Here is a 118,717-nt window from a genome sequence, read left to right on the forward strand (position 1 = left end):
TTTCAAGCAAGTTTGATTATCTGTGTATAAACTGTACTTTTGCTTTATATTTCAGTTTTTAAACAACGTTGCCTAAGTTCGAAGATGAGATAAGTCGTTTGATTGCATACATTTTCCAAGATACTGAGAAAACCAGTCGGAATCTAGTTTACTTAAAATGAACAATATTTAAAATCTTAATCCAACTAAGCAAGTACCCAAGTAAGATTCAATCCTCCATCAATTTCAGTTGTTTGTGGGCATCGACAAGGAGACAAACTGGAGTAGAGCTGATAAAAGGTTGATGAGAGGACAATCAATGAAATTAAGGCTAATTGATTCCTTTTAGGAACGAGGTAAAACTAAAGAGTTTATTAACAAAAGTTGTTAGCTGGTTTATTTTGCGAATGCAATCAGCATATTTTACGCGCCATCAACAATAATCATGTTATCAAATCAAAACTTTTGTTCAGTTTTGTTCATCAAATTCACTTTACAAAGTTTGATTCTTAATAATCAAGAAGAAAAATTGAAGATTTGCAAATTTTCAGTAGAATGACTTTCATTGTTGACTTTATTTGCTGATTGCCCCCTGTTTGTGCTTGGACTGTGCATACAATATTCCAAGCTTATAAATGAATTGATGATTTAGGTGCTAGTAAAGCTACTCCGTTACACAGATGAGAGTGAATAAAGTATCTAACTGATCATGTTTGTAACCAGAAATGTGCATCAAACTCGCAGACTCGAACATTGAGAGAAAAGTTGTGAGACAGTTGAATTGGTAATTGCAGTCAGAAGTTGTTGTACTCTTGTTTTTAACACTACAACAGGATCACCAATAGAAAAATGTAAGCTAACATGTAAGTTTGATTATTTATAATCATGTACGTCAATGTAACCCTTTCCTTTTGGTTTGATACAAACGCGACCAGCACCATCACCACTAACAGTAACAACAACAGCAATACCAATTATGTCAACAGTGATGAAATTTACATACCATTGGTACCGTCCAGCGGATTATTTAATCCATCAAGTTACCTTTTATCAAGTGTTGATAATGATGTAAATAATGATCCATACAATTCATCCATTTCTTCCGTTATCAATTTGCATGGTCAAATTAATGGTAACACTTCCAATGAACTGTTTGACAGTTCATTGCACCCAAAACCGGAAAAAGTTTACTGGGCTTTGTGGCTTGTGATACTTCCCTTTTTAGCCGTTTTCGGCAACATTCTTGTTATACTCAGTGTTTATCGAGAAAAATCACTCCAAACGGTTACAAATTATTTCATTGTGAGCCTTGCTTTTGCTGATCTTCTTGTTGCAGGAGTTGTTATGCCTTTTGCAGTCTACTATTTGGTAAGTCTTAACATCAGTCTTGTAATTTTGTATAACAAAGTGTTCATTTGTGGTGAATAATGAAACGTAAAAATCGTTCAAAATCACTCGACAACTTGTATTCACAGATAAATTGACAATTCATGTTTCCCCTCTTGACTGGATTACTGAGATTCAAGCAAACTCCCTGCTAAGAATAACAAGAAAATTTGTATTCCCACGTTTTATTCATACAATTGACTTGGCATTTGGTTTAGATTCACATTTATTATTTCAAGAGTAAAATCCGTTCTTTCGATTGAGGTAAACTTTCATTGTGTCGATTGATTGGAAAGTTAATTTTGTCCATAATCAATTGAATTGATTGTAAGGAAAACTGATTCAATCAATATTAATGATTGACAGAAGGAAAAGTTTAATAATAACTTTATTTGCGATGAAATGCTTTTTTCTGCTGCTCAACAAATTGAACTTTCACTTGTTATTCAAGTGTGAATGCTTAGAGTCTATCACGAAACACTTGAAAATTCAATTAAATTGGCCAAAAATAATGAAAGCAAAAGAAGTGAAGAAGAAGCAAAAATCGAAAACAAATGAAACTCGAAAAGCAATTGAAAAGTGGAAAGCTTTTTATAATAACGGTTAGTAAATCTCATAGTAACTCTTCGTCTGCAAATAGCAACAAAATTAACCATCAATTATCATGAAACAATCAATGTCCAATAATTATCTATGAATCATCTCGACAAAAATAGAGAGATTTTCAATTTAATCGACAGAATTTTGTTGAAATCTTTTCAATTTCATGTTTGCAAGTCACCAATTCTTGATAAAAGTTTCAATAAAGACTCTGAACTGAAACTGAAACTGAAAGAAAAAGTGAAATTCGAACAAAAAAACAAGTTGATTCAATTTGATATTTAAATTATTTAGTCGAGTATGCATAATATATTATGTATATACACTGAATACTATTGAACATGAACCATATATTGAACAGATTGAGAAAAAAGAACAAAAATCTTTCGATTTACCCTTTCTTTTCTGTTTCAATTGAATATTGAGAAAGGCAAAAGTTATTTGTATTGTGTGATGAAGATAATGATGATGATAAATAGGAATACCTCATGTATCAGGAAAGATGAAAAAGTTCATTGATTAGATTTTACACTTTCATTTCTCATTGTTGTCTTTATGAAAACGTTGGAAGGAAAGGAGTGAAAAAAGAAGGAAAAAAAGGCGAAAAGAGATTCATGAAAAAGTCTCGAGTCTATGTTTAGCATAATGATAAATACAATAATGAAATGAAGTTTACATGAAAGATTAACTAACAAATGAATCCATTAATCTTGATTTGATTAATGATGGTTGATGATTTAAAATATACTTGATTCACTTTTATTCACTCCTTTGACCATTTATTTCTGTTGTTTTAATTTGATCAACTTTAATGATTGTTCACGTTCAATGTTTGTTTCAAAAATGCAACACTTGAAGTTGAACTGACGAACACAAAGTAATGAAAAAAGTTTTTCAACTTTTCGCTGTTGAACCCTTTTCTCCCAGTAGTGCAAATGTATTGCTTCAAGACTGACAATCAATATGCAACCTTTGATTATCTAATGAATTGAGCAAACAATAAGCTTGATGTGATGATATCATCTAAAAATAAACTTGAATGTCGACAGTAAAGGAAACATAATGTATTGATAGAAATGGGAATCAACATGAAGATGGATAAGATGAAAAGGAATGTTAATGATTCAATGGAGGGAATGATAAAGATGATAATGATAATAATGATGATAAAGCTTAAGGTAATCAAAAGATGATGATGATGGAAAATGGGATGAATGAAAAACTTATTTCTCTCTCTCTCACTATATTCTTATTTTTGCATTTTCGTTGGGAATTAAATGTTGGAATGAAAAGAAAATAATGGAATGCTCATTGGAAAATAAGTCGAGTTTGGTGATCTTTTTTTGATCTCATGCACAGTTCTTGGTTAAAGTTAAATTAATGATTGAACAAAAGTAGAGTGAAAACTATCTCGACTGTTTAGAGATGACAATAAACAGTTTACTAACATTAATCTTTGACACAATTAACGTTCATTGTAAAGAAAATTTTCCTTTTTCTTTTGTTTTCCTTTATTTCCATTTGATTTGAATAAAGATTCATTTTGAGCAATTTTGATTAGGAAAAAAAGTTGACTTTTAATGCTTTCTCACATTGGCAAGTAAAAGCAAACTAAATGATCGTCAAAATTCAAGAGTGAAAAATAATCTAATTTAATATTCATATCAACTTAAATAGTCTTTTGCAAAAAAGTAAAAAATGAAAAAAAATGAAAAATGAAAAATTCTATTTTTGTCACATTCAGTGTCTGAATACACTGTAACTTGTTTAATTAACTTTATCACGTTAATTACAACCCATTTCAAGTCAACTACAAAACTTGTACGAGTGAAACATTAGTACACTTTTGGTTATCAATGAAGAGCTCTACAATTTATTGGAAAGAAAAAAATTCCAGATAAAATTAATGACGAATAGGATACGAAATCTCACAATTTAATGAAATTCTATCTAAAACACAAAATATAAGGATGAGGACCAAAATGGCCTGAATCAGATTTTTTCGAACTATTTTTTAGATGTAAAATGACATGAGAAACAAGATAGTGAACAAGTTTTTTATATTCCAGTATATTCAAGTCTTTTTCGTGAAAATGACCTTTTTTGCTGTGATAAAAATCATTTTAGATCAAACTCATCACGTTGGTCATGAATATGAAATCGGTTTTTCAGTACAAAATTTCAACGCTCGAATAACTAGAAAAAAACATAAAAATGAATAAAAAAGTTCTTAATAAATAAGACCATGAACGGGTTTAGCACAGTGTGTGAAGGCTAATAGAAACTACATTTTATCATGGATTATCAAAATCACTTTTTTTGACTCCATTTATTCATTCTGTAAAACATTCTTGAGTTGGGCTGTTAACTTCGTTTTATGAAAAACGTTGAAAATCGAAATCCAAGGTTTTTTTTTTATTTTCTCTCGAGTTTTAGAAGTAAATAGATTGCTTTTTGAGCTCAGCGTCACAATTCAGGTGAGTAAACTTGTCTAAATAATGCAAAATAATCTATCCCATCTTTCCTATTCTTTGCGTCTTCGTCCTTCGAATTTTGAGTGAAGAGAAAAGATAATCAACTATTTTTCCTGGGTCGAGTTTCAATTCATTACTCAACTTGGTGTTTACATTCTACGAAAAGGTCACTTTTGCATATTCAATTGAGAAGCAAACGAAGATGAAGCGTCTACTCAAGTCTGGTATTTCAAGTTGCTCTTGACAAGGTTCATGGTAATGAGTTTGAAACTCACTGGTAAACTTTTGCCGAGTTAACATAATGAATGATGGAATCCAAATGATGGTAACCTTGAAAGTTTTGGCTTTTTCAGTGTCTAACAATGAATAAGAAAGATTCTTAATAGCAATATTAATATTATCAATCAAAGTATTTCAATTGTTGACACAATTCACTTTATTTATTCGGCAACTGCTGGAAGCAACGAGAAGAAAAGCCATGATAAATGCTTTCACTTTTCTTTCCCTTTTCACTCTCTTTCAATTTCATCATTTTTTTCTTTCTTTCCAATTTCAATTTGAATATATCTTTCAGCTTTATTCTTGTGGATAACTTTTGATTTGTTTTCATCTTTTTTCTCTTTTTCCTCTCTTCTTTTCAACTTTTCAAAAGTTTTTCCTCTCTTCTCTCGCCAGTTTTGATCATTCATTTCTCCATGTACATGAATCGGTTGAAGCATGTGTGTGACTAAGTGTCTGCCTATTGAAGTTATTAATGCCTTTTACCTTTCCTTCCCTGTGAATGTTGAATATTTTTCTTGTGTGTGTTGCAAGTAAAAAAGAAGAAGAGTGATAAACTTTTTTCTTCTTTTCTCTCGTTTTTCAAAGAAAAGTTTGAGAAGGCAAAAAGTGTGTGTAAAGATTAAAATTGCGAGAAAAAGATGCTGATTTTGATGAATTTTGGTAAAAGATGAAATCTTTTGTCAAAAGCCTGACGGCAAACTTTTACCAACTCCAACAACTCTAATACATATCATTATCGTATAAGAGTTTACTTTATTTATATATTCTTAGCAAGTTCAAACAACCTTCAGCAACTCGAGTTTTCATATTTTTTTATTCAACAATTTTCTACTCCAGCAAGTTGCAAGTCTAAAATTGAATAAAAACTGTTGAATCAAAGGTAACAAAACGAAAATTTGTATTCAACGATCCGACAATGAAAAAGATTTCAATATTTTCGCAATTATTTTGAGAAAGTCAAAGTTGATCAACATTTCAGAATCTGGATTTTAGTTGAAGGCATCAATTAAAAAGCCAACCATGAAAAGGGAAGAAAGTAAAATGGAAAGAAAATAAAAATTTTCGTCAACCAACATGATCGATTGAGAATGGAAGTCCATTTATCAAGAATCACCATTATGTACATCTTTACATATGAACAGATGAATGTTTACTTTATATCCTAAGGGAGATGATAGTTTCATCTCTTATAAATCCAATATCATACATAATGTCAAACATTATTTGAATGAGATTGAACGAGATTCGATGAGATAGGAATGAAAGGAAAGAAAGAAAAGGAAAAGGTTGTGAGGCAAGAAAATTCTGGTTACAAGTTGGTCTCGAGTTTAACTCTGTTTTTGCTCATCAAAATAGCGATGTTTTTATCTCATCAAATCTTTTCTTTATTATGATGTATTATTTGAAATGAAGAGGAAAATCGAGATAACATTTCATTCTGCATTCCACAGTTGAGTTCCTCTTTTTTTCTTCTTCTCCTCACCTTATTCACAATTATTCTGTTGTCGACTAAATTTGGTAATCGACCAACTTGATCAGAATTCATTTTGGTTTTGCCTTCTTCACCTTCACTTTCATTGACAATTTTGACCAAGAAATAAAGGAAAGGCAACAACATGATGGATAACAAAGTGTGTCACGAGAGAAAAGATAAAAAAAGGAAAAAATATGAATGTTAGATTGATGAACTGAGTAAAGACGGAAGAGAAAAATTCTTTTGATAAGTTTCATGGCTTTCGTAAAGTCAATTTATTCTTGCAATTTCTCCGTTCTTTTCAAAATTTGATCAGTTCTATCCAACTTTGTATAGACAAGAAAAGTTTGAAGGTGAAAATTGATCAAAGAGTTGAACTTGGAGTTAACGAATTTTCCATTTATTGGAGTTTTCTCGTTTTTTGCAACTTTTCATGATTATTAAGTTATGAATTTTTGAGTTCAAAGTTTAATGAAATCAGGTGAAAGTGTGAACATTTACAAGTTTAATCAACTTTTGCTATCAATATGTTTTACATTGGATTATTGTAAGAACTTTTAATATCTTTTTATTTTCGTTGTTCATTGAAAGTTGAACAATGAATTTCCCCAGTTGAATAGAGTCCATTTAGAAGGTATAAAAGGTGAGGATAGAAAATAATTGAAAATTTTCTGCGCTCCTTTTTTTCTCTTCTCAGCTTTTCTTTTCAATTTCATTCTTTTCCTAAACAAAATGATTACTTGAGGATAGCATAACAGGGAGTTGAAATTTCCACACCCTTTTAATCATCATTTTTTCTCACCATCAAGAAACAATACAAACTTGATCGACTTTCCAAAACATTAACAATTGATATTGATTAACATTATCGTTTCTTCGCGTTTCATTATCCAAGCAAAAATGGAAGCTGAGTAAAGTTTTTCTCCACTTTCATTTGGTCTTTTCTTGTTTGGTCAGTTTTTTTGTTCGATTAATTTCTTTTCAATAAATCAAAATGAAAATGAAAAATGATTCCGATTGTCATGCAGGTTGAGATTAAAGAAGTTTAAAATTTTGCTCAAAATTCTGTTGGTCAAGTAGAGCAAAACATGTTATCAAGCATAAAGATTTTGCAGAATTGATTATTAAATGCAAACTTTGCAAAAGTTGAAATTGAAAGAAGAAAAAAAAGAAGAAAAAAAAGTCGAATCTGAGAATTGAATTGAGCTGAGGAAAGGATAAAACTTGAGGTATGTTCAATTGATGGTATGAGTTTCATGGTAAGAAGAAGGTTGGAAATGTTGATAATGATGATGAGGATAGGAAGTAGAGCAAGTTGAACAGGAAAGTGAAGAGAAGAGTGGAGAAGAAGAAGAAAAAAGATGAAACAATTTTTTTACTCTTTTAGGTTGGAAAATAATTGAAAAGAAGTTGAAGAAAAGATGATGACAATGATGATGATAGTGATGCCATTGTCAGTAAACTGACTTGTTGCTGCTCCTGTCAAGGTTACATATTATCATCACTATTCCGTCTACTTCATGTTTCACTCTTTTCCCACTTCTTCTGCATCTACTTATTACAATGTTTTTCTCCTCGATTCCTTTACTCTTCTTCCCTTCCCTTTTTCACCATCAAATTTTTGCCTTCATTTTCACTTGCATCTGATACTGAAACCTCATCTTCAATCTTTTTCCCTTTCTCTTGTGTGGCTAAAAAAGATATCAAAATACTTTTCAAATTGCTTTACTTTCTCCTTCTCCGCCTTTTCATCTGCTATCAACCTTTTTTCACTTTCATCTTGTTCCTTCACCATTCCAGGTTCAACTTTTTTTTCCTCTTGCCTTCAGTTTTCAATTCACATACTTTTCACTCAACCGTTTCATTGACTTAATTAATAATTGCAATTTATTCAACGTTCATCATGGAATTATCTGGTAAACTTGGTTGGTGGAAAAAAAGTTAAGAAATATTTCTTCTTATTCCAAGATCGTGATTGCAATACTTATCGCAAACTCATTTTATCCGCACTTTTCCTTCTCTCTCTCACTCTACTACCAATTGCAATTTCATACCTCTTATTGTCTCTAGTTTATCACTGTCATTATCATCATGATCATTTCAAGAATTTCTTATGTTTCAATCATTATGATTGGAGAAAAGAAAAAGAAGATGAAAAATTGATTGATTCCATTTTCATTTCGCCTTCTTTTTTTCAAGTTCAACTCAATCTGTTTTTACTGTTGAATTTTTCATGAACTTGTTACTTTCCTCAGTTCATCTTAAATTGACTCATATTAGCTCAAATTTTATCACATTAACACATCAAGTGTCTAATAACTGATAATAACAGAGTAACCAGTAATAAACAATGGAGCTTATCCATCAACAAAATGATATTGGAAATGAAAATTAAGAACAAAGTTGGTTTAACAAATAGACATGAGCTTTGGATACAATATTTATTGCTTTTTGTTTCACTTGAATATCTTTTTCTATTCTTTCCATCAATACTAGCATGATAAACTTGAACCTTTTAAAGAAATAAAATAAAATAATAAATATCGAAAAGGTAGAAGAAAGCAAAAAATGAAAATCCAAACCAATTCAATGAATAGATAAAATGATATATTATTTAACAGTAAAAGGTTTAACTTTCAATATCATCATCATTGTTAATATTCTGGCAAAGTTTTTTTTTACCTTTAACAAATGGTACAATAAAAAAGGCGCAAAAATAATATTTCATGATAATCAACATTCAAAGCACAGAGTTTGTGTTAACCTTTTCACGGTTCCTTGAAAACTGACTTCTAAACAATTTTTAGCATGATATGTTATATTTCGTTATCAACTTGTGATTGCAAGGTGCAAAGTTAATCAGTTTTTTGGCCATTTTTTTCAAAATTTCAATTCGAATCAAATGACCGAAAACTTCTAAAAAATATTTCACAATTGAGATTAACGATTATTCAAGATAAAAATCAAGAAACAAAATTCAAGCCTATTGACTTAATGTTACAAGTTTTTGCTGGGAGGTTTTACTGGAGTAGTAAATGTTTACATGGAAGATACAAAATCTTTCTGGGTTCCACCAAGCAAATGCAACAATATTCACGATCAGTTTTATGTTTGCTCAACGTTGAAAAGACGATCGAGTAAAAAATCTGTGTATAAAAGATGGACACATTGGATCATTACCACGAAAAGCCAACGAACGGAAAACGCATTGAACGATATTTTGATAACAAAGTTTTTCTATTACTAATACTGGGAGTTATGACTGGGAGTCAATATTTGGTCTGCTAAGAATGCTCAATGAGACTGTTGAAGGTGCAATGTTACTCAGTTTCTCGGTCATTCTTCTGAATTCCAATTCATAATTTTCGAATCAAATGACCGAGAACTTCAGAAAAATATTTCACAATTGAGATTAAAGATTATGCATGATGAAAATCAAAAAAGAGATTCAAGCCTATTTACTGTTATTGGTTTTTTTCTGGGAGTTCTTACTGGAAGTTTTGACTGGGAGTACATTTTTGGTTTGCTGACTAAGAGTGTTGATTGAAACTGTTGACTGAGATTTGAGACTCAATTCATGAAACTTTGAATCAATGTATTTACATCTGTCTTTTATAATGAATAACTCTAACTTGAAAAATGACTCTAACTGTTAAGTCTTTTTCCTCTTTGAACAATGTCATTATAAATGACGAGCATTATCAGCGGTTATAATACCTCAAGTAAAGTGTATTACCTTTTGGTTTTGCTCTTTTCAAAAAGTAAAAGAAGAACCTTTTTCTTCTCTATCATGAAATTGATAAGTTTACTTTTTCCTCATCTTCACCCACCTTTTTTCCCACTCTTTCTTTTAGGTTTCAAGGGAAAAGGTGAAAAGTGCATAAAAAGGGGGAAAAAATGAAACGAAACTGGCAACAAAAATAAAAGTAGAGAATCATTTTATTTTACATTTTCAAATGATCATCTTTGCCATTTTTCAGTTGAAAAAGATTAATTCTTTGAAAAAAGGGAAGTAAAAAAGAAGCGGATTGTAGCAACACATTCATCTATTTTCTGCTTTTCATCATTTTTTTCTCATCAACCTTTTCTTTTGCTTATGGATTTTACAGGCAACCAGAAGAAGCAACAACAAAAAATGTACTTCAACCCAATGACCTGAAATGTAAAGAGTAACATTTTCCACTTGAAAATGGATATCTAATAATCTTACCTTTCTTTCTGGTTCCATCAATTGAAATGTTTACTCCTTTACTTTTCAGCTTATTTTCATCCTTTGTTCATCAACTTTTTAATATGCAAACCATTTCACTTTTTTTACAACACTTTTACCGGAATAAAATTTGTTTCATTTACAATAACATTATCAACAATCTTATTGTAAACATTACAACTCTTTTGATTTGAACGAAAGGGAAGGAAAAGAGAAAAGAAAAAACGAAATCTCAAATATTAGTTTTCACCAGACTTTCCTTTATCTGTGCATTTCATTATGCCAATCGTAATGCTTGTTTACATGTTTACATGAAAGGCAAATCTTTTTACAAGCATTTAATTTTCGCAACGAATCCAACGGAAAGGCAAACAACGTTGCAATTCAATTTTGTCTTATTCTATTGATTCAAAAGCTTTCAAAAATTTGGAGCTCATTTTTCAAAGGCTACCAATGATAACCACTATTAACCCAAACTCAATCTAACTTATTTATAATGTAACAAAATTTTCCCTTTTTACTCACTCAAATTGAAATATTTCTTTTCCTCTTTTTTTTCTCCTTCTATCAAGTCTACAGAAGGAATATAATAACATCTCATGGAAACGATTATTTGATTTCAGAATCTCTATTCTTCCTTCTTCTTTCATTCACTTTTTTTCTATCATTGAAATGATAATATTCTGTCTTCTATTCTCTTCTCTTCTGTATTCAACTTTTCCGTGCAAAAACAAAATACGTTGGTTTATTCATTGTTTAATAATATTAAATGTGATTCTGTCAATATTGAGGAAAAGTTTTCCTTTTATTCATTTTCCTTCCTTTTTAAAGTTTTTTTTCCTCTACAAGAAACTCGCAGAGAAAAGGTAAAAAGTGAAAAGTGAAAAAAACGAAAAACAAATGTTATAATAGTATGAAAACACAGACAAAAAGCTAAAAATAAAAGACAAAAAACACAAAAAAAAATCAGCATTTGCTCTTTTCTCTTGTTAGCTTTTAGCTTCTCTTTTGCCCTTACTTGACTTTTCAAAGTGTATTAAATGTAATCAGTTTAACTGTGTTTCTGTTTTTCTTTGTATCAAGTTTTGTATTTTACACTCTGTGTGTGAACAGGTAAGATAATGTGAGATTAATGGTTGTACAAATTCAGGAGGAAACACTTGGATTGACTGGGAGTTGAGACGAGTAACTGATAAGCAACGAAATCAAACAAGTAGACTGTTGTATCGATGTAGGCGAGTTTTTTTGCGAAGTTGAGTTTCTCTTGAAATGAATTTTGTTCAAATCGATAGTTGAACTTGTAAAATTGAAGAACCATTTGGCTCTCAGTTGTGAAACTTTTATTTTCAAATCAATCTTGCTTAATGCAATTTGAGTTGAGATTTGCTTTTGATTAAATTATGAATGCAACACTTTTAGTAGGCAAAGAGGTTCACTTTTAAATGACTTCTAATTTACACTGAAAAATTTCAAGTAAACAAAATGGACTATTTTCAGATGCTTTTACACTTTGATTTGACTCTTGAAATTTTCCATTGCAATTACAAGTGTAAAATGCAATATTAATTTATCTTTATCAATTTATTCGTTAAATTGAATCAAAACTTTTCAAATTCATTAAAAGTTAACAAAACTGAATCTCAAGAGTTTTAATTCAATCTAAATTTAATACAACACTTATTAATAGTCATTGAAAATTCTGTTCTAATTGGGAACAGACGACAATCAAAATGCAAATTTCACTTCAATTTGCAGCTAACGAAATAAATGATTAGTTTGTTGACATTAATATTGAATTTTATAACTCTCAATTCTCTATTCCAATGAACAGTTTCAATTACCAGACTAGCAACAATATTTAACTTTCAATTTCCATCCTTTGATTTTTTCCAACCTTTTGATTGCTTCATTTGTTCAGACGAAAAAACATTTGCATATCTTCAAAGTCAAAGTACGATTTGCAAATAAATCATTGACTTTCATTGAGACATTTTCTTACTTTAAATTAGCCGATATCAAAAAGTCCAGTCGCTACTCTTAACCTTAGCAAATTATTTCATTTTCTCATCGTTTCATTTCTTCATCTGAAGGAACTGGCTTTGACTTGGGAAGTCGCTCCTTTGCAGCGCTTTGAATCAGTAGCAAGACAACAAAAATTTTCAAAAGATTTTCATTTGCATTGAAATCGCAATTTCATTTACCATTCTTCTCCTTTTCTGATCAACTGAAATAATATTTATCTAACAATTGTTCAAATGAAAAGACAGATTTCTTGTATATTTGAAAAAAATATTTCATTGCCTTGAAAATATTAGTTTAACCCTGAAGCTATTGAATCAATCCATAACCTTTAACTCATTATTCAACAATTAAGGTTCACTGTAAACTGAAGTTTCATTTTTTTTGCGTCACACAAAAGTTCAATGAAGAGCTTTTGTACAACAATAAATAGAGAAACTTGTAACTCTAATTAACATTGATATTGTAATAACTTGTAAAACATTTTAAAAGGGAAAACAAAAAGGTTGTCACATTGTTTGATGTTCAACATTTATACACTTTGAATAACAAGAGAGAGCAAATGTTTAACAATGTTCCCTGGATGATGAACAATGGTCCATGAAAAGTGAATAATTATGAGTAAATATGAGAAGCAGAAAGTTGACAGAAAACAAATAATGGACACAGTCAATTTTGTCCTTCTCCTGAATAGACAAAATTCTTGATGAATCAACATTTGGACAAAATTTAAAATTCATGGAATAACAATGAACCTGAACACTGCAAGAATCGACTGAACCACTAATAACAGAAAGGTGAAATTACTTTTCTTTCCTTTGCTACATTTCACTTTTGCTAAATTTAAAGTTAAACAAGAAGAAATATTTGTATTTTTTTCTCCATTTTTAATAGAAATGATAAAACTTTTATTCACTAATAGAAAGAAATATTCATATGGAATGGTGAAATGGTTCAAGTATTTCACGTATTCCTTTGTTGTGTTGCAAAAAGACAAAAAGAAATTCAAAGGAAAGGAATAAGGTTTAACATGAGAATGATAAAGAATTCTAATATTTGAGAATTTTCCTGAAACTTTTTCTTTGTTTTCATCTGCATTTTGCTTAGTCAACCACTTTTATAATATTGGTAATCTTGTTAAATAATTCAACATTTGAAAATGATTTCATCCTTTTCCATTTTCTTACATCTTTTTCCCTTTCATTTCTCATTATCATCCATTTTCAATGTTAACCAGAAAAGTTTCATGTTGATCGAAACGGCACAGATAATTACTCCAAGTACTGTTGCCCTTAAATCGAAAATAGAATTTCAATTTTTCTAATTTTTTACCTTCTTACATTTCAAAGTTTTCCTTCATTACCTTTCAACTTTATTGAAATTCAAGTTATAATAACATGTAATTCCATGTTGAGTAAACCAAGCATGTACTCACTTGGCTCATCATATTAATTGAATCTTGTTTTTCATTTACTTTTCAACTTTTTCTTTTTTCGCTTCTCAGCGAATCTTATTTTTGTGCTTCAATGGCTGAATGTTGTAAACCTTCAACTTTCTGTTTGATTAAACTAACGTTGGCATTGAGTGTCTCCGAAGACTCGCGTCCTAAGGTTGTGTTAGCAACTAGGTTGCAAAGCTTTTGTTACCACTGCTAAGACTCGATTTTTTCAACTTATCAATATGATCAGAACAAATCTATTCAGTTTTAAGTATTCTCGGTCGTCATCAATTCTCGATCGTAACTCAGTCTGGCTGAGTTAAATGTTTCGTTTTCTAAACTAGAAGTGCTTTCGAGCCGATGGTCACACAACAAGCTTGTGAATAAAGGTCAATGGATCGCGCAAGAAAATGTAAATTTTGAAAAGTTTAATCAATTAAACATTGTTCTTTGTATTGTTTCTCTAATTGAATATGATTAATGATTTTCTGCTCTTTTAAACTGGAAATTTTCTCCATTCCAATTGTTGATGGGTTAATTAAATTTGCGATGATGGAGGTTAACTTGACCATTTCAATATCCAATTAGATTTATTACCTTTTTTTGCCTTCTTTTCCCTTTTAATCAGATACAACATTTTACCTTCATTAATCAACGTAAACCCAACATGATGCAGTTTCATGATTATCAGGATACATATAAACTCTCTTTTATTCACAACCAGTTCTAATCACTGATTGATATTGACTCCATTAATTATTTGATTAATGAATTAGAGTCAGTGAAGATCATGAACGAGATCAGACATGATTGGTACCAAATATTTAATCAAAAGTCATCACTTGAGAGATTCACTAATGAAACATTCGCAATGCTCAGGTTGACCAAAGGCTGCAAGTCTAATTATTCAATGTTATTTGCTTGATAATTCATTCAATTATCATTAACATTAGTTGAACAAGAATTTCTACTCATTTCAAGTCATTCCTTCAATAATTTCATAACCATTATATTGAAATATATTGCAAGTCTGAGTAAACATAGCAAATGATAATTGTGATGAATTTGGAAAAGCAAAAGTATCTTTACTGATCAAAGAGTATTCAAGGTTTCCCATGAAAATCATCAATCTGTTTCGTTGATGCATTTAAATAAGTAAGTCAATCAGAGTACAGAATAGGAGTAAAATTGTATCAATAAGATGGTAAAGAAGAAGAAGGAAAAAGCAAAGAAAAAAAAGAATAATAAAAACAATTATTCATCGAGCAAATATGAACATTTATCAAAGATATTAGAGACTCTAAATTATTCAGTAAAGATAATGATTAGCTTTGTGCTTCAGCAAACATGATTAAATCAATTTTTTTTTCCTTTTCCCTTTACGATTGTTTTCACTTTCCTAAATAAAGATTTTCAAACAAAAACTTTACTCTCAACCTTTGCTTTACCAAAATACCTTATGACAAGTTGCTATCAACAATCTAACATCTAGTTAACCTGTTATCAACAGGGAATGAAAACTCCAAGTTTCTTGTTTAAACGTTTTGCAACTTTCATTGAATGATTGATTACATTTGGCAACATTTTGAAATGCAACCTTCAAAAGAGTAAACCTTTTTTACTCTCAATAAACATGTCGTGTTTGAGGTTTCATCAAAAGTAAAACCCAATCATGCTGAGCCATTTCAAATTGAAATGCTCCCTCAATGAATTATTTAACTTTCATTTTACTCTGAACAAGATCACATTTGCATCTTGAAAGCACTACAAATAGTCTAACTCGAATACGATTTTCAATTGTTTCCCTGTTGGTTGTAAAAATGAACTCAGACTCAGTCTTTTACACTTGGTTTTCTTTGCAGCATTCGAGGCATGAAAAGTCATGGTCAATCAAACTGTATAAATGATGGAAACTGAGAATCTTGATTGGAAAATGGATTGAATGAAAAAAGCTGAAACTCAGATTATCTGGACAACTTTACAAATGTAGTAAAATATGAGATGATGAGCCTCGAGTTGTCAATCAAAATCATTGCAAACTTTCAATCTGCTTAATGTTTCCTTATAAATCCAATAAAAGTGTACCAAACACACGAACAAAAACTGCTCTCATGTAATGAACAACATGAGGTGAGTGCAAAGTTATCAGCAAAGGATCTACTCAACAAGTACACTTGATTGTAATGAGCAATTATTTCAAGTAATAAAACTTGTTAAGAGTTGCACATGCAATTACATTTTGTTTTCATTGCAACAGGAAAAACATGAAATTACATAAAATGGCTACAAGTGACAACACATCATAATTGTAAAAGCTATTCTGAGCTCAACATTTCGTGCTATGAAAATTCAAGTTTTCCACTTTTTCTGTGAGAAAATATTCTCATACTTCGATTTCATTTTTAATTGCTTAGATCATCATTCAACATCGAAAATCACCGAAACGAACTTGCCATTACAAACTTACGCTTTCAACTCTTCAGCCGAAATTGGACAAAGACATTAATGTAATCGAAATGTATATTTTGCAATTTAACCTTTCAATCAATTTTATGAGCAACAGAAAGACCAAAATAACTGGTTCCTCTTCAATGGATAACAAATGAATTCAAAATGATGTTAAATGCATATTTTCATTCAAATTATTTCAATATTTATTCAACCATTTTACTAGAGTCAATATGAACAACATCCAAATATAACAGTAAATAAAAGCTGATGTTAACATTATCGTCACAAGCAGAAATGTAATAATTTTGGGAAATGAAAAGAAACAAAATAACTTTTCGTTTGATGAGCAACGAAAAGTCAGCCTCAACATTTCAACTCAACATCAAGTGAATCATGATTTGGCAAATGTTTTACTCGCTTGGAAAATCGGTGAAAACGAATAAAATGTTTCTTTTTAATCTGTTTTAATCTGGAAATGAACAAAACTAAACAAGTTCTCATTTTATTGTTATTTTTACATGAAAGCTATTGCTTGAAAATTATTACAAATGAGTTAATAAGGTGGCTTTAAAATGGTTTTTACAACAAATGAAGTAAAGGTGAAATTACATTTTCTAGTTTTGTTCACATTAAACTTTAATGTTCATCATCATCAACTTATTAGAGTTTATTTTGTACTAATGAAGAGTTGAACCTTTTCCCAAATTAGCCTATTATGATATTAACAGTAAATGTTGAACAATTTCAAAGCTTTTTCTCTTCAATATTCTTACAATTATTCTTGGAATATACATTTCGCTTCAGTTGCAAGTTACTTCGAAATCAGTTTATGACAAAACCTGACTTGGATTGTGAATTGGATAATTTATTGGAATTACTTTGCTAGTCTTGCAATTTAGATTCAGCAAACTTCAGAGAGCGAAATGTTGAATATTATATCAAGAGCTTTGGTTCAATGTTTCACTTTGATTACCTTCAATGGCATCGAATTGTTACTTTGTTTTGTTTTTACTTTACCTTCGATTTTGTTATGTATTTATTGCAATAATGAACATTAACTTCATCAACAAATTAAAGTCTTTTTGGTGTTTTACTCTTATTGATTATTATTGATTCTTATTCACTCGATATTTGATCAATAACCAGCTTATAAATACCACTGAATGATCCATTAAGTAGTATTGATGCCAGTATTAGTGCAAAGTTTGCTATACGGTCATGTTATTTTCCCTTTACTTTCTTTTTTATTGAAAAAAGTTAATTTTCCAAAGTAACATTGTCTCTCTCAGTTCTTGCTTTTAGCATTCTTTCATCTATTTTGCTACCTTTTACTTGAATACATTGAAATGAAAAATTTGTGTTCATTTTTGTTTCCCTCATAACGTTTACTTGATACACTTTTGTTTGTTTACAATTTTCATTCAAATTTCGTGTTTGTTTAAAGTTGGTAAACATTTTATCACAAATTAGGAAACAAAATTGTTCAAATGAACGGGTTGTTTGAGCAATTTGTTTACCAAAGGCCTTATACTGTATCAATCGTTTCAATCCAATATTCTTGCATAACAAAGTTTATTCAAATTTCATTAGACTAAATTCAGTAAATCAATGTTAGCTGGAGCTTTCAAGCATATATCTTTCAGTATTCATATGATTAACGTTCAATGCTCATTAGGCAACTTGCGTCCATCTATTTTCTATAAGCAATGTTTCGAACGAACTCTTTGGAATGGATCTGACCTAAACGTTAGAACCAATTTACATATTAAAGATCGCGCTATTCAATGGCCATCATTCAACATGGTTGAAAGCTAGAGAACAAAGTTGCGAAGTTTTCTGTTGTTTTATATCTTACCTATTGGCATATCCTTCACTATTGATTAGCTCTTGAAGTTTTTGATGCTTTTCAGCATCACCTTTCGACTCATTTACCTGAGCCATGTACCTTCGAGCAATATTTTCACAGCCATCAGTAGAAAATTTCGTTAGACATGATATGATTGAGAAGTGAAGCGACAGTTTTCATTATAACTTGTACTTGTAGCTGAGTCTTGAACGACTGTTTGATTGACAAGGAGATGACATGATAAATTGAAATGGTGATGTTTTGAAAAGAAATTTGACTTTTGATCGGAGAACCAGATACTTGTTCAATTGCCTTTTGCAACAGATTCCCAACTCTTACAAGTTTATTCACTTTATTCATATAAACTTTTCTCAAGTTTTGCTAGGAATTTGCCAAAAGAGCAAATTGATTCCGTCAAATTGAATAAAGAGCAAGAAAATTTGGAAATGTTGCATTTTGTCAAAGTTGATTTTTTGTTTTATTAATCAATGCAAGAGCAAAACTGCCAACTGTCTGTCCATTTGGAGGACACAATTCAACTGTGAGATTGTTAAATGTTGAACGAGCAAAAATAGAAACTGACCGTTACAATGTCATTAATATTGCATTTACCTTTCATGTTCAACAAGCATGCATTCAACATTTGCAAATTATTCATGTCAATCATGAGACTCTAGAATTATTGTAGACGAAAAATTCGGTTAAATGTACAATTAAATATCGACTAATACTGCAAAGCTTCGATTGCAGCTCAAGAGTCAACTTTGTTGATGGTTTCATGATACATGAGTGCAGAATAAAAAGTAGCCAAAAAAAGTTGTAACAATGAATATCAATGAATTTACAGAAGGTTTAAAAAATGGTTTGAGTCAATTTGAGTTGAACCATGAAATGATTTATATGAAGGCAAAGAGATGAAACTCGGTGATGATGATAACGACTGATGAGAATGATGAGAATGATAAAGGTGAAATGATACATTTGGTCAAAGAAAATGTCAATCCATTTCTTGATTCATTTCTTCATTTTGACTCTTCTCTGTCTAAGGAAGGAAATAATCGTTTCAATAGTTGATTTGAGCTGCGTTCATGTTGTTCATTTCCAATGCTTTCTCTCACTCCTTTTCTCTGATACATTTCATGGAGAAAAAGCATTTGATTCCGAATTTTTCTACTTTTTTTTCCTCTTCCCAATTGACTTCTCAAACGAAGCTATTTTCCTCTCATTTTCTTTTCCATCTTTCTTCCTGCTCTTTGTAATACACATTTTCCTTTTGACTCAATTTCTTTTCCATCACCAGCACCATCATCATCAGAATCTTTATCACAATTTTCAAACAAGAAACAGTTTCCATGTTTTCACCATTGTTCAATTGTTACCTTTATTCAGCCTTCAATTCAAATTTTTACATCTTTATTACTGTCCACTTGATGACTTGTAAAGCTTTTCCAATCTTAAACTTGTTAAATCTCGTGATTCTCATGAAAACTGATTGCATTTGAAACAAAGTAAACTGCTTTTTCTGATCGAGGCCATTTCAAAGGTGACAATTTACTCTTATTTCAATGTGTAAACAAAGTGAAAAGTTGAAAACTTTTTCACACTTGATTAAGTTTCCCTTTCCTTTCAAGATTATAAAATAATGGGAAAATGAACATTTGATCATTTGAATGGCACAGTTGAATAAGTGTTTAACCAAGTTGGAAAGCGAACCCTCAACACAATTGATTGACTTTACGTGTTTGAATAATTAGGAAATGAGAAGTAAAAGTTGACAAAGGATTGAAACCAAATGAATGCAAATTATTCATCAATTTGGCCTTTAATCTTTTCCAATGTTGAGAGTTAAGTAAACTTGAAAGTAAACTTTTGTTCAATTTAAAATGTATTAACAATCTTTATTGGCTTTTGTCACCTTTCTCACTGAATTAACTCTTTTTATTCCAATGCTCCAACAGATTAGTAGCAATAAATCAACACTTGCATGATGCTTTACCATCCATTTGGCTGATCTTATCGCAAAATTTCCCGCAAATTGAGACAAGATGAACAACTTTTTTTCTTTGTAGAAAATTTTCTGCTTTTCGTTAGTCAAAGATGTCAGGTCAAACATTGTTTGCTGATGTATTCAGTGGAGACAAGAAATAACAGAAAAACAAGGAAAACAAAAGCAAAATGCAAAGACAAATGATTAACATGCAATGCAAATTGATTATCTGTGTTATTCGGAAACTTTTTGGATTTGATTCATTTACAAAAACGAAAACATTATTCACTAATACCTTTTACTTTTGCTTTTTTGTTGCGTTTTTTCCTCGTTCTTCTGTTGTTGCTTCTTCTTTTTACCTTCACTTTTGCTCTATTTGCTTGGAAACAGTAGCAAGTAGCAGAGAAAAAAGTTCATTGTTTGAATTATCAGCAAAGATTTATTTAATCAACTTGAAGAGGAATAGGTTAAACAATGGATTGAGACCAAAGAAAAGAGATAAACATTGAGAGAAACAAAAAACTTGGAGTAATGATATTCCATTCCCTGTGAATATAATACATTCTGCCAATATTCTGTAATATTATTCAATTGCCATTTACCAAGTTTAACCTATTCCCATTCATAATCACCATTAATTAAATCAACATTTCACTTTAACCATTCATTCTCATTCTCATCATTACTTTTCTCCTTTTTTTATCCAATAATATCAATAAGTATCAATGAAGAAGCTTTTCATCTTGTTTAACAGCTCGATGAACTTACATGCTTTAATCTATTTGGGATTGGAACATTTCAATTTAACGAATCAACTTTTATGCTTCATTAATGGCATCTTGTTGCATGATGGATGGCAGGGTGCATCATCAACTATCATTCGACTCAAAGTCAATTTGCGCATAAAACACGAGCAAATAAAATGCTCAGTCGTGCAGAAAGAAAATGAATTTTTAAATAAATACAAAATCGAAACTCGAGACAATCATTTGAAATATCAATTCAAATCTTGTCGAAACTAATATCACTGGGAAATCGTTATAAACTATCAAATAAGTTATGAATGATTGTCGCTAAAAGTGTTGATTTCACATTTCGTCTAAATACGAACACTGCTTTTAACTACTTCCAAAAGTCTTCCGATGGTAAAATTTCGTTGACGAAAAGCATAAATCATTGAATTTGCGAATCTCTAGATACAAGTTTCCCCTCTTCATGGACAAAGTCTGCTCTCACAAACAGATTAACTTAGATATTACTATTAGTCTCACAATTCTTAACTGTTTTATCGATTTTAAATTTTGTGTCAAGTAATTTAAACAATCAATTGTCGAAAAATTAAATTTTATTAAATATTATTTTGAAATACAGATCAAGATTTGCACTAAAATGGCTTTTTGTCCATCTTGAGGTAGCTTTTTCCCGTAAAATTTTTCGCATTTAGAAACGTTGATAGTCACTTCTTAAACAATCAAAAAAATAACGTTTAGATACTCAGAGTTTTCCTTTTGTCGATTTTTTCGGGCTTCCGTTCAAACAACATTCAAAGACATTAGAATTTGTTTCCAAAAGAAAGTATTGATATTTAATAGTGATCGATTCTAACGATTACCTAGTTTTCCCAGTTCGACAAAGTACTTTACCTCATCTTTTTATTACTTTGAATCCCCATTCGTAGTCGCTTGTGTAATCACTTACAGCGATCGTCTTGAACTAGTCTTTGAATAAGGTGCAATTATATTGATAGTTTTGCAATTGTTTCAGCGATGTTGAAATATCAAACATTTTCGTCTCAAATTCATTTCTATTACAATACTACAATATTGTTCAATGTTCAACCTTTACTCTAATGAAAATGAATAAAATATTGAATCATACAACTGCATTAATCGATTTCATGGCAAACTTTTTTACTCCACAAAATAAGTATTTTGTTTCAATTTAACAATAAAGTAAATGTTTCAGTTTTGTTTGTTGCCAGTTTGGCAACATTACAAGATGCTGGTAAAGTTTACATTGAAAAATAATTTACTTCAATCGTATTAAATTCATATTCATATCCATTTCATTGCATTACTGTTCTTCCTTTTATGTTTATCATTATCATAATAATCATAGTAATTGCTGAAGAAAAGTCAACAATATGAAATAAACAGAGGCAAGAAAAGGTTGAAAACAAAAAGTAGAAAAACAATAACAATAGAAGATGACAGATGAAGAAAATGATTCTCAACTGAATTTGGTATTTTTGGTTATGAAAAATGATCTCAACTTCATCATCTTATTATAATGTTATTTCATTTTCTTATCATGTGCTTAATCTTGTGTTTAAAAAGTGCAACTTGACTATTTGTGTATTTGATGGTTTAGTCAAAAAAAAGTAAAAGAAAGAGAAGAAAATGCGAAAAAAGTTCTTTTCCTTTGCTCCTGGTTTATGTTCAACTTTTGGTTTAACATTTCATCGATGAACAGAAAATGATGGCAAGAATTGTGAAACTTGATCATGATGATATGGGAAAGAAATGTTGAGTTTAATATCATCGAAATGATGGAAAGAACAGAAAACAGGCATTTTGATAAATACAAATGCATTTACAATGAGATGAACAATTTTACTCTTCATTTTTAGGCTTCTTTTTTTTATCACTCCAAGATGATAACAATGATTATCATGTTCATCAATCAAATGGTGAGGCGCAAGGTGAACTGTTCATTTCAATTGAAGAGTGTAAAAAGTAAAGTGAAATGGAGAAACGATTTTGATTCTCAATAGTTTGATGATATTTTCATGATAATCAAGTTTCGTTCAGCTTCTTTCATTCACAGAATGGCTTTTACCTTGACAAATGTTTACTCGCTTTGCAAATGCTAATATCATGTTTGGGTAAAAGATCAGGTATGATTATGTGTCAAAGATTGTCAAATGTTTTGATTTGCAGAGAAAAAGTAAAAGTGAAAAAAAATTTTCAACTTGAATCTCACGAGAATCAATGAATCGATAAATTTCATCAATTATTTGACAATCTATCTGATCATTTTCAACATTTTCCAGTTAAATATTTTTCTCACTCCCTGAACTTGTTTCACAATCAGTGATTATCAACTTATCACTGTTGCCATCAGCATCATGTACATCATTATCATTATTAAAGCAACGTCACTTTGCCTTTTTGCTCATCAAATTGATTTATTCAATCAGATTTGCTCTCTTTTATCATTTCCTCAATTTTGGACAAATGTGTTGCTGGGAGTGGAAATTTTCCTGGTGAATAGTTAGCTAATAGTTGAAAGAAAAGGCTTTTCTGCTTAATAATCATGATAATGACGAGTCTGATGATGGTGGTGATGATGGTGAAGTGATGAAGGATAAGTTTGAACAAAAGAGAGAAAATTGATTTTTTTTCTTTAAGAAAGAGTGGCAATAATCTTTCAATTTGACAAGAGTTTAATGGTTGAGAGTTTTTGGTTAGCAAAATGTAAACGCTAATCAATAGCTTAAAAAAGCTATAAATACTTTAGGACAACACTAAACTTTAAGTGAACTAATCGATTAACATTACTTGATCGATAAACAACGCTTTTATTGGTTTGATAAACAATTTTTCTCTCTTATCTCAACTCTATTAACTTGACCAGGTCTAATTTTTTCAACCTTTTTTCTTCATGATCCGGAAAAACTTGTCTACAACATTTGCTAAGTGACATTATAAATGCTCATTTTTGGTTTTGTGTCTCGAACATTAATGAGCATTGCAATGGCTGTTGGATCAAATCAGCTTTAACCATTGTTACTCTTACAATAATAACACTTGTCTTACGCTATTATTTGATAATGCAAACTCAATGCTGAACATTGAAATTTGAATCTGTCAAGTTGAACTCTGAATTGAAAGATAAGACAGTCATCTTTGTCAACATCATCAGTGAAATTGTTTCAACATAATGTGCAAAATGACTTTCATGCTACCGCTGTTAGAACACGATTTTCTCAGAGATCTGAATTCCTAGAAAGTTTAACCTAATTTTTTTTGCTGTAGTCAAATCATGACCACCATGCGGTCCAAGAATTCCTTCAGAATCCAACAATTGTGACACATTCCGACATTGATATTCCCAGTTAACAAAAGCTAAGGATTATGTTTTTGAGTTTCTTCCCAATGACTAAAACCTAATGAGTACAAAGCATAACATGGATAACATATTATACAATGAAAAACTGAGTTGAATTGAAAGCTTGAAGTCCACAGTATCAAATTACTAATTAAGTAAATTTTCTCCAATTTTGTAATTTAACCCAATTTTTGTGACTGACCAATATTTCATGAGTTAATGTGAAAAGTCATTAATTTCATTTTATGGTCAAAGAACAAGGCTTTACTCTCATTTATTACTTTATTTGTTTTTAAATTTTCTTTTGATTTTTCATTTTTACGCAATTAATTGTTCCTTTGGGATTAATTTCACTCGATAATTAATACAACAAAATCAACTATAAACTAACAACGAACAATTTGAAAGATCTAATAACTCCATTTATTCAATTGAAAATGCGTAAAAATGTAAACTTTAATGTTCATAACTTTCGACTCTATTTTTAACTCGAAATTTGATCAACTCTTTTGTTTTATTGCCTCTACCAGACGCACATAATGAATGATGAAAATGCCAACTTTAAACCCACAAGAAACTTTAATTAGTCAATTACAATCATGTTTTCATTTACCTTCTTCAACGAATGCTCATTCAACGTTTTAATCACGTCAAAAGCCTTGTTCACGTCACGTAACAGTGATAAAGGTTTGTTTGGTTCAACATTATTAGATAATGTTAACCCGTTTGTGACTCAATAAAAACTGGTTAAATATTAATTTTATTTGACTAATATTTCTTGATTAAGTTACTTTTTCGTACCAACCTTTGATTAATCAGTAAACACAATAGCAAAAAGAATTGCCTTTTTGCCATTTCACGTCTTTACTCCAACACACTGAATTTAAATGTAAACTTGGACAAAAATATCTCCGATTTCACTCCCAGTAATGTGCTTACAATATCAATGGTTAACACTCGAGTTGACACAAATTGTTGAATCAACTTTAATAAACTTGCAATTTTCGTCTTGAAAGTTGTAAAGAACAAAAAGATTGAAATTAAATTTCGAGCAAAGTCGAGCAAAGAGAAAAGGTTTGAAACTTTCAATTTCAATTTTACATCTTATAAATAATCACTATTAATAAACTATTTTTTACTCTTTTTTGTGGTAACATTTATTAATATTTGATAATTTACAATCTACTTCAACTATTTTGTCACATTGAAAATAATTTACTTGCAACAGCTCTGCATAACTCCCAAGCTGCTTATTTTACCCTTTCAGTTGCATCTTGAATCATTTCTTTTTTCCTTGAATCTTTTCTCTCGACTTATCTATCAGAGTAACAAATGTTTTATTATTAATAACTCTACTTTTCCTTTGTATTACATTGTCATCATTATCACTATTATCAATGTTGGTGCATTAAATGTTTGAGCAAATTATTTTTATCTGGTGCAACAAGGAAACAAAAAAGAGTCTTGAATCAATCACTTTACAAGTCATCAGTTTAAGTAAACAAAATGTGATAAATGAGTGTAAAAGTCGAGTTATTATAAATGAAGACATTATCATTCACTATTTAATTTGTGTGATTACATTTACTAGCATTACTAGCTGGTATTATGAGATACTTTTTGCCTCTCTTTTGTATGATAAATGGTTTGAGGTTACGAATGTTGTCTAGATAATGTTGCCATCTCAATCAATGCTTAAGTGTTGTAAGCAAAAGAATTGAAAAAAAGGCTTCAATTTTACTCGCCAACATAAATTGTCAACTGCATTGCAAGTAATTGTTTTTACTTTATTATCCATGGAAATTGAAATGCTGAGGTTCGAAGCCATCTTTTCACACCGAATATTACTCCCTGATAAACAATGAGTTTTCAAGTTTGACTTAAATCTCTGAGAAATTTAGGACAAGCTTTCAGTTATGTCTTAATGAACTGTATAAAAGCTTTATGAAACATCGTGTTCACAATTTATAATTTTAGGAAACACCGAGAGTTTTTTCATTTTACGCCGTGCAGTCATAACTCACCAAAGGTTAATGCTACAGACCTCAGACTAAAACCACGAGTTTTCAAAGATTGAAAAAGTTAGTTCAAACGCTCAAGGTCATTCAAGGTCACTTAGTTATTTGACTTCCAACTAACATTTGAACGCCATTTTCTGAGAGTGCGGAATTTTTCAGATTGGTTAATGTTTGTTACATGTTCATAACTCATACTGGTCAAAGGATATGAGTTTTTTCATGCCGTTCAGTTGATAATTTGGTTTGACCGAAATTCGTTTATCTTTCTAGCGGTATGAACATTAAAGAGGGTCTTTCCCGGTTCTATCGTGGTTTTTATAGTGAACTCGAAAGGAAAGGGAAATAGCTTGAGGTGAACTCACTCAAGAACAAAGGAAAAAATGAGAAAAGGATTCGCAAAAGAATTTTGTAAGGAGCGTAAAAATTAGGGTCACTACATAAAAAACATTTCGATTTCAGAAAATGATTTTCATGCGATTATTCTAAGTTACTCATTTATGCAAAAACTGTTTTTCGTTCAAGAAGCTACTGGGAAACTTGAAAATTTCATCCATTTATGTGTAAAAAATTGTCAATGGTTGACCTTGACAAGTGAAAAAATGTCGAGTTTAATGCAACGAAAAATTGTCTTAAAAATCAATTCTGTTTTTTTTTGCTACTTTCACTTGATTCTATTCGAAAATAGGATTAAAATGTTCATGTATTATTATTATTTTCTCATCATTCCTTATTTTTTGCTCTTCATCCCATTATCATCATTATCCTTCCATGTTGCTGAAACAAAGTGAAAAATGCGAAGTGAAAAGGCAAGCCGAGAACAAGACGTAATGGGAAGAGTGAAAAAAATTGCAACTTAAATGGGGGGCAAAAAAGCTGATAACATTGCCACAATAATAATATATTGATCACTTGGAGTGAACAATTCCCAGGTTCATCTTCAAGAGCAACAATTATTTATCAATTCCCAGCTTGAATTTACAGTTATTTATATAAATTTAAAAATATTTCAAGAAGAAAATTTTTCTCTTTTCTTTCCGCAAATTCCAATTCTTTTGATAATCCAACTTTTTCAAGTCCAACTTCAAAAATAAACCTCTTGAACTTGAACAAAGGAATAGAGTCAAAATTGAATTCATCTTTTGAAATGAAAAGTTTTGACCAAAATTTTTGTTTCTTTTTCTCCACTAATTCCATCAATCTAGTGGTTAAAAATGACTTTATTACATTATTTCTTTATCTGATTGATAAATGTAATTAAAAAATGTGGAAGTTCAAGTTGAAACGGAAATTAATAAGGAAAAAAGTTATTTAAAATGTGTCCAAAGTCACTCAGTTTATTGTCATTATTATCACTTTTAGCAGATAATTTATAGCTATTATCTGTTTTCATTAACAATGTCATTCCCTTTTATCATGGTTCAGTCAAACGAAAAGTTTCATCTTCACAATATTGATCAAATTTTCTGTCAAACAGAAACTTTTCTTTCTTCCTTTCACTTTTCCCGATTCCCAGTTTAATCAATCAATTTAACATTCAATGATGAAATTGATATTTGCTTTCAATTGTTTATCCTTTTGATTTTGTAAAATTTAATCGAAAAAAAAGTTTCTTTGTTTCTTTCACAAATGACTTATTAATAGATGTCTGAAGGAAATTAATGATCGTTTATTAGAACAGTTTCATCGATTCATTTTTCGACTCTTTTTCATCAAATTGGCTTCTTTACCTGTAAGGTATTGTCATGAGTCGAAATAATTTCTATTAAAAAGAAAAAATTTTTCTTCTTTTTTTCGAGTTTCGATTCAAGACAAAGAGTATCAAAGGGTGAAGATTGGAGAAAATTTTGGCTTCTCTTTTGTATTCACTGAAACTTTTGATTTATGATGAACTCATCACTGTTGACTTGTCAAGTTTCGTCAGTAAAATGATTATCAAGGAAAAATTGAACCTCAAGAAGAATGAGAGGAGAAAAATGCTGACATTTACTTTGCATCGTGAGCAAGTGTTAATTGTATGAGTTGAACAAGTTTCAGTTTCTATTCGTGTTGCCCATGAAAAATATTCAATCTTCTTTTCTCTACTCTCATCAGGATCATTCGGTTGGAAAAAAAATCAGTAAAACAAAAGATATGAAATAAGAATGAGTTAACACTGAGTCAGGAAATTATTTGCCGCTCGAATGTTCAAAATACAAGCTTTCCTCCCAAGAGTATTGGATCAAGTTGAATAAAAGTTGAAGGATAAAAAGAGTTGCACTAATAAGCTTCAATTGAAAGATGGAAATGTTGAAATTCAAGATTATTAGAGGAAAACGGAGAAAAGACAGAAACGTTGAGCTTGGATTCTCGAGTAACCAGCAAAGTCCAGAAAAAAAGAGTTTCAACCATTGAGATAATAATAGAGCTGAATAAAGGTAATAAATTGCAAAAAGAAAATAAAAGTTGAAAAGTGTTGAAAATGCCTTGGAATGTTAGAGAATGCTGCAAGTTGACTGGGAATGACTGGGAATGGGAGTGAAAAATATAATAACAAGAATAGGAAGCTGGAATAAAAGGTGAAAATTGTAATCAAATTTGGCAACAAAAGAGGAACAAATGTTAATAATATTGAACACAAATGCTGCAGGCAATTTAGTCCAACGTCTTACAACTGTCACTCTCTTATTAAGAATCTTCATCTTTTTTTTCGCGTTAAATTTTTCTTCTCTTACCATGTCAATAAGTGTGATTGACTTTATCTCTTTTTGTTCTCATTCAATTGTTCCATTGTACAATTAACTTGACAGTCTACCAACTGGTCGAACCTCTCTAAGAAGGAAAATGAAATGGATGAAAGTTTATGAAGCAATCGAAAAATTGATCACAATTTATTCAGAACCATTGGAATGGAATGAGATTGATTCATATAAGAAGAATAATTTTCATCTTCAGGGAGAGAAAATTTTTCTTCCTTTTTTTTCGCCATTCTTCGTTTTGCTTTTCATTACTATCATCGGCTCTTGTTTATACAAAGTACAGGTTTCAACTTATCAGTTTAGCTTCAGTCAAGGTGAAACACACTGAAGCTTCACTGATTCATTATTGTTGAACCATTCAACTGGCTAAATTGATTTTGCACTTTTTGCTCTTCATCATGTCTCTTCACAAGATGAATATAAAAGCAAAAGTGAACCGACTACAAAAATGCGAACAAACCATATTCCAATATCAACAGGCCGATGACGTTTGATTTTCATTTCATTTCGGAACAATAATAAGATTCTTTGTATTCATCATTGAGTTGCCCATTGAACTGCAAATTAATACCAATCCATCAATCGAGTTATTAAACATTTTCCTTCTGATGGAAGCTTTTCTCTTCATTCGTTTCCATTTACCAATTGTTCTTGTACTCAACCTGTTATCCTCTGACAAGGAAATGAATGCATCTTTGAATGTGATGAGATTAAAATAGACTTTGTGGAGAAGATGAAGAAAGGATGAAATAATTAGTTCTGCTGAAAGATGGCAACATTGTAATGATCCTGATCATGAGGCCATTAGAATAATTATTGTTGATCAACTTGCGGCGATATTTGGATTCTTCATTATCTTCAACATTCAATCAAGGTTAATAGTAAGTTTCCTGTTGAGTAAATCTTTGTTATCAAATTTTTGCTCTTCCAACTTAGCCTCATGACATTTGTAGCTTGTATTTTTTTCAGTTCAATTTGTATTCATTGTGATATAAGAATGAACAAAAGACTTTTTTTCCCTGGCGATTCCTTTTTACCATTTTTTTCTCCTTTGTTCGTTCACAACAAGAAAAACAATTGAAACATTTTCTTTGCTTTAAGTTTATTATCCAACTTCGCTTAAATAGTTTACCGAAGTCAACAACACATGATCTGCCTGCAACGATTTTCAATGAACCAAGCAAATCAAAGGCTCAATTCAAAAGCATTTTTGCCTCTCTTCATAAGATATTGCACTTGATGAAAAGCAAAATACTCTTGACGACGAAATGAAAGAAAAGGTAAATCCGATAGCTTATTGTTATGCACTTTACAAAGTTTTTTTGTACAGTTTCTTGTTTTCAATTTACAAACCGTTATTCATTTTAGCTTGGCTGGAAGCTGAAATCAAAAGTCTGGATGCTATAGAAATTTTAATGAAAATTGATTTCTGAAGTTTTAATTCCTTAAGAGTCTAGAAAAGCCAATTTTCTAAATTAAAATTGGGAACTGAAAACTGATTTTCATCCCTCTCACAAGTCATTGTTGAGTGGATAAAATAAATGAGAGTTTATGCCCATCCAAAGTCACAGAAAACTCATTATTTGTACGAATCGCTAAGGGAAATCACTGATTAGAATCATCAGTTTTGGAAAGAATTTCTACTGAAATTTTGGTCAAAAAATTGAAAAGTCCTTAAATGGTTACTCGATAATAAGTGCATACTATGCCTTATTTCATTCATCTATGTAATATCGCTTTACGCTGTCAAATTAAATTGAGGGAATTGCTATCGTAAGATCACATTGAGATAAATTTTATATTTTATATTAATAATTTTTATTTATTGTATTGTATTCTCAGTGTATTTTATCTGAAATACCTTTCGTGACATATTTACGCAAAAGATTGATGACAAAAAGTGCAAATTTCATGATACAGATGAGAAAAAGTGGTGGTTAAAGATGGCAACGAAGAGAAAGAAGTCAAACAAGATGGATTTTTTAATGATCTTAGTAGTATAAAATCTGAATTTGAGACGCATTGGTTTTTTGGGACAAGTCTGTTTGCTTAGAAATGAAAATGGCTTTTTTAATGAAAATGAATAAAGTTTCTAATGAAAAAATGAAAATGAAAAAATACAATTTAGAGTCCGCGGCTTGAGTCCCTCAATTCTAGTTTGCGAACTCACCTTTGCACCCAAATCAAGATACCGCTTTCGAAACTCTTGATGGAAACCAAGACGCCGTAGGCAGCGATGCTTGATATATGTGATAAACTGGTCCTTTTCGGCCAGTTCATTTCGCACCTCAGTCACTCCTCAGGCGCCGATTTTGGACCGGCGAACGCTCGATCCTAGCTTCCTCGTCCTCATATGATCGAATCTTTTCAATCGCCTGTCTGATCGTTCTGGAATGCAGAAGGGATGACGACCATTACGGACTCCAAATGAGATAAAACTCTATTGAGTTGCACTGATAAGGGTTATGATGGAGTGAAAAGAGAAAAACGAAAGTTATTTACAGCCCAAGAGTGAATAGAATTAAAAAGTACTTACCCTCGAGTTGGCATAATTAATAAATTAGCAATAATTTGAACAGAAAAATGAAAAACTGAATGCAACTAAAAATAATAATGAGGGAAGGCACGTTGATGGTGATTTTAATGGAGTCGGTGGTTCATTTATCATGACGTCTATTAAATTTAGTTCATTCTTCTGATTAACAGTAAGTTCGCAATTGTTGTAAAGAAGGCCAATGAGAATATTGAGATAGTTCAGGAATGGCCGAGATCAAGGGCTTTGAAAAATTCGAGTAAGTTAGAAAGATCGATCGACCTGCAAATTACGTAAAATAACCCAGAAATTGATAAATTTTAGATGATTCTGTTTGACACTCAATCATTTCAGTTGTACGGAAAGTCAAAAAATGAAAGATCGATCCTGGATCGACCTCCGTGTCGTACTTGGGCTCGATCTTTTAATTTTTCGGATCCGAAGATCGAGCATTAAAATTGCAGATCATGCCATCTCTTATACCGAGAGAAGGCCAACAGATTTTAAGAAGCCAAGGTAGGAAAGTTCAGAGTGTCAGAAGATATCAAAAGATTGCGAAAAGGAAGAAAAAAATGATTTATTTTTTAGAATGAGAAATTTTACTCAAGCTTGAGCAAGCAATCCATGGTGTGAGGAAGTCACTATCAACACTGCGCTGTTGGATAATTTTCGACAGGTAGCCTCAAAAGCAATAGTTTTACTACAAAAAAACATTTGCAGCGTTCCACCATTGATAGATAATAAATATGAAATTCAATCTGCTAATCATCAGTTGATATTTTTACCTTATTGCTCACCCTTTACTAACCACAACAGAGAATCAAGCAAACTGATCTTTGCATTTGTAAAAAATAGTCATTATCAACCGAAAGATTGTAAATTCAGTTTGCTGCTCTGTTTATAATTCGATTGAACAATTATTCCTAGCATTGTGATTCCCATGAATAATTTGATATTTATGTGTTTGTTTACTGTTCCAGATAGTGATTATATATGCATGAATTGAACAATAATTATGGTTCATTTGGAGAAGTAAAAATGATTTAAAAATGTTGAATCGTGGTTACTGCAAAAAATGACTAACTACAAATTAAAACATTTCAGGTCAACATCCAGTGCTCTAAAGTATGCGAACACAAAAAGCAGTAAAAACACTAAAAAGATAAGCAAAATGTGCAATTCTTTTTAGCATGAAAATAATTTCTATCATGTTGGGTTAATAAGCAGTTAATTTGGGCAATTAATATTCATTGAATGAACGAGAAAATAAAGAGATTGAGATTGAAAAATGAAAGTAAAGTGACGAGAATTAAAAGGTAAACAAGATCTCTACAAAACAGTGTTTTTCACTCAATAAAACTGGGCTTTTCAATGAATAAAGTTATATTGATAATGACATTTACAATTAGAGGCAATAAAATGTAGAGCATTTCCATTGAAACTGTCAATAAATTTACCTTGAATGCTCTTGAGATGCATTTTTACAACAGTGAAAAGCAGAAATTGAGATTCAATTGGGAAACAGATAATAAATGAAAAAGATGATGAGAAAATTGGATAAGCAAAAGAGAATCTTAGTTTTTTCTTTTTTCCCCTTTTTTTCGTATTTTCAATCTTTTCTGTTTGCTTCTTGTTGAAACTTTGCACTTTTCAAAGCAATACAAATCTCATCATTTAAATGAATTAATATCAAACATTCTCACGAGACGAAATTGTTAAAGTTGATGATTTTTCCATGAAGGAAACAAAAAATGGTAAAAGAAAATGAAAGTTGATATTTGAGTTGAAAAATGAAAATTGAGGCAAAATTGTAATGAGAGAAGAAGCAAAATAATTCAAATGAATTGAGATAGAAACTTTGCAATTTTCAATTGACTTTTTTTCCCTTCTTTTTGCCTCACCAATTTTACCCAGAATAATAATGATAATTATCATAATTATATTATTATTAATAAAGATTATAACATTAAAAGCTATTATTAACTCGGCTCAATTTATTAGTCAACTTTAGTTTCATCTCTTGTCTGTTTTGGCCAACATTAATTTGCAGATTTGAAGCAACTTTTAATAACAAACATTTACAGAAAAGAAAATTTTACAAAATTCCATTTTCTATCAACTGAAACTTTTAATTGGAAGCATTTCAATCGCATCTTTGATTTCGTTGAATGGCCAATCAATTGGAGTTTTGATGTTTGAATTTTGCTCTAAACTGTTATTTCGACTGTTTTATGCGATTTATTAGCTGTTATTTAACGAAACGAATGTGAATAAGTTTGTTCTTGATTGTTCAGGGAGTTTTCACTCCAAGACAATTTCATATTGAATTTCATTTTATTGGTGATATTTAATATTCACAATGCATTTTGAAATGTGATTCAGCGCAATTTAAAAATACAATTCAAACGTTTGCATTCATTTTTCTGGTGTTGCTCTGAAATAAAACATTAACTCAGCAATAAATTTTGCCTCCATTCTCGTGTTGTTGTGGCAGCTTTATTGTCTCACTTTATATGCATTTGTGCTTTGCTTTTCTTTATATCATCATTTGCTGTTTATAATCTGGCAAAGTTTAGAAACTTAAACCTTTAAGCTTTTCATTTTGCATTAGAAATTTTGATCAACAAGATTGACAATAAATGCTGCCTGGAAGAGAAGCATTATCAGGGAGGAAAAAGAAGAAGAAGATAGGAAAAGATAAAAATGAGCAAATGACAAAACAAATATTCTTGGGGTGATTTTTTACCAACTCTTGTATCGATAACAGGTTATATAAAGCAATAGTGATTCATGGTGAGTCAATGATGCTTGGATAATCATTTTTTGATTGTTTACTTTCTTTTCGTCTTTGGAACCCAAATTTCACTGTTTGAAATCCAATTCATTTATCAGTGAGAGAGGAAAACGGTTGTAAACGAATTTCATTGCAACGAAAGAAAAGCAGAAGAAAAAGGTTAAATAAAGGTTTTTGGACGAAGAAAAAGTTTGAACAAGAAAAGACAATAAAAATGAGGTAAAAAATAGAGTAATTGATATATCAGTGAGGATGCAATTTCAAAGTTAATTGTCTTTCAAATTAGACAATAATAAGATTCTGTTGAGTTAACAATAATGAGGTAATAAAATTGCAATGAACAAACTCGCAATTGAAAGGATTGAAAGAAGCAATTTAACGTCAACATTTGTTTACCTCAATCATCAATTTGCCAATGCATTTGGTGAAAGGAACAGCAAAGTGGAGAAAATTTTGATTCCAAAGAAGAAACTTGTAAAATTGTAAAAATATTGAACAATTCAATTTCTTTCAATCGGAAAATTTGACCTTTTCTTGTTGGATTCTTTTCGCTTGCCTTTTACAGCCTTTTTACACCAACCATTAAAATATCATTAACACTATCGTGAATGTCATCATGGTTGCACTCCAACTTGACTTTTCATGTAAATTTTCAACCATTTATTTTTCTTATTAACTCGAGTTAAATTGATGAGATTGGTTTCAAAGATTTTTTTCTGTCTTTGCCTTTGTCAACCTTGAGACTGTCTCATGTCAGTTGATCTTTAATCTAACGTCTTATCACTATTCTCATGAAACTTTCAAAGCTGCCAAGATTATTAATAATGATATTACAAGTTGTCATTATTTTAATATTAGTAGCTTGCAGGGGAAAATAAAAGTCTACATTTTCTGATAATTTCATTTTCTCTTAAATTCATTTTGATCAAACTTGAACAAGTAATCATTGCGTATCTGTAACGCCTTATTAATAATCACGTAACTCATCAATTTAATACGCCAATGGCATTGGCACCTACAAGCTCATTATCAGTCTTGTCATGAAACTTGATGCAACAGTTTCGATGTTCTTTCTATCTCAGTTAGTCTGTCAGTTCTATCTCAGATTTATCAATTACTAGCAGCACAAACAGGTAAAAGTTGCTGGAAAAAGATTATCTTTTGGAAGCTCAAAACGTTAGCGACACGTTAGCATCGTTAGAGTTTTTGAGTTTTACCAAGAAATTTTTGTTAATTTTACGTTCGAGAAAATTATGTGTGAAAAATGGTGATCAAAATGAACAATAAATCAACACGAGACTAAATGTTGCATCTGGTTTCATCTGTTTATATTCAATTCCATATCAATGTGTGATAATTTTGTCTCCTCTTGTAATGGCAATACCAAGTAGAATCATATTTCACGAGTTTTCATTTCAATTGCAAACCAATTTGCTTATTCAGGGAAAACAAATTTTCCTTCAGTTTAATCTCAATTTGTAAATGAATACCGGCGTCATCTTATATTACAAGAAAAGGCTACACATTTTTTACTCTAGTTTCAGTCTTGCCTTCAATTTGACAAAAAGGTTCAAATTAAAGTCACGATGAAAAATAAGGAAACAAGAAAAATGTTGGCCTCATTTAATGTGACAGCAAAAAATCTTTAATCAAATAATAGTTAATCAACTTAATTACTTGCTCACTCTCCATCATCATCATCATCATTGTCAAAGGCATTTCATTAAAGTTTAGACATGTTAATATGTAATCAAAGATGAGTGGTGAAAACCAATAAAAGTCAAAATTAGATCGCTAAACAATATACTTTAAACAAGTTCACTTTCTAATTAAATTAACTTCTAATCAGTCTTCTAATTAATTTGATTTAATCTGGTGTTAAACAGTGCATTGAAACTTATGAAGATTACAAAGTTACCAATACAAAGTTTCAAGATGAGCCAAAACTGAACGTTTAATTGGTAGTCGATTGAAGAGATGGTAACTTTACGTTAGCAAAATTAAAGCTTAAAGTAAACAGAGATTCAAACTACTGATGTTTCAAAATGAGGAATACTAATCACAGAATGAACTAGAAAGGCTGGATGATTTAGAGATAGATGAGAAAAATCAAGATTCGATCGTCCATCGATTTAGAAGGTCACAATCAAGTCTTGGCCAAAGAAGAAGAGAGTTCATAATTTCAATCATTACACTAACGTTTTTTAGAGAAAAAAGTCGAATGTCGACATTAAACTTTAATTATATTTGTATTTACTTAATGGCCTTTCTTTTCGTGCTTGCTTCGTGTTTTACAATTTTCATTTGATGAAAAATGCAAAACAAGAAATCAAGTTGAACGAAATGTTGAAATGAAAATCTTTTGCTCAAGTAAATTGTCTTTGAGTAAATCATTTTCAAGTTTATTTCCACTTTTTTCATCTTCTTTTGTTGACTTTACTCGTTTCCCTCAACATTACCATGTTCAACAAGGTTACCAGCAACCTGAGGCTTTGATGGTCTCTGAGTAAAGTAGCTCTTGTCATTTCAGCCTTTTAACACGACAAAACCCTTTCAACCTTTTCAAGTATCAATCTTGTCTCAGCATTCATTTCATCATAAACACAAGGTGAAACAAGGCAGAGTAAGAAAAAAAAGTGTTTTCAAAGGTTAAAACGAAACAAGACAAATGTGGAAAAGAAGAAAAAAAAATTTTTCTCTTCCAAAACGATTTTCTTTTTTTTTATTATCGTCATCTTTTTTGCCACTTTCAGTCAAAAGTGAATGCGTAACAAAAAAATAAACTCATTCATCATTTCCAGTAAAGTTGCTTTGAACACTTTGCATAATCTTGATTTACTTTTTTGGTCACTTTTTCGTGTTCCTCTTCGTTTCACTGCAACTTTGTTTCATTAGTTAACACTCATTGGTTTCATCTTATCTTGTTTGCAATTCAAACGTCAACTCGAGTCAACATTTGTAACATTTATGAATAATAAATTGATGGACACAAGCAAAGCTGTTTGATTGTTCAATGTTTCAATCATGATGATTAATCGTTTTACTTTTCCATTTTTTCTCTTCCTTTTATTCTGTTGATTCACTCTTTTTTCCCTGCCTAATTCACGGTAATAGTCATCAAAATGGTTTGCGATCAATCCATTTATAAGCATTCCATGAATATTCATACAATCATTGTTGACAAGAAATCTCAATATTTTTAACTCTTCTCAGCTGTTGATTCCATCTGTCTAAACCTTGAGTTCATTGATTGCTTCAAAGGGTAAACATGATAAAAGACTTTTCTGCCAAACTCATGTAAATAGTATTACATTGTAAAAGGTTGGTAAAACAAAAAGTGGAAAGAAATTGAAAAATGTAAATGAAAATATTGAATAAGATAATGTTTCCATCAGGCATTCATGACATTGTAAGAGTGGCAAAAGTGCATTTAAAGCATTGTCAAAGTGATGCTCAAAACTCAATTTAAGACTTGAATTAACAGTTTGATCACGATTTCTTGCTGTTGGAAAATCAAATCGCTTTCAATTTAAAAAGTAAAAGTCATGAAGGTTCAGTGCAAAAGGACTGACAAGTTTCACTAGATTAACTGTGTTTAGTTTAATTTTGCAACAAAAACAACCTTTTTTTATCGCACAGTAAATCGACTAATTTTAGCTGGGAAAATGTATCAAAAATGTATCACTTTGTGTTATGAAAAGACTTCTATAAATAGCAAAAGTTGATTCAACATTTTCCTTGATCTTTTCCAGGTGATAATAGAAAGCAAAGAAATGTATGGAAAGTACAAAAAATATCAATAATAAGCCATTCACGATAATCACTTGCAACACTCAGTTTATGTAACAAAATAACTGATGATGAGTTGGAAGAAATGAGCACAAGATGATGGAAACACACGAAACTGAGTCGAGATGAGATTTTTTGTTTCCACAAAAAAATGCTTATCCATCATGGTTGGTGAAAAAAAGAGCCTTTCGTCTAATTAGATTAGTAATGAATCCAAGGTTTCTTGATTCGCTTCAATTGAACGCTCCATTATTAGTATCAATAAATAATACAAATGACTCAATATCAATAAGTTATCTGATTGAATCCAGGCAAGCAATTATAATGTTGAACCAAAACAGTTGACTTTACCCATTGCTCTAATTTGACCAACTTTTGTCTCGAAAATTTGATAACTGAAAATGACTTGAAAAGCTTATCAATAATGTCAACCTTTTCTTGTCCAACAATAAGGTGAATAAATTTGCTCTAAGCCATTATGTTGACTCAAACTTGACATAAGAAGATTTTTATCAGCAAAAAATGTAATAAGTTGAAATTCATCTAAAGTTGGGTGAAAATGATGAGAGAAAGGCTTAAGTCAACTTTAGTCGAAAAAAAAGTTTAATAAACTTGTTCTTAGTCATGATAATACAAATATAATTGTGATAATAATCGTTGAATAAGAACAATGCTAACAATGTTATCGATTTTTTCGCTTTGTTGATGAAATGTCTTTTGATATAATTCACTCCCAGCAGTATTCACTCCAAGCTTTATCAACTTTTTTCCTTCTCTTTTTTGATATTAAAATACATTTTTCTGTGATAATATTTTCTCCATTTTTTTCACTCCAGAATGGCTTATTGAATCATTAATGATTCTTTGGATAAAAATCAGAATATTTCATTTTCTAAATTTCATCACTTTTCATCACTCAATAAGTCGACTTGTTCAATTCAATTGTCTTTTGATTCACTCAATTATTCAGGGAATTGTTCTGGGAGTGAAAAGTTTGAAATTAAATTTTCTTCTTATTCTCATTCCTTTAATAACCATTTACCATTCAACCATTAATCTTGCTCATTATCGTAATTTATTCATCAAAAGTTACAAACAAAAGTCGAGTTATCTGGGATTGAAATATTTTTCACTCCCAGTAACCTGATAAAGTCATCTTTCAAGGTGACGATTCCAATGAAAGTCTGGAAACGTGAAAAAAGTCATTTTCTTTTGTCAAATCAAAAGGTAAAAAATGATGAGAAAACAGGAGTGAAAAGAAAATGGAAAAAATGTTGAATTGTGAATTTTTCGAAAAAAAAACATTTTCTCTTCGCTTACCAATTCTTTTGGTTTTTCTTTTCGATCAAAAAGAAATAATATTGTTCATATCTGTGAATAATATTTGAAACAATGTGAAGCTCGAAATGAGTTTTGAAACAACTTTCTTTTCCCTTTTCAACTAAACCAAATCAAGTATCAATGTTAATAGAAGATAAGCTCAATTTAAGTTGAATCCCAGTTTCAAAGTTCAATCATTGCACAACATTTACTCGAACCTTGAGGTACTAACAAAAAATGATCTCAAATCGAGTCATCTCTTTACCATTGGCCAAGTTCATTTCAGTTTCATTTCTTTTTTTTCTACTCTCAAGTCTATTCAATTCCCAGTCGACTCTGAAAATAGTTATAATGTTGCTCATAATAATCTAAAAATGCATTTTCTTGGTTTTGCCAAAACTTTCATTTCAACGTTTTCCCACTTTTCAGGTGAACATTCAATCTGAAAATGATAACTTGATGGAATGATGAACACTCAAACATTATTCAGCAAAGTAAATGCTCAACAAAATCTATCGTCAATGGATTTGAGGAAAACTTGAAATGACTCAATATTTCGAGTTTTACTTTTTAATGGTAAATGAATAAGCCATTTATAACGATTACAGCAATATGTAATTGTATTAGCATAATTTCCATCTCCATGGTCTTATCAGGGAGGAAAAGTTATTCTCATGAATATACATTGAAAGTTCTTCTCATTGCTAAATAAATAGTCGATTAACTTGTTGCCTCAAGGTTTCCGTTTAACTCGATTATTAATACAAAGAAAATCTCTTTTTTCTTCCAACGAAAACAATACAATCATGAAATTATCCAAAACTTCATTAATTATCATTTCGTCTCGAATCGCATTCCCTTGCATTTTTCTTGAAGCCAAAATTGAAATGCAAAACTTTATCTTTACTGTTGGTAGAAAATGGAAAGAACAAGAATTTTTCCCTTTTTTTCTTCTTCCATTTGGTTCCTTTGATGAGGTCAAGTTGAGATCAATGAGCAAACTTGAATGATAACATTTCACTTGGATAATGGGTTGATGTATGGAGTAAATGTTTCCTCTTAACAATCACTTTAATTATATAAATTTTTCTTACGTCAAGCTTGGAAACTCATCATTTAGAGATTTCATTTTTTTCACTTGATTCCTTTTCCTTTTCACCTTTTGTCATTGTGTTGACACGTTTAGCCAAGTGATCGAGCTCATTTGATGTTTATCGATGTTTGGATGTAAGCAACAAATTGTTGTCTTCACTCGTTTATTTCAAATGTTGATACAAAAAAACAAACAATGAAAAGGTGTTTGTGACAATATTATAAATGTAATAATTTACTGAGAAATGAAAACCATTCATCAACTGTTCTGTCACCATTTTCGCCTCATTTTTGCTTGTAACCATTGTTAACCTTCAAACTTTCATCTTTTATAATCTGACGAGAGAAGAGAAACAAGAAAAGTTTTTTTTCTTCTTTCCTCTTTTTTCGCTTTTCCTTCTTTCCTCACTTATTACATTATTATCCTTCTTAATATCATCCAATGTTTCAACTATTATACGCTTCTTATCATCATCATCTTGAACATCTTAAACTGGAAAAGCGTAAATTGTTGAAAGTAAAAGTGGAAAAACTAAATAAAAGTTGAATGAGTATTTACCAATGAACCAGAAAACTTGTTCACATTTGATTGTTGAAATGAGAGAAGAAGAAGAAGTTGTTGTTCCTAAAAATACTCTGAATTCATTTCTCACATCACTTTGCGCACAACTTTGGACCAAACAAAGCTCATGATTGGCCAATGTTTACATGAGCACATAGGAACTTAATAAATGTACACAATAATGTAATCAAAACTTTCTCCAAATTAAATTTTCTTTTTGCCATAATGTATTCTCATCTTCATCATGATGATGGCCATTGAAAAGGAAGCAATGAAAATGGTTGAGTTTTTGCACCGAGAAAAGCTTGTTGGCTGGCATGAGAATCTCTCGAGACTTGAAGTGATTCAATACTATTGAATGTTGTTCACATTAAGAGATGCATTTATTTATTTATTCATTTTTCAATAGTTAAAGTTAATTATAAATGGCCATTCTCTGTGTTGTTTCCAGTTTAAATTATTGCTCAAACACTTGGACAAAATCAACATTTCACAGTTTCTCTATTCTTTAGTCTTCTTAATCAACTTACACTCTTTGTCCATCTTATTGACCATTTTGATGATCATCTTTCATCACTGATTCCATGCTATACAGATTTAGTCCTCCTTCAGGGTGAATCTCTTGATTTTACTTCTTTTTGTCAATGTTTTTCTTGCTTCTTCTTCTTCTTTTTTTCCTCTTTTTGAGACATTTTTTGTTTCTTCCAAGTCTGGCCAAGAAAGTTATTCAAGGAAATATTTTCCTCCAGGAAATGAACGATTGCAAACTGATTCACCATGTCCAGCTTATTATCCAAACAGTAAAATGTATTGATGGACAAAAATAGAGAAAATTTGAAATGTTTTCTTCTTCTAACGATGAGATCAATTTATATGAGACTTTATAACAAGCCATTGGAAAAGCCTTTTTTTGGGAAAAAAACATTTTCTTTTGTTTTCTCTTTTCTTGTTTTTTGCTTCAAATTTTCACCATTTGCAGGGTCAACTGTAAGTGAAGAGAAAGGGTGAAGATTGGTGAAAATTGAACTGGTCAAGGTAAATGATAGAGTTGTAATGAAAGTGAAACAAAATTAATCCAAATAAAAGTAGATTATCATGAGCCAAATAAGTGAAAAAAAGATAACTCATATTAGGATGAAAAATCTAATAATAATGGTTGTAATAGTTTTTGCACTTGGTGGGTTCATCATGTAATGGCAAATTGGGCAAAGAGAAAGGTAATAAAAAAATTGATTTAGACTGAAAATGGAATAACAATTGTTTGGTTAGAAGTAAATACTTGATCATCGATCAAATAAGAGACTTATACTTTTGGGTTTGCTTTATCAGATCAGTTTCATTCCTTGAATCAGCTAAAATAATCTCAGTTTTAGAGAAGCAAAGAGAAAAAATAAGTTGCTAGAAAATGAAAGAAGAGATGAATTATTTGTGGTTACTTTTTGCTTCTTTTTTTTCCTTCAAGCCCGCAACATCAACAACAAAACAATACCTAATGGAACTGATGGAAAGGGCAAAAAACTTGGAGAATCAAGAGAGAAAAAAGTTTTCCAATGAAAACACAGAAATAAAAACTCATAAATTCTGGTAAAATGAATAGCTGTGCGTCTGGAAAGTTTCCATTTTTGCATTTTTTCCCCAAAAATATGAAAGGATTAAAGGTTTGATCAACAGTTGTGACAGTTTGGTTTACCCTGACTCATGCATAATTGAACAAAAAATGATACAAAATGTGTAAACTGGAACATTTATTTGTTGCTTTTTTATTCATAAGTTTCTGGGAGCTTTGAGACTGGGATTGAAAATGTTAAGTTAAAGGTTCGCTCGATTGGAGTGTTTATAAGGCTCAGTCGAGTCGAGTGAATTGGCCATAGCTTTTGAATACCAGCCAGACTTTCCTATTGAAAATAGCTATTAGTTATTGAATAAAACAAACAATCATTCATGACTGTTTGTATTTGAAAAATCTATCCCAAGCGTGCTTACACTTCTGGTACACTTCTGTATGTTTTTAACAAAAAATTTCTCGTTAGGCAGTTTAGCCTATCCTGCTGATTTTCATCCTCTCTACAAATAATCATTTTCTCAATATCTCTAGATGAAGTGAAATGTTCAAGATTTAAATATTTCTTTGCACTAAGAGTCGCATCTTGTTGAATACCTTGACTGGCTTTTGATCTTGAAAAAAGTTTGCATTCAAATTTAATCAACAGTTGGTTTAAACTAGTCAATCTTCCAAAATTGGTTCAATAAACTGAACTGAATGAAGTTGTATTCCGATCGAGTAAACTTATTCAGATAATCTTCTCTGTGATTAACATTCAGACATTTCAAGTTCTACATTTCAATATTTGCATTCTTTCAAAAAACGGTTTTTCTTTTATTGTAAAATTAGAGATTCCATTGAATAATTTTCTCTGTTGATTTGGCAGATTCAAGTTTTCCATTCACCCTGATTCAATGGAAATGCTCAAAAACTAGTCTTCCATCTCGTCCCTTGACAGGTGAATCTTTATCAAAAAGATTTGTTGAATTTAATTACTGAATAAACAGAATAAAATATGAAGCAAATTTCAATTATTCCATGTATTCCATGCAACTGTACATCAGTTTATTTGATTAACTTGTTAAAATTGTTCAATTTTTCACATTGAATAACCTTTTCTGTTCGCTACAACTGTGATATAATGTTCACATTGCTTTTAACTAATTAATGTTCTGTTAATTGATTTCAATTTGACGCTAAACAGCTTCACCAATCTAATTATTATCATCTTGTTATCATCATTAGAAAATGAACAAACCTCGATTTGGCTTTTCCAATTTTCTTCATTTTCCTCATTCCATCCATTTCTATCTCTTTTCAACAGACACACACACATTCACTTTCCCCATGCATTATATCAAAGCCAAAGTTAATTGGTAAACTTTTCTCATTTGATATTTTGTCTAAACAGTCGACTATTCATTATTGTTTAATTAACTCTGAATTTCAAGCATCGGGCTAATTGCTCAATTAACTAATAATACCGTCTTCAGTGAATAAGCAAATTAAAACCAAAAACTAAAGTCAATGTTGAATCCAAAATTGAGTTTTGAAGAGAAGCAAAATTTTCATCAAATCACCTTCAACATTGATCATCAATTGTTGTTGCAATTGAAAGATGTAAAATTGTCATCATCAGAATAGCCGAAATTCAGTAATCAGGAGAAAAGATGAAAAGAAGAAAATGAAAAGAAAGTTTCTTGCAAAGTTGTACAAAAGAAAGTTGATATTTCAATTATCAGTTTGAACAACAATTGATAATTGAATATGAAAATGACAATCAAACTAGAAACTAATTGTATTTAAATATGAGAGCAATTTCATCGTTCAAATGAACAATTTTCATTAACTTTTTTCTTCTTCCAATTAAAAAAGTAATCTTTTACTCTCTGACTTACCTTTCATCACTGATTAATAATCATGAAACTCACACAAAAGACTAACTGTTTTTTTTCCTGAATCTTGTTTTCATTCACCTTTACTCAATTAAATGATTGCAAATTGAAGTGAAAGGGAATCGGAAAAAAGTTTAATAATGAACTTATCTGAATGAATAAAAATTCAAGGTTGAATAAATTTGAATTTCATCAGATTCAATTGTCTTCATTGTTTGGTGATACTTTTTTTGCTGCTTTTCCTGATAACTCTGTATAGAGTGTGAAAAAAAGTTAATAACTAAACATGTTTTACTTGACCTAGCTAAAAGTGAAAGAGTAAAAAATGGAGTGAAATGTGATGAATTTAAATTGGTATAGACAATTTTTTAATTAAGTAATTAAACAGAGAATCAATGAAAGTGAATTGAAGTGAGGAAAAAATTAAAACAATTTATCATCTCAAGTTGAACAATTTGCTTGAGAAATTAATTTACAGATTCTCAGTGTTCACATGTTGAATGTTGAAAAGAGAGGAAAAAGGTAAAACTCGAGTTTTTTTACACTTTTTACAATTGAAAAATTCATAATGAAATTAATCAGCCTCTTAAATTCAATTAAAAGCTAAATGTTTGAAATTTTCTCTCAAGAATGCCAAAATTGTGTTACAACCAAAACAATTCATTCGGAAAATTGCAATTCTACATTGAATTTGATATTTTGTAGAGCTTTTCGGATAAAATATTGAAACTCTATTTTTGACAAAATTGAAGGAAAATGGTTTAAAAATGAAATGATGTTAATTTGAACGTTGAAAGGTGCTGGAGTGATAAGACTGGTGTCGTTAAATAAGTCATCTAAGCTATCGTCTTCATCCTTTGCCATTAGAATGCGCGATTAGCAGGTGAGAATGAATTTGGAGCTTGGAGTTTGGAATCGATTTTAGCACTTCTAATGTGTCGAGTAGTTTCAAATGGAAACTTTCAACTTCATTCACAGTTTTTCATTTTCCCTTGATTCACTCATATTAATCACAGGTTTACTTTTGTTTACTCATCCATTCATCATAAATCATCAAAATCATACATAAAAATGGTTTTGTCATCAAATTTTTTCCTTTTTTTGTAAACCTTTCTGTTTTCCTTTTCTGTTGTTTTCCTTCCAAAATTTTGATCAATGAAAAGAGTTGCTTTTTCCTTTTCTTGCTTGCTTCTGTGCTTATTCCAGTCTTGATTTACGGTGAACCATTCCTTTGACATTGTCGATAAATAATACCTTGGCTTTGTTATACATTTTCAACTTTCCTTTTGTTCCAAATGGCTTTTAATTTTTACCTTTATGTGCTTTCTTTTCACACAGATAAATGTTGATTGGGAATTGAGTGAAACACTTTGTGATCTTTATATTGCCGTTGATGTTACAGCCAGTACTGCTTCAATACTTAACCTGGTTGCCATCAGTATTGATAGGTAAGTCTCTCAATTAATGTTGATTTTTCGAGTTTACAATTTTCACAATTGTATCGTTGAGTAAATGGGAAAATCTAGAAATGTTGAACCACTTCAAGGGTTTACCCATTGATTTACAGTCTACAGTGATTGCGAGTGAACCAGTCAATTTCCAGATCAAGGCCTTTCCCTTTAACCAATATCCAAGAAACAACCTGCAATAATGTCAAATCAAAATGTAATTAATCTTATGATTAGTCAAACAAATTGTCCTCTAACTAGCAATATAAATTTATTTAATTGTCAATTGTCTTTTGAATGTTACTCTTTCTCTTTCCTTGTATTTCCCTTCAATACAAAAATCTTATTCTAATTGTGTTATGGTTCCTCTGAGAGTTTAATTTGTTCATCCTAGTGTTCATCCTTTAACAAAGTGTACATTCATTATTATCTGCTCCATGAAACTTACTCAAGCTTTGGTTAATGCTTTAACTTTAATTTAACTTTGTTCATTTAGCAAATTCAATTAGCATAGTAATTAACTTTGCTGTCCAATTGACGAGCTCCTTAATTGTCCCTACTTTACTCCATAATCATCTTGTTGATCACTTTTAGTCGACTCAATTTTCATTACTTTTTTTTGGCTTCCAAGTTAAAAGTTGCTTTTCTAATTAACCACCAAGACAATCGTTCGTTTAATGGTTGACAATTGAAACTGTAAAATAAATTGTAGAGCAAATTGTTAAATAAGTTGTCAGATAAATTGTTTAACCATTGAAATATGAAGCTAATTGCAAAAAATCTTTACCTATTCACGTTGAATGAACATCATACCTGACGGTAATTTATAGTCATTTAATAGTTTAGTTATTATCCAATTGTATTACCTTATTGTTGGCTCATCATTGATAAACGTTGCTCATTAATTAAATATATGTAACCAAAGACAATTCATTAATTATGTAAACTATGAGTGAATTGTGTTGTATTATGATTAAATAACAGGAGTTCATTTTCATTGTTGAAGATTTGCCGAGCTTTTTTTTCCTTTTTTTCCTGGGATTTCAAGTTATTCAGCTCAAAGGAAAAGTTAAGTCAATATTGGATGAAACTTTTGAATCTTTTTTTTTCTTTGGCCTGATAATTTGTTGAACCATTAACAGCTAACAATGCAATATGGTGTATCAAGCTAATCCAAGATGATGATATTGAGATGGAATGTTAATATAATTGGAAACAGTTTTTACGCTCTTTCTGGATCCACTAAATTGGATTTAATGTTGTTGTTGATGATCAAGTTGAAAGAATGTCAATTGGGTTTCCGGTTCCCTTGGTACTGTTTAAATCATCAAAATTAACTACACTATGTAGTTACTCCTTGTTAGAGTATATCATGTAATAAAAAAGATGATGAACTTGATTTTGATTGAGTAAATACTTGATGATGATAACAGCGGTGGATGGTGAAAATGTGAATGATGATGAAAGTAGAATTTTTTTTCTTCAGCTTTTCCTTTTTCTTCTTATTCTTGCTCCAATAATGAATCTTTAAGGTTTTGGAAGATTGGTTATTTCATTTTAAAACTTTGATAAAAAAGAAGCGAACCAAATCTTGGAGTATCAAACAGATTTAAAACATGATTTCCTCTTGTATATTTGGGTCCATCTTTCACAATCTTTTCATCATCATCTTGAACCTTTCGTCTTGGATCCGCTTCATAACTTTATTATTACATTATCTTGCTTTCTTTAGCCTTTAAGATCGAATGAAACCTCTTCAGAAATGTCAACTATCAGTGAAGTTTTTTTATTCATCTTGTTGTTTACCAGGAAAATCAGGTTAATCACTTGATTCACTTTCAATATTAATCGATCCTTCAATTGTAGAACCAAATTGAAACAAAATTGAAAATTCAAAACAAATCTTTGTGAGAACAAAACAACTCGAATCCAGAAAAATTCAGACAGTCTATCGTCATTTGCAGGTATTAGAACTTTTTTCATCTTTTCCTTGGTGTTTCCTCAGTATCGATATCCTTTTTTTGTCCAAGAATTGAAAAAAATGACCGACGTTTCTTTATCATCATTGAGATTCTAACCAATATCTTGACATCTTTCTTTTTGATGTTCAATAAACCTTTGCCTTTTAATCAATCCTATTGAATAATTCTATTAACGAACAATCAATTCAATCCGAATAAAATGAAGAAAAAAAAGGTTTTCATCTCCACATAAACCTTAAATCTTTACCTTTCTTTTCTCCTCTTAATCTTTATCTTTTCTCTCCATCTGTACCATCTTCTTGAGCTTCTTAATGTTGGCTTGTATTAGCTTTTCATTTTTTCACAGCTTTTCTGTCATCTACTTTACTTCTTTTGAGCCTTTCATTCGTGGTTGATCTTTTAATTATCATCATCATTATCACCATCCAACCTGCCGAAAGTTTATAAGGATAATCGGATTGGTAACAATGTAAATAAGAGTAATAAAATGACGGTAGTTTAACAACTGAAAGAATAAGGCCAGAATCTGAGAACAATGAAAAAGATCTGAAAGAATGAATCAGTTAATTGAATGATTGCCCAATGTGCTAGTAGACTGCTTTGTTAGTTTAAATTGTATGTGTACCTTATCGAGATGATCACAATTTGCAGATTTAACTCCAAGTTTTGTTTTTCATTTTTCTCTTACAGGTTTATCGCTGTAACCAGGCCAATTAGGTACGCCAAACATAAAAGTAAAACGCGAGTCTCTTTAACCATCGCCATCGTTTGGATTGTTTCCGCAGCAATTGGTTCACCGATTGTTTTTGGCCTCAATACATCTGCCGAACGGCGACCAGAGCTTTGTATATTTTACAATTCAGATTTCATCTTTTTATCTTCATTAGGATCTTTTTATATTCCCTGTGTTCTCATGGTTTTCTTGTATTACAAGATTTTCAAGGCAATCCATGATCGAGCCAAAATGTCGATAGGTTCAAAGAATAAGCCGACTAGTTCAACTGATTCATCTCATACAGTTTTGGTTATTGAAAATAAAAGTGAAACAGCAAAGCTCAAAGAGAGAACAGGATTTCTTGGAAGAAAACGAAATTCCAATTCTTCTAATGTTTCTTCTCATACCAGTCAACATCAAGATGGAACCGGGACCCAGGGAGGTTCAGGTAAAAATACCAATAAAGTACAAGGTAATTCAGGATTGGGCCAAAAATCCATTTTGCCAAAAATAATAGAGAGTGAAGGGTACACAAATAATGGAAGTGGATCAGTCGAAGATGACGATGAAGATGACCGGGAAATAGATGCAACTGGATGCTCTGGAGGTACCAATGATCCCCTGGAGTGTCACATAATAGCCAATAAGCAGACAGTTAATCGAGACTGCTGTGGAACAAAAAATGATGAAAATAAAAACAACATTAATAATCGAGATAAAGGTAATCTTTCATCGTGCCATCACGGTTGTTTGCCTTCATCGGAAATTAGAAAGCTATCTGAAGACATTGATACAATAGGAATACGACAATATGGCAATGATTCCGGTTATGGAGCTTCAGCTTTTGAAGAGACACCCTTTTGTGTTTACAATCCAACAGCCGAGAGTGCTTCAAGTCGTCCAAACTCACCGAAAAACAAATCAACTGCCGAAGATGGGGTCGGTTTTGGTGCTATGGTTACATCGTCCTCATCTTCAGGAGGTTATGGTGAAAGTCAAGAGTTAAAGACTAATGATGAAAAATTGAATAATGTTGAAAACAACGATAAATTAAATAAACTGATTAGTATAAGTGAATCAAGTCGAACACCAGCTGAAAATGGGTTGAAAGGTAAACAACAGCAACAACAACCAGTAAAGAAACGATCACGTTTCAATCTTGGAAGGAAACATAAAACTAGTGCCAAACGTCGTGAAAAAGCTTCAGCCAAGAGAGAAAGGAAAGCAACGAAGACATTGGCCATCGTCTTAGGTAAATATTTTATTAAGCCAACAAAGTGTAAATAGATGGAAAAAGATGATAACTCCATGAATGATTACGTAAAACTTGATTAAACAAATAAACTTTTTAATCGAACGTTAGATTGATGAATCAATAGCCGAAAGATGGCGACAAGTGGAATAAAATGCGGAAAATTTAAAATATTATGCAATTTTTCGTAATTTTAATGTAATAATTTCCACCAAAAGATGGCTCTTTAGTAGTTTAACACTTTTTCCCTTCGATAGTTCATTCCTTTTTTCAGTTAATTTACGGATTTTCTTTGTTTTTTTTGCCTTTTGTTTGCTTCGTTTTGTGTTGGCACACTGATTAAGGAGTTTCTGATCCCTCTTGAGATGTATTATGATTTAGCTTGACAGAGTTTTGTGCTTCCTTGACTCTTGATAATGTGATTAGAGACCAAACATAAGTCGTCAAGATATCCATTGATTTATTATTGATTGAAAGGGAACAATTGTAATTTTGTTTCATTCTTTGTCTAGTCCAAGTTTAACCTGTCCTTTTCAACTCTCTTATGGGAACTGAACCCAATCAAGGTTTTTCCTGTCTTCAAGAATCATTGTGAAAATACTCAGCTTCAACGTACTCATCTTGATGCCTGACAATATGAAGAAGAAAAAAGCTTACACTTTCTTTTGCCCTCTCCAATAAGGCAACATGGAATAAAGAGAGAGGAAAAAAGGAAAACAAAAGTACAGAAAATGAAACCAAATATTATTTCTTATCCTCAGGTTAATGTGAAAGTGAATGTTAATATTATATTGTCTTGATATATTCATGTGACCATACATTTGTGTAAACATCATATTCATGTTGAAAGCTGATTGTGGTTTTTTTTGTTTTTGCTGCCTACTGATGTGACGATCAAGTGATTAATACAATACATTTTGGTTCAATCAGAATCCGAATATGTTAATTTACTTTTTTTGTGTGTGTTTTTCACTTCTGGCTCAAGCCCTTTTCTACACATAAACTTCCATGTTAATTGCCTGTAAGTGAAATGATAAAGAGAAACAATATTAATAATGTTGTTTTGTTAATATTAATATTTTACCTTTTGTTGTCAAAATGAATTGTAACCTTTGTTAGTCAGCTTAACGTTAATTATTTCTTACATCTCTAACCCCAACTTGAAATCCTATCATTGGTTGTCATCACTGATGGTCACTTGATAGTTACTATTAATATTTTTTCGCTATTTTCTTCCATTCTTATTATTCTCATTATTCTGCCATTCATCTTCATTTTTATCATCTCGTGTATTTAACCTGACGTTTCTTGACTCTTCTATTTATCAATTGCTCATTAATTTATTTTGATCCTTTCAGATATCAGCTCATTGTAAGCTTCTTGGCTCATCCTAATTACTTTCAACATTCATGATAATTTGTGATCATCTTTCCTTCCTTCCGATTCTACCATGGTTTACCATGTAACAATTTACTCCTGCTTTTTTCATCAACATCTAATCTTAATTTTTCTTCTCTTCTTCGCTTAGGTGTTTTCCTGATTTGCTGGGCACCATTTTTTACTTGTAACATAATAGACGCCATTTGTATCAAATTGAAATCAGACGATTGTAAACCTGGAATGAATGTCTTCCTATTAACAACTTGGCTTGGTTATATGAACAGTTGTGTTAATCCAGTCATTTATACCATATTTAATCCCGAGTTCCGTAAAGCATTTAAGAAAATTATTGAATCAACCTTTTCCTCGAGGTGACAGTGCTTTTAAGCTCTGTTTTGGCTGGTCAACTGGTCAACAATTCTTGATATGTAAATTGGAATGATGAAAGTTTACGAGAAAAAGACTAACAACTCATCAAACTCGTTAAATTCATATTGAATGTTAAAGATTTTGGACAACAATTTTCAATAAATGTTTAATGATGCACAATATAATCACTTGCCGTTTACTGTATAATTGACTGTTAAAAGGCTATTTATCCTGTATAGTATAGACGATATAAACGATTAAAAAGATGGGAAACTTGACCCTTAAATTGAATACAATATACACTGTCATCTTATTAGCCATTAAAATACTTTTATAAATACAATATATTCACTGTTTTTTGGTTCTTGGCTTAATGCAGGCTAAACCCAAAGAGGTTTATTTGATCATAATATTGGTCAAGAATAGGTCTAAAAATGTTTAGCCTAGAGTCAACTCAATAACTAAATAACAGTCAAATGAAGACTGACATTTAATCTAGTCTGATCTTGGATATGGCTAGAACCGTGTTCAATTTGCTTTTGGCTGGTTTCAAGAGTTACATTTACAGGTACATGATACAGGAACATTGTACAAGAAGCAACAATAATTCAACTTTTAACCAGAAAAATTGACAAGGATAAAGTAAAGTCAGGATTATATTCAATAATGATGACACATGAATATTATTCATCTCTCACTTTATTAAAGTATTGAAGCAACATCTCATCAAAAATACTGACTACAAAGAGCAAATTCACAGTCGATGAATAACCCAAAGAGATGTTTGTGTAATACGAGCATGGTACTGTATGTGTATAACCGGCCGAGTACAAGTTATTATGAACATCTAGAGTTTTAGGGAAAGGTTAAGGTCTAGCAAAATTGATACATGTTATGCAATATTTTACCGTTTATTGAATTTAGATATACGATATCGAGATAACAATTAAATTCTGCCTCTTTAATCATTAAATTAACTCGCAACTTGTCAGAGGAAAATTTTCAGAACAGTAATTTGCTGGTTGAAAAGTTAAATGATTTTAAATGCAAGAATATTTGCGTTTGAATAGCTAGTAGCCTAATTTACAAGTGTTTGTAGTTTAGTAACTGGATTCACAGATTATTGAAAAATAGTTGATTACAATTCATCTTTAATGGAGCATTTTATACTGAAAAATTAATACAACTGGTGTCATCTATGATGAGTTGAACAAAAGATGAATTGCCATTCTTTCATGTATAAAATCAGAATTATTGCTTTTCAGAGAATAGGTTTCATTATTTACTTTCTCAAAATTTTCATATCAAATTATATCAAATAAGGGTAAAGAGTTTGATGGACATAACAACCATAGTTGAGCATCATAATAGATTCTTGGAGCTTTTGGAGGGCTTGAAGTGTAGGTGCAGTCATCATTCAGTTCAAAATCTGATTGTTCATTTTGAGTTTAGAAAGTTGATTGAGTTGGAGTATTTACATTCACATCTTTTCACATAATTCATTAGTTGAATCTTTCTCTGATGTTGTTTCACTTTTAAAAAAAGATGTTTCGTTGAGAACCATCTTGTAATCATAGACTCTTTTGATTCAGATGCTTTAAAGAGTCATTTAGTGCAGAATATTTTGTCCTCGTATCTTTCCCAATAATCCTACTTGTTGTCTCGATAAACTCTAAGAAAATCCTGAGAAGGTAAACAAATGAACCGATGCGGTTCAGTATCATTATCATCTAACATCGAGACATAAAGCCGAGTTAAATCATCTGTATCAAAGCCCTTTTCATCCCAAGCTTCAGCTGTCAAGGTCCATTCGAATGTTATTTCAATATCATTTCCAACCAATCCATTGCCAGATTAATCGAACCACTATCTTAGTCAAGGGGGAAGCTAAATAAAAAGAATTCTGGATTATTCATGTTCAATAATGTAATTCTAGAAAAAATTATCTAGCAACTTATCTTTGTTCATGTCCAGTCATTTTATACGGCATCTTCAGAACTATTGGTGCCAAAATTGAGAAAAGCTTATTCAATTGCTTCAGAAAGTTTAAATACAATCAAACGATTTGAATCTATGGATGTGAAAAGAGATATACAAATAATGAACTTTCCCAGCATCTCATGTGTTTACCAGAAACCTAGCATTACCTTACCTAATCCATGGTACAAAAGAAAAGAAAATGATTGGCACAGTCGAAACGGTTTTCGTTTAATTCACCTGTGTTTGCTTTAGTGTGAACTTTCCACTGGTAAAATTGAATTATTAAAGTTGCCCAACAGATAAACCTGATGTTGCTATCTCCATTACTGGCCATTGTATCAACATATCAGTTTGAATTGAAATAAGAAACAGTTTCAAAAAATTAAACCATATCAAGATTTTTGATTAATCGTTGAAATTGATGATTAGAATAATGTTGACGGAAAGAAACAATGAAAATGCCCGTTTTCCCATTATCAATGTCTAACTAATCAGCCGGTTAGTTTTGATAAGCCATTATTGCTCATAAACTCTCACATTTGATTTGGGCCTGTATTTGAGTTCGAAACGGTTTGCTTTGGGACGCGCTTACAAGTCTTGGTCTTGGTGGTCAAATTTCCAACATCAGTGATCTTGACTCACTTATAAGTGCTCTGCTTGGTTGTCCGTAAACAAGGTAATTGTTCGATGTTTTCTGTGTTTCAACCTTTTGGTGTGTGTTGTTTAAAAAGCACCTTTTTCTGGTTTAAATTATGTGATTTCAAGTAGAACCCTTGAGTTAAATATAAAGCAAAGAAGACACTAAATAAGTGAGAAAGATCAGCGGTCATCGAGAGTTTTGTCATGAGTCGGAAAAAGAAACAATATCAATTGTAACCATTCATCTGTTGCTCGCAAATCATCTCGTAAGTATCATTAATAGTGCAAATTGCCAGCAATTGATAACTTTAAAGCCGTTAACTGTGATTTTTGTTCAGTTGTTAATCTTACAAGGGAAGCCCTTGCTTGTACGAATTTTTTCGTGCTTATTCGTGTAGATGACAAGATATAAAGAGATCCGCATTTCGGCTTATGGTTAGTAGTGCACGGTTAATGATATTCAGTCATTTTTAAGTTTAAATATTGAATCTATTGAAGTCACTGAAAATTTTCAGTCACTTAAGTGACTCACTACTTTCATCAAGATAAGTTTGCTTCACTGATGTAAATCAATCCAACAAAAATCCTATGTTGTAAATATTAAACCCAATAACAACTATAAATAATCATCTTTGGGAATAATAGAGATAAAAAAATCCCTTTGGATATGTATGTTAATGAGAAATCGAAAGACCAGTTTTTTTGTTTTGCATGAAACGGTCACTAAAAATGTGAAAGAGTCATCTGCTTACGTACCAGAGTTAATCGTGAAAAAAGGTATGGAAATCGTAATGGAGAGAAGGTAAAAATTTTCCAACTTTTCTACTATTTGTATTGCTAATTATATTTTATTTTGATTTTGGCTTTAGTTATCTTCAAGCTAAAAGGCAAAAAAACCTGTTCTTACAGACCATGGACTAGTTTTGGTGTTTCTTAAGATTATCTGAGTGATCAGGTAAAGGAAGAAAAGGAGAGAAGTAAAGGGAAAAAAGTAAGTAAAGAAAGTAGAGAGAGAGAAAGTAAAGAAAGATGAGAAATAGTAAAAGTGAAATGTTAAAGCATTGGTGCAATCTAAAGGAAAAAAACCTTGGAAAGCGTTTATTTTACTTTTTCTGCTCGTTTACCAGTTACAATTTGCCTAAGGTAGTAAAGGTGATCATCAACCTTGATCAATAAGCAAATTTAACAGATAATTAGTTTGCTCAAGAAAATTCAAATGACAATTTCAATTTAATCCAATGAAAAGAAATGTTATTCCTATTTACTTCTTATGGAGCAAATAGTAATTCCCAAATGGAAGCCATGAATTTTTATAAAAACACTGTTTCACTGCATAAAGATAACCAAGATCTTGATCTATTAAAGTTGAACCACGATTATATAAAGCAACAAAGCCTGGCCGTAAGACATGTTTACTGGTTATGATTGAAAAAATAGAAAGATTTGTATCACATGTTTAAAAGTTTTAATTCCAATTTTCATTGGACAAGTCTTGATTCGGACTCAGGTCCATACTCATAAAGAAAAAATATAAAAAACAAATCAATGGCAGATGATGGGAAGAGAATAGGAAGGAAAAACAATGATAAAGGAGTTTGTCAAAACAGTAGGTAAACGCAGTATATTTACAATTGTAAAGTCGTATCATCTTCTCAGTGATTCGTTTTTTATGGAGCCTTTTGTGTTTTCTAGTTTTATGGAAAACTGAAGAAATAAAAAAGTGGATAAAAAATCGCCTTGTGAGTTTCTGGTGGTTGAATTTTCAGCGCTCGAGTAATCATTGATGGTACAATTAATTAATTGATGAATAGATAGATTGACAGGAGATTATATTGGTGAGCAACTTATTTGTTGTACTTGAAGATAACTGCAGCAGCTACTAGGAAAAAGGCCATCCATGTACAAGTAACGAGGAAACCAATGTAAACTCCAGGTTCAGTTATTCCCCAGCCTCGAGATAAAATGTGACGAAGTGTTTCTGTTGGTAATGTTTGAGGTTGAATGTAACTGAACCATCTTATCCAATATGGCATAGCCTCTAAAGGCCAAATGATTCCAGATAAAATTAAATTGGGATAAAATGTTCCTAAAATCATCATAACTGCAGTATTTTCTTGGTGACATGTTGCAGATACAACGAGACCTGTGGTAAGAAGGTAAGAGAAGAAAGAAAAAAAGAGTTATATTAAAAAAGGAAAATCCAAACCTTAATTAACCAGGAAAAAAAATTCAATTTGAAAGGCAACATTATTATTATCATTAAACATTGAATCTCTCCCTTTCTCCTTTTAATCCAATCGAATAAATCAGGTAAAAATTTATTGAAAATCATTACCAATCAAATAAGATTGAGTAAACATAACCTTCGATGACATCACACAAACCCAACTATTAACGAATTATACTAATTTAAGGTGTTTCTTTACTTTTTACATTCGACGCATAATTGTTTGATAGCAAATGTCTGTAATTTCGTCGATTTTAAATGCTAAATTTCCTTTATATCAATGATTCTGATTCTTGCAATATTCCTATACGAACATTAATGATGTTGTTATCTATTGGTAAATCTTGGTATCTTCAATACCCATGATTCATGTGTATGGTTATTATTGAAGTGATTAACTTACCGAAGGCCATACCAGTACATCCTTGTAGTAATAACAATACTATAACCCATCCAAACGGTCCTCTCGATGGTATATCAAATACCAAGAATGTAAACACTAGGACCAACATTATTTGAACAACCATGACAATAATTTGAGTCAATGCATGTGCTATTAAAATTTGAAGAGTATCCACTCCAGCAACTAATGACCTTTCAAAAAGTCCATCTCGACGTTCCAAAATGAATGCAAGCGCGGTCAAACCTGTAGCCATAATGTAACTTATACTAACAACAACTCCTGGTGCCATGTATTCAAGATATCCTTGATGTTTTAATTCACCATAAACAGGTTCTCCAAGCTAATAGTATTTCAAATCATTAGAAAATATTTTTGATAAGTCGATAGGAAGAAAAAATGAAAAAAATAAAAATTGAATTATAATCAGTGTCATTGTCATCAGGTATATTTCTTGTCTCTCTACTTTCTTAGTCAATTACTTGGAAATCTTATTCCATGTTTATACTCTTTTCATGAATTAGCATTAGCGAGCTTTATTCACAATATAATTGACTATGGCTGTCCACAAGCATTAAGGGAAAGTCCACAGGCAATTTTTGCCTTCATCAACTAAAAACTCTAAGCTATTAGCTTATAGTTTTAAATCTCCCTAAGGAAGTAGAACCGGTAAGACTGACTCTTTGTACACAGCTTAAGATGGCAATAATACTACGGTAATATGTAAAAATGTTTCAGACACTCACAGCAAGTGGAAATTCAGCTAAGGCAGGATTTCTTCCTGCAGCAGTCAAAGCTTTTTTGGCAAATTCTTGAAACGCCTCTTTGAATGTTCGTTCCATTGTATATGAAATTTGTTGATCTGTGAACAGAAGGAAAAAAAATTATTAGTTTATCATCTAAGCAAACAATGATGTCACACATACACAGCTTTGCTATTCATCAAATGCATTCTTCTTATTGGAAAATTTGGTTTTTTCTTCAATTGATGGTTTGCGTTAATATTGAAACATTGGAAATTTTAGTTAGCTCTCAAAGTTGTCAATTTTTATTAATTGAAAAATGGAGGAAGATCAGGTAAAGACCTTGGAATCCAGAAAAAGGAATTTTTCATGACCTTGTTTAAATCTGTCAAATAAACCTTACTAAAGCTTCACGATCAACATCTAATCAAGTTCATCAAATTGAATACAATACAAAAGAAAGTTAACTGTCTTAAGTAGCACACTTTAAATCTTGAGAGCTTTCTCTTCCTTTCATTTTCATCACTTTCGTTTTTTTTCATCATTCACTTTCTTCGTTTTACGTTTACTCTTTTTTACCTGATTTTCCTGTTTCTCTCTCACTTTTTCGTGTCTCTCTATCCAAATTATTCATTCTTTCCCCTCATTCTACATCTCATATAATCGTCAGACTTCACTTACTTGTTAAATCAGGGTAAACCTTGATTGTACTGTCCTCAATTGTTTTGTTGTCCACTTCCTCACCTCGAAGCATTCTAGATGGGGGAAAATATAAAAAAAAGTAAGTTAAAGTGAAAGTGAAAGTAAGAACAGTAAGAGCAAGAGTAAAAGTTTAAAGGCTAACAACATCACATTACATTATACTATACCAATAACAATATAATCAACAGCTATCAAAATGTCAATCTTGATTCTGTTGATCATTTAACTTTCAATTTGTTTTTACTCAATTTTCATTCATTTTTTATTTCATTTTATCCCATTTTATTCCTTTTCTTTTCTTATTTTCTTATTTTCTTATTTTCTTATTCTCTTATTTACTCTTGTCTTCTTTGTCCTTGTTTAATATTTGTCATCAATTATGTTTACTTGTCTCACATAAATTGATGATCAACTCTTACCTAGCCAATAATGCTTGAGAAAACCTTTCCGGTATATGTAGCACACCCCACATCGACCCGTTTCTAACCGCTTCTTTACCTTCATCTACTGATGTAAAGTTATGTTGATCAACAATGTAAGGGTCAAGTTCTTTGAGGAAATCACGTGAATATATTTGTCCAGTATCTTCATTAACTACAGCCAATGGTATGTTAAATGGATCAGCACCAATACAAATACAGAACAGAATTACTTGAATCGCAGGAAGAGCAAATTGGAATAAAAGGACAGGAATATTACGCCGAAGTCGAGTCATATTTTTCCAAAATAATGCCATTGTTGTTGCCCAATATTCACCAAAAGTTAAACGTTTCGATTCATATTTAGATCCCTTTGACTTTCTTCGAGTAAGACTCATATTTGTAGATCCATTTGAAGCCGAAATATTTGTTACTCCATTGTTTTCAGGAACCAAGTTAAGAGTGGATGAGTCAAAGCCCATCTCAGGTTTGGGTGTTGGTGGTAGATTAAATTCAGAGTTGTTGGAGTATATTGAAAATACTGAAGGAAATTGCTAAAAATCGAAAATAAATAACTAATTGTATTACTCATCACATATTAGGAATATTGTGCAACTTCTTACCTTAGAACCATCTTTGGATTTTAAATCGGGTGTTGGAGGAACTGATAGATTTGTTGATGTAGTAACACCTCGGCCAGTTGTATCGGCCATACACAATTTCAAGAAAACATCTTCTAAAGTTTCCATTCGATATTGTCGTAATAATTCTTCAGGTGCATTCTCAGCCAGGAGATGTCCATGTCTCATTAATCCAACAACATTTGCTTGTCGAGCTTCTTCAATATAATGGGTTGTGATAATGACGGTTATTTTCTCAGCCTGGGTCAATGTAACCAGATGTTGCCAAATTGATTGACGAAGAAGTGGATCTACTCCTACTGTAGGCTCATCTAGAATCAACAGAGGTGGACTGTGAACTAGAGCGGCGGCCAGAGAAACACGTCTTTTCTGACCTCCACTAAGATTGGCAACTAAACGTGTTTTAACGGGAAGGTCCAAAAATGATAGTAAAAAGGCAATACGTTCACGAAGAACATGATTGCTCAAACGAAAAAGTCGACCAAAATAAATAAGTGTCTCCTCAATAGTGAAATCCTCATACACAGCAATTTCTTGAGGCATATATCCAATTGCTGGCCCAGGAATTTGACTGCCTGGTTCGCCAGGGCGAAAACCAAATATCCGAATGGAACCAGAAGAAGGTGAAAGTCGACCAACAACACATCGAAGCAATGTGGTTTTACCACATCCACTTGGTCCCAAAAGACCATAAATAGAAGCTTCGGGCACAGTTAAATCAATGGCGGATAAAATTGATTTAGCATTTTTACCCCTTCCATAAGAGAGGCGAACTTTGCGAACTTCGACCGCAGGTGTTGAGTTGACAACAATCCCACCTCCTACTCCAGTGCCTCCAATTTTTTCATTAACTCGTTGATAGGAGCACAAGGTGACATTATTTTTATCACTGTCACCCATTATTTAAAAAAATACACAACCAAATAAGAGAAGAGTATGAGGAAAAAAAGTACAGGTAAATTTAAAAGTAACAAACACAACTTAAAATCAATTTAAACTGAACTTGTAATAAAAGAAGTCTCTCCTTAATCATACAAGGAAAGTGAAAGAGAAAATTAGAAAGTTTTCATCCAACAGCAACAAGCGTCATCTATTGCTGAGAATTCATACTTGATTGAACAGCAAAAGCTCCATTAGCCAATAAAGGTAGCTCAAACAGGTAAAGTAAACATCCAACTTGAGTTGAGGTAAAGGTGGACTACGCGGGAAAGATTTTCTCTTGACTGTTGTCCTCTTTGACCATCACGTTGACCATTTTTAATCTCCTCTTAAAAGATCTTATCTTTACCTTTAACTCTCGACAAGAAGGAGCCAGCTATCTTTGGTCCTCATCAGGTGTTTAAGTTTGTTTTTCCTTGTGAATTTAGCCAAGTACTAACCAGCCACCTAAGTAAAAACCTGATTTTACCTGCTTAACCAAAGAAATATTTCAAGACGTATTTTTTTAAAGCTTCAACCAACCTGACTAAGCCTTGTATTTGATGAAATCTTTCAGCTAACCGTTTGGACGCTTTGTTTTTTTCATGTTTTCTATAATCAATGGGTTAATATGGTTCATTTATTTTAACCAAAATAGTGAAATCAAAGTTAATATTATTACCATTTGGCTGATAAAATCTCAGATGCTTAAAGTAACCTGCAGTAAAATCTTTCTCTTCATGATAAACAATCTGATCAATCTGAACATGAAAAGTGGTAGTTTAGATAATGATATGGACTGTTGTATTGAAAAAAAGAGAAAACATTTAAAAGCTTTAACCGGTATTAATGAATAATTGAGTTTACGTCGCTACTAAGACATGATAGTTCCATGTTCTTGAATAATACGATTAGGGTTATGTCGTAGTCTATCATTTAAACATCAACCAAACAGTATAATAAGGTTGGTCAACATTTTTTCACTGAATAGATTTTCATCGACATCGAAATCCTCGATTAGCTGATTGACTGGAATTTTGGATGAAAATGTACTGTAGATCAATTTGATAAAAAATTTACTATTGACTTGCTGATTATCTTCGGTAATTGATTCAAAAATGAACATCAACCAGAAATTCTGGACCAGAATTTCAAAGCTTTTTTGTTCCGTTAACTATTACGTCGATTTAAAATTGTGAACTAACGCCATCTAATGTTAATTGTTTAACTGTTGATTCTATTTTCATCTGATCTTAACCGTTAATCTGGATTCAAATAAAATATTGCATTAACCATTTGATTAATTCAATTATCAAGGGCGAGTTTCAGTTGATAATTGAAGTAAGAATTTGATTAATAAACATTCCGAAGGCCGTAAAACTGTAGTAACAACCTCTTTATCTTTGTTAATTGTCTTTTTTATTTGATTTTTGTTTTGTTTTCATTCTGCTTGTTTTATATGTTATTGTAATGTTATGTGTATTTTACAATCAATTGGGTCACTTTAAATTGTCTTTATATTTTGTTATAATTGTAAGTATTTTATGAACATTATTAAGCTAAATCAAGCAAATAGGTGATCAATAATCAACAAGTGCAACAACGCAAAAAATGGATAAAAAAAGGTAAGTAAGAGTGAAAGTTTCTTCAATTTTCTAACAGCCGATATTTTTTCAGTTTTCAGTCAACTAACGTTAGTCAACTTGGCAAATTGACCTTACCTTAACAACTTGGAATAACCTCTAATTGCTTTTATGCTGGATAATTAACACCATTATCCACTTGACGTTACGGATAAATGAGTAATAATTGGTAACCTTTAAACTTGAAATTTTGATCCCTGTAAAGCAAAAAAAGGTTGCTTTCGATGAAAGGACACTTTGTATTGGATAGAGGTCTGATCATCAGTATTTTCCCAAATTCTGGTAATTATAATCATTCATCATTTCTCAACTTTTCACATTTCCATTTAATGTAAATAATATTGTTTAAATATGATTTGTATTGAGAGACGCTTCAACAATAGTCGTTATAAGCTATCTATCAATCCTTTTCATGCAAACAAAAGACTCAAAATTTTATTGTGATCCGACAATAAACAAATTATTTACACTTAAAGCTAATTATATTTTACTGTTTTTGATTGATTTTTACTTGTATTACTTTCTACTTCAATCATCTTAAACCTGTTTCACCGTACAAACACCATGGACCAGTTTTTCACTTCAGATTATCAGACTAATCAGGAGGAAAGGAAGCCAATAGAAGGAAAAAGCAAACAGATAGTAGGAGGTGAAAGTTAAATGTTTCAGGTATATTTCAGTTTTTAAAAAGCGCATGAAACGTAAAGTGTTTTTAACTTCATCCTTTCCAATCTTCATCAGAAAACAACAGCCTCAGGAAAAGTAGATGATCATTGATGATGATATCTGATTTTAAGTTGACTACTCATCTTTTGGGTAACAGTGAACAAGTGTTTAGCTGACGGGAAGATATTGTTAATAAGAGCAAGTAATCTTAAAAATTACGGTTCAATTAAGATTAAAGTTTGTTTATGAAATAATTTTAAGTCACAAATTGAAATGGGCCAGATTAGGATCAAGCCAATTCATCAACTTCTGTCACAATGGATGACTAAAACGAGAATAACTTGGTTGTCAAAGGAAATCTTAAATCAGAAGAAATCAAAATTGAAAAATATTCCATTATTTCATTGATTTTGTGTTTTTCTGTATTGATTGGTCGTGAATTAAAGCTTCAAAGGTGTTATGCTTCATGAGTGTCAATTATCATGTACAATGCGCTTGTGTTACAAGCAAATTTGTAAATAACAAAGCAATAATAGACAATAGTGTAATAAAAAGCAACTGAAACTGATTTTGTACAAACAAAAGTCTCCACGAATCATTGAAGTTAAATTTATAGTAAGAAACATTGGATTTCACTGCGAATACTGGAATATGGATAGAACTGGAAACCGTTTAATTTGTAGACTATTAAGCTGTGAACTAGAATTGATAATCAGAGCGATGATAACTGATCACAATAATTGTGAGTTATGAAAAAAGATTCCGCTTTTGTTGACTCAATTTCGACTGTATACAAGCAATAACATTTCACCTCCATATTTTTACATTAGGTAGTTAATATCGTCATAGCTTTATTGCTTTATGCTTGCTAATGCTATTCATTTGTGTTTAAATATGCCAGTTGCGTTAGAGAGCCAAACATCAATCGAACGGGTTGGTCTTGGTTTGTGGGAAGAGTAAAGAGTTCGGTAAATATCTTGAATTGAAAAGCGCTGCTTTAACTTTTTTATTTTCACAAAAATTTACAATTTGTCGAAGGAAGTAAAGATAGTCAGCCTTGACATAAAAGGTGACATCGATAATGATTGGATTTACAATTGCGAGTCTCAAATGAGATATGAATTACAATGGAATGAATGAATGGATGAAAAATGGATGAATAAATATTCACACTATTGAGTTTGAAGATAACTGCAACAGCTACTAAACAAAAAAATCATCCTTCAGAACAGGTAACAAGGAAACCAGAGTAAACTCCGTATTCAGTTATTCCTCAATCTCGAGATGAAATGTGACGCCGTTTTTCAGTTGAATGTAGCCATATAAGCAGTTCAATCGATTCAATCAACATCAATACATTATTTTCCAATAAAGTTCAACCCCGATAATATAAAGAAATTAAGCCTATCGTTGCAATTTGGTTAAGATTCAAAAAAGAGGAAGATGTTTGGATCACATGTTTAAAAGTTTTAATTCCAATTTTCATTGGACAAGTCTTGATTCGGACTCAAGTCCGTTCTCACAAATAAAAAAATATAAAAAACAAATCAATGGCAGATGATAATGAAGTGAAGAGAGTAGGAAGAAAAAAATGAATGTCGTTTGTCAAAACAGTAAGTAAACGCAGTATATTTACAATTGTAAAGTCGTATCATCTTCTCAGTGATTCGTTTTTTATGGAGCCTTTTGTGTTTTCTGGTTTCTTTCATGAAAAATTAAGAAATAAAAAAGTGAATAGAAAAAATTGCCTTGTGAGTTTCGGGTTTCAATTGATGTATAATTGATGAATTGATTGATCGGCGATGAAATTGATTAGTAACTTATTTGTTGTACTTGAAGATAACTGCAGCAGCTACTAAGAAAAAGGCCATCCATGAGCAGGTAACAAGGAAACCGATGTAAACTCCAGGTTCAGTTATTCCCCAGCCTCGAGATAAAATGTGACGAAGTGTTTCTGTTGGTAATGTTTGAGGTTGAATGTAACTGAACCATCTTATCCAATATGGCATAGCCTCTAAAGGCCAAATGATTCCAGATAAAATTAAATTGGGATAAAATGTTCCTAAAATCATCATAACTGCAGTATTTTCTTGGTGACATGTTGCAGATACAACGAGACCTGTGGTAAGAAGGTAAGAGAAGAAAGAAAAAAAGAGTTATATTAAAAAAGGAAAATCCAAACCTTAATTAACCAGGAAAAAAAATTCAATTTGAAAGGCAACATTATTATTATCATTAAACATTGAATCTCTCCCTTTCTCCTTTTAATCCAATCGAATAAATCAGGTAAAAATTTATTGAAAATCATTACCAATCAAATAAGATTGAGTAAACATAACCTTCGATGACATCACACAAACCCAACTATTAACGAATTATACTAATTTAAGGTGTTTCTTTACTTTTTACATTCGACGCATAATTGTTTGATAGCAAATGTCTGTAATTTCGTCGATTTTAAATGCTAAATTTCCTTTATATCAATGATTCTGCTTCTTGCAATATTCCTCTATTAATGATGTTGGTAAAATCTTGATATCTTCAATACCCATGATTCATGTGTATGATTATTATTGAAGTGATTAACTTACCGAAGGCCATACCAGTACATCCTTGTAGTAATAACAATACTATAACCCATCCAAACGGTCCTCTCGATGGTATATCAAATACCAAGAATGTAAACACTAGGACCAACATTATTTGAACAACCATGACAATAATTTGAGTCAATGCATGTGCTATTAAAATTTGTAAAGTATCCACTCCAGCAACTAATGACCTTTCAAAAAGTCCATCTCGACGTTCCAAAATGAATGCAAGCGCGGTCAAACCTGTAGCCATAATGTAACTTATACTAACAACAACTCCTGGTGCCATGTATTCAAGATATCCTTGATGTTTTAATTCACCATAAACAGGTTCTCCAAGCTATATGTCAAATATTGACGAAATTTAAATAAAATAGAGTTAAATGATAATGTTTTTCCAATGACAAAGGTTGTTTTGGGAATGGACGAAAAAGGCAGTAAACACTCACGGCAAGTGGAAATTCAGCTAAGGCAGGATTCCTTCCTGCGGCAGTCAAAGCTTTTTTGGCGAATTCTTGAAACGCCTCTTTGAATGTTCGTTCCATTGTATATGAAATTTGTTGATCTGTAAACATTAATTAGGAAATTATTAGCCTACATATTGCTTTGGTCAATTTCGTTAATTGAAATATAAGGAAGATGAGGTGTGGACCTTGGACGTCTAAAAGAGCTCTTTTCATGACCAGGTTCAACCTTTCAAGTAAACTTTACTTTGTTCTTCATTATCAACATCTGTTCAAGTTCATCAAACTGAAAGCGAATTCAATAAGTCTTAAGTAGCTCAATTTTTTTCTCTCTCATTCATCTTTTCAAACTTTTTCATTCAATTAATAGACCTTTCATTCTATTTTCCTGTTTCTCTCTCACTTTTTCGTGTCTCTCTATCCAAATTATTCATTCTTTCCCCTCATTCTACATCTCATATAATCGTCAGACTTCACTTACTTGTTAAATCAGGGTAAACCTTGATTGTACTGTCCTCAATTGTTTTGTTGTCCACTTCCTCACCTCGAAGCATTCTAGATGGGGGAAAATATAAAAAAAAGTAAGTTAAAGTGAAAGTGAAAGTAAGAACAGTAAGAGTAAGAGCAAGAGCAAGAGTAAAAGTTTAAAGGCTAACAACATCACATTACATTATACTATACCAATAACAATATAATCAACAGCTATCAAAATGTCAATCTTGATTCTGTTGATCATTTAACTTTCAATTTGTTTTTACTCAATTTTCATTCATTTTTTATTTCATTTTATCCCATTTTATTCCTTTTCTTTTCTTATTTTCTTATTTTCTTATTTTCTTATTTTCTTATTCTCTTATTTACTCTTGTCTTCTTTGTCCTTGTTTAATATTTGTCATCAATTATGTTTACTTGTCTCACATAAATTGATGATCAACTCTTACCTAGCCAATAATGCTTGAGAAAACCTTTCCGGTATATGTAGTACACCCCACATCGACCCGTTTCTAACCGCTTCTTTACCTTCATCTACTGATGTAAAGTTGTGTTGATCAACAATGTAAGGGTCAAGTTCTTTGAGGAAATCACGTGAATATATTTGTCCAGTATCTTCATTAACTACAGCCAATGGTATGTTAAATGGATCAGCACCAATACAAATACAGAACAGAATTACTTGAATCGCAGGAAGAGCAAATTGGAACAAAAGGACAGGAATATTACGCCGAAGTCGAGTCATATTTTTCCAAAATAATGCCATTGTTGTTGCCCAATATTCACCAAAAGTTAAACGTTTCGATTCATATTTTTTGCCTCCGGAAGAGCGTAAGTTGTTTATTTCAGGTTTGGGGTTCAAATTGTAATCAGAATAATTTGAATAAATTGAAAACACCGAAGGTAACTAAAAACAGTAAAAGTGTAAAAAATTGTGATTAGTAATTTAGCCATGCCAATTAGATAAGAAAAATGTATGCAATCACTTCCTATTTCTTATTTTTCCTTATTTACTCCTTTCATTCCTGCATTTATTTTGCCAAAAATGATACTTTTACTGATTTATATTAATAAACATAACAAAATACTACATTCCCGTACACCCTGGCGACATGAAAGTCAACAGGAGATATCGGAGCTTAGTATTAACTGATTGAAAGTTAATACTTTCCAATAATGGATAAACTGGATAAACCAGTTTTCGTTCATTTAAGTTATGAGTTAAAACAAAATTAAATTTAAATTAGGTTATTTTGGCAGCAAAATTAGCCAAAAAACACAAACCTTTGTATCCTTTTTGGTTGATTGAACTAACTCCGTGGTTGGTGGAACTGAGAGGTTTGAGGTAGTAACTTCACGATTAGTAGCATCAGCCATGCATAGTTTCAGGAAAACTTCCTCTAGAGTTTCCATTTGGTACTGTCTTAACAATGATTCTGGCGAGTCTTCGGCCAAAAGATGTCCATGTCTCATTAATCCAACAACATGAGCTTGGCGAGCTTCCTCGATATAATGGGTAGTTATAATTATGGTAATTCTCTCGACTTGAGTTAATGTAACTAGATGTTGCCATATTGATTGGCGAAGAAGTGGATCTACACCAACTGTAGGTTCATCCAAGATCAAGAGAGGTGGGCTGTGAACTAGAGCAGCGGCCAGAGAAACACGTCTCTTCTGACCTCCACTAAGATTGGCAACTAAACGAGATTTACTAGGCAAATCAAGGAATTTAATTAAAAACTCTATTCTTTCACGAAGAACATGACTGCTCAAACGAAAAAGTCGACCAAAATAAATAAGTGTCTCCTCAATAGTGAAATCCTCGTAAACAGCAATTTCTTGAGGCATATATCCAACTGCTGGTCCAGGTATTTGACTACCTGGTTGACCAGGGCGAAAACCAAATATCCTAATGGAACCAGAGGAAGGTGAAAGTCGACCAACAACACATCGAAGCAATGTGGTTTTACCACATCCACTTGGTCCCAAAAGACCATAAATAGAAGCTTCTGGCACAGTCAAATCAATGTTGGATAAAATTTGTTTAGCATTTTTACCTCGACCATATGAAAGACGAACTTTACAAACTTTCACTGCCGGTGTTTCACTAACAAAACCTCCTCCTCCTCCAATAACATTTTTTTCATTTACCCGTTGGTATGAGCACAAGGTGACACTGTTTTTATCGTTTTCAAGAGACATGATTCCCAATCAATAAATTTGGTAGAGAGTTGAAAGGGAAAAATGAAGAGGAGAAAGGAAGGAAGAAGGAAAAAAAGTGATCGAAATTGATCAACTTAACTACGATCAAGACTGTTAAAGAGTATTGTAAATAAACATCAAACTTTCAAAAAGTGAAGGAGAAACTTTCAGTTTTTTTCCGCGCTTTTGGTTTAAACTAGCATAGCTCCATCTGGTAGTCATGAAAATAGCTTACTTGTTACTATAGTGATATTGTCATCAGCCAATCATAGCATAGAAAGCAAATAGATTTACCAACGTATATTTTTATATGAGCAAGAATGAATTAGCGGGAGTCTAATCTTATCTTATGTTTTGACAATTGTTTTTCATTTAATTGGTGATTATTTTTTTAATTCGATTTCACAATTTTCAAAATCACCTTTTTCAACCCTTTTGTATCCTAAAGTCAAGCCCTAATCTTCATTTTTTCATCTAAAAAGGGTCCTACTTTTTGTATCTTGTGTTCTCTCCTTTTCTCTTTGTTCTTCCTCATCTACTTTTCCCTTTCTGGTTTCTTTATTTATCATCTTACTTTTAATTAATACTATGTGCTCAGTTCATATCAAGCGTAAGCTCAACACAGGTGATTCTGGAGATGAACCTCAAACGGTTGACCATGGAAAAAGGAGAAAAAACATCGGTAGATCGACTGGTAAAAGTACTGACCCTTTTGTCTCTGTGGAAAGAGCCCAGTTAACACCTCAACAACGTAGATCTCTTGGATTACATAATATTGAATCTGTTTCAACTACCCCCGTTAGTGCTGAAAGGAATCCTCTTCGAATCAGAGAAGCCATTACTGGCCCTAGAAATACTTTTGGTACTCCTATTGGTAGAAACTCTCCAAGGTAATGCTTTATTACTCTTAATGGTGTACTATTTCGTTTGTTCTACTTTCTACATTGATATCTCTTTTGGTGTTCACACTTGTGTTTACTTTTAGGATTGATAATTAACAATAAAACTAATTTATCTTTATCTATTCTTTGTTTTTAGGCCAGGAACTCCATTAAGCAGACGCTCAGCTGCACCTGAAGAAGAAGTTACCGCTGTTTACACTGAGTGTATTAAGTTATCTGCGGCTAATAAAATCAACAGTAAAAATGCTTTCGGATTACGGTTAATCGATTGTATGAGCCACTTAATCAGACAGAAACCCAATGAAAAAATAAACTTTAAACTTGTCAGCAGTGCTTTGGATGCTGGAGCCAAAATTTATGGCCATCGTGTTGATTGTGTCCAAGCTGAAGCTCAAAAAGTTGCATCAGGTAATTCAGTTTTCTTTTGGCCTAATTATGTTTTTTGTAGCAATTTAGCTTATGAATCTATTTTATCATTCATGCGTTGGTTCTATTCAATTTGTTCATCGAAACTAAGCATTGCATCATTTCCAACCTTAAGATTACGTTCTGTTTCCTTATCAATTTCCCGCTTTATCTCATTTCATCTTTTTTTTCTCTTTTTTATTTTTTTATTTTTTAGGTTTGGTTATTGCTTTGGATAAAGATAAATCGAAAGAAGGAGAAGATAACGAAGGTGATTTAGATGGAGATGAAGTCAACGATGATGGTGAGACTAGACCTAAAAGGAGAAAAGTTGGTAGAAAAACCGTCAAAACTATAGCAACCAATATTGAAAGCTTGAATACTGCAAAAGTTGAATGTAATACTCCACCTGATCCATTGTTTTCCTTACTTTCATCGTCTTTTGATGTTGGTAATGTAAATGGTCTTCTTATGTCAAATCTGTGCTTGAATGAAGATGGTTTACTACTGTTAAACCCAACCGAAATAACCTCTACTGATAGTCAAACTCATGATGTTAAATTGGATCGATCATTAATTGATGGAGTTTTGAACCAAAGACCACAGATTGTACCCCAATTATCTAAATTTGAGTTTCTGTCTCGCGGTGAAGACTTGGACAACTCAATTTCTACTCTAAGAGCGGGAACCCAAACACAAGATAAATTGAGTTTCGCATTAGACGCTGGAATTTCTCATTCACAGCCCTTTGAAGCTTCTTTGGAACCTTTGGACAATGATGATCACCATGATCCTGGTGGTTTCTTTGATCACGATTCAGTCAGATCCGATGGTGAAGAGGATGGCTTGGAAAAGACTGTGATTGAAAATAATTATAGTCAATCATTAAATAATCAATATTTAATGCGTACCGTTGACTCAGATGGTTTTGATAAATTAGTTAAAGCCTTATCTGATGAACCATCTGAATATACTTATTTCAATAAGGAACTTCTAGGAGTATGGGCTGGTCCTGAACACTGGAAGTTGAATCCCTTGGCTAAACGTGGGGCTAAGAAAACGCAAGCTTTGGCAGCTCCAAAAAGTGCACGAAAACCCAAGAACCAATTTTCTGAAATTGATTTCAAGCAAACTCTTCCTGCCGAGGAAGATGGGAGCACAGATACACAATTAAAATTCTCAACTCTGTCCAATTGGACTGAAAGACTTTTACCCAGTGACGTTTCTTACGAGCCAATAAGATTGATCAAACCTTTCCTTAAAGAAGGTACAACATTTAGCATTCTAAGAAGAACAGGAATCGATCCTAACAAAAATGATGAACCTTCAATCATGAACGATAATTGTTCAGACGGAAGATCTTCCCCTGGCTTGGATGCTGGTATGGATAATCACTATGACGATGAGTTCCCGCCAACTCAAGAATGTTTTTCAACTCAAGCTTTTAATGCACCATTTTCTGGAGACAACCTTGTTGATGAACCATTTGCTGTATCATCAACGGCTTTACCATTTTCAACACATGCCAAAAAAATTGACGTGAAAAGATTAAAACAAGAAATGTGGACTATTGTAACAAGTGATATTGTAAATAAAACTCCCGAGTCTTCGCAAAACAAAGAACCATCTACAAACAATGACCAAGAGCCTAGTACAGAATCAACGGCTAATTTAAGCTCTTCCGATAATGTAAGTCGAAGAATTTCTTTGGTTAAAACGTGTATGCTTATTATTGCTTACTAACAACTTTTATCTTTTTTGTTCTGTTTCCAGGTGGAAAGTTCTGAAGTGTGTCATTCTAATAGTCTGGAGCAAGACTTAACCTTCTCTAATATGTACAAAAAGCTACCTGATAGAGTCGGAACTTCTATGGCAAATAATCTGAGTGTGCCAATAGCTTTTGTAGCACTTCTACATTTAACTAACGAGAAGGTTTGTTATTTTTCTTTGGATTTACATTTTTACAAAAACTTAATATTCTTTTTCAATTTAAAACTAATTTTCCATTATTTTAATTTACTTTCAGAATCTACAATTGCAAGGCAAACCAGATTTATCGGATTTCATTATAACTCCCGAGTCAATGGAATGTTCATAAAAAGATATTTTTCTTGTAAATACGGTTAAATCGGACTATTTCTTTCTCATCAAAATATTGTAAAAAGTGTTATCATATTGTTTTCATCTTCTATCATGACTATTCACGTACAACATACACATTCATCATCAACAGTCCCCTCTACCCTATTAATTATTATAAAGATTAGAATTTATATTATATAAGGAGTTATTGACATAAGCGAAATTTAATAGACCCTCAAAATTTTGATTAAAAGTTGTAGCAAAGGCTCAGAATTGTTGAATCACTAAATCAATTAAAAAAAATTCGACTTATTTTCAACAAATGTTTCTTTTATTCAATCACGGTCAAGAATGCAGCAGAAAAAACCTAGTATTCTTGTAAATATTCAGATTGTACCTGAATTGACAGATTCTTATAATTACTCATTATTTTATAATGAATAGAGTTCCGTTGGTTTGTTATTTCAGTTCACTATATTTTCTAATAATATATTCTGGAACTTTTTGCATTTCATGTCAATTCATTTCATGGTTAATATGAGTAAATTAAACAACTTTCTCTGATTGTTACCTTTCCCAGCCATTTTAATCTGTTCAATTGTGAGATTTCTTTAACATCTTCATCTACTCACCTTATTCCTGATGATAACTCACGGCAGCTCAACAACTACCACAATGATTGTTGCTTTAAAAATTATGTGAGCCAAATGCTTGAGTCACAAATTTGGCAAACTGGATTTCACTAAATTTTGCATTTAATTCACATTTTTGGTCAATATCAGTATTTATAATTGTCAGTCATGTTTACCAGCTCGAAATGGAAATATAATGAGACCGATGTCATTATCTGCAGTTCTTATATCTAAATGGTCTAAACTCGATCTAAATTCGAGCACAAATATCAGATCATTTTCTGCATAAACTACAAACTTTGACCAATTACTTACCAAAAACGGTCGTTTATTAGAAAAGAATTGATTAATTGAAGCTTAAATAGGGATAATTGCTTTTTTAGTCACCTCTAAGCCGTCCATAATAAGGAATATCTATTTGGACTTTTGGTCAAAACAGACATACAGCATCAATAAAGGTTGCATGACATTAAGGACCGCATTTAATTTAATCTTAAAGATTTGAATATTCAGAAAAAATTGTCCTTGTTTGATATTATGATCAAAGTTAGTCATGATTCATGAAAAACAAGAAAACTAAGTCATCTGTTTAATTTCAAGTTTGATTGAAAAAAATATTATTTGGTCGGAATTGACTGATTCATGGAGTTAAGGACGCTTTTCAATCTCGATATTAATTGAACTAATAATGTGTGCTATCACCGTTTTAGCAATTAAATCTAATCTATCTCACAGACAAAATAAAATTCTGTATCATTGATAGATGTTATTCCACTCTTGGGCGATCGATTCCTTAAGTTCGTCAATCGGATGGTATTGTCACACTTCACTTAAATTTTTCTTGCGGAAATGGCTCATACATTCTCAATGAGATTGAGATCCAGCGATCTAGCGAGTCAAATCAAAATTTTGATTCCTTTACTTGAAGTACAATCTTTAATTGTTTTTGATGTTTGAATAAGTTACTAGAATTATCTTGTTGGCAACTGAAACAAAACCACATTGGCCAATGTTCATTCATTTCCCAACTTAAACAAAAAGTAGTTAATTGTCAAGTTTTTCACCTTATTGTCCACAATTATTATTAGTTTGATTTTTATCATTTTTATTTGCTATTCAGAATTGTTAAGTCAATTGAGTTAAATTGGCTCATCTTCAATCTTGGTCAAGTAAGCATTTTTTCATGCGATCATTCAATTTTTACCTGAATTGGCAGATTCATAAATCTATTCAAACGAGAGATGTTTAACGATTCCAGTCATATTAATGATTAATTTGATTGTTTGCTTACGAACACTAAGCATTAATCATTTGATCAGCATTTGTTTACGTCATCCAATGTCCTGACTTGAATAAATTAAACACTTGCAAATTGACTCAATTGACCATCATAATCGGCAAATTATTTTTAATAATAATCATGTTCAGTGATTAAACTCTTAACATTCAACTATTCAATATCAACAAGAATAAATTGCAACTGATAAACATTCAATTTAATGTACTGATAAACCTGTTTTCATGGTTTGGACAAGTTAAATGTAGCTTGTATCAAGAAAACATAAGCTAACAATTTACTCATCGATTTCCAATTTTATATTTACTTTATTTTTTTCCAATTAAATTAAAATTGATTGAATCACGCAATTGCAAGTAACGCTGTACTGCTCATTATCATCTTCATAATCATCTTAATAATCTTTCATTCACCTTAATCACAGTCATGATTAAAAGGCTTGTTAGGCTATTTTTAATCAATACATTAAGTGTATGTACATTAAGATAATTCAAGATATTCCAAGTCTGTAGCAGCAAGTTAACAAAAACATAAAACCATTAATGATTCCTTGTATTCGTTATTTTGTTTTCATATTGCTCTTCAACCTGCAAGTGCTAATTGATTTGATTATCTCTAATTGAGTACAAATTGTCTTTTATTAATATCATAATGTTCAAAATTCATGCATCAACTTGAATAAAGTTGAAATAAATAAAATTAAACATTAAACTGTTTGGGTAAAAAAAGGACGATTATGTTAGGAAAAGAAGAGCAAGAACTGAATATGCTTGTGTGGTCAGACAAGTTTGTCTTACAATTATAATGATTATGGTCTTAACCGTGAAGATAATTTTTATCTACAACATCTTCTTTTAATCATCATGATACATGTTAATCCTATTCATTAAAATTAATTCATATCTCTTCTTTTTTAATTCAGTCCGTTTTCAATGTTGAGTCTGTTCATTTAGAGCTTGTTAAAAGCTCGTTTACTCCCTTTACCTTTTTTTGTTTTGTTTCATGTGAGAATCTGAGATCAACAAAATTTAAATAATAATAATAATCATCGCCATCATCATCATCATCATCAACTTGATAATAATAGTGATAGTCATAATGAATAATAATAACTAACTAGTTGACTAAATCACAAAATGTTTCCCCTTTTCAGCTAATAAGTCAACTCAAGGTATGGTAATGATGGATCCGATTGTTGTCTTTTTAATTTAAATTTTCGCTTCGCCATTTTGTCCGATTCTAATTAATGATTTTTATCTAAGAAACCATTATAATCATCTTTTGTCATCACCATTATTATCATTATCATCATCATCACCATCATCAGGATCCATCGTCTTTGTCCTGGCTCGGGCTACTTTGGTGTAATCATATTCAATGAAAATTGTCCGACATTAAATACTTTCAAATCTTTACTTTCAATGCTCATTGTTAATCTATGGTTGACTAATTGTTATTAAAAGATTCATTTAATGAATATAAGTGAACTTATAAACAATGAACTTCTTTTAATTTGCTGATTGTTGTTGCTTTCCTTTTGTTTTGTCCATCCAAATATCTGTAATGAAAGGGAGAAAAGATGAAAATCATTAGTTACAATTGAAAAGAGTAATTAAATGTTATGATAATTATTGTGATTATGGGAATTATATCAAGAAATTTAATGGGAAACCATTTATCTTCAACTGTTGTATTAATTTTCAACTAAACTATGAGCATTAATGTAATTGTATGCGAGTTTGTATAAATTAAGAGCTGATTATTTGTGAGGGTCAATTAATTTGAAACAAATACAGTTATCAATGGTGATTATAATCATTAGCAAGAAACGTAAATGTTGTTAATAATTGTACAATTTGGTACATTCACTTATCCAATTACTTAACCATCATTTCAATTAGATTCTAATATTACATTAATTTTAAGATCATACGATAGTTAATATCAGTTTAACAATCATATCATTTGATTCTTGTTTAGTTAAAGAATCTAATCAATGTTAAATCAGTCTAATTAAATAGTTCACTTGCAAGCATTTGAATTGCGTCTTATAAATAACCACAAGAGGATCAACATGATGATGATGAATATGATCACCACTGTTGCTCTCTCATCATGCACATTTCATCAAATTTTTTCAGAATTTAATTCCAATTCCAATTAAATTTTTATCTGATGCTGACTCCATTTTACAATCAGTAAACAATCAATCAATGTACGGGCGTTATTCATAATGTAGTAGGAAGGTAAAGTAAAAGATAAGTAATAAATGATGTATGCATTTGGCAAGAAGTTAACAATTTGGTATGTAAATTGTTAACAATTAAAATTACCTGCAACTAGAGATCGAAAGGGAAAACCATACATCAACCCAAGACATTATTTACAATGATAATTAATAATTTGGATAATCTGACTCTTATTGACTGATTGTCTTACTGATTATGATCAAACCTGTCAGATCAATGTATCTATCAGGAAAAGGCACAGTCGAAATGGAAGATGATGGAATGGAAATGATTAATTGTAATCACACTTTTTTTTCTTTGCCCAAAAAAAATATGCAAATATCACCAATTATATCCTCTTTTATAAATGTAAATTGTTACACTTGTAATAGCTCAGTTCACAAAAGATGACTTTTCTCTTAGGCCCAGTCTTTGAAAGATTAATTGTAATTTTGTTTAGTGTGGTTTTCTTGAGTTTCTGAACTGTCTCCTCCTGAAATACTGACAACCAAGAATTGCTTTGACTTTATCCAGGGAAACAAAAATGAACAGCAAACCAACAGAGAATACTTTGTTCCAGTGTTTGTAGTAATTATAATTGTCATCATCATCATCACATAATAATCATTAAGTAAACTTGACAACCTGTAAATAAACATAAAACACCTCAATGAGTTTGATTTGAAAATGAGATTAAAGTTTCATTCTAACGAGGTTAGAGGCACAAATGCATAGAGAGAGACAAAACAAAATCAGAAAAAAATGAGACTTACATAAAGATATTCCATGTTCTTGAGTAAAGTGATCATTGAAAAGTCATAAAATGTAACCTTCCATCGTTAAGATCAGCAAATGTGTACCGAACGTGTTCAACTCCATATTTCATCCTGATTGGTTCGAAATCGAGATCCTTTAAGAGGAGAAGCACTGTTGACTCTGTAGTCAGCTGGTCTATTTATGCCTTGTCTCGAAGTCGTTAGTCCATTGTTTATTATTCCATCTTCGTCAACCATAGCAGTGCATTCTGTAGATGGGGTGAAGGAGAGAAAACAAGAAATTTGTATTAGGCTTATTAGGTGATTTCGTTAGGTGAACCATCTGATTGCATTCAACTCTATTGAAAAAATTTATTCAACATTTCAAAAACAGAAACAGCAATCAACAAGGTAACACTAGTTGACAAGGCCACCCTAGCTTACAACAAAATTTCACTAATTATATATCTTGGTAAGAAAGTCAAGATAATGAAGTATTAAATGAAAAGATATAATACAAGCTAATGAATGTGAGAAGCTTTGTTTCCTTTAAATTTGTAACTTGTCATCATGTATCTCATGTAATTCTTGATTTCTTAAGTAAAACCATTCTTCAGGCTTTGTCCACTGTAATTTGTTAAAATCAAAAGATTGAACTAAACCTTAAACACTTAACGTTAACCAACCAAAAAGGCATGACGAGTTGTAAGATCTGTTGTCATCTTTAGGTAATCACCAGTTTGAGTCTAGATCACATCAAAATGTACACCACAGGATTTATATACTTGACTGTTACGAGCTTTGATTTCCGTCCATCATCCAGTAATCCAATGATTAGTCAACAAATCAGTTTCAAAAAAACGATCCAATCATTCATGATGTTAGGATTGAAGGAAATTAACTCAACAGGTTAACCCTAGATTCACTGAAGACTGAAAGAGGGAAAGAAAGGGAAGGAGAGAAAATATAGAAACGAAAATTTATTAATTAATCAAACATTTGGTTCAACCTGATTAGATCAGATTGCGTTTATCAGGTTAAATTAGCCAAAAGCAAAATCAATTACCAGTGTTAATCTACTTATTTCACAATGTAAATACAGGTATAAACGCCCAATTCAGGCCTCAGGCTTTATCTTTAGCCACACTTAGGCTTACTTTCTCTCTTTTCATCCTCTTTCTTACCTGCTTTCTTTCACTGTTCATCCTTACTACAAATATTCACCTCTTGTCAGTATAAACACACAAGAACTCAACTTTATATGTTGAGAATGGGTTTCAATTAATTTACAGGTAATTAACCATTTGATTTATAATTTTCAATAATTTTCACTTCTCACAAAATTCCCTTAAGCTTAGAGTAAGGTTAACTTGATTTATAAAATGTATCAAAACAGTTGGTAGTTAATAAGAAACTAAGAAACTGATATTAATCAAAAAGTAAACAAAAAAAGTAAATTGGTTTCAAGATAATTTATTCATTTGCGTGCTGTAAATTGTATTTCTAATCTATTCACATAGATGGAGTGATAAGTGACCAAAATCTATCGAGTTCAAATTTTTGCCCAAATCAAGGATTTGAATCTTAAAAGATATGTAAACATTACATTATTTATTCCGGTTTTTATTGATTATCTTCGTAATTATCTCAATTATTATCATCTAATTTATATTCATGATCAACCCTTTATTACTCAAAATATGATCCCAATTATACTAACAACTATCATTTAAACATTTGATTGCTTTCACAGTAAAAAGATGATTATAACTGTGGATACCAAAAGAAAATTTTAATTGTAAGTTTGCTATTCTTTTTCTGATGAATTTTCCTTTTTCTCTCATTCTCCATTTCTTATTAATATCATCTGTTAAACTTTAATTGTTGTACTTTAACTAGAACTAAAGGGCGACCTTTAACTGTAAAAACAACCGTTTTTAATTTGAATTTTAAAAATTAGTTACTACCACTTTCGGCCTCTTCAACGGTCATTTTCTTCTCTCTCATTTTCTTTTAGGTTGAAGTGTTTATACTAATTTATGATACCGTTCAAATTAATCATATAAGTGATGTAATGTTATCTTATTCATCTATTTACATAATTCATTCAAAGGATCATGCCATTTGAAACTATCAGTAAGTCAAATGTAAGTTTTACCCTCTTTTCACTATAAAAATTAATATACAATTTTCATTCTTTTTTCACAACAGAAGCGTTCAAAACAAGCCTCTTGTCAGCCTGTTTAATAATTATCAACGGGATTTATGAATGAACTGGACCATTTTCACATGCAAAATTTCAATATCATCTATTGTTGGGAACTCATCATTCATAATGAACCTTATCAACTCATCTTGTGTGTTATTTGACTCAATATGATTATTACCTTACAGTCATTTAGTCTCTATTTTTTGCGTTTCACTTGACACTGTTCACCGAGCCAACAACTGATTGTTAAGGTGTTCAAAAATTAATACTTAAAATTACAATTTAAAAGTCGACTAAACAACTAAGTAAGTTTAACATCGTTTAACAGGCTCTAGCTTTTTCACTTGCACTACTGTAACGGACCCACTGTTCGAAGATGGCGCCACCGAAATCTCTTAAAAAAGGAGGTTTCGTCTCTTTCTTTGCGACTTTTCAGAGGTTTGACTTACATTAATGTTATTATTAATAACATGTTTTAATTCATTTTTTCCCCTAATTTTCTTACCAGACTTTGGATTTAAACATTATATTTAACTAACCTTAATGATTGTTTTAATCTTCCCATAGTCACTGTCAAGGGTGAAAGTTACCTTGCCTTCTTTTTTAATCTTACCTTTTGTATTTCCTTTTCTCTTTCTTTCTTTCATCTTTATCTGTTACCTGTTCCTTTCCAAATTCATTTAGGTAAAGCAAAAGTAAAAAAGGATAGGCTCATGTGAACGTCAACAGATCATTATTTAACTCAAATCTAAATTGGTCTGACTAATTGTAAATTGTTTGATGGCAGTAAAAGAAAAGGAAGAAAAATGAACCAACTATGGAACAGAATGAGAAAAAAATAAGATTAACTAACCAGTTAGCAAGTTAAGTAATGAAACATGGAGGTAAGCAGTGAACAAAACAAAACATCTTTTAAATATTCGACAAGTGTCGTCAAATCTGTAACCACTCAGTGCTCCTTTGGTCAGATGATTATTATAATGATTATGATCATCATCATCATCATTAGAGAGTTTAAAAGAAAGGTAAAAATAATGAAAGATGAGTGTAGCTCTTTATGATATTTATATCATTATTTAGAGCTCTTTGAAGATGAAAAGCATCATTTATGATGTAAATAAGATTGTTCAGCCAAAGATCATAATGATGATGTTGATGTGAAGATTAAAACAAGGTCAAAGTCACCAATTTATTGACCTCTTAATGTAAAAATTAATAATTTTTTGATATTTCCTAGAAGTTCAATGATTATGAGCGACTTTAACCAATTCTTGATTGATGCAGTACAAGTTCATCTACACTAAATCAATATCGAGAGTAATACAATTTTATATTGGAAAGTAAAGAGCAGAAATTGTATTTTCAAGTAAAATCATCTCTAAATCATGTCAACCTCGTCTTTTTTATATTTATTTGTTCAGAAATACTAAAACTAATTTTTCTTTTCTTTTTATCAGCCTTGAAATCCTCGCGAACAAACAATTTTATCGAGTTGAAGATCTTTCATGGACCTGAATTGTGTACTGGATGTGGCTTGAAGTTCAACCTGTATCCATAATTGATTAAAATTACTGTACAATTGAACACTTGGACAACATTTAGATAAGGATTGGACTCTTATTCTGGCTAATTTGATAAACATGCCTGTCATTTGATAATTAAAACTCAAATCAAGTGGACATTTATTGTGAACAAGCAAAAATCCTGTTACTCGTCATCATACCTGTTAAGTAGTGCTGTTTGTCAAGGTGGCAACCTCAGTGGTGGTTAGTGTCTCAACTTATCCTTCTCTATTCACTCACCAGAATCTTCATTATCATGACTATTATTAAGATTATTATTTTTGAATGAACTAACTTGTTTTCATCTTGTTGCGCTTCTTTTTTTAGGGAAAAGTTTTTGCTGTTGTTATTCAACTTACCAACAACCGTTTATGACAATTGAGCCAAATGATGTTTAATTGTACTTCATTTGACATCGTTAAGGAATTCCTGTCTCAACAAGGAAAGAGGCGGAGGTGATGATGATGATGATGATAACTCTTATCATTATTATGATAATGATACGGATAACGTAATAATATGGATAAAGAAGTTACGTGAACATCTATGTGACGAGATGAGAAAGGGAATTATAAAAGACGCTTTTGATGATAGAAATAATCTAACCTCAAAGCTCAATAATAATTATGATAATTATAATTGTGACAATTAATGGACAGAATTGTATATTTCATTCATTAATTCTTTACTCTTTCCCTTTTTATCTTATTCTTTGTTCACCATCAAACAATCATTTCACTTGAGAGTTTAACCAATCAAATGATTATATTAACTTGACAAAGAAATGAATTCCATTGACTCCTAATTTTCACTTCTAAACAACCTTTACTGGTCTACCTTCACAATTGAATCAATTTAACAAATTAACCTTTCTTTTCATCTCTTGTGTTTCTCACTAATTCAACATTTCAATAAGCTTCACCAAAACTTATCTGATTCAATTTGTTCCTCATTTTTCCCTCATCTTTTCCCAACATCATACCTTGTTAAAGCTAACATTTAGACAACAATTGAAACTGATTACACAGTTAAATTGTTAATTAATTAACCAACTTATAGATACAAGTTAACATTACTTCAATCCACCGGCAAGTTGACTTGAAATCAACTTTACCTTTTGTGAATTGACTTTGCGTGATCAACTATAATGATACTTTTTAGTCTATTTTAATTATTGCATGTTAATTATATTTAATTGACATGCACTTTTAATTGAATTAAAGTAGTTTCCTAACAAAGAGCTTATAAGAAAATAGTGACTTTGAAAAGAAGAAACAAATTTGACAAAATTCGTAAATTAATGACTAAAGGCTACTGCGATCATGAATGATCGCACTTAATGAAGACACATTTGATGAAGACTTAAATTTTCAATGAAAAACCGTCGCTGAGAAAAACTAAGGGAAAATAAAACCTGGTTTTTCAACTGAACAAAATGAAATCGAAGGTTGAAACTTTTAAGCGATTTATCGAATACTTGCGAGCACAAATGGCTCCAATTTCATCTCGATATTGAGGAATAACTTAAACCGGAGTTTACTCTGAAAAAATTAAGTCAATTGATTCCAGATGAGACTAAAGATTTGGGAAAACAGTTTTGTTGTTTATTAGCTAATTGCTACCGATTTGTAGATGATGATAATTATGATCAACATTGCTAAATGATTGCCGTTTCATTGGGATTATTGTTATTTCATCAATAATCAGTTTTTAAATGGTTTACACTATAATTAAGGTGAAAAGAGTACAAAAAAAGGTAGAGAAAAAGAAGAGAGAAAATAAAAGAAATGATTTCGTTTCTTGAGAGTTATAAACATTTTCTTTTCCTCTTCTTCCGAATTTCTTAATAATTGCTTCTTCTTCTTCTTTTACCTTACAGGAATCATCAATATTATATCCACCAAAAGGCAAAGGTACTAAGAATTAGTAAAATAACCACAAAAATGATAACAACACCAATCAAGGAAAGATAATTTATTCAGCTATCATTTACCAATGTTCACACTGGACGATTGGAAACTAAAGAAGCAAGAAATGATAATTCAAGACACTGGAAATTATGTGATTACATGAAAGAAGAAGACACGAAAGAAAAGATAAAAATGAAGAAGAAGATGAAGGAAAATGGCCTTAAAAAGGAAAATAGACAAACAATTATGGAGTAATTTACTTTGATAAATTCAAGATGGGAATCTAATGTGAGATGGAGAACAACAAATTGTACCATTTAATTGATGACTTGACTCTTTCAACTGGCAGCTGAATTGTTCATTATGTTCATTACAATGTACAATTTATCGTGATTTAAAACATGGTTAACAACAATTGTACAACAAAACTGATGAAGATAATGAAGAAGAAGAAGAAGAAGTTATTTGGTTTAACTTTTCTCGTTTCAATTTTTTATGATCAACTGGAAACGAGAAAAAAAAAGATTCCTTTGGCAGATTATCGTACAACAATTAACTAACATAATCAGGTTGATAAGGCAAGTAAATTTAATTTATATTATCATCGTACAAATGATAATAGTGATAAAAACTCATGAATATATCAAAGTTAAATTGAATTTAGCTCATGAACAACATCAACAATACAAAAAAGTAGACGTTTGCTCGCTTTTTTACTCAGGTGAAGAGCAACACAAAAACTGTTGAGAAATGGTTCTTTATTGTTTCCTTATTTTCATCATCTTCATCATCATCTCATCATCTACATCTTTTTAAAATATTATTTTTTACTCTCTTTTTACAGCCATTGAATCACATGGAGAAGAAAGCATTAGCGAGTGGAAACAAGGAGGAGATACAAGTTGGAGGTGGAAATGTTTATATTTATAAATGAATATATATTTAGATTGTTAAAGAGGGAATAACATGGTGATAATCGTGAGCTCAAGCTAATTGGGAATTTCACGCTTCTCCTAAACTCTATTCTCATGGTTTCATCGCCTTCCATTCAATCCGTACAAATAACAACAAAACATCATCAGCAGCCAATTTACTTGAAACAATTTTTCCTCATCTTCTTCTCCAGGTTAAATGAAGGATACAATACTCTTTCTTTTTTTCATCACCAGCACATCATCATCATCATTATCAACTTTATTTTCATCATCATCTTCATCATCTTCATGGTCAAAAGCCAATCCCAATCTTAACAAGAGTAAAGCTTAAAAAGGTAAGAAAAGGTGTGCATATTCACGGCAATATTAAGGCTTATATTTTGTTTTATTTTTTGGTTAAAAAGTACGATAAAAAGCCTTGTTAACTCATCATCATCTCTCTCTCAAAGCTTTATCATCTCTAATGGTGATGATAATCAAGATGAAGATGAGAAGGAAAAATAAGATGAAAACAAGATATATTTGATTCTTTCTTTTTTTTATATTTTCTCTTCTATTACAAGTCAACATTCTCATTACTTGTTTAATGAGTTTACCTTGTTAACTCGATGATTGCCTGTCATCAGTTTTTACCTTCTCTCTCACTATTTCAGTTCTCCCTCCCTGTGGGTTGTTATTACCCGGATATCTTTTGATGATTAGAATGAAAATGATGAACAAAATAGAAAAGAAGTAAAACACAAATGAACATCAAAGAAATGAGTTTCATCTTTTATTCTCTCTCTCTCTCTCTCTCTCTCTTTTCAGGTATATTTATCGTGTGAAATACGATATACCAATTGAGGTGTGTTCATCATCATCTTCATTTCATCTGTATCATCGCCATTGCCATCAACCATCAGCTGTACATCAGAAACTATTGGCCCTTAAACGGAAATCCCAAAGTCTAAAGTAATGGAAGAAGCGCAAGAAGTGTTCAAATGATCAAATGAAATGGCAAACAATAAGTAGTTTCAATTTTAGCTCATCATTCATCAACCAGCTCATCATATTGATAAATATTTTGATTTTATCCGCAAACTTGATTCCTTTGTCAATATTGTTTTATTTCAATTACAATTTTTGCCCATTGAAACAGTAACAGTTAGCAAAAAGGTAAATCAGTTATATTATGATAATGTTGTTGTTGATGATGATGATGTTTGTAATGATTATTTGATAAAAGTTGATGAGCGATACAAAAGGCGAAAATAAGTCAACTTGAAGTACATGATTATCACTTACAAATTCAAGCACAAAGAATCAAATAATAACATTATAATGCCAATTCAATTGACAAACTAAACATTTCTTTTTTTTCTTTCTCTCTTTTCTATTCTCTTTCAGGCCAAACACTTTAACGAGGTTCCTATTGTGACCCGAGAAGGACGCAAATATCCGAGGACAAAAACGCAAAAAGAGCAGCCAAAACCACAATCCACTTAAATTTGGCCCTTTCCTTCATCTTTTTTTTTGTTGCTTCCCTTTGTCATCTTCATCTACATCATCATTGGACTCACTTTACGTGTGTTTATATTTTCTGTCTATTGATTGTTGACTTTATGAAGGTAACTTCATTTTTGAATAGTTAATCAAACGATGACGACCAAAGATGAAGATGCCAAAGAGAGGCAACACAAAAAAAGTGTCAAAACTATTGAATAGATTTGGCAAAAGGAAATAAATGAACTTCCTTTTTTTCACCAGCAACCAGCAAAAGAAATCGCAGGTAAAAAGGAAAAAAGGTGTTCCAATGGCAATGGTTTTTACTGTTGTTGTTGATGTTTTATTTTGTTACATTGTCATTGTAACCTTTCATTGTTGACTCTTGTCGATCTACTTTTGAACAGATTGAGTGTTGATTATTATAAAGGTTATTTTGTCCTCTTTAAGCTTGTATATTTTTCAATTGAATTGAAATTTATATTGATATTTAATAATAATAGTAATCATATATCAATAGACTTTACCAGGTAAAAAAAGAGAGAGTCTCAATGAATATGAAATGAAGCAAATGAAACAACATCAACAACAACAAAAGCCAACGGATATGTTGTCAAACATAATCTAATTTATATCATTGAAGCCAAAAAGTGATACAAATTGTATAATAATCATAACACAGTTAACCTTAACGCATACCAATTGATTACTTGTAATGTGTACATTTTTGTTGTACCATTTAACACCATTAATCAATTGATTGTTGCTTTACAAGACGGTTAAACATTTTCAAAGAAACACTGATTTCCTTGAGAAGCAAATCTTCAGACACTTTCAATTGATCCATCAACATCACTAAATTAATTTAATATTCACTTCTTGATTTTAAACCTTTCAAAATGCCATTTCAATTGTAAATCTTGTTCTGAGATTTTTAATTTAATTTTGAATGTTAACCTTCGCACTGGTTTGATAACAATTTGAAAATCAATGTTGTGACAATTTAATCCAAAAGCCGTTACAAAAGCTACTTTCAACAATTTTTGTTGATGGTTTTGTTTCAATCTGTTCAATCCGATTTCACCTTTTCTCAGTTTAATCATCACTTGTTGACTACTTTTTTGTTTGTTTGCTCAGGTTAATTTATTCCATGCCAACTAACCTATCAACATGAAATCTAATCAATAATAAAGAACAATCAAGAGATTGGAAAATTGTTGAAAGAAACAATTTTTCAAATCAACTTTTCCTTGTTCATCTTTTTTTGCTGAACAGGTGAAAGCTCGTTAACTGTTTCAATGTAATCAATAAAACACCGGGTTTCTCTTGTTTATGTGATTAATCTAAACCAATCTTTACTCACCTCATAATCATTGATCAAATTGTATATTTTCAATTTAAAACTATATTAATCATTGGAAACAAAAATAATTGTAACTTGAATACAAACAAAACGCTCAACAAAAGGTAAACTAGATTATAATTTACATTTTCATGTAACCTGGTTTAACTGCTTTAATAGGAACCTTTGATTTAGGATTAGTTGGCTTCATTAAATATTGATCGATATTAAATTTAGATTTAATTTAATCGAGATTAAAAATTGCGCTCATTTTTTTGTGGCTCCATCTAATATTAATTAAGGTCATTGTTTCCATTTATTCATCTCTTGTTTTTTCAATTTGGGTTTGGATTTTTCATCAATTTCATCTTAATCAACGGAATATTTAATCATTTTGTCCATTGGATACTTGTCTGAAGTAAATCTGAATCTGTGATAAATCAACCTATGAGTTTGTTAAAGTTACAAAATAATGTTTTAAAAAAGCCAAGAATGCTTCAATTGAATATTCAAGATCCATGTTAATCTTACCATGTTTTTGGACTGAAATTTATATCATTGTGTTATTGATATTTTTGGATATTCATTATGGTCTATCAGTTTGTCATAACAATAAGATATGATTTACCTTGAAAAAATGAAACCAAATTGAAAGCTCTTTTCTTCAGGTGAGAAAACAAAGATTAAATTGTTGGTGATAAAATAATGGTAATGATGAAGTTGATGATGATGGTGAAAAAGGAGCCCAAACCAGATTGAGAAAGTAATTATGTTGTTGGCAATTAATGAGATTAGTTGTGTTGATGAGTTACAAATGCTAATAAATTTTGGTAACAGCAAAATAAACCAACAGCCATTATCTTAAATGTAAATCTTGAATGTAAAAAAAAGAGCAACTTCTAATTATCATCATCATCTCCTTTATTATTCACTCCTTCATCTTGAAACATTTTAAATCACAATTTGTTAACCATGTTTAAAAAAATAATCATCTAGGAAATAATCAATTTGAATCAATCTTGCGAGAGAAAACCTTAAACCTTAAAAAATTGAAAAACTGGACAAAAAGAAACCAGAAACAAGAAAAGCCTTAAAATAACCCGTAAAAAAGGGTACAATCATCAGATGAATTAAATTAGCTAATAGCTATAGTTGATAATGAAAAAATAATAATGATAATAATGAATATTAACTATAATTATAATAATGTTGGGCTGAAGTTTCACACAAAACAAGAAGAAAAAAAGAAACGGGAAAACCTTTGCTCCTGTTGCTGTTTTAATTGAATTCACAGATTAATGAACAAAGGGTTAAAAGAAGAGACTGAATTGATTTATTCAAGTGAAAACCTTCAGGTGACACTTTCAATTATCACTTTACACTCATCTTAAACCTGATGTTTTGTAAGCAAAATATCACAAGAGCAACAAAACTGGTAAAGAAGAGACAAAAGGAAAGAGTTAAACATTTTTACAAAAACCTTTTAATAACCTGTTGGAGTAGTTGAATAAAATATGCAAATTAACCTGTAATTAGGCTAATTTTTTGTTATACAGTGTACCATGAAAGGGTTTACCATTAACTTGTAACTAGTTTACCTTTTAACTGGAAAAGGCCTTGAAGCAAAACTCTCAGCCAATTGTTTTATAACTCATGAAGATATGAGCCTGAACAGGGTAAAGATGAACCCAAAGATGATGTTGATTAAAAGCTATGTAAACATGCTTAATCCTTGAGCCACAAGTTTAACACCATAACCCTTAACCAAGACACACACTTAGATAAAGTTGCTCATTGATATTGAATGTATCTTTACATCTTTCTGTTCATCTTTTTTTTTGCCTCTACATTTGTTCATGTTCATCATCACTATTATTATCATCTTCATTAAATCTTTCGTTGTTGCTTCTCTCATCAATCAAATTTATCATTATCATTATTGAACCTTGAAAGATGAATATAATAATGATAATATTAGTTACTATTAAAACATTTTTCAGCTTACAATTTATCTTGTTTCTGTATTTCTTGTTGTTGTTGTTGTTTTTGTGCTTCATTTCTTGTCAGCCTTTTCTTCTCGTTTTGCTGAACATTATTTAATTTACCTTCAATTATACAGCAAATTATTTCAATTATACATCAATTGTGCATCAACACAAGCTGAAACTATCTAACCTTTGTATATACATATCAAATTAACAAATAATAACAATCAAATTATAAATCAGAGGCCAGAAATGAAAAATGTTTATTTCCTTGAATCATACTTAAGGGCTTGTGTCATCATCATCATTATCACAACCGGCAAAAGGCAATCTTTATCATTATTAAATCTCGCTCATCTTCACCATTATCTTAACATTTTACTCTCATTTACACCTTTACTTTTTTTATACCTTGTACCTGGCTTGTTTGTTTCATTTCAAATTCAACTTTCTCCACCTTAAATAATAAACACAATTTAGCCTGCCAATTAGCAGCTTTATTCATATTACGCTGGGTGAGGATCCATTGCATACAAATTTTTTTTCAATCCAATCCTTTTATTTGCTATTTGATACCTTTCAATATTATATCATTAAATAATTAATTGTAATTTTGTTTCTCTTTGATTCTGTTATCTTTCAAGAAATCATTTGCACAATTTATCTCAACTTGTCATGTCAATGTTTTCAATTATCAATTTAACCGCTTTAATATGACTATTGCAACAAATGACAATAGATGGGGTAAGATTTATATTCAATTTAACCGGTAATTATTGCTTGTGTTAAAATAACAAATGCTTACACTAATTGTTTTAATCATTTTCAATCCTTTTTCAGGTTCTCCAATTCTTGGTCACTTTGGGCAGTTTAAGGATATCAAGGAATCTGAATGTCGACTAGTCTTTCAATGGAATGGCAGATATAGAACTGAATCACGCTTCGAAGTGTTACTGATGTCTCTTGCAATGTACCGTTGTTAACCATGTATGGTTTAAAATACGAAAGATATTGGATTGCAAAGTCAAACCGTACCGAATTACCGAACTTTTCATGTTACAGACTTTCCACGCATCAAGACCAACCCTCTTAGTTCGATTTGGATGTCTAACGCAACTGAAATTCAATGTATAGATGTTTAGATTGTGCGTCTTCAAGTGTATTATGAAAGTTGTAAGTTTGAATAGTGCAAAAAATATCTCATTTGATTCAACATACAAAATCACAGATTGCAGAGTAATCATTTGAAATCAACAGAAAATGATTTATAACTGGAGTTAACTAACATACGAAATGCTAAATTGACATAATAATTGTGAAATGGTTGGAAAAGAGGCAAAAAATTAAGTCAATTGATTCCAGATGAGAGACTAAAGATTTGGGAAAACAGTTTTGTTGTTTATTAGCTAATTGCTACCGATTTGTAGATGATGATAATTATGATCAACATTGCTAAATGATTGCTGTTTCATTGGGATTATTGTTATTTCATCAATAATCAGTTTTTAAATGGTTTACACTATAATTAAGGTGAAAAGAGTACAAAAAAGGTAGAGAAAAAGAAGAGAGAAAATAAAAGAAATGATTTCGTTTCTTGAGAGTTATAAACATTTTCTTTTCCTCTTCTTCCGAATTTCTTAATAATTGCTTCTTCTTCTTCTTCTTCTACCTTACAGGAATCATCAATATTATATCCACCAAAAGGCAAAAGTATTATGAATTAGCAAAGGAACCACAAAATTGATAACAACACCAATCAAGAAAAGATAATTTATTCAGCTATCATTACCAATGTTCACACTGGACGATTGAAAAAAAGGAAACTGAAGAAACAAGAAATGATTGCTGTTATTTGTTGATTTTTGTACTTTATGCGAACAAGCCTGAAGTGGATAAGTATTGTTGGAATGACGAAACTTCATCTGGTAAAATACTTCGATATTTAGATCTAAAATGAATTACGTTTCGAAGTTACTTATGACTCTCAACCCTACATGCATATAGTTTAAAATACAAAAGATATTGGATGGCAAAATCAACGCAAAATCAACGCAAAATCAACGCAAAATGAATGTCGTGTTTGAATTTTGGCAGTTCCTGTTTGTTAATGGATAATGTTAATAAGCTGATTTAAAAAGTCATTTTGTATGTTAAGAGCTGTTAAATACAATAGTTACCAATACAAAATGACTTAAATTGTACATTAAAAAGAGCTTCTCCTCTTGGAAAACATTAACCTGTCTAATAAGGTTTGATAGTTTCACATCATCTCTCAACCACAGCCATGTAACCAGTATGGAGATAATCATTTGCTAAACAGGAAAAACGAAACGTTTTGTCACCAAAACAATTTTTGTTCATCATAACCATTTCATATTCCTGATCGGTAATTCAGTTGGTGAGGAGGAGTCAATGTTTTACCATGGTATACCTCCTAGCCTATCAACATAATCCTGCTGAACAGAAGAAGAAAGAAAAAAAGAAATCAGTAATTGTTAATATTACCTTGTGAAATGTCTTATAACATTGATCAAGGAACCATAGCGATTGTCCATTAATAATGAACAAATCTTTCGCTTTCTCCAGATAAGTAATGATGATGGAAATGTTATGCTACTAACCATGTTAACTCAATGGTTAAATAGTTTATTATTACAAGCAATTAATAATCCACTGATGATCAGATAAATTGAACAAAAAAGCATAAACACTTGACATATCGACAATTAATATTATCAACTAGAGTTTTGACAATTGTCTTAAACTTTCTTCTTGTCAAAATTGCGTTTCCATTGATCATTACATAAACATTTATTTTATGAGCATTTGTTGAACACCACCAGCTAAAATCATCATAATCATTGTTATCATCCCAATTATCATTACTATTATTGTTTTACAGTTGAACAAAATTCATGATATAATCTTGATTCGTACAAGCAATTGTCTCGATGGCTGTGTGTGTGTCGCCTGTTTTGCGCTATAAGTTATCTTGCTTCACTTTGCTGTTTTTAAGTGATAAATGAACTGTTTGAGAAGATATTATGTTGATTGGAATCAACTAATTTAAGTTGACAATGAAAAAGTGTTTGTTAATGTTTTTCCTTGATTCACCGAGTAAATACAAAATCATTCATTCCAATCAGAAAGATAAAGTCAAAAACATTGAGAAACAAATAAGAATTTAAAAATTGCCATTTTAACCTGAGAAACGTTGTACCAGAATTGAAATGATTTCATTTTCAAGACAATTTACTATCAACATTGGCTTAATGAGGTAACAAATGGGTTCCACTATTATAGTAGCAGCATAATATAACAATAATAATCAACCAACAAAACCTTTATTGTTTTGATAATAGTAATGTTGTTATTGACTTGTTTATATGCTTATTTATTATAATGTATATAACAAAATACATGATAAATAATAGTAGCTTTAACCAGAGTTGATTGTCATTTTGTTTGCTCATTTTGGGTCGTTGTTGTTGTTGTTGTTGTACATTTATAGCTTGCCCATTGTTACAGTGATAGTTGTTAATCTGGTAACAATCAGCTTCTTAGTTTCTTTTGGTTAGGTTAATAACTGAAACACGTTTTACAAATCAAATCTAATTTTCATTTTCTTGTTTTTCTTTTATAGATTAATTGAAAGACTGATCAAATGGCGATTTCAAGGCAATCAAGTAAAAAGGATTACCAAGAAGGCATTTTCAAGAGTTGAAAGGATTTAATTTGCATAATACACATACAAATGTTCCAGTCAATAACAAAGTAAAAAGGATTACCCTTGCAGCTTAGATTAACAACATTATCATTCATCTATTGTCATTTGCCTTTACCAACGAAATTGAGTTGCGATTGATAGTCAAATTGTCAGATTGAAGGGTTGATTCTCGCCGTCTAAACTGTCAACCATCAAAGTTAATCAGTCATCAGAATCACAGTTGTAAGGAAAACAAGAAAAGTTGGATTAAAATGCTTACAATAATTAAAATGTTTGCATAGTTTTGCTGTGCCACGTTGACTGACCAGTAATCATAACTCTTCATCCATTGAATACAAAAACATTAGCTATTCAACATCATTTGGTTTTTGTTGAGCATATTGTCATATCAACATAATTTGTTTAATCAAATACATCAAATAGCTGATAGTCTAGAGTATCTATGAACGCAATTTCAACTCTTCGGATAAATCAATAAATTGATAAATTAATTTTGAATTTTTTCACCCAAAATTATCAATAGAGCTTACAAGTTAGCAGTAAAATGAACTTGGTTGGATAGCTGATATCATGATTTGCCTGGTTGCCATCATTAAGTTATTATTATCAACAATTAGTTTAGTTTAAAATTAATTGATTTAATTTATTAGATAATCAAATATTTTCGCTTTTTTAATAAGCGTTTTCTTGTTGCTTTTTACACTTCCATCATTATCTGATTGTTTTTCCCTTTCTTAATTCAAGTTTAAAGTTCGTCAGGATAAATTGTTGTTTGCCTCTAAGTTGTTATTGTTGTTGATGTTAGATAAACTGAAATAAATTGTTTGCCAGCAAAAAAAAATGATAAAGTGTTATTAGAGGTTGATGTTGGTTTATTATCATCACATTAAAAGCAAATTATGGATATGATTTGTGATACAAGTGGCAATGGATTTTTCGTGCCTACCTCGGTGCCAATTTCGGCACCAACCAGCCAAAATATAAATTCATTTAAAATTTAAAAGCATATTAAAAGATAAGAAAGAGATGAATATAAGTGGGAGGGGAGAAAATGAAATCATAATAATAATATTAAACAATCATATTTAAGGTAACCAATTAAGTGGTTGGATAAGGGAGTGAAGACGTTAGGATGAGATAGAAAGAGGAGAGAGAAAGAGGAAAACGAATCACGACCTGAAGATGAGGGGAAATTTGGGCTCTGAACAGCGAGAAGAGAATGAAAAAGATTGAAAAATGAAGTGAAAAAGTAAATGAAAAACTAACAAAACATCAGTTATGAAGGTTTTTTTTACAACATCAGGTAAACAATCACAATCAACGTTATAAACAAGGCGGTCAAGTTACCAGTAAATGTAAAGGTAACCATATAACCGCCCACCCTCGTGCTTAGTTGAAATTCATAGTTTTTTCAACTTCATTTTTTATCAGTAAGTGTATTTGAGAGTATCTTTGAGCGTTGAAAAATTTTTACTTCATTGGGAGGGAAATGATGATGGAGATGATGGTGTAGATGGTGAAGATGATGTAGATTATGATGATTGTGTATTGTTTGTTGTTGCTTGTTGTTATTGCCTTGTTTCGTTGAAGGCAACCAAAAATTATCATCAATGATGGTTTCTATTAGAGATTAACTTTGGTCAATTACAATGATAATGAGTGGGATGGCGTTAAATTTCTGGTGAACAATTAAATGTAATTGCAAATGAAATGGTCTCGCCATTTTTTTCAATTATTTGCTGCATTTTCTTCAGCCTTTTTTCTTCTTCTTTCCATCTCATTTGACTGTGTGAACTTGATTCCTCTTTTGTGCCGTTTTGCGTTGAATAATATTTTGGCAAACTTGAAATAACCATGTCCGTTAACTGCATAAACCATCTGCCTTTGTTGATGATAGTTGATTCCTTTGAGTTATTTCTTTCTTCCATTTTCTTAATTTCTTTTTTCGCTTCTTTCGCCAATTCTTTTTTTCCCTTTTCCTTTTGTTTTGTCTTCATTAAGTTGATTATCGCTCACTGAATAACAATGAAGGGACTTCCAATGTTTTACCATTACCTGTATATATGCACAAAAAAATAGATATTAGAGAACTGTTAATAAGTAATAACAATAGTGATAATAATGACGATGATGATGAAAAAAAACTGAAAGTGTCTGTTTGTTAATAGTTCAACGTGTTAATTGTGAGTAAAGAAAGTCAATGAGCGAAGGGAAAAAAAGCTAATCAAGAACAATTATGTGCAAAAAGAGACTTAAGTGATTAGGATAAAAAAAAGGTAAAATAATGTTGACTCTAAAGACATGAATTGATGTTGATAATGTAGTAATTGATGTTTCTTTTGCCTACCTTTTTACCCATTAGTAGATCCATTGCAATTTCACTATCTGATAGCTTGATTGGACATAATTAAGGTCACACTTGAAACATGAATGATCAACCCTGTGAGACCGGATCCCAGTATTTAGTCAGTAACCTTTCTGATAAGTACGTGATACCACGAGACTGTTGGATAAAAGGTAAGTAAAAGAGAGAGAGAGAGGTTAGATGAGGGAAGACGTCAACATGAGCATCACGTATCACCTTAATGATGGATCACATCCAATGGTCTGTCAGTCTGTCTGCCTTTTCCTTTTCTTGCTTCTTCTTCTTCTTCTTCTTTTCAGCTTTTGAACATTGCTTTTGAGCACAAACAACAAAAAGACAGCAACGAAAAGTGCACACACCAGCAACCTCCACGGAATCATCGCTGTTGTTTTTTTTCTGGTTTCCTACTTTTTCCTTTGCTTGGATTTTATACACATTTTAATATATAATTTAATTATAATATCTGTGTTCATGTGCATGTAATACTTTGTGTGTGTTTGCTTGGTATCCAACTTGAAGCGATACATTGCTTGTCAACATTAACTTTTAATTACAATGTACTTCTTCCGGATTTCCGATTTTGCTCACAGATTTTCATCTTTTGTCAATTTTTTCGTTTTTCCCCGTTTCTTTTAACTCATAAATTTTGTTCATCATGAAAGGCTTTTGATTCTTAAGATTCTTACAAACGCATGTTAAATCGTCAACATATTCATTCGAAACTGATTCAAACACTGAAACTTGAATGAAACTTGAAGCTACTAACGCTGTTTAATGACGAATGTAAAGCGAAGACGAAAAACTAATCAACTTATAGTTTGATCAGAATGAAAAATGAACTACAGAATTGAGATGCTTGCACAAACGAATATAAATCATGGTTAAGAAGAGATCATAATAAAGTATGGATAAAATATGTGATCAGAGTTGAAATTCAATAACTTTTTTTCAGTATTTTGATGGGGAATTTCCTGATTCAACTTTTTTGTTTCATGAACTAACTTTACCGACAAGAGTAATTTGTTTACTTTTGAACAACTTTTCAAGACAAATATGTAACCTGGATTATGTAATTCATCACAATCAATGTAATTAACAGACAGACAAAATCCGTTCATCCGTATAATACAGTTCTGCTCTGTCTGCATTATGAAACTTATTCTTTACTCTTTTTTTGATAAACTTCAAGTACTCATAAAGCCATACGGTTCTCGTTGGTTAAATTATAAATATCACTGTGACACGAAGATTCTCGTTCTGGTAAGCTTGAAATCATATTAATCAATTTCGAGAGGAAATTTATTAAACATCATTTGACAGTAAATGCAAGCGATGCAATATTGAAATTTTGCTAGTAATTAAGCAATTTATTTTACTCGAGTAAATTCATCAACTTAATGGTAAGGCAAACATCAATATTAACTTCTTAATAATGAAGACCTCGTTAACTATCAAATCAAGCAAGAAAATAATAGTAATCAAGTGTAAATTATAATAAAAAAACATACTTTGTAATGTTTCGGATGAAGAACGCGGTCCACAGATGATTCAAACCACAGTGTCAACTGTTTTCATTTGCTTAATGATGATTCCATTTGGTTGATTGGTCAATAAAATAATAACCTACATTGAACTGGCAAAACATTGTATTCCAAGTGTAAACCATTTTCATCATTATTAAATTAAACTTGAAAATTGTTACATTAAAAGCTTCAAATACAAGTCAAACATTGTTTCTTTTTGACTCGTAACCATGTGGCTTGATTGTATAAAATAGTTAAATAAATAGATCAACAGCACAAAAGAGTTATAATATAATTATACAAAGAGTAACATTGAAATAAAATTCAATTAATAGAAATAATTAACAACAATTAAAATTAAAAACAATGGCAAAGTCATTTGGAAAGCCGTTAAACCATTACAAAATATGATCCAAGGAAAGCTTTGTCTCCATGACAATGGTCAATAGCGCGATTCTCAATTTTCATTGTTTCAAGCAAACCTTTCATATGTTTTTATCATATCTTTTTGTTTTGGATAATTTATTTCTTATCTTTTTTACTTTTATTTCCGTTCTCGTATTTATATCATTTCCGTTGTGTGGTTTCAATTAAGCACTCATTAATGGCGTTCATTGTGCATACAAAAGGTAAGTTTCACTGTCCTCAAGGTCAAGCTAATTAATTAATTTATAGTATGAATACTCATTAAGAGGTTCCCTTGTTGATTGAAGGTCTTTTCACAGAGGTACTCATTTTCATGTATACCTTTTTTTATCTTTTTCACTGTATCTTTATCATCTTTCAGTTTCTTCTTTCTCTCTATTTACCTTTATTTATAACCAAATTAGATGACCAAATGACTTTAGGTTTGTTAAATAATCGACTAAATAGTATAAAATCAAGCTGTCAATAAATTATGTGAAAAAATTGCAAGCTCAACAAACTGCTTTCAAGTCGTCAGTCTTGTATTCCTCTTTTCAACAGATCAACGTTATTAATTTTGATACTAATCAGTTTTTTTCTCTTATTCTTTTTATTCTCAGCTTTTAATTGTCATCATAATCAACCTTATAATAGTGCTTTGATGGTTTCTTTTTATACTTTTACCAGTGCAACAAGTTAAATGGACAGTTCTGTTGGAGATGTCAAGATGGGTATGGTTATGTGTACTGTTTCCATCTTCAACTTGGCCTCCTCTCACCCAGCAAGAGAGTGACCTCAACTAATTACTCAGTCTTTGGAGGATACTCATTAAAAAGCCTCTAAATGGACTCCTCCCAAGTAAATTGTTGCCTGTCATACTCGATCCTCATTTTAAACAGCGAGCAGCTCAGAAGGGAAAAGTAAATATCATACTTTTCACTTGTGAGATTATCTTTCTTTCTCTCTTTTCAGTTGCTTACCTGTTTACTTCATGAATTTCATCTGTCTCTTCCTCTCTACCTGACTCTACTCACTACAGACCACTCTCTATCTCTTTCCAGAAATGCACTTTCTTCATCTCTTGACTGATACTATCAGCTGATATACTAATGTGAATGTGAATTATTCAGGTAACGTTCACACATTTGACAATTTTCGCTCATTTTTAATGAATTATACAATAATTTGAATGAAAAAGTGATTTACTCAAATATCACTGTCTATAACAAGTCAAGTTTCTCCTTTGCCTAAGGAAATATTTTACTATTTTTTGTCTCTCTCTCTATTTTTCTCTTCAGGAGTGAAAAAAAGCGTAACTAACGAGACATTGATGGCCTCGCGCGAATCATCTCAAAGTAGACGTATAATTGTTGAAGAAGACAACCAAGTACAGCACAGTTAATCCATCGTGGTCACCAAACTTAGCTCTATCTTCATTAACCCTTGACGTTTACACATTTCACTGTAAAATTCACTTAAAACCTCATCAACAACATCGTATTAGTAATGTTTAGTGCTTGCGTTTATGATGTTGATGATGATGGTGTTGCAGCTACCATTATCTTATTATCTTTTTCATTTATGATGGATTTATCTTGATTTAATTTCATGAACATTAGCCATTATTGTTGCTCTAAAGTTTGTTTTAGTTGAGTTTGTTTTTGTTTTTAATATCTTTCTCTTTCTCTCTCTTGCATTCAGATTTAATGATGTTATCCCATTATGTTAGCAAGAAAAGGATTCAAAGCCACAACCCAACAACAAAAATTAAGCTAATGCTCAACCATTTTGTTCCTACCTGTTGAACAGCCAACTGAGTGCTTAGATTAGTTTAATGTGGGATGAATTAGGGAGACAAAGATTGTAAATCATCAATTCATCATCTTCGACCAAAGTATCGAAAGCAAAAATCCTGAGAAATTTGCCATCTTCATCAGATTCTAGAACAATATTGGAATCTTCACCATGTTCCTTGGAAGGCTGTCTTCACCTTAAAACTGAGCTTACGATTTAATGGTTCTCTAGGTCTCTTTGGTGAAGGTTATACTTTATCAGATGGCCTTTTATCTGGTTGTAATGTGAACTTGCTCAAAAATGAAACAGGGAACGGACTGAGTGCTCTTTCTTTACCAGATGGAGTTTACCATCATTTACCTGAAGAGATTTACGTTCAAGAATACAATTTTTTCTTCTTTCTATCTCAACCTTCATTTGGTAAATTTGGCAGATTCTTATATCATCTTTATTTATTCATTATATGGACAATTTATTATCATAAAACATAGATTTTTCCTTTATAGCTTCTACTCTCACCTTCCCTATCCTCTTGATTATTATATAATGTTATTCAATTGAGCTGACAACTGATTATTATCATTACCCAACCAATATCATTAATATTATTATTATCATTATTATAATTATAATTTTTATATTTATTTACTGTGAATTTAACTGACAGTAGGTGGGTTAACATTAGTGTTTGTTATAATTGTCAGCCATTGAGGTTTACATTAATGGCTCAACTATTTCAATACTATAAAATTGTGAAGCGTATGCATCTCTGTATGTTCTATGTCTGTCTTTTACCTTCTTATTTTATAATTAACAGTCTTTTGCTCTTGATTAATTTAATCATATAAATCAAATACTTAACTGGCCTGACATCACTTGTTAATGTCAAGTTGCGCTGAAAATTAAGATTTTAACCGGAAAAAATAGGAGGTTTGCTTGTTTAACAGTTTACTGTTCAAGCCTGAGAAAAGTAGAAAACTGAAAATTGTTAATTAACTTTAAATTATTATTATGAGTATTATTATTATCATCATTTTTATTAGCTTTAGGTAAGCTTAAACTGTACGTTAATGTAACCATCAACATGTTTTAACAATTTATTTACATCAACCCGTATAAATTAATAATTTAACTATAAAATTCAAAAAGCGCACCATTTAATGGCGTCTCAAACTGGCAACCAATCTCTAAAGGAGTAAATCAGCTGTTAATCCATTCTCTTATGATTTGCATTTCAACTTTTAATTCAATTTTGATTATTTTTTTCTTCTAAATTCACTAATTAATAGTTAACCACGCATTGTTTTTTTAATTGTTCAATTTAAAATATTTGAAATTGTTTCAAGTTCAAATCAGTTCATGTTATGTCAGCAAAAAAAGTACATTTATTTAATGATTTCTGATTTATTGAGGTAACGATTTTGTTCTTGCTTTTGGTCAGCCTAGCAAAGTAAATTATTAACCATCAAAAGTGTCATGATTAAGTAATTGTAAGTAAATATTTATCGATATAATACATTATAACTTTATAATTGTCTAAATAAATCTTTAATTTTAATTTAATACGTTATTACATTTCGCCATTTTAACTTTATTTTCTCATGTATTTTTTTCAGGTTCAGATCATTTGTTTTATTCAATTTATCCTCACCAGTGAGGCTGGATCAGCTTACAACTGACACATGGAATGGTATTTTATCCTTTTTTTCAAGAAAAATGGAGATGATGAGAGGTGCCAATCCACCAAACCGTAATCAGCCTTCTAAGTGGAAAGGGCATCTTAAAATGTTTACCTGATTATTACCCATGTCTATGTGATATAACAGCTTCTTTAACGCCTTCGCTTGCGTTTAACACGCAACATACACTCACACTCACTCACACACACACACAAGTTTCAACTCAAGGTTAAGCAGCATCATCATCATTATTATTTTGACCCAACCTTTAGCTCTAATGATTAATGGTAAATGATTAATTAATTAATTAACTAGCTAGCTAACAATTTTCAACTTTATTATGTATCATCATTTTCATTATTTACTTATCTTCAAATCTTTCGTGAAACCCTTTCCCAATTTATTCACCTCATTTTGACAAGAGTTTTTCGCATGTTTGTCTGTGTATTACTCTTTTAATTTAAATTGATGACCAAACAAGCAACTTTTGTCACATCAACAGAATTGAATTATATCACTTAAAATGATGATTCTATTTACCTTGTGACCATCATCTAACCACCCAATAATCAATTGATATAACAATCAAATTATCAATCTTTTTTTATCAATTGTTATAGAAGACGTAAAAGTAAATATCAATAATGTATCAAGAAGCAAAGGAAAAGGTTGGATGGAAAATCAAAAGCCTCTTCAGATTGAACAAACAACAATATCCAATGTGTGCTGCTGCCAACAAAAGCGAGGTGGAAGAGGGATAAAAAAATATTTACATTGAAGAGTGTTAAACAGTAAATACGAGGTTACTCTTTAATCGGTTTAAGTGGGTCAATTCAATGATTAAACTAAAGCGCGAAAGGACGGAGCTGAATCTTACCTCTACACACAACGATATCATAAAGTGGGAAAAAGCGAAAAGCGAGTCTCCAATATGGTTGATATTTTTTTATTTTCCTCTCCTTCTTTCACTGTGTTCATCTAAATTATTGGATAGGCGATACTTATAACAACATCCATTCAAGTGGCGATTACCATTAAACGTGCTGACGAGTTGTGTGGAGTAAGAAAAGAGCAGTTGTAAAAAAAAGATCAATTGTAAAACGTAAAGGTATCAACAGCAAGCAAGAAAAAAATAAAAGAAAGAAAAGGAGAAAGGCAAAGGCAAGCGTAAAGGCAATCGCAAAGGCAAAGATGAAAAGATGAAGATCTGAACCATTGAAGGTTCGCAAAAAAAACCTCCAAGAAGCTTAAGCATACTCTAAAAGTAAAAGAGTAATCCCATTCTGTGTCAGCATAAAGATGATTATTATTGTTGTATTTACAATAGGCCACCATTGATACATCCTTTGGGTTATTATTTTTTTATTATCTTAATCAAACTCAATCTTTGATGGAACAAGCAAGGAAAAGAAATGGAAAGAAAAGCAAAAGGAACCAAAAAATTTAAAACCAATTGAAATGTGTCGTTTTTTGTCCTCTCTGTACATGTTTAATGTGAACATATCTATCAGTTTATACGGCCATGTTTTGTATTTAATGTCAATTGCCAATTTTCATTTGACCTAAGGTATCTTATCACCATCTTTATTATTATTTAGATTAGATTAGATTATTATTATGATTATTATTGCTACTATTGACACTTACAATCTACTATTACGCTTAGTAAGCCTCAAATGAGCTTCTATTTTCCCTTTGCTTCATCCAATTGCCTTACAATAAGCTTAAAATCCTATGAAAAAAACTCCCAATGAATATATTAATAATAATAATAATAATGATTAGTTGAGAAAATAATTTCAACTTGTAACACAAATAATAATAACAAATTGTATTGAAATGCATCTCTCTCCTACTCTAAAGGATCTTCATCTTCATCTTCCTTCCTCTTCCTTTTCATTCTCATCTCTCTATCCAATTCACATGCATTATGTTGATGATGATGATGACCAAAAATAATGTAACTTTTAAAAGGGAATTAAAATGGCATTTTTTTGTACCAAACAGCAATAATAATATAATTTGTGACCAAACAATATTTAAATTTTTCATCATTTACTTTCTCCTCCTTCTGTCTCTCAACCTTTTCCTATCATCAAAACATTCAAACATTCAAATAATAACATCAATAACAAAACTCCCTCTTGATCAACAATTTTATTAACATACACTTTACCTTTCCGTTTATATTCATATATTTATCATCTCTTTATTATTATTATTAGCTTTCAAACATCAATAATCGTTCATTGCCAATATCATTGAAAACGATTTTGCGCAAATCTATTGAATCCTATACAATTATAGTTAAACATTTGATCAATTCATTACCATTGATATAATCATTAACTGAACACATAAGCTAAACATCTGTATCCCTTAGTCGATTGAGTGATCAAATGAACAACATTGGACTCTTTAACTGGAAAAATAATCAAATTATGAAAACTTATTTCATTAACTAATCACAAATATCAACATCAAGACTGAAAATTTAGGTTTTACTGAAAACTGGACACAACCAGAGTTAACCATTTTTAAAGGTTGCTATTTCGCATTCAACTTTAGTGGTTAATTTTGATTTAATGTTGAGATTGAGTTTTGATAGCTTGACCTGATCACTGAAACTGATCAAGTCAAGTTGATCTTTGGCTGAATCAAAATGTTACCCAAATTAACCTGATCGTAATGTTGCTATTTGAATGGTTTCACATCACAGATGCGACTGAATATGATTTGTTTGTACATTTGAACAGCATCTTTTGCTCAATTAAAGTTAATTGAAAAATCATTTTTTGGCTTTTGGTTTACAAGAAACAAATGATTTTGTTTGCTTTTTTTCTGGATCATTTGAGATGTTGAAGGTGAAAGATTGGAAAAGATGATGATCAATGTAATGATAATGTTTTACCAACAATCAACTGATTGGTTTGGGTAAATGAAATGTTAAACGAGAAGAGCTTGTACTCTTGAACAGCCTTTTTGTGTGTTTGTTTGCTGTGAAAATTGAGAAAACAATTAATGAGCTGATTAAGCTTGTTTACTTTGATTATTAACTTTCGCATGAATCGCGATAATAATTAAATTTACTTGTTTCCAACTGAAATTGCAATCTTCTTTCCCCTGAAAAGCTGTATATTTTTATCATTCCTATCGTTTTGTTTCCAGTCAATTGATATTAAAATGAATTCGAAAAAGTAAAAGTAAAATGGAAACTTCTCAATATTATTGGAAGAATCAACAAATTTACCCATAAAATGAACATTCATCAATCAATCAATTGATTTTCAATCCACTGCAAAATGAATCATAACAATCTTTATAATTATTGAGCTCTTAAATTTAATTTACCAAATAGTTTGCTTTTCCTACTTAATTGCTCAGAACGTTGTAAAACAACAAATTAATTACAAAATTGAATTACAAATTACTTTGTATTCAAACTATCAACTTGAGGCAAGAAAAGCATCGATTGAAAATACAAACCATTTCTTTTTCTGAATCTACATCGGAATAACGGTTATCTAAATTTATATCAAGATTGGAAATGAGCGTTCATTTGATTCGAATAAACATCCAAGACTCAAAATGCTACAAACTCCAAATTGAAACCGATTTCATTGAGTTTGATGAAGAAAGTTTGAGTAATGATAAACTCTCACTTTCCCTTGGTAAACTGAGGCTGAGATATTTGGGTTTATTTGGGGACATTTCAACATTAAGATCAGACATCGAAGTCAGCCAATCGAAGAAATCTCAAAGTCGATTTTTCATCGAACCACTCTTCGACTGATCGCCAACTCAAGAACAGAGTTTAGTGACTTTTACTCTTTCATTGCTAAACATCAGGCCATTTTGCATCATTAGAAGTGAAGACACAACTGTTTGACAAATGACTAGAGTTTAGATTTGATTTTGATATTGACTCAACACTTGGATCGTTTTTATACGTTATTACTGTAACACTGATAAAGATTGAAAACTGGGACTTGTAAAGGCCTTTGCGACTGAAGTTCATTTTAAAATGTATTTCACTTCAACCTTAGCTCAACATTGAATCCTTTGTAAAACGGAAAACACGTTTTTACATAATTTGTTTAAACTAAATTGTCTCATTTGTGTGTTGTGTTCAAAATAAGGTTAAAACTGATTGAGTTACAATGAAACAGATTGAAACTCAACTCAAGTATCAAATGTAATCATCTATTGACCAAATCTAATCACGATTTTGAACCTAAATTAATGAACCTTTTCTGTTTTCTTAATATCGTTGTGAACAAATGATTAATTTACAAACAAACAAAAAAAAGGTAAACTCACTTATCAACATTAACTGTTTATTTGATTCATTATTAATATACATTTCCACTCCTTTTAATAACCTTACCAAATTGTAATTAAATATTCATAACTTTACAGTGAAAATTCAAGGATAAATTGATAACAATTATCATCATGATTAAGGGGTTATTAAGATGATTACAGTAAGCATTTTCACGTAGCAATCTTGAAAGAAATTCACATTTTCCAATTTTCTTGAACCTTTCATCTTTCATCCAACATCATCAATAGCCGATCGTTAAATTTGTCATTACTTTTTATTATTACCTTATCCATTTCAATTATTGTATTATAATGAACCAATCAATTACCTGTCAATTTGGTTCATGTTTTAATGTGAATCCATTTGAACGTGATAATCGTTAATTGTGTTCATCTTTAATTGCAAGTTGCAAGAAAAATATATTCAAAGATGTTAATTAAAAGCAGATATTTAATCATTCAATTTGGGTTAATCATGTTTTAACCTTTGTTTAGGAAAGAAAAAGCCTTTTCGCCCAATCTAATCCATTCGTCAGTCAAGTGTTGATTTAATCAAATTTTTAGCTAACAATTAGATTTGGTTAATTGTTAAAGGTTTACATCAACAAATTCAACAATTAGTTAACAATTGAGACCAAAAGTTTATTGTTATCTTTGCTTGTTTCCCTGGTTAAATAGCAATTTGAAAAACGTAAAGCAAAATGTAATTGAAGGGTTTGCCTTCAACTGTCTTTAAGGTTAAACTGTTCAACTTAGCTGAACCAACAAAAACCACAAATCATTTAAATTACAGGTATAATAGATCAGAAGCGCAAGATAATTGTAAATTGTAATAATAATTAAATTAAAGGTAAAATAAAGAGAAGCAAAAAATGGTCACAAAATTGAAATTGTGATGAATCTGAGGGAATCTAGAAAAAGGTTTGTTCAAGAGAATGAGCAAATTTTGGTGAAAAAATAAAAATGAAAAGCTGATAATTTAAGCTCAATTAAAGTGCAATTGAATTAAGCAATTTTAAGGCTAAATGGTTAAAGATGATTAAACAATACAGTAAATGATTTAGTTAATCATTTAGTTAAATCATGCAATCAGTTTGACGGAAATTACTTTCAAGTTAAAACAGAGAGAAGAGCTTGAGTCTTGATGATGATGGAGACCTTCCCAAACTAATTGAGAAAAGAACCCAAAAATTTGCACAGTTAACATGATATTGGAATCTCTGAGGAGAGGAAAAGACTGAAGTTCTCATTGTTCATAAATCAAGTTTTCATCTTTTCTCTTCATCTTCACCTTTCATTGTATGATGAAGCCTAAGGCAATGCAGTGAACCAGTGAAAATTATTCAAAACACAAATTGTTATTGAACCAAAATTTGTAACTTGAATTGCAACTTGAGACTTTAGTTTTCGCTATTTTTCATTCCTTCATTGACAATCATGTAAATCGACATGAAAACGGTGTTAAAAAAAGGGTTTTCAAAGATTCGGTTAACCAACATTCAACTTTCCGAGTCGCTTAAATTAATTTCAAAACTTTTGTTCAACTTTGCTTTTCAATTTTATTTGATTGACATTTTGCGCTTTGCTCAATGTTTTTGAAAACATGACACAACTGTATTTATAATTATGTATATCAATAATAATAATGATCATCATTAAATATGGCATGAAATTGTTAATGAATAAACAATGAATAATCTTGTCTTTAATCATGTAAATATGGTGAAGGTGGAAATTTAGTTACTTTTAATTAAAATGATGATTAGAGGGAAAGATGAGGAAGAACAAGATGATGATGAGACGATACTTTGTGATGGTCAAGAGATGATGATTGGTGGTTTGGTGATGACCAATGTTCAAAATTAACTTAAAAACTATTAATGTTGAGATCCTTTTTTGGTTTCTTTTGTATCCTTTCCTAAGCTGGTGAATAGCTTTTCAACGATGATGTAGATGTTCATTTGGATTGGTTGTTAGTTTGGTTGGAGATGCTGATGAACCATATCCATTGGACATTTCCATTTCAGTGTCATCGTCTTCATCACCTTCAGACATGCATTCACTTTCATCGGGTTCACCGCGTTTCCCTGAATTGGACACTTGATAGGAACCATCTTCGTCCTCTTGCTTTTGCCTTTTAGCCTTGGTTCGTCTATTTTGAAACCAAACTTTAACCTGTTGATGGGAAAAACAAAATGTAAGGACAAGAAACGGTTAATCAAAGTGTTTAATGAAACATAACTCACAAAAACATTTACTCTACAATTAATTTCCTAATTGCTAACCAATTTAGTTTTAACCCAATTTCATTGATAACCAACTTTACCAAATTGATCTTACAATGAAAGGTAACAATCTAATGATTTACAAATTCAATTTTACTGAACCTTTATATCAAGTTAAGAGTTGACATTTTTACTGAATTTACTTTAAATTGTTAATCTTGTTTTATGACTTCTTTAGCATGAGATTGGATATCGACTGAGACTTGAATTTTGAATTTTGAATCTCAATGAATTGTTTTGATTTTTACTGGTTTTGGGTTTTGTTTTGTTTTGATGCTTCGGAATGAAAATTGGTTTGCTTTTGGTGATGAATATTTGGTTATATTGTTTCAAACTGCATCACTGTTTGATTGATGTTGAGTTTATCTGTTAGAAGATAAATTCATTGTAATAACTCTGTTCTTTTAACTTAAAATTCAAAGTTCTGCTTGTGAACAATCAAGTTTAATTAGCTAGATAATGGCGTTGATGATGAGAAATTAACCATTTTGCCTCTTATCCTGTTAAATGTTGAACATCTGAGAAAATTTGTCAACCTTAACTTGACAAGGTAAAAGAAGATATGAATAATAAAAGATTGGATAAAATGTTAATAACAAGACTAATGTTTAAGATTTATATTTAAGATTAGTAAATTGGATTCTCCTTGAAAAGTGTTACCATGAAATGATCCTAAAGGTAAACTAATTAAACTGTTTTAATCTGTAATGTGTAGGTTTTTTGTTGCTGGTAAAGATGAATAAACAAGAATAAAAATTGCTAAATGAAAATAATTTTTCAAATAATATTCAACTGCAAAACATAAAAAAAAGTATCAATAATAAGTAGAGTGGGTGAAAAGGGGTGTAAAATTGAATTGGGTTAATTACCTGTGTTTCACCGAGATTCAATTTTTTGGCAAGCTCTTTCCTTTCATTGCCAATGACATAATTATTCTTGTCAAAGGCTCTTTCAAGTTCCATTAATTGAGATGGACTAAACGCTGTTCGAACTCGCTTCGGTTTACGAAAGTAAGGTGTAAAAAAGGGATTCGCTATGGGCAGGAAAGGATGACCTGGCTGAAAGGGTCTTCCCGTTAAGTGAAGAGCAACCTGGTTTCCATTGGCTAACGGGTGACGAGGATGATGGTACAAGGGGTGATGTGGATGGTGAGGATGATGAGGATGGTGAGGGTGGACACCGTGAAGCCTTAACATTGAATCACTAAATGCATCGGTAATGTAATGATGATAAAAGGCATTGGTAGCCATAAGGTTATCATTACCATTGTCATGGTTAACACTTGGTTTATCAAAATCTTTATCGGGACAACTTTTCAGTGAACCATCAAATCGAAGTGGATTCATTGGTGGTAACGATGAATTACCGGAATTACTGTTGATTGTATTATTGGCTGTTTTGGTTGAAGATGAAGAAGAAGATGAAGATGATAAAGTTGGTGGTGGTGTTGTTGATATTGACCGGTTATAATGATGATTAGAATGATTATTATTACTATTAGCATTGGAATTATTATTATTATTATTACTGTTGTTGTTGTTATTTAACCCTGTGATTAAAGTTGATGATAATTTATTTCCAAATGAAATTGGACTTAAATTACCTTTGACTTTACCATTTCTCGTTAAATCATCAATTAACTCATCCTTGATGTGATGATGATGATGGTGATGATGATGATTATGGTTATGATGATTGTTGCTGTTTGAATGGTTATTGTTGCTTGCTAGAGATGTTGTTGTTGGTGGTGTTGATGTGGACAGTGTTGTTATCCTGGATGAAGATGAAGGTGAAGATGAAACTATTACCGGAATGGGTGATGATGAGGTTGCTGTTGGTGGTGATGAGGTTAAATTTTTTGCCCCATTTGGTTCATCATTGAGTGGTGATACATTTTTGGCAAAACTTTTTACACATTCATTTGGTGAGGTTGAAGAGGATTTGGATAAAAGATGGTTTATACTAAAGGATAATCGAGACGATTTAATTGAACCATTATTACCATTACCATTGGAGGTAGTCAGGTTAACAGTGTTACCGGTTGCATTGGAACCAGTATTTAATTCACTTTGATCAATAGATGAACAACTTCCATTGGAACACAAACTATCATCAGGTCGATCCTCCATGACTCTCAATTGGCAACCAAATTAATTGCTATTACAATTAGTAGATACAAACAAAAAAACAAGAAACACAAAAATTACACAAAAGTTGTCGGTTTATAAACCAAAGTAGAGTTGAGCTTAATGTAACTGCTTCTACATTTGTACATAAAGGTATGGGATTCAACTTGACAACATTAAGTGTACAAACGTTTGTGTGTTTGTTTGTTTGCCGAGTTGAGAGAGATGAAGATGAGGATGATGGGCATGTTGAGGGAGAAGAGATGAAACATGTTAAATTATCCGAAAATGGCTGCCTTCTATTGGTCCAACATCTTCCTCTTGCCCGCCTCGAAATATTCAGTCTCTCTCTTGAGGAGGAGTTGAGGGAAGAAAAGCCATTTCTCTTTCTCTTTCTTATCATCTTTACCTTTACTCTCTCTCTTTTACTCTACCTAATGGCCGTACCTTTTTTCATTGAAATCATACCAATTATCATTGAAACTTGTACTCTACAGCATTCAAGTTGAGATTTTGTATTGAAATATTTCTTTAAAAACTGAAGAATTGACTCGTTTAGTTGATTATGGATTTACATTTGTTTCATCTCTTTTCACAGATTGTTCAAGATTGAACATTGTTTAATAATTGAAAATAGTCTGTTGCAATTGCCATTAATCAAAATAAATGCAAACAAAGTGAAATTTGCAAGCCAAATTCATGTTATTTAAAGAGTCTTTAAATTCAATTTGGCATCAGTTTAACTTTCAAGATTCAATTTATTAGGTTGATCAAACGGTTTTAAACTAGAAAGCTATCTTGAAATCAATGGTTAATAAGGCTCAAGTTATCAGATGAGATCATGATGATGATGAAAGATACAAATTCTTAATCTGTTGAGTTTGAAATGCTTTGTTTGTCAATTGTGTGGTCGAAAAGTAAAGAAACACAAAAATTGATTCTTAGTTGTTTTAATGAACTTCGAAATGACCTGAATTATGGTAAACTGTTCACAATACGCCCTTGATCTTACTCCATCTGATTAACATTTTTAGATGTGTTTAGATCGGAGGAGCTCACCATGAGTCCACCATTTTGGTGGAAAAGGCAAGAGCCAGAGTGAACTTGCAAGCGCAATTTGGCCTCAAAGTGACAAACTTTATGAAAAAAGGATTTTTAGATTACCAGAGACTTTCAACAATTGAAGTTAATTGCGATAATTTCATTAATATAATGATTTAAAATCAGATTCAAATAAACATTCGAAACGTTTGGTGCAAAGTTTAAGATCATGAGGTTGTTTTTGCCATTATTACCCCAAAAAGTGATTGAGATTTGATGATAATAAACATTTCATTTGAGAGCAAAGTCAATGTTTCTTAAGTCACTCACATTTACCGTCTTAACCAAAACAGTTTGTTTAAACTTGATCTTTACATTGAAATGAATTTATTGAAACCTTTTCCTTCCTAATCTTAATTTCATCTTTTGCACACTCTGTAAACCTTTGTATTACCTTTCTGTTAACATCAATTTTCATCTCTTCATGATATCTTTTCATGTTAATCGTCTTAAATCTGATGTTGAGTCAATCAACATCAAATTGTATTTCATAATGCAATTATTATGATATGATTATTTACAGACAAATAACGATATTAACATAACGATTCTTACATTTAATATCCATTTACACGTTACTTATTTACAAGTGTAAACTTGTTATAAATGGTCAAATCTTTTCTGGAATAACTTGGAAAACATTCTAAAGCATTTTCAGGCTTGATTTTACTCGAACATGCGGTATTAGAATTTCATTTTTAACAACTTTATTTTTAAATGAACTTCCACAAGCTGAAGAAATTTCTTGATCAAGCTTTTTGATTTTTACGGACAAATCAATCGAAACTAAGAAAACCCTTTCCCTGATGAAACAAGGCCCAGAGAGTAACTTAAAAGTGTTTGTTATTCGTCTCAAGTTGACTCTATGAGGGTAACCATCGATGGATCGCTCTAATAATCTGATGAAAATTTCCAATTTCATCTTTGCTCAGATTCCATTCGCTAAGATGCTTATGTTTCAATTGACTCTCGTTCACTTGTCTTTTCCTCAAATGACCCATCACCGTAACTATCCAATAATCATGATCATCAACTTACCTTGAAAATATGAATACAAGTAAAATGTGTGGAAAGCGTAAAGGTAAACTCAGCATGAAATGTTATTCATGGCATCACAAAACATCTAAAATAACAATAATCTTTATCCATTTGATAATGTGATTTGAAATTGAAAATGATAGTTGTTGAATGTGATAATAAGCCGTGAAAAAAAACATGATCATGATTGTGATGGCGAAAGGCAAGAGTTGAAATTGAATGATCACAAATTGATTGTCAGAACTTATCAAAAGTTGAGAAATTAATTTGAAAACTTTTATTTCCTTTTAATGATTGATGAATTAATTGACCAATCAAAGCACAATCATGTAACATTTGCAACAAATTATTAAACTGAAAACAATTAACCTTCAACCTTAAAGCCAAGGTCAAGATGAAAGTTTCAAATAACATTGAAAATGATTTTGTTTTTTTGGTTCAACTTCCATTCTTTATGGTAATGCAATTAATATTAAATTAGCTAATTATCATGATCGTCTAGTTAATTTAACCTAAATATAGTTTAAGCCCAAGATTAACAGATTGATTATATTCAGGGTCATGCTAAATTGTGCTAATTTTAAAACCCAAATGAATGGTTAATTAACGAGCTTCACTTTGCTTTTTTGTTTCACTTTTAACTGTTTCTCAAAGTTTCCTTTTTACTTCTTTACTTGTTGATTTACTTGCTAGCAAATTGGTTTCATGCTAATGCACTACAACTGTTGACTGTTGATTAAAGTTTGGTCAGAAAAATGCAACAAAAAGTGGGTTCCATGTGAAGCTGAAAGAAGGCTGCAAACTCTGATCTTTCTAGGAATTTCAGTTTTTACTTTTTCTTCTTCTTTTTCTTCTCTTCTCTGCGCTGTTTTTGCTCTACCAAGTTGGACTCATTCAATGCACACAAATGCTGACCTGTAAGGTGATATTGGCAAGAGTAATACATCAATATGATAAAGAGGCGCCAGAAAATAGCTTGGTTTTGGTGAGCTGAAAATGAAGAGAAGAAAAACTTTTCTTCTTTCTTAGAACTCTAACATTTTTCTTTCTCTTCTTCTTTTTTCTTGGCCAACTTCATCTTCTCTGACCTTTTAATCTTTATTATTGACCACAGGGAACACCAAAAACAAAGGTTAAAGACTGAGCCTTTTTGACACAAAATTTTCCTTTTCAATAGTGAAATGCATTTCAAATGGTTGAATCTTTCAAACGAGAAAACAATTGATAGCTAATTAAAAGCGACGCAAATGAATAATAAATGTAAAGGTAACTTCAACGATCATGACTGATCGGTGAAGTAATGAGTAGGATACAATCAATCCACAATTGAAACAAAACTAGAAGTCAGAGTAAGAATCCAAAAAATAAGATGTTATGTCACATTGATTTAGTAATGAAAAAAGCCATTCTTTAACCACACTTATGCTTTTGATAGATACTTTGATGGTTAAAGAGGCATAAAAAGTGAGTCCATTTGTGTCATTTGTTCCTCTGATCGACCTTCGTTGAGAAAATTGAGTTCAAATCAAGACTTTGGTCTTCCTTTGCCCATTCACCTAGCTCTTTAGTAATCGAAAGACAAACTTTACATTTCTTCTTAAACCAACAATAAACAAGTAACCAGAGTTTCCCCTCAAACTCAATAGTTTAAAATACGGATTCTGAACTTTTCCAATCTCTACTTCCATGAATTTCTCAGAAACATGAATGCTTTAAACGAAAGTGCTGACTACACTGTATTTTTCGGTGATGTAGTCAACGCATTGCTTTCCTACTGTATGTAGAAGCCATTCAGATTTCATCTAGAAACCGCTCAGTTTTGTCGCAATTTAGCGCAAAGATTTGATGTTTTCACTTTATATTTGTATAGATAAAGATGGGATTTTATGAAGTTTTTCAATTTCGGGCCGATCCGATGAACTAAAATGTTTGTCAAAATGTTTGTTTATTGGCAATGTTTGTTAAAATTGATAAATTTTGATTAATGTCATTTTAAATCTTAATTGGAAAGCGCCATCTTTTGTTTTTTAATGATTTTAAAAGATAACTAAAAATAATTTATAATCAAAAGATAAGAAATTTAATCTGAAAAAATGTAAAGGCGCATGAATAAAATGATTGTATATTTTTTGATCGGACAGTGTTAATGTTGATGACGTAACAAAATCAAACAAACATTACCTACTAACAAAGATTTAAACAACATTTTAAACATTTTTTGGTTCATCGGATCGGCCCTTCATCAAACCAATCCATTTCAAGTACATTTGCAAGTCTTTGCTGAACAAAAAAAGAGAAACCAAAGCTTAAGTTTCTACGACTGGAGCAATTAGCACTAAAGCACAGCTAACTTCGAGATAGAATCTTGATTAACTCTTAATTAAACTCAAACAAAATGTGTAATTTTATTGTTTGCCTTTGAATACAAATTGAAATGTATTTCTAAAAATAGATTGAAAATCTGGTGCAATGCGATTATTGGTGAACTACCATGCTCAGAATATTATCATTTTGAATCCTTGCCTTTTCCATTGCAAGCAACCTATCAGTTGATGAGATGAAAAGGCGCATTCTCGTCATCCTTATCATGACCAGACTGAACAAAGAGAAGACAATGCTTTTGCTCATGTTAAATCACCATAAATCAAAACCATTTAAGGGTTAAATTTGTTTTCCATCAAATATGGTTACCAATTTTTCGGTAGTTTTTGGTTGCAGAAGAGGAAAGCAAAGAAAGGACCAATTCAATGTTCAATGGTCTGAGTCGCTTCTCTTTTTTTGGCTCAACCAAAACCAAAATAAACTCTCAATGGAGAAAGGATTCATCTATTAATTGGTAATGTTGATGATCAAGAAGATGATCAGTAATGATCTGCCTATCTAAGCCCACAAGGATAGGTTATAAAGAAAGTAATGGCATCAAATCCCATTACGTATCTTCACTCTTATTTGGTCTCTAAAAGTTTCCCTATTTTTCGCTACTCTTTTCACTCCCACCAACAAAAGTAGGCGAACAGAAAAAAAACTCCCATCAATGATGATAACGGCAATCATCACAATTTATTGGCAAATTGACACAAATTATCACCAAAATGTCACCAAAATAAAGCTGAACCATCAAACTGTTCAAGTGCTCTCAAGAGATTCATTAGCCATTTTTCTTGAATCGCTTTTAATCTCATCTTTTTACAAGCAAACTTTAGCATTCATCATTGGCATCATCATCAATATCATTAAAGTTGCCTCTTCAATTGCTCACCATTCATTCAATTTGACTTTGATAACTCTCTGTTGGTCACTTTACCCGATTATCCCAATCAAAATGATAATGTTACATCGTTAATCGTTTCATCCTTTTCTTCCTTGCCAACAATGAGCGACTCTTGTTAATGGTTGGAGAGTGTAAAGTTATCATACAAATGATAGACAATCTGGAATGGCATTTGGTCCAATTGGTTTTCATTGGTAAAGTGATAGGTAAAGCTATTGGTTAACCACTGCGGTTGAAACATGTTATTAACCTTGCAGTTGGTAATGATAATAATCATGACAGTAATGAGTAAACCCATAATAATAATAATCAGGTTGAAAGATTTCCGCATTTTCTTATTCAACTCTGTATTTAACTTTTATTGTTGCAGTTGAAGAGAAATGATAAAACAATAAAAAAAATATTTTCGCTTTGCTTTTCTTTCTTGCTGTTGACTTGATGTAATATTGCCATAGGAAGGGGGCAGAAAAGTCTTAACAGTTAAGGTCAGGTTAAAGCGTCACTCTGCGTTTGTCCAAGTGTAACTTACGCACGAGTTTACCTTGAACCATTTGGTTGGTTGTGCTTGCGCTTGGTTTGCTGTTACATTGTTTGTAATATCAATTTAAAGGTTTTTGTCATTGCTTCTGGTTTTCTTGAGCAGTTTTTGCTGCTGCCATGATAATGATCATGTTGATGCTCGGTTGATGTCAACCTTTTCAGCCAGTCAGTGTAACCAAGTCAAGTATAAATTAAAATAATAACAGTGATAATCATAATAATAATGATAATGCTAATAATTGTAATAATAAGCTATAATAAAAAAAGGAAGAAATTATGTTTTGGGTTAAAAGAAAAGGGCTACCAATTAGTTAAGAAAATGCGGTTAATTATGATAATGATAGCTGATGTTGAATCATCTCACTGTTCCGGTCATCAATTAACCTTCTTTCTTTTGGCTGGTCAATAATAATAGTAATCAAAGTGACCCTGATGTCTGTAGATTCACCTCAACTGTTTTATCAATTTATTGGCCATGCAAAATAATCATCTCCAAGTTTATTGATAGCTTTAACGAATCAATCAATCAACAAGAAATTTGAAGGAAACACGGCATTTCTCGGTAAGTTAATCGAGTTTTCATCAGATTTAGTCGAACCAGTATAGGGCGAGTTCACTGAAGATGTTTGTCAGTAGCTTTAGTCGGTTATCTCAAGCCAGGTTTTCAAAAGATTTAGAGAGTCTAACGGTCAACTACAATGAGAAAATATCCAAGAAGTCAAAGATAATCTTAAAATGTATTTTTAATTCAATTTACAATGAATCGTTCAAGCTAACAGGGTTGAATGTGATTCTCCATATTTCTGAAGTAATTAGCGCAATGAATGTCACTGAAGAATTCAGATGAGTTCGGAACAATTCTTTAACTGCTACTGTTATGTGCTACTCAACATTGTCTCCTATGACAAAATCATTTGAATTGCTGAAATAGTTGCTCGATGAAAATCTTAAAGAAGATGTGTTTTGTCTCTCGATCAAATATTTGGATATTCACTCTGATAACAAGAATATCTCACAATTTGTCGGCCCAGTTTTGACTAAAATTATTACTCTACAATAGTTACGCAGGTAACTTGAACTCCTTGACTCATGATTTTCAATCGGTTCAACTTTGAGTCAAAAGTCTGTTTACAATATCTGAAAAGACAGGTAAAATTGAACTTTAACCAGCAAACCAATCACTTTTATAAGCATTACAATAACAATAATAATGCAAAATAACCTAATGATCTCAATGTTTGCCAACTTCAAGTAAAAGGTAAACTCGTCAACTGTGATTAAACTAGCGTTTTAATGAAAACTAAGCGACCTTTTCAATAACTGGTTTCGTTGAAATGTAATCATTGATTATGCTATGATTCAGTCAATTGTTTTATCGTTCAATTTACAAGTTTAATTGACTGGGACGATTTAAAATCTAATGATATTGCTCAATGGTACAAACGTTTCAAAATAATTTGCTTCAGTTAGTTAATAGTGAATATTAGGATAAAGAGGCATCTTTTATGCTCACAAAATAAACGTGTTAAACCATCTTATTGGTCATAATTTGCGTTAGTCACGCGAGTTTCACCTTCGTTTGGTAAAGACAAGATTCCCTGACTTCCTTTAATCATCATCATCATCATTTGCCATTTAATCTTAAACATTTTACTCTTCTTTCCTACTCTCATCTTTGCAAAGTCAAAAGATGAAGTTGCACACCAAACACGATACTTGACACTTAATTTGGACTGAACAAAGTTAATGAAAGACAAAAAAACAAGTAAAGACAAAAAGAAACCCTTTGATCAACAGGCAACTTGTTGGTGTTATTAAAAGGTTTACATGTTGTGAGTGTGTTAAAAAGCACTTATTATATCATTAAAATGATTATTTGCTCTTCCTAAGGTAATCCTAACCTTTTACCCTTCACCAATTTTTCATGTAAACCTGAACCCGAGTTAACCAAGTTTAACCTTTTCTCGTCTCTCTAGACGTTCACTGCTTCAAACCATTTAATATGTAATTTTGTCGCTAATATTTTTATCTTCACTGTTTAACACAAGGATGAGTATTGCATGTGAAGCAAATGATTCAATTTGACGCTATTTTCAGCCCATTTTCACGACTTCAACTGTTGAAAGACTAAAAATGCCTCTCAATAACATTCAACAATTTTTAATCTCAAAGTTATCATTCTCATCAGAATCATGAACTTCATCAGGCTTGAATATTATGGTAAACTGATCACCATTTAAAATGATTTAGTTCAACTAAAAAAAGCTCAGATTAAACCTCATTTCGTCGATGGAAGCAAAAACAAGAGAAAAGGTTGAACCCTTAATGAATGTCTATCTAATCACGCTAAATCACTTCTCACCATAATTATCAACGTATCATGAAGATGAATCGTCATTGATGATGATATTAATGTTGATGATTATATTTAATAAATGCTAATCACTTTGGATAGTTGATAATTAAAAGAGGATAAGCAATTAGAGACAAAAACAAGAGACTTTTTCTTTATGCTGTTTTACCTTTGTTTTTCATTTGCGTCTTTTGCTTCGTCAACCTTAATTTTGTTATAGTTGGCTTTGCTTTGCCGAAAAAATCAAATTGAATTGTCTGATATGGATGTTGATGTTGATTGCGTGATAAACACACAAATGAAAGGGTTTATCAACTTTTGTGCACTCACAAGAGTTGCCCAAATTCAGCCATTTAAACTTGTCCCATCCATTGCTAATTAAACGTCAACCTATTCGTTGGCTATTATTAATAGTAATTTGAGAAACAAAATAGTTTTAACTCAATTCAGAGCAGTTCATTTTAGGTAAATTAAAAACTCGTTAAAAATTTAAAACCCGCTTTTCAGTGAAACGGTCAAATTTTCAGGATTCAATATTCGAAGCAGTTCGGGTTTTGGTTAAAATTTTGCAAATAAAAGTTGATTGTTACTCATAATTTGAGAAAAATTTTAACAATTTTTTTATCAAAATACATAATCTGAATTAAATTGAATTTACTTTGGCTAATCGAACTGTCAATTTTTCCTTTGAATATTAATGATAAAAAATATTGAATAAACTCAATTAAAATCAAAAAATAAGTTCAGAAAGAAACCCTTTCATTCACATTACACTTCATTTCTCAACTTTTTCAAAAAAATTTTTTTCTAGAAATATTATTTTATATTATTATTATATTATTTGCTAGATAACAAGTTTTTTTATTCATTTTAAATAAAATATAACGAATAATCAGATAAACTTGAATGAACTCCATTCTCTTTTTCATGTTAGCAATGGTTATTCTGAGACATTACAGTTCGAAAATTTCTAGAAACAATGAACATGGAAAATTCTTTTTGTTAATTTTGTTAATGTATTATATTTGTATATTTTGAAGTTCCATGATTTATCCAAATAGTTTATATTTGAACAGAAATTTCCGAAATTTCGATTCGAATACCCAAATGATGAAAAAAGTAGTCGCTCACAGAAGTGGCAATATCGAACCTGAAACTCAAGTTGGCAGTGCTTCAATCATTTTGAAGAGTACTAGACATGGACTAGACACAAATTTTGAACATTCATCCAAATAACTGGCAGAAGCAGATCAGTTTCAGAGAAACAATCAAATTAAAAGCTGAAAATACATTGTATTTAAGTCGGTTTTGAAAATGAAAAAGAACGAAGTTGAAATGAAAACGTTCTTATTAATGTTAACCAAGTCAAGAAAACCTCACTTTTCAAGGAATCCAAACGCGTGTGATATTCAATTGTTTGCTTTGAGATGAAAACGCAATGCGCTTTTTGAGCATTCAAAGTAAAATTAAACTCGAAAGTCAAGTGATGTGCAAATAAATGTCGAGTTGAATTGAAGGAAAATTAAATCAATTGAGTGTCGGGAGAAATGAAGGAAATGTCATTTAGATTTTAGTTAATTAATTGAGCCATTTTGTTAATTTGATCTCCTTGACTCGTGGGAATGACAGTCTCTCACCTACGTGCCAATGAATGACAACACGCACATGCACAGCAGACAGACACATAAACAGGCACACACACACATAGAGTAATGGGTTGTCTTTAGGGTGTTGATAATCTGGTAAAAATGTGTTCCTACTCTTGAAGATACTGAATGCACAATTTAAATTGAGCAATTGAAAAGTGCAACTGAAATTAGGTAAACTTGAGCTAAACAGCCTGTAATCACTTCAATTATCATTTCTCGTTAACCTTTTTTCCTTCTTCTTTTTGCTGTTGTTTCTCATCTAAATACAATTACAATTGCAATGAAAAGACAAGCCAGAAGCAAGAAAGCAAGGCTTAAATGGCTTTAAAATGAAAATTATTTTGTTAATTTATTCCAAGTTTCCATCAATTTAACTTGATTTATTTGTTTTTAACATTGCAT

The 118,717-nt window shown here is 31.1% G+C and overlaps 5 protein-coding genes and 7 long non-coding RNA genes across 44 annotated transcripts; 5 read left to right on the top strand and 7 right to left on the bottom strand.

The window, feature by feature from the left end:
- Positions 1-778: 778 nt before the first annotated feature.
- On the top strand, positions 779-52,029 carry Dop2R (dopamine D2-like receptor). The gene is made up of 4 exons (XM_089267694.1): positions 779-1,347; positions 45,876-45,985; positions 48,658-49,934; positions 51,463-52,029. Exons 1-4 carry the CDS (start codon positions 865-867, stop codon positions 51,687-51,689), a joined length of 2,097 nt encoding a protein of 698 aa, XP_089123820.1. The 5' UTR covers positions 779-864; the 3' UTR covers positions 51,690-52,029.
- LOC112538906 (uncharacterized) lies at positions 44,883-48,133 on the bottom strand. The gene is made up of 3 exons (XR_003082330.2): positions 46,773-48,133; positions 46,434-46,679; positions 44,883-46,179 (listed from the first exon to the last, which is right to left on the bottom strand). It is a non-coding gene; the product is annotated as an uncharacterized LOC112538906 (long non-coding RNA).
- Positions 48,215-49,735, bottom strand: LOC149093959 (uncharacterized). Its single transcript, XR_016198759.1, has 3 exons — positions 49,593-49,735; positions 48,593-49,350; positions 48,215-48,513 (listed from the first exon to the last, which is right to left on the bottom strand). It is a non-coding gene; the product is annotated as an uncharacterized LOC149093959 (long non-coding RNA).
- Positions 52,030-55,744: 3,715 nt separating the features above from the next.
- LOC107371628 (ABC transporter G family member 20) lies at positions 55,745-60,424 on the bottom strand. Its single transcript, XM_025162290.2, has 6 exons — positions 59,417-60,424; positions 58,794-59,347; positions 58,354-58,427; positions 57,676-57,791; positions 56,933-57,272; positions 55,745-56,445 (listed from the first exon to the last, which is right to left on the bottom strand). The coding sequence occupies exons 1-6, from the start codon at positions 60,332-60,334 to the stop codon at positions 56,147-56,149; spliced, it is 2,301 nt and encodes a 766-aa protein (XP_025018058.2). The 5' UTR covers positions 60,335-60,424; the 3' UTR covers positions 55,745-56,146.
- A 2,145-nt stretch (positions 60,425-62,569) lies between these two features.
- Positions 62,570-63,245, top strand: LOC107362785 (uncharacterized). The gene is made up of 2 exons (XR_016199261.1): positions 62,570-62,664; positions 62,737-63,245. It is a non-coding gene; the product is annotated as an uncharacterized LOC107362785 (long non-coding RNA).
- Positions 63,246-63,638: 393 nt separating this feature from the next.
- LOC112539594 (ABC transporter G family member 20) lies at positions 63,639-68,554 on the bottom strand. Its single transcript, XM_025162293.2, has 6 exons — positions 67,493-68,554; positions 66,658-67,115; positions 66,198-66,271; positions 65,702-65,817; positions 65,253-65,592; positions 63,639-64,780 (listed from the first exon to the last, which is right to left on the bottom strand). Exons 1-6 carry the CDS (start codon positions 68,408-68,410, stop codon positions 64,482-64,484), a joined length of 2,205 nt encoding a protein of 734 aa, XP_025018061.2. The 5' UTR covers positions 68,411-68,554; the 3' UTR covers positions 63,639-64,481.
- A 166-nt stretch (positions 68,555-68,720) lies between these two features.
- On the top strand, positions 68,721-72,122 carry barr (non-SMC condensin I complex subunit H). The gene is made up of 5 exons (XM_015929905.3): positions 68,721-69,300; positions 69,449-69,720; positions 69,935-71,406; positions 71,491-71,649; positions 71,744-72,122. The coding sequence occupies exons 1-5, from the start codon at positions 68,999-69,001 to the stop codon at positions 71,813-71,815; spliced, it is 2,277 nt and encodes a 758-aa protein (XP_015785391.2). The 5' UTR covers positions 68,721-68,998; the 3' UTR covers positions 71,816-72,122.
- A 2,227-nt stretch (positions 72,123-74,349) lies between these two features.
- Positions 74,350-78,038, bottom strand: LOC107370749 (uncharacterized). Of its 3 annotated transcripts, none has more exons than XR_016199286.1 (5): positions 77,896-78,038; positions 77,374-77,643; positions 76,730-76,980; positions 76,062-76,601; positions 74,350-75,286 (listed from the first exon to the last, which is right to left on the bottom strand). It is a non-coding gene; the product is annotated as an uncharacterized LOC107370749 (long non-coding RNA). The 3 variants fall into 3 exon arrangements; XR_001570700.3 differs by having other exon boundaries at positions 77,374-77,636; positions 77,778-77,905; XR_016199285.1 differs by lacking the exon at positions 77,896-78,038 and adding an exon at positions 77,778-77,893.
- LOC107368712 (uncharacterized) lies at positions 77,900-92,699 on the top strand. 20 transcript variants are annotated; one of them, XR_016199280.1, is made up of 13 exons: positions 77,900-78,003; positions 78,465-78,509; positions 78,825-78,858; positions 78,923-79,358; positions 79,605-79,804; positions 80,378-80,686; positions 80,810-82,238; positions 82,362-82,970; positions 83,237-83,662; positions 84,135-86,819; positions 88,781-88,880; positions 88,977-89,686; positions 89,813-91,584. It is a non-coding gene; the product is annotated as an uncharacterized LOC107368712 (long non-coding RNA). The 20 variants fall into 20 exon arrangements; XR_016199274.1 differs by having other exon boundaries at positions 77,906-78,003; positions 78,729-78,858; XR_016199267.1 differs by lacking the exon at positions 77,900-78,003 and having other exon boundaries at positions 78,283-78,509; positions 78,729-78,858; positions 84,135-84,482; positions 84,714-86,819.
- Positions 92,700-92,704: 5 nt separating this feature from the next.
- LOC107369649 (uncharacterized) lies at positions 92,705-96,151 on the bottom strand. 2 transcript variants are annotated; one of them, XR_016199287.1, is made up of 4 exons: positions 95,737-96,151; positions 94,445-94,642; positions 94,211-94,366; positions 92,705-93,918 (listed from the first exon to the last, which is right to left on the bottom strand). It is a non-coding gene; the product is annotated as an uncharacterized LOC107369649 (long non-coding RNA). The 2 variants fall into 2 exon arrangements; XR_001570368.3 differs by having other exon boundaries at positions 94,445-94,647; positions 95,737-96,150.
- Positions 96,152-96,184: 33 nt separating this feature from the next.
- Positions 96,185-101,645, top strand: LOC107369622 (uncharacterized). 11 transcript variants are annotated; one of them, XR_016199283.1, is made up of 7 exons: positions 96,185-96,380; positions 96,777-97,098; positions 97,196-97,286; positions 97,455-97,620; positions 97,858-99,440; positions 99,567-99,916; positions 100,250-101,645. It is a non-coding gene; the product is annotated as an uncharacterized LOC107369622 (long non-coding RNA). The 11 variants fall into 11 exon arrangements; XR_016199282.1 differs by having other exon boundaries at positions 97,218-97,286; XR_001570353.3 differs by having other exon boundaries at positions 96,777-97,076.
- Positions 101,646-105,486: 3,841 nt separating this feature from the next.
- LOC107370540 (uncharacterized) lies at positions 105,487-108,570 on the bottom strand. The gene is made up of 2 exons (XM_015938524.3): positions 107,107-108,570; positions 105,487-106,127 (listed from the first exon to the last, which is right to left on the bottom strand). The coding sequence occupies exons 1-2, from the start codon at positions 108,364-108,366 to the stop codon at positions 105,891-105,893; spliced, it is 1,497 nt and encodes a 498-aa protein (XP_015794010.2). The 5' UTR covers positions 108,367-108,570; the 3' UTR covers positions 105,487-105,890.
- Positions 108,571-118,717: the final 10,147 nt, after the last annotated feature.

This window comes from Tetranychus urticae, chromosome 2 (assembly GCF_039701765.1).
Source record: "Tetranychus urticae isolate SD_2017Ah chromosome 2, NJAU_TeUrti_SD_1.0, whole genome shotgun sequence".
NCBI classification, from domain to species: Eukaryota; Metazoa; Arthropoda; class Arachnida; order Trombidiformes; family Tetranychidae; genus Tetranychus; species Tetranychus urticae.

Coding starts and splice junctions, on each gene's coding strand:
- Dop2R (XM_089267694.1), top strand. CDS start 865: ATGTACGTCAATGTAACCCTTTCCTTTTGGTTTGATACAAACGCGACC. Junction 1,348..45,875: donor CTTTTGCAGTCTACTATTTG/GTAAGTCTTAAC, acceptor CTTTTCACACAG/ATAAATGTTGATTGGGAATT. Junction 45,986..48,657: donor GTTGCCATCAGTATTGATAG/GTAAGTCTCTCA, acceptor TTTCTCTTACAG/GTTTATCGCTGTAACCAGGC.
- LOC107371628 (XM_025162290.2), bottom strand. CDS start 60,334: ATGGGTGACAGTGATAAAAATAATGTCACCTTGTGCTCCTATCAACGA. Junction 57,792..58,353: donor GGTTTACCCTGATTTAACAA/GTAAGTGAAGTC, acceptor TTCTGTTCACAG/ATCAACAAATTTCATATACA. Junction 57,273..57,675: donor TAGCTGAATTTCCACTTGCT/GTGAGTGTCTGA, acceptor AAATACTATTAG/CTTGGAGAACCTGTTTATGG.
- LOC112539594 (XM_025162293.2), bottom strand. CDS start 68,410: ATGTCTCTTGAAAACGATAAAAACAGTGTCACCTTGTGCTCATACCAA. Junction 67,116..67,492: donor CAACCAAAAAGGATACAAAG/GTTTGTGTTTTT, acceptor TACTGTTTTTAG/TTACCTTCGGTGTTTTCAAT. Junction 65,593..65,701: donor TAGCTGAATTTCCACTTGCC/GTGAGTGTTTAC, acceptor TTTGACATATAG/CTTGGAGAACCTGTTTATGG.
- barr (XM_015929905.3), top strand. CDS start 68,999: ATGTGCTCAGTTCATATCAAGCGTAAGCTCAACACAGGTGATTCTGGA. Junction 69,301..69,448: donor ATTGGTAGAAACTCTCCAAG/GTAATGCTTTAT, acceptor CTTTGTTTTTAG/GCCAGGAACTCCATTAAGCA. Junction 71,650..71,743: donor TACATTTAACTAACGAGAAG/GTTTGTTATTTT, acceptor ATTTACTTTCAG/AATCTACAATTGCAAGGCAA.
- LOC107370540 (XM_015938524.3), bottom strand. CDS start 108,366: ATGGAGGATCGACCTGATGATAGTTTGTGTTCCAATGGAAGTTGTTCA. Junction 106,128..107,106: donor TGAATCTCGGTGAAACACAG/GTAATTAACCCA, acceptor TCCCATCAACAG/GTTAAAGTTTGGTTTCAAAA.